Here is a 144,179-nt window from a genome sequence, read left to right on the forward strand (position 1 = left end):
TTGTCTGACGATTGAAGGGAGGGATTTTATAGCGGTTGTAAGCTTTAGGCAATTTTCTTGTTATATATCTATAATGAAGTTAAAAATTTAAATACTTCCATAAAGTTCGGTTCTTCATTACTGAAGTATAGCAAATAGGGGTCCCAAAAGAAGATTTTGCCCCTGGCCCCAATCAAGCTAAGTCGGACCCTGTGTATATGGGTCGCAGAATTATTAGAATTTATCTTAATTTCATTCTTCTCATACCAAATCCTGATGCAGTTTTAAATTTAAATGAGCCGGATATCATCTATCTGACCAGTGAAATGCCAATTGTACATTGTGAAGTTACAAGCAGGTGCGTTTCAAGATACTTTCACATTACAGAATTTTTATAGGATTAACTTCGGTATGTATATATAAGCGATCGCAACTCTCGAATAATCCATCTGGGAGGAAAACCGATTCCATGCCTTTGGCCTTTCCCTCTCCTCCACGTTTCACTTTTGATAGAAATGTCCTACGATATTTTTCCTTTTCTTAATATTTTTCCTATTTAATTGTTAAAAATATTTTTTTTTAAATGTCCATGACGCTTTCTTCTAGAACTATGTTTAATGCAGTTTTCAGTTCCATATAGTTTCCTAACTTAAAAATTTTAATCTATTTGAAAATCAAGACAGAAACTAACATCTTTCTTCTATGACTCTCCACACGATAATGGTGAAAGCAAGCGAATTGTTGCATGGGTAGAGAGTTCTGCTCTACGCCATTTGTAGCCCATTTCGATCGCCAATTGAATTATCATGGACCTAGAGAACTTGGAGGACATTTGGACTCTGATGGATTGAAAAAATAATAAATAACTGACATCAATGTGGCTGTCAGTTTTTTTGAGGAATTGATCAAGACAATTGTCTTGTATTAATGGCCAAGAGTAAGTGCGTCGCTCCTATTACTGTTGAATAAAATATAGATCTTGAATGGTGAAATATATTCTCCATTGAAAACTTCAATAATCAATTCCTCTTTTTATCTCAATTCGCAATCGCAACGAACTATAGGGGGCGTTGTTGTATGAGACTAATACCTGCAATTTCTGTATGAATAGTCATTCAGTTGCTGTGGAAACATCTTTATTGTATAGCGAGTAGCATTGTAACGTTCCTTCTTTATTATAGCTTATAAAATTTAAAAAAGAAAATTGTTTGACATTCTTTCTTATGCAAGCGAAAACAAAATGGTATCTCTTTTTTTAGAGAAGGAACATCCAAAACACATCAGAAAAATATTAGTAAATAAACAGAAAAAAAATGTATCTTCCTATTAGAGTTAAAAACCTAATGCCTGAGAAATAGTTTTACTAAATTTAATGATGTAACATGAAAGGCCTATTAAATTTTACATTCCATAGTCCTAAGAACCATATTACTTAAACATTAAAATAAGCAAAAGTACACAAGCCTATTATTTTAGATAATTTAATTCTGCGAAAAACGTTTTTTGACAAAAATTTTTATCTTAAAATTTTAAGTTTCAGTAAAAATCATTATTTAGAAACTAAAAAAACGTGAAATAAAGAATGCTTACGAAACAAAAAAAAACGATTCAAAATTCTTCGCATTAAAATAAAAATCTTTCATGCTTCTTTTTGATTTTATTCATAATCGGACGCAGAAAACCATTCTATAGAAAATTACCTTCAAATAAGAAAATAAATTATTTACAAGTAAAACTTTTTATCATAAAAATTGTAACACTTACCTGCTTTGCTGAATTCTAGTTGAAATTTATCATTCAAAATTAAAAAATACTTACCAAGAAAACGATAAAAATTTATTAATAATCAACATGAATGATACTATTTCAAGTTAATTCAGATGATTCTTTATTGGCGATTGCAACGTTCGAATAAGAAATCTGGGGGGAGACCGGTTTCATGCCTTTGGCCCTTCTCCCTTCCCTCTCCTCCTCTTTTCTATAGGAATGTACTACGATATTTTTACTTTTCTTAATATTTTTCCTTTTTATTTAATTAAAATGTTTTTTAAAATTTCCGTGATGCTTTTCTTTAGAACTATTTTTATTGTAATTTTCAGTTCCATATAGTTTTCCAACTAAAAAGATTTTAATCTATGGATGGTGTTTTCAATAGAAATGTAAACAATAACAATCTCGAGCTCGGCACCTACTTTAGTTCCGGTTAAAAAGTTTGCAGCTGCTTACTACATGTAGTTCTGATAGGCGATGTTTTCAAACGGATAATTTTGTTTTCAATAAAAGAAATAAATTAGATAATTTCTGAGCTGAAATCTGCCATATTTAATAAGATATGAATGTTAATATGTAATTTTGGGGAGTTTGAAGTGAAAATTTGTTTTAGTTTTTTAGAGATATATTGTTAAAAAAGGTGACATGGTTGCTAGATTTTGAATAACTCGCTTTTTCGGCAGTCTTGATATGGCCTCTTTCCATAAGTTTATTATTGTTTGTTCTTGTTGCAAGTTGTGCACCATCTTACGTTAGAGTTAACACTTTTAGCATTGTAAACACAAGTAATAAGTAATCAAATACATTGTTTGCAAGAATCTCAAAACGCAATGATGCCAAATGGCCTTAAAATACAACGGAAACAGTAACCCGGAAATTTAGGTGGTACCGAGCTTGCAGCGTTCCCTAGTGTAGAAAACACCATCCATATGAAAATCAAGAGGGAGACTAACGTACTTCCTTCCTCTATGACTCTCCACACGAGAATGAGGAAAGCATGCGAAGTGTTGCCATAGAGAGTTCTGCTCTACGCCACCTGCAGCCCATTTCGATCGCAAATTGTTGTTTTCCGAATTATATAGATTCAGAAATATATACTATTCTCTGCACGTTCTGAAATCATATTTATTCATTGCAATAAGCTAAGCAATTCTGACTTCGCTTTAATTTGACAAAAAAAAAGAAAGAAAAAAAATGGAAAAAGAATGGAAGACAAAAAAACAAAAAACAAAAAAAAGAATTTTACCGTAATACACACATCTGCAACAGTATGGAGGTTATCTGTTGCAAGTTTGTTAATAATAGAAGGGTAAAAATTATTGAAAAATTTCTTCAAATGTTGGGTGCGTTCTGTTTTTGAAAGATTTATCAATGTACTGGGACGCTTTTTCAAGATCTTCTGCCGTTTCCTTCGGGAAATTTTGCTTCGTATTTGCTACTAATAAAATGGCGTCTAACTTTACCAATGATTATGATAGAGCTAAATGCCTGATATTTTCAGGTTCCCGCTAGAGGGCGTACTCAAGCGTCGTGAATGGTGATCGAGCTGTGTGAATCGTATTTAGTGTTAACAGTTGCTTAAGGCCTCTTTAAATATTTTTTACGCCGCTGGCGCCATCTGTGTTACCTTAACGGTCTATTTAAGTTTTGTAATTCATATAGACAAAAATAGTCAACCGAAAGCGTTCTTAAATTCAATAATTTAATTTTTTCTTTGGCAAGCAGTGACAAAGCATATCTGAAATTCTTTTTATTTACAAGAAGATATTTGGAAATTTTTCCCGTGTAGTATTGTAAGTGATACTTAGGTTAATTTCTTTTTTTGAGAAATAGGATTTCTGTTTATTTAACTTTGTCTCATTTTTAATGCCGTCTACCATTTTATTTCTAACTTTCTTAATGCATTATTAAATTTTCTTAAATTTGATTCATCTTTTTTTGTAATGGTTGAAATAATCGTATATGATTAAATAGTATAGGAGGATTGATCTCGGCAAAAATCTGATTGAAATGTTTTGCTCAAAGTGTAGAATTGAATATTCGTTTTATTTTCATTGTATGTCTTAACTTAACTAGTTTAAAACTAGTTCTTTTTTCTTAATAATAATGATTTTTTTCTCGCTGGTTTTTTTTAATTAATAATTTATTTGATGGCTCAGACTTAGGTACAATTTTGGAAGGATATTTTAACTCTATTGAATTCAGTTCAAGAAAGAAAAAAAATATTTTTTTCTTTGGGTAAGGGGGGATTTTACATTATTGTGCATGCTGTGGACAAGACATATACAATGTTTGATTGCTCGTAATTAAATAAAGCATTGATTTAGGAGACTGGTTTTTTATATTATAAAATCAGGAGACATGCCTTCTTTAATCATACTGAAATGCTTATAAAAAGTTAGTGAAATTGCATTTTGAAGCTTGTCATGTTTGCAACATTGTCATGTCCAAATTAAAAATTTCATAAAAAATATTAAATTAATGTGAAATCATTAATTAATCATTAAATTTTAAAAAAATCATAATGACACAACACAGCAAATAATTGAAAGACACCCAATTTTTAAAAAAAATAAGCCTTTTAACTGCCTTGCTTTATCATAATCATAAAAAACATATGTGTGCTCTTATAAGCAACCCATATTTAAATACTAAAGGCAAAAATAACATTTTTTCAGTCATCAATTATGCAAATACAATAGAATTCTTAAAATATGTTTAATTACAAATATTATATGTTGCAATGGCAAAAAAAATTTTTTTTCACTGTCATAACTGCAGCTTTTTATATTATTTTTTTCACATTTTATACAATTTAAATAATTTGCATCAGTATTTTAAAAAAACTAGTTTGATATGTGGTTCATTAAATTTTAGGAAAAAAAAGTTTTTAAGCATGCCAGGCTACAAATAGAGTGGAATCATCTTAAATAGTTCCTGTAAATTACGGCTGAAATACATTACTGATTTTCACTTCATTTATAGACTGTGTGCTGTGATCGCCAAAAAGTATATTGTTTCTGTGTTGAAAAAACTATCACTAAGAAAAGAAAAATAATTTAGATGAATAAAATTATCATTCAATAATTTTTAAAGATATAGCTTTAGTGCTTCATACATCAGTCAATATTTCTCATATTAAAAGAAAAGCTCATTGTAAACTTCAAAAAATAAATAAAGAGAGAGATAAATAATACAATTAACCTTACTTTTGACTTTTTGCTCTACTCAATTTGTACACAGATGTTTTGTTTTTTTTATTTAATTTTTTTTTACCTTTTAGACGTCCTCATACCTGCTTGAGCATGCTTTGTTATTGTTTGCTAATTTTATAACTATTCATACATATATTCACAGATTTAAAACAATACTTATAGTCTTTTGTAATAAATTTTGATTCATATTGATTCATCATTGATGAATTTTAATTCATAATTAAAGACTGATTCTTTTATTATTATTTTTTTTTAAGCTGCAAAATGGATTTGCCTTCCCTTAAGCCTAAACCACAAGTAGCTGATAAGGTGGAAATTGCAGAGACAAGCTCTTATGGAACTTATGAAACACTGACAAATGGGTGAGACATTTTGTATGCTTATATTTTAAATTTCACTGCAGATTTATTTATTTTTCAATAATTTTCCATGAATTTTGCATAATTTTTTTATTTATTATGGAGTTTTGTTTCTCCCACATTAAATTTCAATCAGTTGTAATGACCACAGTATTGAAATCCACTAAATGGTGTATGAAATGAATCTCTAAATTTCTAAGTTCATTATTAGATAAAAAAATGTGTGGACAATTTTATCCTATATTAATTTAGTTATCTATTGTAATATAATTGTTTTTATCAACTATTCCTAATTATATAGTTCTAAGTGTATCTTGTATCATGTGTAATGAAAGTATGCAACATTATTCATATTTTGTGAGTTTCGCAGGGCGTTGAGCTTTTATATTTTATGTCAATATTTAATATCACATTTAAGCCCAGACTTTTTCCCCAATAGATCAGCTTTAAGCTCCTAATTCATTTTTTATTTTTCTATTAGAACAAGTGTACTCTTTCGTGGATTAAGCAGGTTTTTTCTCCTTCAGGATTTCCCACACTGCCCCTATAATATCTACACCACTAATTCCTAGAATTAGTGGGTAAACCATACGCCAAAATAAGATCGAAAAATTACTTTAATTTAGAAGCTAAAAGATAGATTTGTTTTTGGATATTCTAAGCTGGTTTTGGAGAGCAATATTTTTCTGTCCTACAATGTCTTATTATAACCAAACTCTGAAAATATGGTATAAAGCAATTACTTCATTATACAACCATTGTACAATGCACAAAACTAAAACCCTAAGTAACTTTAAATCAAATGATCAGATCATTACATTAGGATTTAATTTTAATGTTTCGAGGGATGATCTCAAAAGTATACTAATTAAACAGTGCAGAAGATATTTTGTGTTTGAAAATACCAGAAAAATATACTTTCTCTGAATTGATATAGATTCCCAACTGTAGGTAGCCCAATTTGGAAAATATGGTCCTAATAGTTCCGTCAGGAGAGTTGTCCGAAGTTTGGACCTTTAGTGTTAATTTTACTTTTTGCATTTTTTGAAATACCTGGCAAACTTTTTAAGCAAATTGAGAAGAATTTTCACATGATTATAAAATTCATTTATCCAAAGATAATTCCATGCAAGAAATATTTTTTAGTAAGTATTTATTATTTTATTTAATAATAGTAAAAGGTATGCAAATTTTAACACAATTTTAAAGAATGCAATTTTACATGACAAAATACATCATTTGAGCAAAATCAGTCTAATAGTTCCTAAAAAATCTAATTTTTAGATTATGATTTTTTTTGAAATTCTATTGCCCAGTAAATATTCTACTGATTTTGCTTAAATTTTGTCATTTGCCTCGTAAAATTATATTCTTTAGACTGATGTAAAAAAATTAAATCTTAAAATGTGAAGATCTGATTATTAGATCAAAAGTTATTCTGGTTGGTTTTTTATTTTGCTCTTTGAAAATAGCAATTAAATATTAATGCGTGTGTGTTTTTTTTTGTTTGTTTTTAAAAAAAAAAAAATGTAGAACAGATTGATAGATAGGAATACACAGATAGATAGATGAAACATAGATAGGTAGATGAAACATAGATAGATAGAAATGAACTACAAAATTTTTCTTTTGCATAAGTTATGCAATAAAAGATTTTTAAAAAAAAAATTATAAAATAAATAAAATTATTTCCGAATATAAGCCCATCTGCGTACTAGCCAAAGCAATCACTTTTTATTTGGAAATTTTCCCCAAAATTCAAAAGTGGTATTTAAGCTAACGTAAAAAAAAATAAAGTAATAATGTATGCTACTCTTGGAAATTTAAACATGCCCTATCTCTTGTAATAGTAAATCTAGTAATGGTTGTGCTATGAGTAAAAGAAGCCTGGAACTTCCAAATTCGTAATTAGAAAATTAAAAAATAATGGTATTCTTTTTACCTTCAATTTTTATATTCAGTCATTTAATTTAAGTTTTATGTTTTGTATGCATGTTTTGTAATATTTACTGATTATCTCATAGTTGATTAAAAGAGAAGTCATTATTTTTGGGATGGAATTTTTAAGTAAAAAGTTTTGTAAATTATAATTATAAATGAAATTATTACTAAAAAATTTCGAAGTTTCTATCTTTCAAAAACAAAGGTTGAAAACTTAATGCAATATCAACATTATTGATTGTTTTTTGTAGGTTCACCTCTGTCAGAAGTCAACTTTGTGGTCCCAGTGCTTTGGAAGAGTCTGAGCGAAATGTAAGTAATTGAGCAAATTTTTTATTTTATGCTAATTTTCTGTTTAACTCTAATGTACTTTTTAATACTAAAAACTTAAAAATTTTCTGTTTAACTCTAATGTACTTCTTAATACTAAAAACTTAAAAATTCACAACCTATTTGCGTGAATGGCCAATTGCACTACTAACGAAGAGCTGCTTGTGCATTTTGACCACAAATATGGTCATTTTAATGTAAACATTCTAAATTTTCAAATTTGGCCCAAATTACTCAAATTCAAAAATCGCTTATTACAATAAATATTGTATTAAAACTATTTGGTCTTTTAAAACGGTGTGGAATTTTGTAGCAATAACCAATGAAAAAGCGATCAATAAACAACATGGATTTACAATAGAATGAGCTGCCATCAAAAAGTGATGGCTAAAATGTGCAATTCAAAACTTTCATCATTCTTTTTGAAGAAAAATATTTTATTGCCTTCAACATACACTTTTATTCTTGCTGGAAACTTGAACTTCTTGGTCTGAAAGTTTACAATTTTATTTTAGGTTTCCTAGGCATCATTTAAATTAGAAATAGTAAATTGAGGGTTGATTTAAAGACTAATCTACAAAATGTAGGTTTGTTTGCATTGAAATTAGTTTACAGTCTGGAATATTTTATATTTTTAGTACTGTGTTAATGCTGAAAACATGAAAATGGCTGGCCTACGTCGCACTCAAGGGATTCATGCACCTCTTCGTTTGATACATGAGAGAAATGCAGCTAAAAAAGTATGTTTAAATTTTGCTCTTTTCAACACTTTTACTTGATGTTGTGTTTTGATTATATGCTGGCTTATTGGCTCAAATATTCATAAACAATTTTAATAGATAGTTTGAACTTTTTTATGAATTTTCATTTTTTAGTTTTATTCTAATTATGTCATTGCACTAACAAATTTTAATTAGTATAGCTAAGTTTTGTGGTTTCATTAGTGTTTAGTGAGTAATAAAAATAAAGTTAAAACACTTTTTAGTTGATATTTTAAAAAACTTATACTTTTTCAGATTTAAAGACGTTGTTTTATGCACAATTGTTATGAGAATCCTACTACCTTTTAACTGTATAACATGGTTTTCTAAATCTCCCTTTTATTTTAATATTGTAAAGATCTTTTTGAACCTTTTAGTTTATAGGCTATTAAAAAGAAATTATCCTTATATGGCATAAAATAAGCTGGGTAAAAATATATTCATACTGTTTTTCCTTATATATTTTTCTTTAAATAAATGAGTGACTTTTAAGTTGTTCTGTTTAAAAATATTTATCAAACTGCAAAGTAAGTGTCTGTTTAATCAAAGACACTCAATTTATTGCCACTTTAATTTAAAAAAAAAAAAAACCTGTGAATGTATTTTTTATATAATAAAATAAAATAGAAATCCTGGTTATATATAATTTTCTTTTAGATTCAGCGTTTACCATTCTTGCCAAGCTCGAATATAGCCTTAGAAACTTTAGAAGGTCGTGATGAGACTATAGACATGGATGATTTCATATTCAATGGTAAAGTGAAATTAATAACATCTAAAGTTTAAGTCATGCTATCAGTAATTTTAATCTCTGAAGTAACAAAAAAAAAATATTAAGATAATTTGTCATGCTTTTAAAAAAGCTAAAACTTTCTACAACACATTGTTATGTCATTCACTAACAAAAATTTCTGAACTAATATTTGTGTAACACAAAAGCATCAATTATCACTATAATACATTAATAATAATACAAAAATATAATCATTTGAAGGTAATTTAAACAAGCTTATTCACATTTTCATAGGTGTTTCCTAAGAAAATAGAAAAATAACACAACACAAATCAAATTTGATTTTTTTTTTTTTTTTTTTCAAAATAGATCACGATTATTTTTTCAATAATAGTTAACGTTATTTCATAAAATATGTATGGTAAGCTTTTTGTTTTGGATACAGCTCAAATGTGCATTTCTAATGTAAAACAATTAACACAGGCTAAAAGTAAGCAACTGCTGATGTTATTGACTATCATGACTTACCAACAACCAAAGAAGTGAAACATACAGTCTAAAAGTTAAACCGCTGGACCAGATATGATAAAAACTGATCATGCAGAGACCAATGGTCCAGATTTGACAGGTGCCATGCATATTATAATTATATGTAATGTTTGGCTTAAAAAGAAACTACCCTTCGAATGGGATAAGGGTTCTATCAGTTCAATTTCTCAAGAGAAATCCTCCTGAATACTACATTGCTTATCTTCTATAATATACTATATTATAAGCCACTTCTTTTTGTGACAAAAATCGTCCGCAAAATCCAGTGTAGATTCCCAAGAGGAAAATCCACTCATGACCTAATTCATGCATTAAGACAAATACTAGAGAAAAATCAACGAATATGTGTATAATCTTTATGTTGATTTAAAAGCAGCATTCAATTGGAGACGAACACCTATATGAAATAAATCATAAAACACTTACTACTAATTTATACAACACAATCTTGTCAAATAAACTCTTTAAGGATTCATTGCAACATCAAAACACAGGAGTTATCCAAAACCATTTTTACTGATGGAAATCTTCGGCAAGGTTCTGCCTACTGTTTAACATTGTACTTGAAAATTATCAAAAATGCAAAAGTAACAACTGTTAGCTAAAAAAAAAATTATAATAACTACTAATTGCACTTTTTATATCAAATCTACTGAAGTACTGGCCTATGCAGATGATCTTTATATTGTTTGGCAGATGAAAACTGATTGTTATTGATGCATTTGTAGCTCTTCAGACTGAGGCTGAAAAAAACAGTCTAAACATCAGTCAAAAGAAAACAAAACTTATGATACTGACCAATCATAAGGCTGATAATGCACCACTATTGGCAGATGGCCACACTTTTGAGAAAAGCACAGAGTTAAAAGGAACAACTGTCCTTAACAAAAATTGAATAAATGTTGATATTGATACTGTCATATTGGTGCTACTTTGGTTTAGGAAATCACCCAAGATCATGCCTCATTAGCAATTGAGTTAGCATATCCAGAATAAGCTATAAATTTTTAAATGAAAAACACTACACAAAATTTTCGGTTCTGTCCAAGAAAATTACATCTGGCAAATTCTTTACAATCATGAAATTTAAAATATAAGCAATCAGAAATATTAAGTCTTCAAATAAAACTGAATAAAATATCTTGGGCATTTACTTAGATTGGAGAATAAGGGAAAATAAGCTGTCGGATGCATGACTCCAAGCTTCATGTTGAGAGGTACCCTTTAGGTATTCTAGTATTAGTATAACAAGTTTCTTCCTAAGTATATTTCCCCAGTTATGCCATTTCCTTTTTAGATTAAGAGCGCTATAGATTAACTTAGCCGATTTTCAATTGTTTATATTGATTTTTCGGCTTTGATTGGAGTTATAATACAAAATAGTTTTAAATATTATCAATGACAATTAAAGATCAATTTGGGAATAGCAAATAAGAAGGAATCATAGTACATTTTACAAATTAAAATCAAACGAATAAAATTCTTATTACCACCTTTTTAAGAAAGGTGACAAAATTGCTCGAACTAAAATACATAATTTACTAAATAAACTAAAATACATAATTACGAACGAATATAAACTGAAATACATAATTACGAACGAATATAAACTAAAATACATAATTATAATATATTATAATTTATTTGTATACATTAACTCTGTATTTTATCTTTTAGATCCCTTTGAAGGTGTGGAGTCCTTAGCATCACCTTTCATGGTTATGGAAAAACATTTGTTTGGTGCAAAGAAATGAATTTTATGTTAAAAATTTAATTGTGCTTGTAATAAAATGTTCTTTTCTTATTATCTCGTCATTTTTCTATTTTCATTTAGATACTTTAAAATTTATTTTATAGGTAACCATAATCCACGTAATCAAGTAAAATATATACAGTGAAACCTCCATTAAGCGGACATTCATGGGACCAAAAAATTTGTCCGTTTACGAGAAGGATACTTTAATAACGAAATTTAACACCGTAAATTGTTTTTAGAATGTTCTCAAAGATGTAGAAATAATTAAATAATATCTACAAGGATACTGTAAATATCTACAAGAATATTTATTTAAACAATAAGAAAGATAAAAAGGAATATGTAAGGAAGTTTGATATAAATACATAATTCTGGATGTAGCTACAGATAAATTATAATTTTCCTATTAGCAAAGATACTCAAGTTAGACATATGATACCAAATAGGAGCGTACTGTCCTCAGTCCGTTTCAATTATTAGGTTCACATCCCCTTACACCTACTTATCATTTGATAGGGAACATGGTTAATATCTTCTTGGAAAATAAACCTCCCATGATTCACAGAAAAAAAAGTAATGCATACCTGTAAGTCATGAGGACCTATGGAGATGATTATTCACAATTGATCAGCTATCAAGTGTCTGAATAAATGTTTCATTTATATAAACACCTCAAAGATTATACTTCTGTTCTCTTTTTTTTACCCCAGTTGTGTTAAATAGAGTCTTCAAATTGATAAGAAAAATTAAAGAAATTTTCAATGGGGAAGAAGCATTGAGAGAAGTCATTTCAACTTGAGGGGTCTCATAACCTGTGTGGTCCAGATGAAAAGATCAAAAGATGCCGATGTCAGAATTATTTCAGGAGTGCAGTACCATTTTCTCTGCTTTCTTTACAAAGATAAGGCAAGGTGACAGGAGAAAGATTGATTTTTCGGTGGTGAAATAGCTTAACAATATTTTTAGTTACGGATAAGGCAAAAAGTTTTATTTACATGCTTTAAAAAAGGTGAAAAGTTGCATTTTTTTTATCTTGCAATTTATTTAGAAAAAGTAGTGTCCGGTTTGTAGAGATAAACGTTACATGATCAAAATGACTGTCCGCGTCCGGTTACGAGAGTGTCCGCTTTGCGGAGAATGTACGTAATGGTTTATTCATGGAAGATTCCCGGGGAATTAAAAATATGTCCGTATTAAGAGGCATCCGTTTTGCAGGAGGTTTCACTGTATATATATTTTACGACTGCATGTGTTTAATGCCACTCATAAGCACTCTATAATTATATTACAACTAATTTCATTTCCTGTCTCTCACTTCCTCTCCAGACAAATGTGATGTGAGGTTGTTGATTTTTATTTTAAATAAAACTATATTTATTGAACTAGATTTTAGTGATTAGATTAAATCACATGCAACTTGTATATTTTTTGGAGTCATGCAGATGAGACTTGGGAAGCTCCATGTTTTAAAATAAGCTTTTCATTGAATATCTGAGTGGAAATGCCAATGACCTTTTTAGTTCTAAGAGTTAGTGTGAAAGTTTTTCAATTACTTGTATACAATATTTTATCAATACAAGAACTGATTTTGACATAAATTCAAGACTTCGATGCCTTAATAATCAGCCTTAAGATGTTCGGGGTAATAAGCATTCTCATTTTATAATAAATTGTAAGAAATTTTGAAATTTTTTTAATAGAATTAACATATTTTTGGAATAATTAGTATGTTTTGTTGATCAACACTTTTTAAATTTTTTGCTACTCATATCACTGGCATAGGGAAAAGTTAGATATAAAATCCTTAAGGTTTTCTATTTTTCTCTAGAAACTCTGCAAATAGATTTGTTTAAATTTTTATTTAAGAAATAAAATAGACCTTTAGCTCAAAAAAATGTGTAGTATATTTTTGAGGCAAATTAATTATTTTTTGTAAGTTCTATGCTAATACCTAGTTTTATCCAACTGGTTTTTAGTATACTTACTAGTTTGATAAAACTGGGCAAGTATAGAAATAATGAAAGAAAAAAAAACGTTTTGAAATTTTTCGTTCATCAGCACCTTCTAATTTTTAGACCCATCACTGCATAAATGAACATAAAACATTTATTTTAGAAATAAATATTTAATAAACTAATTATAAAATATGTACAAAAATGAATTATACATTATGTTTCTACTTCATGGCTAAGATCTTCAGCCTCTTCATAGTATGAATTCTTTGCTTTTGGTCTTGAAGGAGGATTCACACCTAATGTATTATAATTAGTTGAACTTGCAGATGGGTTTTCCATTTCATGGTTTGGAACCAGCAGTTGCTTCTCCTCTTCGTTCATCGCTAAATGTCTTCCAGAGACAGACATTTTCACTGTTTTACCTGTTGATGATTTTATTAATATTTATAGGGACCAAAAGTGTGTATTTTTTAAAACAATTATTCTTTTATACCATACTTTAAAAATAATTTTAAAAAACTTAAAGTTCAAGAAATTTCTGTTAAAAACTCTTCAGTGTCAAACAGGATGTACTAAACAATGAGTACACAAACTTATGGAAGGTTGTTGTTTTTATCACTGATTTAGGAGTCAGCTTATACTAATATACCTATAATATCCTGAAGTTAATATACCTATGAACTTAAGGTAATATTACAATAGGAGATTACCCATTGGGAAAATGGGTACAGTTCTAAGTTTTTCATGTTTGCACAATTTTAGATTAGATCAACACCATAATCACAAAGAAAAAATTGTAAGAGTCATAAAAAATAAGTATAACTTTAGCAATACTAAAAAAGGCAGCCAATAACTTTGGAACTACTTGGAGTTGATTGTTTTCCAGATTGAGTTTTTTCTTATTATTTTCAATAGCGTGCATTTTTTAATATTTTTACATATTTAAAGTATTTTTATGATTAACTTATTCATAGTGACTGTCTAGGCTGGCAATATTAATAAAAATATGAATACTGAAAAAGGAAAAGAATTTTGTGGCATAGTAAGAAACATATATTGGCCTTAGTTTACCTTTAAGACCTATCGTGCTCCCGACACGGAACTTTAAACTTGCGTAAATAGATAATTTTTTGATTGTATTAGTATCTAATGAAATATTAACTAGGGAATATGAAATTAAATGTAAAACTAAATAGTAGTATTAAATATCTCACCAACATGACGTAGATGATCAGAAACATCCTGTGTAACATCAGAAACATCCCACATACTCATGAATGATAAACAACAAGGCACTTGCTGAGCTGCCATGTCCACATAGGGTTTATGAGAGAATGCATAGTAATGAGCTACAGATGCCATGAACATTTCAATACAAATCAGAAAGTTCTAGAAAAGAGATTTTTATTTTAAAAAACAAAAGATTAACATCTAAAAAAGATGCATATGTGAAAATTAAAAATACACACAGAGGTCAATGAATTAGAAACTTTAGATTAATATTTATTGGACCTTTCGTTGCACAAAGAACAGCCCGTATTCATGAGAGCATTGATTTTGCAAGGGTCTGGATTGCATTTATGTCCAGATAATACCATGTAATTGTATATGCAGATTTAAAGATCTTGGTAAATTAAATGGAAGAAGGCCGTCCGAGATGCTTTTCCAAAATGCTATACATATTTTCTATTGTATTAAATTCAGGGTTTCGTAGCATCCGGGGAAGGAATTGAAAGTCAGCTTAATGTACATTGAACCTATTTTGAATGTTTCATTCACAATGTAGAGTTGCATTATTGCCCATAAAGTGTCTGTCACATTCGGAGTAAAAATAAAACATTGCCAGATACACTTGATCTAGTATTGCATGACTTTTTTACAACATTAAAATAATGTAGAAAAAAAAAAGACATTTAACACACCATATTCTTTTATTATTATCTTTAGAAAATTTTAGAGCAATTTTAAATATTGGTATCATCATCATATCTGGCTAGACAGCCCAGTGCCTTCCTTTGAATTCGAATCCACTTCTCTCTACTTTTGACACTTGTTCGCCAGTTTTTCTCCTTTAGAGTAAGGAAATCAGTCTCAACTAAATCTCAGCCTGGGTCTACCTCTTTTCCTGTTCATTAGGGGTTTGTGTAATAGGATTTTCTTTAAATTTGAGTCATCATTCCTTCTGAAAATGTGAGCTGCCCAGTTCATTCGATTTATTTTTATGAATTTCACAATATCTGGCTCTCTGTATACATATATTTAAATTTGCTCTAAAATTTTCTAGAGATTTATTCTTCAATTTTTTTCCAAAGTTTAGAAATTCAAGAATTAAAAATAAAATCCTATCAAAGTCCAAATTCAGAAAAACCCCACAACTGGTTATTAGATGTTGAAAAACCAAAATGTTATTAATAATTTTTAACTAATACTACAACTATTCTGTATATTTGCTACTACATATGTTACTATTAATATTACTACTTTATACTTTTCAATCGCTTCCAACTCTTATAATTGCTAAGCAATTAGTTTTATGTTTGATTCACAAACAAAAATTCAAACCACCTTAATGATTGCCGTGCAATTATTTTCCTCTTGCTCTAAAATCAAAACTCAATACATTCTATGATTGCAAATTGGTCCATATTCATTTCTGTTTTTTTAGATTGTGTAGCAATTTATTTTATGAAATCCTATTTGAATGAACTGTGTCTGTAAGATGAGGCTATATTATTTACTTTTAATAGTATTAATTGGATTTATCTAAATGTAAGTAGAAGACAAATAAAAATATTGAATTACACTTTATTACAGTACATTATTCAAAAATTAATAATGTTTCTGAAATATATGTGGCAGAACCTGACTCAATTCATTCCTAAAATTACAGACTGCTAGATGTAATAAACAAAAAATTAATTTTAAATATGATAAACAAATAATTGCAAACGATATTCAAATTCTTATTTCAATAACTGTACAATATACGGATGAAACATTTATTTCCAATTTAACAAAAAAGAAAAATGTGTTAATGAAAATATATATAAAAAAACCAAACAAATTGATAAAACAATGATAAATTTACTTACACACAAATTTTCTGAAAACTTACAAATATTAAAAAAACTCCTTATGCAATATTCTTATTGATTCTTCGAATTTTTTTTTTAGTATAGTAAGGTTTAAAATATAGTAAATTATCATTAGTAAGAGCTTAATTAATAGTTACCTGCAAACTTCTACCCACTTCTGCGACATCTGCACCAGGAGTGGTGAAGGATTCGGTTATCACACCCACATAAGTTAAAATAGCAATAATTACAGATTGGCTAAAAATAGAAAAAATAATAAATATAAAAAATTTATAAAAATGAATTGTACATTTTAGTAAATAAATTATTGGGAATTTTAGAAAACTAATCATCAATGTTTTAAGTATTATTTAAAATATTATTTACTTACCTATTAACTTCAAATTTAAACATGTAGTTGCATTTATTTTTCTTTTAAAATTAGGTAAAATCATGAAAATTAAAGTGGCAATGGAAAAATATACTGAGAGAAAAATTAATCTTTTTAATAATTAATTAAAGTGCAGAAAGCAATTCCTAATATTTTTAAACTAGACCAAAGAATGGTTTCTTTAAAAACCATGTAAACATACAATGAGGAAACTAGTTTACAATGCAAAAATCATTTTCTAATATTTTTAAAATAATTTTACACCAACTTCTAAAACAAAACTTTTTATTTCCAAGCAGAAATTATTAGGAATATTTTTTCTATTATCATTTATCATAAAATCAATAATATTATTAATCATAAAAGAATTCGTAATTTTTTGCAGTGATTTCTAAAAATTTTAACACTATTTCATTTCTACAGTTTTTTTTTTATTCGGTAGAATAACATGCAACTGTTTTTTTTTTTTTGTTTTTTTTTTCACAATTAAGACATATGCAAATCCGTGACGTTAAACCCAACTAGCTCAAAAATCAGGAGATAAATAAAATTAAGTTCATTGCAGGCTCAAACATACAATTTGTTGTAGTTAGCAGAATAACAAAAATTAGAACATGGCAAGATGAACATAACACAATGAAGCACAGTGACTTATATCAGCCCTTAGGTATCAATACATACATAACAGTACACTACATCACTTGGGCAATCATGTGTAACAACCGTGATGAATTGGTAACATTATCTTAAGATTCAAAGTTATTTCTTGCTTCAAGTATTCACAGAGTACAAAGTTTATTGGTCTTGGTCTGTATATCAAAAATTGTTTCAAAACAGCAAGATACTGGGTAAGAAAGAATAAAAGACCGTTCCTTATTTGACATCAAAGACCACATAAAAATTTATCAGCTTTCGCTCATGTAAGTAGAAAGACAAAATGGCTTATGAATCTCTATCATTCCACAATTTCAATGAACTTTCTGCACGCAATATTCTGGCTGAAGAACCAAGTGATTTTATCTGTTATCCGAAAAAGGAAAAAAAAGTCGAACACCTGGTCATATTAATCCAACTATCTGATTTACAAAACATCGATGCCAGCAATTAATGTTCAAAATAATTATTAAAATTGCATGAAAATAAAAACATATGCTAATTACTTGCTTATGAAAAGTAATGTGAGAGCTCAGCTCCCTGGTAAATCACCACATAATTATACATATATAAAAAAGGCACAAACAAGATCTCATCTATATGCAAAATTTAATAATTTGAACATAAAAATAGGCTACCAATTTTATCGAAGTATCATTCTTAATTTCTTCAAATAATTCTCACTAAACTAGCTGGGGTATTTCTTTATACGAAGCATTTAGACATTACAACGTTGCTAATTGCATTTTGTAATGTTTGTAAGATTACTTTGATGATATAAACATTTATAGATGTACATTAGTTTTAAAAATATAGAATAAAAAACTTGGATTAATACTTACAAAAATGAAAAAAACACCACAGCTTTGATGCAAAGAAATTTGGCAATGGGTTTCATTGGTGCTAACTCATTTTTATTGGCTTGATAAAATAGAACTAGAGAGTACATTGCTACCTAAAGACAGATATGATGGGAAAATGAAAAATATAGCCATGCATTGATAAGTTCTAAAATGAAAAAAACTGAATACAACATTTCAAAAAATATTCCACTCTAGACAGTTTCCACTGCCACTATATAACTCTTATGATTGGTTTGAAATAATTTTTATTTTATGACAATTAGCATATTTATAACACAAAATTAAAAATTATACAATTAAAAGATCCTAAAATTTTTATTCTATTAACAAAATTTGGTTCCACACATTTAATTTCTGATTCTATTGGGATAAAATTATAACTTCATTTTGCTGGGTAACCATTGCAATTTCATCCTCGAACAAGTTTTTTTTCTCTTATTTAGTTTTTAGTTACTATAAAAACTATTTAAGTGCTTCTCGCTAAAGATATTATTTAGCCTAATCCCTTTCAAAAATATAGAATAAATTATTAATATATAAAAATAATATAAAGCAATATAATCATTAAACATTATTAAGTAATAATTATTAATATATAAAGTAAATTAGTATTATATAAAAAATTACAACAAATTATCTATTTTATTAGCAAAAAGTTGGTTCCTTATAATTTGTTGCAATTTTAATTAGTTTTGTAATAACTATTTTAACTGTACTCAGTTTTACATCATAAAAATTATTATAGCTACCATATATCCCTGCGTATAGATAGACCACCTATTTTTGATTACAAAGTAGAAAATTTCTAAATTTAAAAAACATGAAAGAATTTATTAAGACTACAAAATTTTCCTTAATTAAAAATGTTTCACATTCTTCTCTATGGATACTACCTTCAAATCCTATTAAACGTGTAGCAAAATGTAGATACAGATGATATTATAAATTCTTTTAAAAAGTGTTTATTTTCAAATTCTTTGGGTGGAGAGAAGAGGACTTTTTGTGGAACTCAGCAGATACAGATGAAGAAGAATCAATTGCATAGAGGGAGCTTTATTGTGACGCTACAAACTTTATTGTATCTGAGACAGATGATTTTCTAGAATCTTTAAATTCATAGTTTCATAGTATATTTTAAAAGTTTTCATTGTGTTAAATTGTTTGAATTACTCTTTAATAATTTATCTTAGTTTTTCTTATTCTTAATTTATTTTCTGAATGTAATTTAAAGTATAGTTTCTAAAAAAAACCTCTTTAAGTAAATAAAATATGTGAGGAAAGGCAAAATTAATCATACATAACTTATAAATAACAGTTTTTTGAAAAGGTAAATTGATACAGAGTAATTCATCTCTATCTAATTCTTTTCAGTGTATTAATATCTCGCAATCAATGAATGTCCGATTTTATTACCTGTGTATAAGTCAACCCCCTGATTTTTATACAATTTTGGGGGTTTGAAAAGTTGCCTTATACACTGAGATAAAGGGTAATCAAAAACTAAATTTAACTTATTCACCAATTAACAATTGTAAAACAGTAATTTAATTGCCTTTATTGCAATCTCAAGTACAAATCTTGTTCCTTAAGTTCTTAAATACTTTTTTGGTTATTGTAGAACTTGTTGAATGTTTCGTGCCAAAAAGATTATTTAACAATAGTGCCAAATGTTAATTCTCATATTCAATAGCACTAATAGTTCAGAAATAGCAAAGGATTTTTACATAAATGAACTATGTGAGGCTTGTACTTGTTTTTACTTTTGTCATTGCTATTTAGACAAGCAAGCTATTTTTTTTTACCTTAAATGTAATGAGACAAAATCAAAGTCTATTGGATGAATAATTTGCAAAAAGTTTGCAATTCTTATAATTATAGTTCTATTGGCTTTTATTTGATCTCATCAAAATCAGCATAAAAAACCATTTGAAAAAGTACCCTATTTGTTTAGATAGCAGTATTGTAAAGTTGACCTCTAAAAATATTGCTACTAATAATATGTTATTCTAATGAGAAAGCATCTCGCCCACAGTCGGGTGGTTAATGGAAGTTAAGGCCTCACAATTCAAAGACCACCTGCATGGCGGTGGCATTGTGCACTGGCCACCTTTACTTCCCAGATTAGAATAACCATATCAATTTGAAACCTGTTAAAATTCAAGCCCACGTAGGGGACAGAACCTCATCCTTCCCAATGACAGTCCTTAACCACTATTCCTTTGCTACTCATATAATTACTTGAAAAACTAATAATAAGGACTAAAATAATAATGATTTTTAAGAGCCAACTGCATACAAATGATATAATAAAATACTTACAAATTGTGATATATTATTAATTGCCACAATATATGGATAAGCATACTTTGGATCAAACTTTCCCTCTCCATAGACATCACACATTTCAGTTATTCTAAAAATGTCAGCAAAGTATTAGTTTTTTTTTTTTTTTAAATATATAAATTACAAATTTAAATTCTAAAAGAATATAATGCAACAAATTTCACAATCCAAAGTTTTAAAAATATAAAATTAAAAAAATTTATAAAATAGAATTTGAATACAGTTGTCTCTCATAAAGTGTGGATTCTCAATGCAGAACATTTTTCTTCAACTCAGGAATCCACCTGAAGTAACAACGTTCTTTTTGATTAAATAAAAATGTCATTTTGTTCATCCCAGAATTTTTCAGAATTTGTTTTCCTTAATAAATCTAAGGTAATTCGATAAAATTCAAAATTGTATTTTTTTTAACTATATCTAGTTTCAATTATTTGTTTTTGTTTTCAATTAACTGAATGATTTTTATTTTATTAATGACAAAATGTTTATGAAATAAAACATAACAAGTGCAAGGAGACATAACAGTTTACAAGGAAAACGGCCATATCGATAGATATGCATAAGTAGCATCCTTACAAACTTATTTTATGATCGATTTTGGGTCGTAATTTATTTTGAGTCATCATTAAACTACCAATGTTAGCCCCCATATCTATCTGGCAGATATGGGGGCAGAGAGGTTATTTTCAATAAAAGAGAGGGTACTTATTGTTTATAGGGACCATGAAGCCAAGCTTGCCCATACATAGGAATTACACCAACTTCTGATTTAATCAGGTCACCAATTACTGATAATACACATAGGTGTATCAAATACAACAATATCATCACTAATGATAACAATAAATATGAAATAGGAAAATATCACGATCACTACTGATAACTTTAAAAATTTAATATAATAATTTTGAGACATAACTTATCAAAAATATAAAAAAATTGTAAAAAGTTTTATTTAAAAAAATTAATAAAAAAAACACTGTTTGCACTAATTAGAATATTTTAATTTTCAGCAATTTAAAGATTCAGTGATTAAAAACCTCAGCGTTAAAAAAACAAAATTACCCTAAAATATTAAATATTAATCAAAATTTTAATAAAATATAAAATATTTCAATGATTCTCAAATAATAATTTTAAAACTTTATGAATAAAATTTTTGTCACTATTCAGAATTTTAAAATGTTGAATAATTTAGTAATTAAATTATTATAAACCGGAGTGATCAAAAGCCGCGGTGTTAGAAAAAAAATATTAAAATTATTCATATATATTTCTATGGTTACAGATAATAAACCACAATTTAAATACTGAATAAAGTGATAGAGATCTCCAGTTTATGTTCTTTATGAAATTAAAAAAGAAAATAAATAAAATTTTAGGCGCTTCTCATAATATTTTAATACAAACTCATTCTTAATAAAATTATTGAAAACAAATTATTGAAAGTCATAGAGTTTGAAAGCCAAAACATTCCAAAATTATCTCTGATAAGTATTTTTATCGTCAGAAATAATAATTTAAAGATTGTACACAGAACTAGAGAAAAAAAATTTGGCATTTTTAAGAATATTTTAATATTTAAACAATTAAATGAGTAAATATGAACAATTTGAAACATATCAAAAATGAAACTCACAATGATATCAATGTAGTAATGGGACGGATTACAGTATATTGAAGAATTCCATGTTTACAAGCTTGAATGAAATACCTAGATAAAAATGCGAACTAATGAAAGAAAAATATTTATAATCTTTAATACAATCCAAATAAGATAAAAATAATTTAAAGAGTGATTAAAATAACACAAAACATCACACACATAGCACAAAATAAAGTTGTTGTGTGAGGTACAAAACTTTCAATTTCTATTCTACATACTGAAGTGAAGTATTTAATCAAATTCTTAAATTGTAACAATTATTTTGGTTATCATATGCAATAAGTGCACAAAATATCACAAGTCATACTAGCTTAAATATTTATGGAAATATGAATATTTTAATAAAAAAACAAATTTTTCTGTCTTTTGTCTTTTTTTTTTTTTTTTTGCTTAAACTTAAAAAATAATCAGTATAATGAAACAAAATTTATAGAGCAATTTAAAATTAATTGCAAAATTTTTGCCTTGAAATTTGAAAAAAATTTGAAGACTGTGCAATACATAAGTCATTAAAGTAGTTATTTTATAGCACACATGCACAGAAAAAATTTAACATATTTTTTCAGAATTCGATGTCAGAATGTCAGATTTGAATATCTTAAAAAGCAACTTAAGTAGTTTTTACACTTTTTAGAAGAAAGTTCAAAATGATAAGGGGTATTCTACAAATAGTATTTAGTATCATAAGACAAATTCAGTAACAAATGATCAAACCTTACAATAAACGTTCATACACCAAAATATGATACTATAAGGAAAGAAAACATGCAAATGGAAAAACAGTTTTATGTGAGGGATGATCCCCAACAATACCAGTGTCATTTTTAATAAATCTTGTTTAATAGTACAAAATAAAATTTGTGGAAAACCCTTTATCATGTTGAGCTTCTTTTAAAGAAGTACGAAAAAAATTCAGAAAATTGCTTGAAACATTTGACACTTTAAAGATATTCAACTCGGCCTTTTTTTTATTAAGTACCAAATACAATTGACAACAAATTTTTAAAAAAAATCTAAATTTTCCTGAGCATGTGAAGTATAAAACTACTATTTCAATTAGACATTTCTTGCACAGTTTTAAACAAATTTTTCTCAAATTTTAAAGCTTAAAGCGATAATTTTGTAATTAATTTCAAATTGCTCCAAAAATTTTGTTTAATTTTATTGAATATTTTTAAAGAGTAAAAAATGTAAGACAAAAAAATTAGTTTTTTATAAAATTGTCCATATCTCCACAAATATTTAAGCTAGGTTTACGAAATTTTGTGCAATTATCGCATATAGTAACCAAAATAATTGTCACGAGTAACAAATTTACTGCTATATTTTTTGGTAAAGGATATTCAAAAACACTATTTTAAGTTTGTAATTTCTTGTCGGTCTCTCAAAGCTCTCAAAACTTTTAACTTCACTGATAAGTATGAGAAATTGCTTAAACTAAGACTTCTAAATTCATAAAATAATTCTTTAAGTATTTTTTGAGAAAGATAAGACATGGGTTAGAACAGAAGTGATTCCATTATTTTGTCCAACACTTGTATATATATATACATATATATTAGAAGAAAAATTTTGAAGATAAACTAAAACAAAAAAAAATATTGCCTAACATGAAACTGAAAAGATTACCGCAGCAAAGAACCACAAAGGATAAAACCAAAATGCAATAATATGAAATAACATACTAAATATCACCTTGGGAATACCGCAACAGGAAAATTCGAAAAGCTTGTAACAGGAAATATCCTAAATATCAAAAAAGAAAAAGCATTAAAATAGAAATTGAAATGGAGGTAAAGACATACATGGTAGCTCTATCAAGGGGACATTACCATGTAGTCAGTGCGGAAGCAGACCCTGCGGTTGGCATCAACCAAGAAAGACAAAAAAAAAAACCAAAAGCAAATCAGTTGAAGATATGTCGTGATCTTCGAAAATTGAAATAAAACTACATAAATTAACAGATGAGATGAATTTTTTTTTTCCGGTTGAGAAGCAAAGGTTACAGGTTCAAGTATTTAATTAGTTTGCATGCAAAGATGGAGAACAAAAATCTATCTATAAATAAAAAATTTAAAGATATAGAGGAGACAAAAAAATATACTCTACAAAAAATTATTTAAGCTAATCAAATGGAAATACAGACAGGCACCCAATTATGTTTCAAGATGAACAAGGTAGGTAACTTGGAATTATATATTTTATACTTTTTCTCTCCAATTTTCATTCATTTAATTTTCATCATATGAATAGGATATTTAATATATACATATATTATATATATACCATATCTCCTTCCATATACCATATCTAACCAAAAAGTACAGTTATACCAGGGCTATCTCCTTCTTGGGCTGAGGGCCCAAGAAGGAGATAGCCCTGGTATAACTGCACTTTTTGTACACATAATCTTTAATAACTTTTGATTTATTCATCCCTTTCCACTCAGTTTTTGTCTCATTTCCTTCAGCGTAAAAAAAATATGTAGGAATTTGTACCTTAGTTGTTTAGTTTAGTATTTCAGATCCATAAAGAGGTATAGTCAAGAAGTTGTACTTTTTTTATATTTCTTACTTGCTAAATCCCTTATAAATTCTGAACTATTAGTTCCATTGACTTAATTTCATTCTTGTCATTCAATTTAACATTAAAAACAATACCTACCTCACTTGTCTAAATAGTAATGAAAGTTTATTCTCCTTATGACCTACTCATAACCTCAAGGGGAAGGAACAAATTTCAAAATCAGAAAACTGCCATATTGGACTCAAACTACAACTTTTAAAACCATTTCAAGTTTTCTCCTAATAATTTCTGTATTCAATTGCTTAGGTACTGGCCTATATATTGTACACACAAAAATTTGTTTTTAAAAAACTCAATAATATTTTTCAAATGACCTTTGTTTTAGAAGAAATAGTGATGAACATAAGGGGTTTTCTTAATAAATAATGAAAAAAATGAAAAAGGACTTACTTTCCAGCAGGACATGGTGGAAAACAGCAGAGAGGAAATATATATTTAACTGGTGGTCGAGTCTCTAATATTAATGTCATGTCCATTTCATAATACAGAAAATTCAGCAAAAATATCATAAAGTTATAAATTACATAAGCTTCATAACATTCACGTAGAACATCCAAATAAATACCAGTTTTTGGAAAAGCCAATGCTAACCACTATAAAAAAAATAAAAAAAATATTCTCAAAGTATGTAAAAGTACACATTCTGATAAATGCAATTTAAAAGAGAGAGAAGAAAAGCTTACTGCATTCAGGGCATATATTGGAACCATCCATAATATTCTACAAAAAGAAAAGGAAATTGTTTGTCATAATTTAGAGGGAACATGAAAATATCTTTACTGTGCAGACAAAAGTAGTGTTACAAAATAAAGCAAATGAATACAAAAAAAACAATATCTCTTGACATTTTTTCTAAAAGGAGAGCTTTTGTCTCTTCTATTAAACAGTATATAATGCAGAGATATATCTGTAAAAGGAAGAGTTTGTGCATGCATTTTCTCACAACTCCTGAACCATTTGAGCTAGGATCCGGAAATTCAGATAGCAGGTGAAAGGGGAAATTTTAACCACCCAATCATTCAAACATTTTAATTAGTCTCTTTAGGAGAGACATGTGAAAAAAAAATTTCTCATCTGTTTAGTATATGCCCTTGTTATAAATTCAACTGTAAACGATTTTTTTTTCTTTAAAAATTGAAAAGATAATACGAGTAATATTTGTTAGCTTACAGCTTTATTTAATCAAAACAGGAGGTCATTTGCCTATTCTTTAAAAATCGAATTTTTTTTATATATTATGTCCAATAAGCTCAATAACAAATGTGGATAGCTTGCTACTATTACTCACTGAATTAGTATTTAATTTATTTACAATGCATTTACTTTGTTGATAGTTCCTCCATTGCAAGGTGTTCCCAGTGCTGGCAATAGGTATGGGGGGGGGGAGTGCCAAATGAGACTCAGATTAAATGTTCTCAAAAAAATTTTATTTCCTCATTTTTTTCTCTAATATTGCTTGCTTGAAAAATATATTTACAGGTTATTATTTTTTTAATTATATATTCTTAGAATTACTTTCTATAAGGTTTAGGTTCAATGAGAAAAAGTTTTACTGATGGAAAGAACAGCGTGCAGCAATAAATCTACTTGTTTATAATTGAATATAAAGAGTTCCACTTTTTCCAAAGGCTGAGATAGAGATGCGAACTTGTTAAGGACTGTGGATAAATATTTTGTAGGGGAAGTCATTGAATGTATGTTTCTTTATTTAATAAATTCGATTTATAGGGTTTTTACCAACTACTACTTTTAGATCATTTAACGGCTTATCTGAAAAGGCACTTTTTTAGAGTTGCATGCTGCATTTAACCTTTCATGACTTAACCAAATGACTTGGCAAAATAACCAAAAATTTGCAAATTTCAGTTTATAGTTCTCTACAGTTTTTTAAAATATGTTGTTGAATCTGGAGCAGTTATATCTATAGGTGAGACGAGCTGTAAACTTCACGCAATATTTTAAAAGTGTGAATGCTACACCAAAACCGGGAGATAATGCATTTAAAGAATGACCATGTGAACTCTTCATTTAATTTTAATTTTTTTTATTTACTGTGTTATGTCTAGCTAATTTTATGAAAACAGGAAAAAAAATTTAAAAACAAAACATTACTTTGGAATGTAGGTTTAAAATTAAAAGATTTTTTTTTTGTAATGCTTTTACTTTTTAATCAAAGATAAAAAAAGAATGCAAGAATGATTTTTTTATGCTATGTCCGATGTGTCATTAATTATTTTATTACATATGATCTTTACTGTTTTTTTTTTTTTAATGAAAAATCCTTTTTGAATACATTTTCAAAAATAAATGTATTTTAATTAAAAATGTATGTTGCATACTTTAAACTATTAATCATTTTGTTTTTTGTACAAATATGAAATAATAATAGGAATTGATTTTCTAATAAAAAACAGTGTGTGTTCAGATAGTTATGAGTCTTGGATGTGAACTACATGTGAACCTGTGTGCCAAATGTACTCTTAATATAAAATGTGAAATTGTTGATTTAAATCTTGATATTTAATGTAGAAAACACTTTGGAAAAATTTCTTGAAGATGAAATGTCTGCTTTTGATTTAACAATTTTCTTAATAAATGATTAGGGAGAGTAAAATGTAGATGTAGATGAAGAAAACACCAATGACTGGTTAAATTTTGATGCAAATGATCAGGAAACAGAACATTTTAGCAATAAAGAAATTTTAGGTGGAGTATTAGGTGCAGATGAGGAAAAAAAAAAGGAAGATCAGACTAAAAAATAAGTCATGATATACATATTGAAGAACAAATTCAATACAAAGAAGAGCAAGATGCTGTGATACTTTGTGCCAAAATTTTGCTAAAAAATCCGTCATATAATTTTAATAGAAAGGTCAGTGTAATGGCAGGTCATATTCTTAAGCAGAGTACAAAATGTAATTACCAAGTAATAAATTAAGTAAATAACAATACAAATATAACAGCAATTGGCTTTCCCTCTTAGTTAATGATATCTTATACAACTCTTATAAAAGTAGGTTTATTATATAGAATCAAATGTTATTTTGGAGATATTTCATAGTTGTACATGAAGAAGATTTATGTATCCTCATCTACAACTAAAAACTAGAAAAAAACGTTCCAAGAAACTAAAACAAATATCCTAGAACTAGACCAACTCTAAGGGTATAACTCGCAGCCCCCTTCGGGCAAGCCTTAACATTAAATAAATAATAACAAGAAACTATAGCAATAAGATAGCACTTTAAAAAAACTTCATTTGGCTACAAAAATATGCAGATATCCACGTCAACTTTTTTTTAAACCTGCTTATTTTTGAGACCAAGTGAAGTTTTTTAATCAAGTGAAACCTCGACATATGTTTTTAAAGTTTTTGTAAGCTTAAAATCACTTTGGTGACTTGGCAATAGTAGTTGCATGAACAGATACCAATGCAGAAATATCTTAGAAGAGGAATCTGAATCAGAATTATCTCCAAATCTTGGCAACGTTAAAGCAATGGCCCACGAAAACTAATAAAACAAAGAGTTTTTTTACTTTAAATAAAATTAAGAAAAATATGTTCTAATACAGTTGAGTTTGTCTCGTAATGTGTAGATAAGGATACGAAAATATTCCCCAGATTTCCACACAGATAAGGGTGCTATATAAGAAATTGATATGTTATTTAAGGAATTATTTTGGTGAAAAGTAAATTTAATTATCTTTTTCTAATACCTTATGATATATCTTTGCAAATAAGGCTTATTATAGTGAACCAAATGCTGTGTTATTTCCCAGAAAGTAATGGGTAGGGCCATCATAACAAACACTCCACTTGTAAACCATGCTTGAACTTGGGGTGATGTTCCATTTTTTTGTAGTTTGACACAAAAGAAAGGTAACAAAACCAAAATAATCAGAGCATAAGATAACATCACAACTGGACGAATCCATAGTCTCCATCTCGAAAAAAACCAGCCCGTGCACATAGTTTATGATGAAATTTTATAAGATATTAAAAATAGAGACAGCTCTCATACATGGCTTAAAATAAAATATCATCAAGAAAACTGCTGTGTAAGCTTTTGGCTTCAAAATTAGGAAATAAAGCACATGCTTAAACTGATTTCTAAAATTTATTTAAAGTAATTTTTACAGCATAATAGCACTAATAGCTAACAAATTTTAGAAAGACTCATAACTATGTTTGTTTACATTCACTGTTGTCATGAGTCACAGTGACGTAATATTATGGCTTCCAACTTTTTATATGGAAAGAACTGAAAACGTTGAAAATATTCCAGTAAACAATGTAAATGCGCATAGAAAATGAACAACAAATTCTATCTTTGCAGTCAGATTTGAAAAAAATAGTTAGGGAGAATTAATTAAACTGAAACTTTGTTTAAAAACCCATTTGAATAAATATGTATTAAAAAAACTAGTTGACCTTGAAAAGAACTTCTTTCAAAATTTTATTTCCTTATCTTTGAATTTTAGAAATACAGCTTTTCCTTAATCGTTATCGGAATGTTCCCGTAAAAAAATAAATAAATAAAAAAGGACCCAAGACGGATGACAACAAAGCTAAATATACTGTCGTGAGACGATATAATGATTTTACATTTGCAGGAAATTTTAGAGAAAATATTTTTGTGCATTTTATTTTCTTAGATTTTTCCTTATTAGAAATTGTAAGTCTCTCTTGAGTTTAATAAGTAAGTAATTAATCCTCTTTGCATTGAAAATGACGTTTTTGTTCTCATATCCATTTATTCTATATAAATTTTGCCGGAAGGTGCTCTTACTTATATTTTTAAAATATTTTATACTACTTTAGAATTCTAATATTTTTTAGTTTATAATCTTAGTTATATCAATATAATATTCTATATATATATATCAATATAATATATTAATATAATATATTTATATATCTTTGTTATATCAATATATAATTTTTCCTTTAAGGAAATAAATTTCTATTTTTAACCATAAATTCCATGCTTATTTGAATGAATTTCGTAAAACTTCAAAACATTTTTTCCAATATATGGAGGGAAACTATTAGTGATTACATAATCTTTGATTCAAGGAATAAATAATGAATAAGATTTAAGATATGTTTTTTCTTATATGATATCACATACATGATTACTAGATTAAATTCTGTTTCATTGCTTTGAATTACTACACTATTTTGAAACAAAAAATTACGATTTTTGGATTAAGTCTTAGTCAGAGATAAAGTCTTAGAATAATAAACCTATTTCTTAAAATGACCTAATTATACTTAGTGATAGGTTCTGAATTTAAAAACATACCTTAAAATATTGGTGATTTTTTTAAACAAGATTAAATGCAAATAATTACATTTAATTTTATTAAAATTAATGATCTTTAAATTATTTACCTGAGATATTCCCATTTTGGTAACTTGGTCCATGTGTCAATTCCAAAACAGAGTTATTGTGGTGCCTACTGCCTCTCCTGATATATTCCTCCTTCCTAATATTTGGTTAAAGCAAGAAGATTTGCCAATTTTTATATTATCGCTAAAATACAGTAGTACAGCAGTTATAGAAAAATAATTATAATAAGTATAAGTAGTTATTATAAATATGGTTGGCAGATTGTACAGCAATGATAATCTTGTTTTAAAAGTTTTGGTATTTTTTTAAAAAAAGAATACCTAATTAAAATATTACTGTTAATTTTTAAAATGAGAATAATTGTGTTTATAGGAGGAAATATTCATGTTTAAATACATATTTTTTACTTAATTCTTTATGCATGCAGTTTAATGTTATTTATTAATATTTGTAGGTGGTTATGGCGTCTAACAGTCCTATGAGCGAGGAAACAGATAAGCAATTAGAATTACTTGAGCTTATTAAAAACAATCACGATGAGGCTTACTTGTATGTCTCTCAAGGTCTTGCCTATCAAGAGCAAAAACAATACAGTCTTGCCACTGACATGTATAGAAAGGGACTGGATAAAATTAATGCAGCATTGGATGTTAGATGTGATAAGGAATATTGTAAAGGTCCGAAGTGGGATAATGCAAAAAAGCTTCAAGAAAAGATGAAGAAAACGTCTCAGTTGATTCGTAGTCAACTCCAGGGTATTTCTTTTGACAGTGCGTTTGCTAACCCTCCTTATACACCTCCAGAGCCATTTGAAATGCCTCCAAGCTACGACGAAGCATGTGAACATGACTTTGTTGTTGTACCTAGGCGTTCATCGTACCCGGTAGAAGTGAATGGTGCGAATCATAGTGATGATAAAAGTCGGAGGAACAGTGCGGAAGTGGCAGAGCTGTTTTGTGTGCCTGAAGGTGTGCAGTTATTTTTCGTTTCATATGATGGTTCTGTGACTACAAACAGCACTCAAACCTCTCTGTATGTTTATCAGTTTATTGATAATAAAGATGTTGAAATAAAACCTCCTGCCTGGCTACAAATCGGAAGTTGGACTTATCCCCTTATACCTGGACAATCACCAGCTTTAGAGAGTAGCTATGGTGCTTTCCTATTTCCTAATGTAGGAAATGCAAGAGGCAAGATAAATATTTTTTTTCTGATGTCTTTCTGCTTTCCTTTTCTTAATTTTAATTTGAATACCGAATATATTTTCTTGCTATGTAGATTTAAATATTAAATTTTAGTTAGGTAAATTTTCTTCTTATTATGCTTATTTTTTTCATGACAACTTCCTGTTTTTAATTATGAATGTAAGGAATAGTGATTTGGCTGAATGCCGAATATTCGGCGAAAAAAATTGGCCGAATAGCAAATTTTTTTTTAAATGAAAATTATTCATAAATATTATTTATATAGAAATAAGTTTAGTCATTATAGAAAAATAATCAAAACTTAGCTGTATTATTGGTATCCCCCATATCAATGGAGCATGCCGGGGAAAAAGCGTTAATAGAAAGGTTTAAGATAATAATGATAATTAGATATTACGAGGATATTTCCGTATCGTGATCTGTTGTGCCAAATACATTTGCCAAGGTGCCAAATTGTTTTGAAATTGCGCATTTAAAAAAAAACATGTCGATATTTTCCCGGGCATTTCACTTTTATACAGAAACAAAAATTCTGTTCTTGTTGTACCATGTTTTTAAAGTATTCATTAATTTTTAATTTTCTATATTACAATTTGATGCTAAACTGTATATTTATCTCTGTTAGTGTGACATAACCTCTGTCTGATTATCATGTAGTTTTAACGTTCATTGTAAATTAAATTTTAAATTGTATATTTACCTCTGTTAATATGACTCCTCTCATTTGTTTTTCTGATGAAGGTGTACTTTATATGATACAGGTTTAGGTTTTTTAATAAATTTTATAACTTAATTTAAATGATGCTTTTATTCATTCGTTTGTTTTTGTAGTGAAACTATCTTTTACCCTGAATTTTTATTTCTGCCTGAGAATCTTCAGGCAACATTTAACTTTCAATTTACATTCTTAAAAATGTCTTCAAAATAATTTCAGATTCTGCTGTTGGTGTAGTTTTACCTCCTTCTGTCAGTTCAGAAGAAAGGGCAGCCTTTTTGCAGTTGTTGCATCAGCTTACTGCACTTAAGGAAGAAAGAAGAATTGAATTGAAAGATGCTGAAGTTCAAGCAGAGCATACATCATCACCATCATCTCCTATAAGTGAAACAATTTCAAAAGGCATTGTTACAGGTGAGTTAAATTGAATGATTACAAAATTTTTATGTTCCCATTATAAAGGATTTTTTTTATTTTTTTTTATGATAAAATATTTTGTCCCAATTTTTAGCCTGAATTTTGTGTGTTTTGAACTGCTAATGTTCTGTGTATATAAATGAAGATTTTAAAGGAATTTATTTTAAAAATCAAAAAATTTTGATTTACAGCTTTATTTGAATTAGAGACACACATTAAAATTGCTTAATTTTTAGCTCAAGTTTATGAGCCATCCATTATTTATATATCACTTGAATTTCAAATTATAAATATAGAACTTGTTATCAAACCACTAGTTATCATATTGAATTTTTAAATTGTAAATTGAGAGATCAACCTCAAAATTACTTATGTACAAAAACATTAAAGGGCGTATTCAAACTGTTTTTGTTTCCAGATTATTGAAACCCCACTTTAAAATCATTTGTTTGATGAAGTCATGAACTTAATTGGGTATAATATGAAAAAAGCACAACTACTTCCACTTACTAGGAATAACATTTACCTTTTAGTTTAATTAATAAACTGAGTTTTAAATATGTTTACTAAATTCATAATATGTTTACTAAATTCATAAACTTCGGTAAAACAACAATATAAATTATTTCCAAAGGAACTAGACTAATACAATTCCAACCTGGCGAGTAGCGACTTATAAACAAGACACTCCGTTTGATGCTTTTACTTGTTGCTAGAAATCAGGTTTGCAGAAAATGCTGTTTACTAGTTAAATTTAGTAGGAATAACACGATCTGTGACGTAGGCTATAGTATACCCAATTAAAAAAAATTTTAATGTTCTATTTTATACATGTTGTTTTTTTTTTTTAATGAGATGTATTTATGAAATTTTAAGTGATTAATTTTTATTTTATAGCTATAACATAACTATAAAACTTTATGTGTAATGGCCTCAATCAATTTTAAATTGTTCATTGATGAATTAATAAAATTATGCTCAAAATTGTTAAAACCATCTCATCCGAACAATGTAATTCTGAAATTGGAAATAGTATATGACCACTTTTTTAATGCTCACTTTTATAGCTGTTTTCTGTCTAATAATTAATAAATAAATTTTGTTCCCTCTTTCCTTGCCTAAGACCTGTTTTAATCATTCCACTCGGCAATGACGTCATATATGTAATGACCACCTCTGTATGATGACTGTCTCTATTTGTGACCACCACAGAATTCTTTCCTTAGACTTTGTGTTGAAGAAAACCTTTAGGCAAGATCATCAAAACCTCCCCCCAGCTACCAGGCAAGCCTCTACACCAAATGCGGAAAAAGTCAATGAGGAAACGTTGGAAAATTTAACTTGATTCATAAAATAAGCTTTTCTTTTCTATAGTTTTTGTTTCAAATTTTTTTACATAATTTTAACTATTTAATAAAAAGATGTTTCATGATATCTAGCATATCAATTGATCAATTTATGTGCCTTGTACTCAACCTGTTGTAAACATAAACTGAAATCATACTTGTATGATTTTTCAACATTTGGTTGATACCATTTTCCCAAATTTATTTTTAAATAAAGTTGTGCAAATTTTTAATTTTATTATCCTGAGAGGAGAAAGAATTTGAAATTTGCATATTGGACATTCTTCTCAGATGCAAGAACTGTCACAAAATTTTAAAAGAGCATTTTCAATCACTACTTACCCGTGACACATATTAAAGGAGAAGTAAATTACATATTTGTTAACTAAATTAAAGAAATATTTTTAATTTATTAATGCATTTATAAATTTATTAACAAAAAAAGAGTGATTCATTATAGTGCAGTAATTAATAAGATGGTGAATGAAATTTAAATTCATTTATATATTTTTTATTTTTGAATTTATTTGTTAGTTTTAGCTTTTAATAGTGTATTTGTGAACATGAACTTGGTGCCCTTTATGGCTGTGCCTGAAGACAGTTATTCCCTCTTGTCACCCTCTGGCTATGCCAGTACTTCTTCAGTTTATATCTTTTCTAACAAATCCTTGATTTTGTGCACTGTTATTTAGAAAATTACTGTTTGAAATATTGCTTGATTTTTACTCATTTAGGTGCTGAATATTTATCTGCTGGAATTGTAAAAGGGGCTGCATTAAGCAGCGATCTGATTCATAAAGGTGCTACGAAAGCAAGGCAAAGGATAAGCCCCGAAGATAAACCTGTTGTTGTAGATCCTAGAGTTAGAGAAGGCTTAAGAATTGCACATGAAGCATCTGGTTGTGCTTTGAAAGCTACTGGATATTTAGGTAAAAAAAAAAACTTTTTTTGTTTTGATCACAACATATAATAATAAAAAGTTTATCTTTATATTAAGTTGTGTGAATGAGTATTTGATACTTTCTTATTTTTAAAGAGCTATGAAATTTATCCCAAAGGTAGATGATTTTTATGGCTGGGGTATCATTTTCTCTGCAATAGTGTGCTTATCTTTTAATAATATTTAAACTTTATCATATCTGGTAACTTTGATACTCATAAAATTTATTGGGATTAGACCAATGTTTTTCTAAATCTCTCTCTAGGATTTTGACAGTGCCTTGGAAATTTATCGTAATAGTGGATTTCTCATAATATGCCATACTTTTTGTATAGAGCTTTTACTGTGCGTATATATATTATGTGTGTGTGTTACGGTGTTAAAATATGTTGAATTTAATATATAGTCTTGAATACCGAAAGGGTACTTTAAAATTACACATACAGAGAAGTAATGCTATAATTTTATTAAATGCGAAAGGGTTTAGGGCCAGACCCACCACAATGGGGCATCTACATTATGACTTCTAGATTGAGAAGAAGGATTTGACCTTGGATGGGTTTCTGGACAATATCTTTAAAAATCACTTAGCAGCATGGGACTGATCAATTTTTCATGACAAAGATCATATCATCACATTGACTAACATGAGTCAATCAATATTCTTACTCGATTCCTTGGAATGGTTTTAATTGATTGTGTGTTAGATAATGTGCTCTATTTATAGATTAGATTTAGTATTTCATTCTTTTAACATTACACAATACGCCTTTAGTGTCATGGGAAATTGATCAGTCTCGCATTACTTTGATTGATTAATATTTAAATATATTGTACAGAAAGATATAAAAACCTTCTCCAAACTCATATACTTCTTCTCAATCTAACAGTCATTATGTAGAGGGAGCATTGTTGCGAGTCTGCCTTGATTCCCTTTTCTATTCAATAAAATTGTGACACCACTTTGTTATTCAAGACTGCCTTCTCAATTCAAAATATCTTTCCCCATAACATACATACACACATAGTGAAATAAATTTATTTGTAATTTATGTATCATATCTATCTCCTATGTATTCTAACTATACTTTTTTTCTTAACTTTCTTTTAAGTGCGTAAGCTAGGAGATTTGACAGTGAGCTTGGGCAGACAGTTGGCACCTCATATTCGTGAACAAAGTACTAAACTTTTAACTTCAGCTTTTAGAAGAGATCCGGCTGATGCTAAGGATACAGTCGATGGAGTTCTTACCGTGGCTGCCGGTGGCTTGCAAGGTAAATATGTGTTCCCTCTTGTTAAGAGTAAAGGACAAAATATATATGTAGTAGAAACTAATTTTTTTCAGTGGTGACTTTTTGCAAAAATGTCAAAAAAGTAACTTAAGGAAGAGGTTGACCGACATATATCATCATATATATTGTTGTATATAAATACCTAAAAAATTCACAAGCTAACAGATGATACTAAAAAATATTACAGCACAGACGAAAAAGGGTTGTAGTTTGTAATTAAATCTAAATTCTTTAAATATTTTTGTATATGCTTTGTATATTTAACTGGTAGCAAGCTGGATAGCGCTGCTTAACTAAATGTTCTTCTCAATGAAAAATCCCTTAGGAATATGAATATACGGTTAATTTGTTAATGAAGGGTAAAATTCGCTTAGGGCGAATTACATCAGTAGTATGACCGATGAACAACAAACAAAAGGTGCAGTTGGTTTGCTGAGCTCTTTCTTTGAAAAAGATTGATTTGCAGTTTCACTGTAACCTTTTTTTTTTTTTGCTGAAATATGGCACACAAAATTAAATTTTCAAATCAGCAGATTATTATTATTTTTTTGCACTTTGTTTCTCCTTCTTAAAAACAATCTATTATGTATGTGTTGCAAAAAAGGCCTGATATTAATCAGATTTTTTTGTAAAATGTCTGGATTTTTATTTTGAACCTCTATAAAGCCTGCATTACAGTTAAAAACTAATATGATTTGTTAATAGGATATATTTTAATCAGTTTAGTGTTTGGAAAAAGATGTCGAAGACAGTAATTTTGTTCTGTCATGTATATTTCCACTTTAGTTAGAAGTTATTTTATGTTGATAAATATCATTATTTTTTAGTATTTCAGTTTTCAACATTTAATACTAATAAGTTAGTTGTATGTCAAGACATTAACATGAAACAAAATATTAAATAGTATTAGTATTAACTTGGAGTAAAGAAGCTGGTTCAGATGTAAAGCAATTTTGTTTAATATTTTGTAAAGTTTTTGTTACATTGTTAAAAATTTTGTTTCACAGTTTGAGTCATTTGTTTTTTTAAATTATTAATAATTATTTCAGGTTTCTCAACTATTTATATGGGTTTAGAGAATGCAGCTAGGATGTTAGCTTATAGTCTTAGTGCTGAGACAGTTAACATAGTTGGCCATAAGTAAGTTGATGTTTGCAACGTGATTTTAAATTTTCCTTTAATTTTTATGATAAGTTATTTCAACTTATTTGAGCATCACAATGTTAAGTAGTAGTTCTACAACATGCTTTACAAGAACCGTATTCACTCAACAACAGTATGAAATTTTACACAAATACTCCCATGAGCAGAATTGAATCAACATGACTATATATGATTACTATAGTTTTGCCAGTGTCCATCCAAAATAGACATTATCTCTACAGTTGGAAGAATATAAAAATAAAAAGATGAAGTAAATGAAAGAGTTATAAATCTTATTTAAAAAAGAAAATGAGTATTTTCAAATCAATATTTAAGTACCATGAACAGTTGTAAGATCATGGCATGTGATGTCACCACCATAGCAATTGCTACGCATAACAAAATTAAAAGCTGAAGTCGGTAAATAAAAAATAATTGATTAAAAGAGGTTACTTTTTAAATATTTCTGATGAGCGGTCAGATGTACAATCGATTTATTGTATAATCAAGGCGAATCAACAATACCTAAGTTGAAAACTTGGATAAATTAATAGAATGGACTTTTTTTTATTCAACAATTAGTAATAAGTTTGTTTAATATTATTTGCAAAACATGATCATTTCAAGAGAAATGTCAGTGTTGGGTGATCTTTCCCAAAATAAGGGGAAGAATTTTGCAATCATCGTCACTTAATAAACTCTTAAATTATTCTGTGGGGACTGCCATTGTTCTGCCGTCACAGTTTAGAGCGTTTTTTACTGAAGAGCATATGTGTATTAACCATAGCAATACAACTAGTTATCTAAATTGTTTCTTTTGTATAGTACATTTTGTATAGTACATTTTGAAATAATCGAATTTGTAATACAAATTAGCTTACTACATCTCTGTATCTCCTTAGAAAGATATTTGCATGAATTAACTCAATCCTTATTACAGATATGGTGGAGAAGCTGGTGAAGTGGTCGGTGATGCTGTATCATCAATTGGAAATTTAGCATTAACCACGCATAATGTTCAATCATTAGGAGTTAAATCCATTGCAAAAAAAACAGCTAAAGATACCGGAAAAGCAATTCTAAAAGACTATAGTGAACGAGTTAATTTACCTGATAAGTAACTATGAATATGGGCTGCTATTGTTTTAAGTATTTTTATTTTACTGTCGAGCTACCAAAAGAACTGCCCTAGACACTAGACTCGTGATTTAAAGGTTTCAGATCTGAGTCACTACCTATAGTACTGTGGGGTTTTATACTCTATTTTGGCTAAAAAAATTAAAGTTTCAGCTACGAATTTTAAAAGCAATGCAGTGATAACGAATCAAGCAAGTTTGCAACTTGTGGTTGTGTTTTATCATTTACAAAATAGCAGCTTTAATATCAGACTCTTTTATCTAGAGCAGTTTTTCTGTCCGCTGAATGGTATTTACATATTGTTATTATGTTTGTTAACATGTTGTACATTTATTGAGTTTGTTTGCGAACTTGAAAATTCTGTATTGCTCTCTTTATTTAAAAAATATGCACACACACTTATTGTAAAATATACAGAATTCAGAAGTTCAGATTTTTAAAAAAATTATTTTAACAGGTTTTATTTTACATTAATGTTTAATTAAATGCGTTAATGTTTGTTATGTAAATAATTACCAACATTATAGTAAAGTTAGAGTATACTAAAAGTTCTTGTTTAGCTCATTTATTTTACAAAGCATTGAAATGCTACAATTTTTTACAAAACTTTCTCAATTAGCTTTTCAATCTTTGTTAACTACTATTACTTTTCTTAAAATTTAACACTTTTCTTTTAAAAATTTGCTTTAGGAGTCATCCGTATAATTAATAAAAGAATACCTCTAATTTATAAATATTTATATATTGATTAGACAGTTGGTCTCAAAATTGTTTTTACTCTATGACCACCTTTGCTAACAACTGGCTGTTGAGCAACTACGAGTCCATAACAAACAAGCATTGCTTAAACTCTATTAAAATCATAATATTTTATAACTGATCAAAGAACAGTCAACATGCTGAGTTTTAAAAAAAAACTCCTTGGAAATTTTATTTTTTGCGAGTTGCTTTTTAATATTTCATAGTTCTATAGAAAAATCATAATAATTTGAATACTTAGAAGTTTTATTAGCTTATTTTCTACATACTTCAAACATGGGAGAAAAAAAGATTTTTTAGTTGACAAAATAGAAGCTCCTTTTATTTTCTGGATTCTTGTTATACTATTTATTAACACTAATTTATATTGTTAGTAATAAATTCTATTATAAATGTTATAAACTACTGCTTAGAGTTTTACTAATAAATTTGATTATCTACTTTTAATACATATATTTATTAAATTAAAATTATTAAGATTTCACCTGTACTGTGATAAAAAAAAAAAGTAGAATATATTTCTATATATTTTGAGCTTAGAGAATTATTGCTCTTTGTCTATTTTTGTATTGATATTGTAATTAAACAGGATTTTTCAAAGGCAAATGTAAAATAAAAGAACCATGTTTATGCACTAATTTGATTGTCAAAGTAAATTTAAACTATTTTGATATTAGTTAGATGATTATAGTAATATTATACAAGATTTATATTACTTAGAGCTACATAACTGTGTGCTTTCGAGACAAACAAATAAATATTTAATTATTTTTATTGGTTTAATTTTGCAAATGATTTGCAATGTCTATATTTAATTATGTGTACTTATAAAGCTTAATTAATTCAAACTTATTGATACAAAGTCGTCAGAAACCGTCAAACAGATGATTTGGCCAGTGAGATTTTTTAAAGAAGAACTTAATGGTTGCAAATTTTTCATAATTTATTTATAAAGTTTTTTCAACTAAGTTTATAAAACAGGAGTAAAATCTTTACTTACAATTATACTTCTAATAAATTTATTAAAAAAGACTGGTTTATTTCATGATGCATTAAACCAGTCTTTTTTAAAACATATTTTAAATATTTTTCTTTGTGAATGATGTTTGTTCTACATCAAAAAATAGTTTCTTCCCATGTTATCTCAAAGAGTGTTCAGTTGGAAAAGTGTGTTTGTCCTTGTAGCATAATGGTTCATTTCCACAAGAATTAAAACAATGCAATTCAAATTTTTACAGATTTTGTGATTGGATAAAAATGTTGCACTTAACATTAAAATATTGGTACTGAAATAAAAGTTTATTCATACTTACCATCAGATTATATTCAATGCATATATACACCTTTAATTTTGTTACTTCAACAATATTTAACAACAAACCCCAAAAAATATTTTCATGCTAAAATTAAGTATTAATTTATAAACTGTATTTTAAGCTAAAAATATAAATAAATAAAATAAAATGAAAACTTTGTTAGTCAAAGTACTTTAAGAAGGTAATAATGTTAAAGGAAGCATTTGTTTTGTTTAATTGAAAAGAAGAGCTTTTTAAACTATGTTATGTGTAAATTTTTGCTTTAGGAAATCTAAATTAAATGTATAAAAGTTTTATATTTCATGGTTATATGATTAATTTTGTTTTCTAACTTAACTGATGTAATTTACAGCTTTAATGTTGTTTATGAATAAGCAATTATAGTAGAGAAACTGCTTATACATTAAAGTAATAAAAAGATTTTTACTGTTTTTATAAAACTCTTTTTAAACTGTTAAGAAGCTAGCATTTTTCATTGCACATTGTCAATACTTGCCAGATTGCATCAAGCACAAATGTATGCATGCAATTTTTATGACATAAAACAGATTTTATTTTTCTACGATTCTTTTGTGTGTACGAACAGAACTATTGATTTATTAATTTGATTTTCAGAAATGTTTATACAAAATAGTGTATAGCATTTAATAAAAATGAAGATTATGTAAATAGGAATATTTGAATAGTTCTGTTCTTCAAATATTTTTCCACAAAGAATGACAAAATAATATTTTTTAATCTAATTATTTTTTTAATAATCTAATTAATATGATCTTCTGTGTTATTGATTAGAAATTTGTCATATACAAGTATAAAGAGGCACATTAAATAATAAAAATTTTATTTGTTTATATCTTATTGTTTTAGTATAAGTTGGAAAAGTAATTTTGAACTAGGTCGAACATCTCTATTTTTAAAAAAAAAGTTTGACTTTGTAAGCAAAACCTTTCAACTGATGCAAAAAAAAAACTTAAGAAACTGCAGTAATAATTTTAAAAAAAGTGTGAGATTTTCCACTTATTAAAAACAACGATAAATAAAATTTTATTTCATTTTTTTAATTAGTGAAATTATGGCAAATCTTATTGGATTGACCTTAACTCTTAATTGTAGATTATCCCATTTTTGAAACTTTGGTGACTTTATAATATTTTGAAGTAAATAATTTTTAAATAAAAAATAGCTGTAGGTTTTCCTTTAAAAAAATGCCTATTATTAAATGCTATGATAAATCACATTACAAAATAATCACCAGCAGTAATTATAAAAAATTATATTTCTTTTTATCTGGATGAAATTCAAATTACTTAAAATTGTTGCTTAAAAAATAATTTCAAAAAGTTCTTCACAATAAAAATTTTCTTAAATAAGTTTTAAATATTTAAGGTGGTATATTAAATGGTAGTATTCTAGAAATAATTACATTTCAATAAAATAACTAATTAACTTGTTCTCAGGGATAATTACTGTTGTTTAATGATGATCTTATGTTGCTTCCAAAATAGAATCTTAGATAAAGCAAGGTTTGACAGAATCTAATTAGAACATTTTTGTTAAAACGCTGCTTGATTGTAACTAAATAAATTGTTTAAAAAAAATTACAATAATTTTGTGTTTAGCTTTAACATTACATTTTCTTTTAAGATGTTGCATTACATTTCAGAAAGCTTTCATGATTATGAAAGGTTTTTAGTATGTTTTATGGTTTTAAAAATAGAATGGAGTTAGGTAGTTACGCTGCAAAAAAATTTAATTGAACATTTTTATGAGTTAGAAATATTTAATAAAACTGGAGAATTGACTGATTCTCATTTCAGCTGATCTATCAGTTTATCTTATTTTCAGTTACTAAATACCAGTTAAATTTCAACTTTCAAACAACTTAAAAATAGTATTCATTTTAATAATATTTGAATAATTGTAGCTTTTAATTTGATCACTTTATCCCAAAAAACTAGCCTATTGAGTTTATTTATTTGTATAATACAATAAATAATTCATAATTTATGTATGATTATTTCATAAAATTAAGCCAACTACGCTATAGTTCTTGATTTAAAAATTAAAGAGAAATGGCGACACCAGTTATGCTTTTAGTTGTTTTTATCAATCAAAATTATTAAAAAAACAAACTTTTTAAAGTATACTTAACCATAGAGGAAAATGGTACGTGTATTAAACGATCATGCCAACATTAGTATACTCTGTTTTATTCATAAATAAAATTAATTCCCAGAATTGTATTTTTAAAGATTTACTTTGAATTTATTTAAAATTAATTTTAATAAAACACCATTTTTTTCGAAACTTTATTAAATATTAGCTTAAAAAGCATTTAAAAACCAAAAATTGCCCACTGGCGGTTTTGCAAGTAAAGTTTCTTATTTTAACCTGCAGTCTTTGCATAGCAAAACTGGTTTTTCCATGTTATTAGGTAGTAAAATAGTGTGAAACGGAGAAACATTATCCCAATATTGTCTATTTTTTAAACTGTCAGTGGGTTAAAATAAAAACTATTGTTTTTTTGAAATATAAATTCTATAGGTATAACCTCCAAGATACCTAAATTTTCGATAAATAGATTGCTATCCGTTTTGTGAGGATTTGGAAACAATAAATTTCATCTATAAATGCAATCTAAAAATTAGTTTATTTTTAATTCTGTTGATTGGGGGCAAAATGACTTAGTTAAATTTGATTTTCCAGGATCAAAGTATTTTGCATATGTTTTATCAAATGCAAACATTAAAAATATTTAACAATCAAAATATTACAAATGCTGAAATTATCTTTCATAACAAGTCATACTATAAAATTTCTCTTATTGATGACCTATCAGCATAAAGTAATCGGTGTGCAATTTTAGTTGTATTTTTTCTGAAGTATCTTTACTTCCTAAAATTTCTTTTAATCTGAAAAAGAAATATAAATTAATAATGTCATTTATTTAAAGTGTATTAAATGTTATAAGAAAAGAAAAACTGTACAATGCCAAACAATAAGCATTTTGTACTAATTTCTTTTCTTTACGGCAGATTTAGACTTCCTGCTATGGAATATTTTTAATAAATAATAGTGTCAAAATATTTTCAGCATTGTGCAAAATTTAACTGATAAATCCAGATGCTTTCGGTTCTTCAAATAATATGCATAACCTTAATTTGATAATTAAATATTATGAGACCTGACCAGTAGATCATCTGCCTTCTATTATCCAGGTATGAGAATTCATCGCTAATTTCTGCTTTTTTATGATTTTTTTCCCGACCTCTGATTTTTGTTTGATTTTAATCCGATTTCCACTATAATACTATTTTTAAAAAATTGCATGTTAGGGAAATGAAATCTGGAGTTGAACATAGTGGCATTTTGTTACACCGCGAAAAACACTCAGTTATAGAATGCACTAAACTCTTTCATTTAAAAAAAAAGTTACAAATTTGAGGTGTAATTGTCTCCACTAGATTGGTCATATATTGATTTTTCGAAATTTGCATATCGTAATAGTATGTTAAAAAAGATCAAAATTTGACCAAAAAAAAACTATGTGGAAATCCTAAACTCTCGGAAAACGCGATCAACAAAACAATGCGGACAATTGAGTGCATGAAAAAGTGATCTAAAAAAAAAATTTTTTTTTTTAAGTGATTTAATATAAAGAATTTAAAAAATTTCTGAACATCCATGGCAAAAACAAAAATGCGATCGATAAAACCACGTGAGTTTAGGGGTAAATCGTCAAGAATCCAGGGCGTAAAAAAAGCGATTCTTCAAATGTGTGATTTGAATATTCTCGTGTATGGTGTTAGGTTTCATGTCTCATGTACCTATGGGGTGTAGTGTGGCAGGCCTCCTTGTGGTGCACCCTGGGTAACGCTGAATCTGCTACAGCCTTCGCCAATTTCTTGCTGTCTTGTACTGATTTTGAAGACTATATGAAGGTTTTTAAAAATGTTTTAAAAAACTGTCCTTTCAAGGGCACGGACAACCCCGGCCTTAAGTTTCTTTTCTGGAATGCCGGTGGCCTTACTATTGACAAGTTTACTGAACTTAAATATATTATTTCTCATGAAAAACCTGATGCAATTGGCATTGCTGAAAGCGGCTCATCTGCTGACAAGCTTGAATTTTTCCCAATGAAGAACTATAAATCATATTCTCTTAGACGTTCTCGCCAAATAGCATCTGGAATTGTTATATTCGTTAAAGACACTCTCATTGCAGAACCACTGATTAAACATACCATGACATCCTCTGACTTTTTGGAAGCAATTGAATTGAGAGTGTGGAAAAACAACATTGGCTTTCGTATTTCATTCATTTATAATCCACCTCGAAATAAACCTGACCTAAATTCTCTCATTGTGGATTGGAATAAACACTCCATTATTTTAGGTGATTTTAACGCCCACTCCACCAGATGGGGTTATGACCAAAACTGCCCTATTGGCAATTTGGTAGAAGATTTTATTGATACAAATCAGATTGATTTTATTGAAAACTCAAAGGCCTCACCTACTTTTCTTTCATATGGGGGCAGTTCTTCTCATCCTGACTTATTGCTGTCTCACCCACGATTAACACCTTTGATAAAACACGACCTTATCATGGCTCCTGGTGGTGCTGGTCATAAGATCCTTTCTGTGATTATCTCAGAGCCAAGACTGACTAAAGAACGCAGAATTACTCGATGGAACTTGAGCAAGGCTAACTGGAAGAAGTATGCAGAATTAACAGATTCACTTTTGGGAAACTGCCCTTTACATGAAAATAATGACACGGCCCTTGATCGGATCGTGATCACAATCTTGCAACGTGCCAATGCTTGTGTCCCCAGGGGTCACATTAAAAATGCAAAACCTTTCTGGAATGATAAACTTCAGGCGAACAAGGAAGAAAAAGACCATGCAAGAGCTAGGGCAGAATCCACTGGCCTCCTAGAGGATTTTATCTCCTTAAGAAAAAGCCAGGCCATTTTAAAGAAAGAGATATTAATTGCAAAACGCTCTTCTTTTAGCAAGTTTCTGGAAAATATGAACTATCGAAAAGATGGACCAAAAGCTTTTAGATTTCTATCTGCTTTAAATGGAAAGCGCACACAACCTTGCAAACAACCTTTGAAGGTTAGCAATAGAACTTTAACCTCAAACAAAGATATTGCCAAAGCTTTTTTGAAACTTTATCGCAAGATTAGTAATTTTTACCCGATGACTAGGATTAAGAGGGGTGAAATAAATCCCTCTGGTGATAACCCAGAATGGAACTGCCTTTTCTCCTCACCTTTCACTGTTAAGGAATTTCAGAGAGGACTCCGTTGCTTGAAGAGAGGAAAGAGTGCTGGTCCTGATGGCATCCTCCCTGAATTTATTTTGGAACTTGGCGTTAAAGCTGAACAAGCAATCCTTAATTTTATAAACAAAACTTGGGGTGGCACTTTCCCGAGCCTCTGGAGAAAGGCTGATGTTACACCTATTTTGAAACATGGGAAAGACCCGACGGACATCCAAAATTTTAGACCAATTTCCTTGACCTGTATCCTAAGTAAGCTAACTGAAAGAATGGTCGTTGATTGGCTTCAGTTCTTTTTGGACTATGGTGGCCATATCTCTGAGAGACAGGCTGGTTTCAGATGTGGATACAATACAACGGACAGATCGTCAGACTTTCACAGCATATTAAGGACGGCTTCAGAGGAAGCAAAGTACACTTGCTGTCTTCGTTGATTTTAAATCGGCGTTTGACAGAGTTTGGAGAAAATTGCTTCTTAAGAAGTTGCTTCATAAGAAAGTGTATGGAAATCTTTTTAAGTGGATTAGTGATTTTCTTTCACAAAGATTCTTGAACATTAAATATGGCAATTCTCAATCAGGGTATGGACAAACCAGGCAGGGCCTTCCACAGGGCTCAGTTTTAAGTCCTGTCCTCTTAAATGTTATGGTAAATGACCTTTTGTGCTACATTAAAAAATGCTGTTCCAGAGACTGAATCTTTGTTGTATGCCGATGACCTTGTTATTTGGTCTACTGGCTCTGATATCTCTATGCTGGAGAAAACACTCAATTTGGCTTTAGAGGCTTTGGCAACCTGGACCCTGGACAACGAATTCAAGGTTAACCCAGAAAAGACAAATTTTGAACTTTTTACCCTTAGTACCAAAAAGTTTAATGTTAACTTGGTATACAAAAATAGTACTCTGGGTCGGACCGATTGTGCTACCTACTTGGGCATAACTCTTGATACCAGACTGATCTGGACTAAATACATAAATCAAGTGGCAGATAGCGTGACAAATCACCTTGGTCTATTGAAACGTCTCGCTGGAATAAAGTGGGGTTCATCCCAAAGTGTCCTTGCTTCCACTTTTACTTCTTACATTAAACCAGTATTTGACTATAGTTCAGAAATCCTTGTTACTGCCTCGGACAGTGCGTTATCAAAACTCGATTTGGTTCAAAACAAAGCACTAAGGCTCATCACTGGTTCTGCGATCTCAACCCCTATTTCTGCCATGCAGCTCCAGACAGAAATTTATAATTTATCTGACAAACGAACTTATACTGTCCTTTCTCTTGGTGAAAGATAGTTGAGAAAGGAGCACTTTTGGCCGTACTACAATCTTCCTCAAACTAGACTTAAATCTCAACATTTCTTTCTTTTTGAGTACCGGAGACTTACAGAGATCTTTGAGGTCTCCAACTCCAAACTTTGCATCTATAGGCCACCTGTTTTTACGGGCCTTCTGAGATATGCCACTGCCAGATTCGACTTGGTACTGCCTGTTTGGAAATCGGACTTCCACCAGACCGAGTTGTATCCTATCGCTCTGGCCACTATACATGAGAGATACCCTTACGAGCAATGGCTGCAGGTTTTTACTCATGGATCCGCCACTTTTTCAACTGGTAGAGCTGGAGCTGGTGCTTACTCCAAATATTTCAGCCTTAGAGAACCTCTTGACACTTGGGCAGATAATTTTGATGGAGAAGTGTTTGCAATCCTTATGGCTATTACAGCTATTGGTGAACCATCTGAACAAAACATTGTTATCTTTGTCGATTCTCAGGCTGCTATTCAGACCATTTCTGAATATAATTTAGATCTCTCTGCACTCGAATTTAAGTGTAAACAACGCATTGACTCTCTTCTTTGTTCTGGAAGAGAGGTAGTCCTGCAGTGGATCCCTGGCCACTCTGGCATTTACAGAAATGAACGGGCTGACATGTTGGCTAGAGAGGCTTCAGCACTGCATCCATCTTCTCATCCAGTTCCCCTTAGAAATGCAAGGCGGCTTCTTAAGAGCAATTTGCAGGCACAGAACAATATCTGCTCTTAGGGACTTAGCTGATGGAAAATCCTGGGCTAGCCTTCTTGATGACCAGCAGCGCTCTCACCTTTCCCTCCTTCCCAGAGCTGAGGGAGTTGCTTGCCTTAGATTAATTACTGGACATGACTACTTGCAGGCCCATTTATTTAAAATTAACTTGGTCAATTCACCTCTTTGTGTGCTCTGTAACACTTCGCCTATGACTGGGGAGCATTTATTTGATTGCCCCTCTCTTCTTGACATTCGTTCCTCTGATGACTTTTGTGCCCTCTCACCTTCTGGAGCTACTTCAGTATTGTATTGGACTGCAAGACGCCTTATGTCTGAGAAGACGATGGCGGGCGTAATTTTAAAAAGAAAAAAAATGTCTCTACCCGTGTTATTTGTATGGTTACACTACTTCGTTCATCACCATGTTAATTAGTATACTTGTTGATTGTGAAGTGGGCTCAGTTATACAGTTTTTAAATGTAACAAAGGTTAGTTCTGCTGAAATTCACCAACAGCTCATCGTGAAGGTGTAATGCATGATGGAAATGTGCCTAAATGGCGTAGACTTTTTAATAAAGGAAGAACAAATGTTAATGACAAAGAACGATCTGGATGGCTTGTTCTCATGAATGGAAAGTACTGATTTAGCACACTCAGACTTTCATCTGTTTCCAAAACTTAAGGAATTTTCCTGTGGAAAGCTTTGGTAAATGATGATCACATGTTGAAAGAAATTGTTTCTAACTAGTTTAACGGTCAAACAACAGAGTTCTTTAAAAATGGAAACTAAAAACTGGTGCTTGACTTGACTAATGTTTCAATGCTAATGGTGACTATGTTGAAAAGTGAACAATTTACGTTCCCAAATAAAGCTTCTTTTACTCCATTACAAAACGGTTCTTACTTTTAAAAAAATTACCCTTGTACATTTGAAATCTATAAACACTTTTTTGTTTATATGATGTGTAAACAATATACATACATTTGATGTATTAAATTATTTTAAGACCTTTGATTTACACATACTATTCTGGAAATGATAACTACCCTTTCCTTAATAATAAATGTAATTTACCTTTCTTCGATCTCCGGTAACAACTCTGATGCTTGATCAGGATGTTCTCGTGACAACTTTTGATATGAACTCCATGTGCTGAGATATCCAATATAATCAGCCAGTGAGCTTTCACTTTCATTTACAAGTTCAACCCTATTTGAATAAACAAAAGCACTCATTTCATAATAAGTATTTCTGCATTTACAAAAAGAGTATAACTAATACTAAATGCAAAAATAGTTTTTATTTTCTTTATCCTCTTATATTGTTCCCTCCAGTTTTTAAACTCATGCTGCTGCTAATTGTCATGGAATTTCTTAGAAAAGAATTATTTTTATACTATAGCATTCAATTTTCTTCAGTTCTCAACCTCAAGACATCTGGTTACTCATCGAAATTTACTCAAATTGAGAAACTTTTTGAGTCAAAGGATTTAATTTGCCTTCCATATTCTGTGTGTCTTATAACAAATAGCAGGTACTTACCTACCTTTTAAATGAGTCATCACTCAAAGTAATAACCCAAAGAAAAAAATATAAGGTTTAGAATTTGTTCAAGTTAGAAAAGTTCTCTCTCTAAATAACATAGATTTTCTTTCACTTTTACAAGAATCAATGAAGAGAAGTAACTTTAATTTTTGTAACTATAACTTGATTAATATTTAAATTTAATTTCACATAATTATGATTTTTTGTTACAATTTAAACTAAATAAATTTATGTTAATGACTTTTAATGAATCCAATTGTTGTCCTGAGAAAATACTATCTCATTTTTTATGCAAAATAGATTTTCTGTTAGTGAACTAAGCTGTTTATTCCAATCAATACTTTCAGGTACTGGTGTGATAACATTAAATGGTAGACACTTTAGTTTTAAATCCACTAGAATTTCTTATAATTAATTACTGTATTTCAATCAAAGGTCAAATATTATTTTACTATCAAAATATTTTATTCAAATCAATGAATAAATTAAAATAATTCATCACCAGTAAAAGCACAGTAGACTATTAACTTGAGTTTTATAATGCATGAAATTATTATAACTAAAGGTTTTACTTTTAAAAGGTCGTAAAAAAAGAAACACTTGTCAGAATGACCTAATAATTCAGGAAGCACTAAGTATATAGGTAAAACAATAGTAATTATTTTTGCCCAATAAAAGAATAACGCCAAAATTGTTTACCTAATAGAAATAGATATTCCAGTATTTGTCATAAGACAAACATGCTAATGAAAAATGTGACTAGTTGTTGTGATATTGTTTACAGCCCGTGCAAGTTTTAAAAAAAAAGTGTCACAGTGCTTATGAAAAAATCATTATCTAACTTTGTAAAGGATAAAAACAGTTGAAAAAGTAAAAAAAAAATCGATATTTCCTAGGGCACAGGTAGAAAACTGACAAAGCTATACTAAATTGTGAATCATTTTCCTAATAACTTTTTCTAATTCGGTAGCAGAGTATTCTAACCATTATTTAACTGCTAAAAACACTTGTACAATTCAACACTTATACATATTGTAATTTTCCTAATCATATTTTTAATTACATAAAATTATATTTATTAAATTTTAATTAATATAAATTTTTACTAACCTCTTTTGGTTTAAAAAAGGAAAATTAACATCTGTATATTTATTTTGCACAATATATCTTTCTTTATCCCAATAGGCACCTAATTTCTCTTCATGACAATACTGAAATGAAATGATTTTTACACTAAATAAACAAAATTTTTACACTTAATAAACTTTTGAATACATAAAAGTTGTTTTAAAGGAAAGAATATCATGAAAATAAATTAGAATTATTCTCTTTTTTTTTAGTCATAAAAATATTTTGAAATTTTACTATGCAAAGGTATTAGTAATAGATAATTAAATATCTAGCTGTTTAATATCTGAAATGAAAACTTCAAGGGAATTTGAATTCTTAAAAAAATAGAAATAATGACACTAATAATAATCTTTGTTCAAAATTTTATTTCTGCGTTTAGTAACATTTATTTTTTCTCATTTCTGTTTCTTTATTTGGGAATTGTGTGTTGTTTCAGACTTTTAAGGTCTGCGACGTACCTAAATTTCCATCACTGATCGCAGTTGAATGTTCTTATTTTTGACTTTATTGCAACTACAAATTATTATTTTTTTTAAAAATATATATATATATATTTTCCAGTTAATTAAAAAATAGAGAAAAGTGAATCTTTTTCCTACACAACTGGTAAGACAACAGAAAAATATCTTTTTCTTTAATTTTCTGTATTTAATGCATTACCTTAAAGAAAATGGTTTATAGTTAACCATTCTTATCAGTAGATTATGAATTTACTGTATTTGTTAATCTAAAGCAAGTCTAGTACATAGATGATAGTTAAAATTTTACTGTAACAAGCAAGTTTAGTCAATAATTTTGTCAACAAATCACGTTTTAATTGCATGTGATTATATGAATCCGTGTTAAGGGGGGGAGGGAAAGAGAAATTTTGTAGACTGTAAATGACACTGTGGATACTTTATTAAAATACCACCAGAAGAAATATATGAGCAATTAAAGTAATAAATCTTAGAATAAGAACTCTGTCAGAATGAGTGTTATGATTTCTAATTATGTTATTCATATAAAATAAATTGTTCCTATAATTTTTGGTAATTACATACTTTAAATTCAGATTTTTAAAAACATTGATTTTAAGAAAATCTTTCTATGCTAACACACATTACAAAAAAAAAAGTTTATTAGAGAATTCTTTGAAACTTTGTTAGTAGATGTCGTATTATGTTAACTCTTTTGTACTAAAAGTTAAAGAGCCAATTTATTTTTATTATGCTTTAAGTAAGAATGTTTTGAATTTCTCTTTAAAAAGTCAATATTCAGCATAGTTTAACTTTGTATTTTTGATATTTTGCAATGATTTTAATTCAAAATGCAGGTAATCATTTTATTCATCTAGAAAAATAAACTATTTTGATATTTATGCAGTATAATTTGTTGTAGAGCTGTATATAATTTGTAGTTTTTATACTCCTATATGTTCTTATTTTTGAAAAAGTATTTTATAAATAAGTTTACTTTTGATTTATAATTTTAAGACTCCTGCTTACTAACAATAAAATAAAAATTATAATTAAGGCTGTTTCCCTAAAAAATTATGTTGAACCCAGTTTGATACCTTAAAAATTTATAAGTGGAATGCATAGTGGCTTACATCAAAAACACATTTATAGATTTCACTATTCTTTTTATTATCATCCGTCTTTGGAAGTGGAATCCAATATCCATAAGCTGCCACTACTCCACCTGGAATAAGAATTCTTCTAATTTCCTTGTAAAGGTTGTCCAGAGGGACAAACCAATGAATGGATTGACATAATGTAACCAACTGAACTGAAGATGAGAGAACTGGCAAATTGTCACCTTCAGATACCCTAAAAAAATTCATTTCAATTACCTTTTTTTTATTGATTTTCCACTTTAGTTAAAATACAGTTTAATAAGTAATTTTTTTTATGGATTGAGCTGCAATCAAAACTAAATGTGTCATACAATAATTAAGCAGCAATAAAATTTAAAATAAATTGCATAATATAGTAAAATCTTAATACCATAATATTTTGGGAACCAATAAAAATACATATTGTTGTAGATATTGCTATATCAAGGGCTTATGGCCGGGTTAGACTGGTCGGTAGGACGCTGGGCCCATGTCCGAGAGTTTGTGGGTTCGAACCCCGCCAGCCGAAGTTAAGTGACTGATGCACGTTAAATCTGTCAAGTCGCAAAAGTCCTCCATGTTCCCATAACAAATCAACACCTCTGGTGGTACTGGATTGGAGATCGATCGTTCTCTGATTCAGGTCAAAATTACAATCTGTGGATGTATGAATGGGTTTGCCCTATAAACGGGTGCAACGTATGGTGTGGCAGAAGTAGAATTCTTGGCCATAGATGGCGCCACTGAAAAACAAGAAACGCACACTCTGCCTTAAATTTGCTCGGTTTAACCAAGCAGGCTTGCCCATGTGGCAAATGGCATTAGAAACAACAAGGGCTTATATATTTTGGGAACACATTAAGTTGTTTATCTTGAAACGAAAGTTGCTTTTGCTGTGCCATTTCAAGGAAAAATACACTCGTGAAAAAAAAAGAAAGTCAAATGTTTTGTTTACAAATCAAACACATTTTAAATTGAAAGTTGAAGATTTTTTATAAAATAATCAAATTTTGTATATACAAAGTAAGAAAACACTTGGTTTGTTAACCTGGAATGTATGGTCATTCCTATCTCATAATCAGGTTTTTAAGTGAACGGAATGAAAACAAATAAGAATGTTATATGTCTGATTTCTAGTAGATAATGGAGACATTTTCTATAAAGAAAGCTCTTTGGAGTCTTCTCTTTGAAGGACCGGGTTATATTGAAATCTGAACAGTAGCCATTCTTACATTATAGAACAGAAATAAATCGGAAATCAACAGTAAAATCTTCTCCTGTCTAAAAAAATGGATAAATACCAAAAGATAATAAAATTGTGAATTTTTTCAGCATTTGTAAATCAAAATATTATAAGAATAACATTAAAAGTAAACAAAAAAAAATTTCCGGGATTTATTTGGAGAGTATCACAATATTGAGAGAATTATATTAATTCATATACAAATTCAATGGGATCACGAAATGTTAGGTATATTGTACTAGAGGGAGTTAGTGTATGTGATGGAAAAAGAATCATTGGATATCTTTGTGGCAAGAGTTCACTATATTTGATTATTTTAAGTAAATCTTCAATAATTCTTAAAAATTTCTTTGCAACAAAATTTTTTTAAGATTAAGGCAAGTTGTTACGGTGTTTGTTTGAATTATTTGTCACTGATGCATACTTAACTTATAAAAGATATTTTAACAGAATTTAAAATATACTTTCTAAATTATTCACATATTCTAGAAAACTTCTTGCGTCAAAATTAGAGCTATTTTAAATTTAACATTTTTAAAGATTGACAATGCAAAAATTTATGTCACGAACTTGTGAACATTTTTTTTTCATAACAATTTTGAAAATATTCATTTCCTGTGAGATTTTAACATGAATGATATGATCTATAAATTTATAGGCTTCCTTTTAAATCCCAAACTACATATGTACTTATTAATTTTCATAGGAAATTTTTCTTACACATTTATCAAAATTAATTTACAATTTGGAAACTATTTTATAAATATATTCTTAAGAATTTTTGTTAGTCAAAAAAGAACAAAATTTCAGAGTTTCTTCTGCTTTTAATAAGTCGTAGGTACTTTCCATTAATACCAATGTAGGTATTAATAATGGTACAATTGTAATTTTCCAATATTTTTATAGTTCTTATGCATAATGTTTTCTAATGCAGGAAGAAGAAATGTTCTAGTTATATTTCATACTACTAAGTATTCAAAACATAATGAGTACATAAGCATATACAAATGCAAAAAAAAAAAAAAAATCTTTATGATTTATTTTAAATTTGATACCATATGATAATATTAAATTTAAAAATATTCATAAATTATCTTTAATGTTTTTCCATTGAACTGCAATGAAAATTATTGATTGTTTTTTTAAACATCTGATTTTCTAACTTTAATAATTAGGTGAAAATAGTTACTGATAAGCTACAAAATCAAGGCTAACTACTTACTTGTATTCAATATTTGGTAAAGCATGAATTTCCTGAGCACATTTTATTTGTGCTTCACTAACATCTACACCTAATAAGCTTTTAAAGTGCTGTGACAAAACAAATGTACTCTGGCCACTTCCACATCCAATATCAATTGCTTTGCAAAAAGGAGGCTCTAGCTTTGGGGGAAAGATATTAATAAGAATTGACTTGAAACTTTAATATTAGCATCAATGTACTATATTTTGTTACAAAACAAATATTTAGAGTAATTTGTATTTAATTGATTAATAAGAATAGTAAATTAATGTAAATGACGATTCATAAAATAAATTTAAATAAGAGTTTTCCTTCATTTATTTTGTATTATATGTATTTATGTTCATGAAAATTCATTAAGCGAAAATGAATGCATCTGACATATTTTTTTTTTAACTAGTTGAATGTTTAATGAAAATTATTAATATTCTAAAGAGAGAGAATGTCCGGGATTTCCTACCTAAGATATTAATTTTACAGAAACAATTTTTAAAATAGATTTTTTACAATAAAATTACTAATAAATTTTTCTTAAAGGAATTCAATTTACAAAAGGGCTCATTTTTTATGCTGGTGAAATAAAAATAATGCAAAATATAGATTAAAAAGCACAAACAAAAATTTTAAATGCAGCTGTTTTAGTATTATCAGCAAATAACATCATCAGTATACAAGACCCATAGAGTAAGAGAAATATTAGATTCAGTGGATTGTTTGATGTCTTCAAAATTTATATGGTGTAACCTATAGTTACCTTATATTAAAAAAAAAAAAAAATTATATTAATATCAAGCAAAGGAGAAATTTTTTTGAAATGTAATGAAAAGCTAGATTTCAAAAAAGTTAGATCGTTTTTCAATCAAAAAGCATGTAAAAATATTATTTAAGATTCGAAAGTTCTTTTTTACGTGTTTTCATAAATATTTACTGCAGTTACACTGCTTCCCTATTTACATTTCTCCTATCAAAATGTCTGTAGTTTGTAATGCTTATCCATCTCAGGAAGGGAATTAACCTCTATCCAAACCAACTTTGGAAATATACCCAATACATTATACAACAGTACCTAATACTAAAATATTAGTTGTACCACAATTAATAAAGCCTAACTGGAATAACTTGGCAACTTTTTTTAATCCCCCTTCCCACAAAAAGTTCCCAATTTTCTAATGATTTGTTAATAATCGAGGTTTTTTTTAAAAAAAACATTTATTTTAAATGAAAGATTTCGAAATATAATTTCAAAATTGTAAAGTAAATTTTGATAACATTTTAAAATTAAATTTATAAAGAATGCACTTGCTTGAGACAAAGAAAAGATAAAGAAATAAAGATAAGATAAAGAAATCAAGAAAGATGTATTGATATTGAGAAATATTCAGAGATTTTAATGGTTTTACACACTAAAAAGTACCTTAATTTTTTCTTTCATGTATGTAATAATGGTTTCAATCAATTCTCGAGGTGGATAAGGCCGAAATTGTGAATAAAGTTTTGCATGTTTCGCTCCTTTAAAAAGAGCAGACGACATTTTTTATGACAAATTCTCTACGTTGCCATTCAATGCATCCTAAGATATGTGGTGATCTTTAATGTCACTAAGACTCCTATATTGGCGATCAAAATGGGTTACAGGTGGCGTAGAGCAGAACTCTCTGCCTATGGTGACATTTCGTATAATTGCACCATTGGCGTGGTTGATAAAATTTTTGGGGTGGATAGATAAATAAATGAACGAAAATACACTAACATATAGATTGATAAAAGAATCTTTCTTCTTAATGTATGGCAAAAACATGACATCAAACATAAAATAATTTTGTTTCACAATCAAATCAATATCCTTCACTAACACTCGATATAAAATTATGAAAACAGAAACATTTTGATATAAAATAAAGCGCTCCGTAATCTACGTCCTCATATATAATTTTAGAACCATCTTTAAGCATTCCGTTAAAATAATATATACACATTAAAAGTCACAAACCACTATTTTAGAGCTGGAAAAACGATATGGAAATCTTAAGATAAACGGAATTGAAGACTTAAACCAGTTCGATTTTATTTATTTTATAACCATCATTGGACAACCGGTCAAATTATGGGGTTTACGACTAGTAATGTTCAATTCCGTAGTCTTATAATTTTGGAAGACAAGAGAATTTCTGGATCAAGCATTGGGAGAATTTTGCCTTCGTGAAGGACTTTTTGATGGAACTAGCCCACATTTGAGTTACACGGAGAAGGGAACCACGAAAACATCCCACGTTTAGTCTAAGCGCACGGGGACTGTCAATTTTGATAATTCTCTGCTCAGAGTCGTGAGAAATACAGTACAAATATGGACACACTGATGCTGATGAAGGAGCCTTTAGAGGATACATTCCGAAAACCTATGACTAAAAAGTTGTAACCTGCAAAAAAAACTAAGAGCGACACATCTGTATATACACAACATGAAGAAACACACTTTATATATTTAACACAATCTTTACTTCCTCTCCTCAACTATTAACATTATATGCTAGTCTCTTCATATTATTCTGAACTATAATATTAATTTTAAAAATGTCATTTTAAGTAATAATGTTTCCTGAGCAGCATGAAATGTTAACACAAAATCTATAACTTCTAGCAAAACTAGTTGTTTTCAACTAAAATTTAATAAAGAAATATAAGTTCATTCAAATTCTTCATATTTCTTGCAAATGATCATTTGCTTCCTTAGAAAGTAAACAAATAATTTTATGCCTAGACAAAAAAAAAATTATTTTAAATAAAAGCATAACAATCTGTCTACTGAAATTAATGAAAATAACAATAAACTTAAGATTAAAAATAAAGAGTAAACCAAACACAGTCATCTAATTAGAGGAAAATAAAAAATGTATATACTTTCTTATAAATTTAATGCTTTATTTCATTCATACCAGACATAGAGTATAGATATATATTAAATCTTACGTTATTAATAATATAAAAATATCAAAAGAAACGATTAAAAAAAAAAACCAGCTATTCCAAGCTTTGAAACATTCATTAGAATAGTGCCAGGAACATTGCAGTTTACAAAAGAGATACTTCAGAAATTCTAAAATTCATCTTCTGAAATATGAAGATTGTATAAAATAATTGTTGAATTAAGTTATAATAAGTGAAGGTTGTTGTAAATATAAAACAAAATTAAGAGCAGCACTTCTAGACAGATATATCTTCACTTCAAACAAACTTTCCCAAACAAATCAAAAGGATGCGGGGCACATTAGAGGAAATGAGTGAAGAAAAGCATACTGACATGCAATATATCAATTCTGTAATTAACCTTAGTATTATTATCTGTATCATTAAAGCAAATTTCAATGTTTTAAACATAATTACATTCAACATTACTTACAAGTAACTGAAATACATGCCAATCGAACATTTCTGTCTCATTACAATCAGAGTGCAAAGTAAACAAACCTAGAATCGCTAGAAAAATCTTTATAGTAATGAAAGATCCGAAACTGTATTTCCAACAAGCACTGACTTGGCAATAATGACAATTCTCAGGTCAGAGTCGAGAAAAATACAGTGTACTGAAATACAGTACACTGAAAAGCTGACGAAGGAACATTTAAGGGGATACATTCCATAAACCAATAACTACAAAGTCATAACCTGTAACAAAACTAAAAGCAACACATCTGAATATACAAATCCTGAAGAAGCACAATTTGCGTGACAACTAAATATATTTAACACAATATTATATATTAGAACACAATATCTGCTTCCTCTCCTAAACCAATGAAATTTATACTAGAATTTTCATATTTTTCAAAGTTATAAAATTAATATTAAAAATGTCATAATGTCTGAGTTAGGATACTATATGGAAATTGAACATAGTTCTAAAAGAAAGAGTAGTAGAAATTAAAAAAAAAATATTTTTGACAATTTAATACGAAATATATTAAGAATTGGGAAATTATCGTAATATATTCCTATAAAGCTGAGAAAAGGAGGAGAGGGAAGGGGGTAGGGTCAAGTCATGGAACCGGTCTTCTCCCCAGATGGCGAACTCGAGCGTTGCGATCGTGAAATCTAAAACTTCTACCAAACAGTGTTGCCAGATTGGGCTACAAGTAGCGGATTGGGCTACTTTTAAAAGTCCCCGCTACTGAAAATTGAATTTTCGCTACTAGCTACTTTTTGGGCTACTTATTATTTTTCGAACGCTACAAATCTTAAATATGCGCTACTTTTTTTCCTTACAGAAATATATATATTTTTTTCAATTTTTCCCATTCCCATTATAAAATGATTCTGAAAGTTTGCAGCTTTTTACCATTTTTAAAAAGAACATTTTTGTTGTTCTTGTAAACGTTCTCGCTTCAGTTTTGGATTCTTGATATGTTTTACTGATGGAGTCTATAATCTTTCCATGTTTATGTTTCAAATCGTAGACACGGGAAATCGCAAAGATATATATGGAAAAATGCACGATGAGTATGATGGGGATTGGGGAAATTTTTTTTTAACTCCAACTATTATTAACCGTTTATCTTCTGGAAAAATGAATCACGTTACTCGCTTTGAAACTCAGAAAAATTAAATCCAAAGTCATTAAACCTGCTGAATGAAAATAGTTGTTGTGAATGACAATGAGTTTCCAAAAAATATCGTACTGTTAAATGCTTTTTAGTGAATTCATTTTACTTTTGTAAATCACCATCATCTATTCACAGTTGCACGAAAAATATGAAAATTTTTATATCTCTCTAGAGCTTAGATTTGCCCGTTGTAAATGATTAAATTATTTTTTTAAAGGAAGCTATAATATGTTTTGCTATGGTTACAGTTATTATTTTTCACCTAATTTTGCCAAATATGCAATAAATAAATGAAACAAATAAATGAAGCAAATAAAAATGAAGTTTTGGATAGTTATCATATTAAAATAAAATTCGTATTACCAAACGCAAATGATAAACAGAATTGGCATCAAGGAGAACGACATGAAGAAATATTTCATAGAAGGCCAAGGCCCACCCAATGATGACGATGAAACGCAAAAGATGGATTTTGATTTTAAAACAAAAATATATACTATGAAATTTCAAATAATAATTAACTATAACAATGAAATTATGAATAAAAATGACTAAGTCAATTGAAACATAATGCACTTAGGGATTAGGAAAATTGAATAACGACAATTTTTTTAATTCGATAATGTCAACATTTTAAACCTTTCGAAACATTTATAGTAATTGCAAAATAACTAGGAAAGATAATTACTTTGAATAATAAATACAGTAATGTATATGCTGTGTGTTATAAAAGGAGTTTAGAAAATTATTAAAGCTATACTACAGTGAAACTAGCGTAAACTAAACAGAAGTGGAACTACAATTTGATGGTTTTATAAGAGAAGTCATCTTATAAAAATGATAATAAATTGTTTTTACCAGTTTTGCACTTGATCATTAAAATCTTAGATAGCTGATTAACTTATAGAGATGGTCAACTTAACAGGTTTCACTGTGCAAGTAAAGTAAGCACAGCAACTAAGCGAGATGCGAGAAAAGAAAATATTTACGAGCATTTAGTACAAATCTATCTTTCTATCATTTTTTTTCTAACTTTACAACAGATGTTACGGCTACTATAAATGAAAAAAAAATTAGTTAAAAATATTTGTTGCTTCGTAGACGCTTTAAAATACTGTTTCATACGTGACCCAAATCAAAATATTCATTTGTTCACTAAATTACTATCAAAACTATTTTCAATCGAGTTTGAAACAATTATTGATGCTGTTACAAAGAAAAGCAAAGTCATATTTCCCATCTGCGAGCTGAATGTTTGTACTTTGTATTGTTTCGAACTTCAGAGCAGAAATGACTAATTAAATTATTTTGCTTATCAAAAAAGGATTTTTTGCCTTTTATTTTCAAATGCACACAGATGTAGGCCCATGAAGTTGAACTTTTCTGAATTTCTTGTTGGAGATTGGGTCCTTGTTAGGTCTTATTTTTAATTTCCTCGAAACACGAGATAATTTTTATTAAAAAAAAATTAGCTAGTGAGAACATTTTTATATGCGAGTAATTAAGGTTCATGAGGTTGGGGAACGAAGCGAGCTGAGGTCGAAACCACTTAGTATTCTTATGCAGCTCAAAGACCGCACCAACATTAAAATATCGAAGACAGTTCCGAATGATTTTAACACATAAAAAAGCTTGAAAAAACGAGCTATCCAATGAATTTTAGTGTTTTCTGGCAAACGGCGCTGTTTTACAGAAATATAGCCAAATAAATTAGAGCACTCAATATATATATATATATATATATATATATATATATATATATATATATATATATATATATATATATATATATATATATATATATATATATATATATATATATATATATTAATATCACAGCATAAATAAAGTGTAAAGTTTGCCATGTTTTGAGTGCTCTAATTTATTTGGCTATATTTCTGTAAAACAGCGCCGTTTGCCAGAAAACACTAAAATTATAGAAACATTGGATAGCTCGTTTTTTCAAGCTTTTTTATGTGTTAAAATCAGTCGGAACTGTCTTCGAGATTTTAATGTTGGTGTGGTCTTTGAGCTGCATAAGAATACTAAGTGGTTTCGACCTCAGCTCGCTTCGTTCCCCAACCTCATGAACCTTAATTATATATATATATATATATATATATATATATATATATATATATATATATATATATATATATATATATATATATATATATATATATATATATATATATATATATATATATATATATATATATATATAATAATAAAAAAATAAATACAAGAAAACACTAAGATAATTAAGAAAACAATAAGTAACATTTATTGCGCTTAAGCTGCAAGTAAACAGCACTCATTAGATAAGTTCAAAATGAAGAATAAAACAAAGAAAAATTATAGACATATGAAAAAAAGGGGGTGGGAAATAATAAGTAAAAAAAAAAAAAAAAAAAACAACAAACAATATTTTATTTAAAAAAAAAAAAAAAAAAAGTGAAATGTTAATTAAAAAACCGGAAAAAAAGCCGGAAAAAAAAGATATAATCTTTTCTTCAGCCCACACAATTATATCCGCAAAACAGAGTGCTTTCTGATATTGTATCAATAAAGCCAAAGCAAAATATATTAATACAATAGTGTGAGGAGCACTCAAAAAAATTTTTATTAAATAACTACGTAAAAATAAATATAACATGTAAAAACAGATAATAAAATAAAATAAAAAGAAAAAATAAAATAAAAAAAACATTAAAAAGGGGGGACTATAAAGCGAGTAGCAAAATCATAACAACTTACTTGGACAGTTATTTTTCAAGAATGATTTAAAAATGTTTTCGCAGAAAGATTGCCAGATTACAAAATATGAAAACAAAAGATGAAAACAAAAGCGCAAATTGAGTGTAACCAAAGGGTTCTAAAGTGTCGTTCTTACTGCACTGCTGAAGTGATTTGTTATTCTGAGTTTTGATTTGTTAGTTATCATATTCCCTTTTGTTCGTTAGTTATCATTTCCCTATGTTAGTTATCATATTCCCTTTTTTTCATATGTCTATAATTTTTCTTTGTTTTATTCTTCATTTTGAACTTATATATATATATATATATATATATATATATATATATATATATATATATATATATATATATATATATATATATATATATATATATATATATATATATATATATATGATTTATTTTTGGGCTACAAAATGTTCGAATCCGCTACTTTTGGAGCTCCCATTCGCTACTTTTTAATCTTAAGTTCTGGCAACACTGCTACCAAATGTACTTTATTAACGTCGCACTAGAGCTCCACAATGGGCAATTTGCGACTGTCTGGGAAACATCCCCGAGGATGATCCGAAGACATGCCATCTCAATTTTGATTATCTGCAGAAGGAATGACTTCCCCGCTTTGGTAGCTCGACGGACAGCGCATGAAGTTCAGCACTTTACGGTAGAACAGTTTAGCGAGGACCGATACCACCCACCCGCTTACTGACCACAGCCATCTAACAAAAATAAAGCAACTGAAATCTAGTAAAAAGAAATGTACGGATGGTTTTTTCTACACTAGGGAACGCTGCAAGCTCCCTCCATATCGCCTATATTTCCTACCGTTTCCGTTGTATTTTAAAGCCATTTGGCTCATAACGTGATCAATGTGTTTTGTGATTTTTGCAAATGTGCTATTTGATTACTTATTACTTGTATTTACAATGCTAAAGGTGCTAACAGTAACGTAAGATAGTGCACAGCTTGCAATAAGAACAACAGTAATGAATAAGTGGAAAGAGGCCAAATCAGGACTGCCAAAAGAGCGAGTTATTCAAAATCCAGCAACCATGTCACATTTTTTAACAATATATCTATAAATAACTAAAACAAATTTTCACTTCAAACCCTCCAGAATTACTTAATAACACTAATATCTTTTGAAATACGGCAGATTTCAGCAAGAAATTTAGTGCCAAACAGGGCCACAAATCTCTTTTATTGAGAAGGATATTGCAGATATTCTTGATCTTTAGAATATTGTTGATATTCAAGAAAGTGTACAGGAAAATATATATTTCTCTATGATCTTTCCCGCTCAAACTTTTCCGACATTTCCGTTCAAAATTCCGTCAACTTGGCGATAGAATTCGCTTGGCGATCATCTTTTTCAGTTGATCAACAAAATATAGGGTTATTAAAAGTCCGGCATTCAAGACAAAGTGCTTGTCAAATCTTTATTTAATTTTGAATGCTAGACCTGGCAATCAAGATTTTGTGCTATCTGTGACGTCATAAATAAATAGAGATACTTACGTTTACGCTAATCGGTGTTGATTTGACATCCTTTCTGATTTATGAATTGAAAAAAATGGGAATAATATTTTAGAAATCTCTGTAATTGTTGTGCTACACTCAGCATGACATTCTCGACTGTCATTTTTGTAACATACGATTAGTTTAGAAACGGTTTTGTATGTCTTCTCAAGTAATTGCTCTTAACATCTGGAATCTGTGTTAATGATGGGTATGTCATTTCTTCACGCAATCCAAAAATACATAATGGGGATTGATTTCCTTTTTTATTAATTTAATGAAAAAATGCTTAAATTCTTCACAATATCTGTTGAAAGCATCATTTTATTATTCAATTTAAACTTCTCAATATGGAGTTAATGTATGTATCAATCTTCCACATTTCCGTTTGTTGACAATTTTACTTATTAAATAAAACAACTAGTTGTTTGGGTAAAATTGTATCCTAATGAATTAAATTTACATAGTTTATTCTGATTATTGGTTTATTATTATTTCTGATTGATATTTTAATGTTTTGTACCGATATTTATGTCCCTTGATTGTTTAAATATAATAGGTACGGTAATTGAAAATTGACAGTTATACAAGCAATTTTACTTAAAATATGGGTTAAATATGTTTTATTTTTTAAATTTTATTTATTGTGCAAATTAGCTGGGTTTTCATAAAGTATTACACTTAAACAGTGTATAGAAATGGACAATAGTTGGGAGTGTCAACTCGCCGTTATTGTGTCAAAATTGTGATGAGGTCAGAAAAATAGAATTCTGTCTTCGGTATTATTCTTATTAATTTTATAAACATGTTAATAAAATTTTATAAACTTTTTATTAAAATAAATATCCTTAAATTTGTGGTGGTAGCCTGTTATTACTTTTTCCAATTGAAATTACAATGGGATTTTCTAAAGTAGTTGGATTCATACTTACTTCTAATAATTAAAATTTTTGAATGATAGAACTGGTGTTGTTTTTAATTAATTTTTATTGTTTACTTATGCTATATAGATTTAGTTTAAATATGACCATTTAATAAATCAGGGGCAGAAAGTTCTCAGAGCTTAATATTTCTCCTAAAATTATAGCATTTTTTAAAAAATATTTTTTGAAAGTAAAGTTTGTATAGTGTTTAAAATTTTTGTGGGTAATTTTTTTAACAAGGAGAAAAAAATAATTTGATTTTGCACATTTTTTTGAATAAGTCAGTATGTGTTTTAAAAATAAAGGAAATCAAAATTTATTGAAATTATGATAATTTATAAAACTGAATTTCCAACTCAAATGACTAAGTAAATTACATATTTTATTAAATAAATTACAAGTTATATGCCTTTTCTTTAACAATACAAAAAGTATTCTTTTTTGTCAGTAAGTTGCTATGGCATAAAGAATCAAAAAATATGTTAAAATAAACTTTAAGAATGTATATTTCAATATTAAAATGACTTTTCTATCTTATGCCTTTTTTGTTCAAACACTACATTTTTAATTGAGAAACAGTATTAAACAATAGTCAAGAAAGAGCAATTTCTTAATACTAAATTTATCAAAGATTATTTTTGTTCAATGAAATGAAAAATATTAATAGATTATCTTTTTGTATATACTAAAATAACATTCATAAAATTTGAATTAATTGTAATAATTTTTTTCTCTTCAACATACAAATCAATATAATATTATGACAAATATGTTCACATTATGTTAACATTAATATAATATGATAAATATGTTCACATTATTAAAAAATGGGATCAAGTAAATTGCAATAAAATCATGTGAACTGTGACTCCGTCAAAAAGCAACTATTCAAATGAATGGTTTGAGACTTGCTAGACATAATAAATAATATATATTAAAAATATCTGGATTTTAAAAACCTAGTAAAAATCTAACAGAAACGGCAAGAAATCATCCGTTAAACGACAGAACTGTTTTGTCAAAAAGTTAAAATGATATATGTAAAAATATCAGACTTTTAAAAAAAAAATATATGTGAAAGAAATTTAAAAACTAAACTCATTTGAAAATTAACAACAGCCGAAAAACTATTAAATCACCACTTGTATCTACCATTGAATCATCACTAAATCTAATGTAGGCAGTAGAAAGTGATTACTTAGCTGCACAATTTGATTGAATTTTCATGTTATAATGACATTATATGTATGGCCATTTAAAAATCAGGGAAATTCAAATTTGATTGTAAAAGCAGTGAAAGCAAAGCATTTAATTACTTTGCATCATCTCAAATAATAAAATGCGCAATTCAAATTTCGAGTGTTATTATAATGTTAAATAAAAAGTATCAGGAATTTTTATTTTTTAAATCTATCAGAAAAAATATAGCAATATCTATTCCCCCATAAAAAAACCTATCACAACAATCATGGATTTACAATGAAATTTGTGCTAGTTAAACACTCTTAGAAGTGATTGTTCAAATGTAGACTAATTTTCATGTTGTAATATTATACAGTTATTCCCACTTAAATGGATATCCGATAATTGAATAACTCTTTTATAAGAAAGAAATTTTATCGAATCCAAACCGTCTATTTGAAACTGATGTTACATTTCCTCGTTTAAACATTTATTTGTTGTTTCCAATCGTCACTTAATTACATAAACAAGAAGTATTGAAATGAAAAATGTTATTATTAAGAAACTTTTCACTGGCCAAAATGGAACTTTTGTTTTTTTGCTGAGAAGAATAGAATGCAATTGGTGGTCATTTCAATAGAGACTTCCTATTCATTTGTTGCTCTAAATAAGTGTTAGTCGAGTGGTGTAAGAATAAAATAAATCTTGTTGCTAGTTATATATTGGAGTAAGCAAAGGTTTTTTTTGACACATTTCACTTGCACATCAGGAAGCTACAGAGTAATTTATTTCAGGATCAAGGTTTGTAGTCCCCTTATGGTGCACCCCGTGCCAGAATCACAGCGACAAGGTGACATTGTGTCAGAGTTGTTGCGAAGAGATTTTTCTTTTGAGAAGTAAAAAAAAATCTTTTCTACAGAAATTTGCATGTATTATTTAAATCATGCATTTCGCTAATAACTTTTTGACACACTCAATTCATGCCGTTAGTATCGTAAAAATGTTAAGATTATATTTTCGATTTTTACGTGGATTTCAAATATCCTAATATATTTCAAACAATATGGAAAATTCGAATTGTGAATTTGAGTATTTACTTTTCAAGGCAATAATTCTATCAAATTTTTGGCAGCTATTGCTTTTGATTTCTCCATAATTTTTAAATTCAATATTTTTGATACAAAATTATTTATGACAACAACCTAATCTCAAAACTAAACACTCATTTGAGAAGTCCAATTTGCGTGATTTTGTTGTCGATCTTTTTTTCGGCAATTACTATTGCAGATTTCATGATTTTTAATTACTTTTTTCATTGTGATGATTATTTGCAAAATGCGAAGAAGGAAATAATTTGTGCGCCCCCCCAATAAATTGCTAGAATATCATCCATAATATTAGAATAAAAAATTATTACACGTTCAATTAAAAAAGATTATAATTATTATTATTTTTTTTGTTGTAAACACAGCTCTTTTGTTATTTTAAATTAGTAATATGTATGTTTGTTATAATTAAGAGTATCTTACAGAAAGATATTAGTGCTAGAGATGTTTGTCACAGATAGCTCAAAAAAATTCTGCCATAGGGATGGTGCACTATTTGCTTTAATAAGAAAAAGTTTCAAAAACTTGCTTACACACTAGTGTACAGTGTGTCTTTCTCTAAAGTAAGATAATCATTACTTACTCCAGTGTATAACTCTGATTTGGTTGTAGGATAAGTGCAAAAAGGAATGATTTGAATTTTTCGAAAATAAAAATAAGTCTTGGAAGCAATACATTTCAGAAATACCCAAACTGAAATAGCTAATCAATTTATAATTTTTCAAGCTCAAATTTTGAAGAGAAAAAAAAAATGCAGAAAGCATTTGAAAGGAATACACAAGTAATAGGTATAAGCTTTAGTAGAAAGAGAAAAACAAATTTTGATGACATAGATCAAGCTGTGTTAGACTGCTTTCAAGTGAAACGAGCTAAAGATGCTTTGATCTACAGAGCAATGATCCAAAAATTTTTTTTTTTTAATATTTTAAGATGAAGAGTATAGTAAAACTTTATTTTATAATTATATGAAGAAATGCTAAAATTGCATAATAAAATTTTATTAATACCTCAAACCAACTCTTAAATAATATGAGACTGTTTTTCAAATTTTCTGTAAAAAATATGCTAGTTTTTAAAAAAAATGAAATAAATAAACGTTAGAAACTTTAAACTTTCTGTCACTATATGAAATTAAAATTATTTAAATCTAGGAAAAAATTCCAACCCTGTTTAACTTAGATATTTTTATAAAAAAGAACAATTTCTGTATAAGCATTTTAAAATTGCAGATTTATGATTTTTTAAAAATAATGTAGCTTCTTATCATCAATTAAATTAAAAATTGTAAAAAAACTTGTATTTTTTTTCTCTATTTTGTTACAATCAAATTGAAAGAATTTATATGAATAATATAAAATTAAATTATTCAAAATATTTTATTTTCAAAAAAGTTTTTTTTTAAAAAAAAACCTATTTGGCTTAAACCACATTGGTTTAAACCAGCTAATCCTAGTACAAAGCAATCATTTTCAATTTTCCAAAATTCATGGAATCCCAAAAGCATTATTTCAAGAAGAAATTATAAGCTTCATTAAATATGTATTTTTTACTCTTTAAAATAGTCAAAATAATTTACAATTAATAATGCCCCCTCTCGTAAACAACTTTAGAGAAAACACTATGATCCCTATGTTTGAACACTGTGTTCCTCCAAGCTACTTAAAATTACCCATATCTGTAATGTTAATTTTGTTTCTTGAAAATGTGGCTCTACGAAATATTATTAATGAAATAGTGGAGAAATTTGCACACAATGTTAGAAACTAACTAAAAAATTATAAAATTTAAAATTATATTTAATCGGTTTCATTGGAATGAGAGAATTATAATGTGTGTCTAACAGCCTTGGCAGGGAGGAAAAGATACAGTTGTGGCTCATTACTATCACGCTCTGGTACTGTTATTCATATCAGTGTGGTCTTCGGATCATCAATGAGGATAGACCCCTGACCGCCCCCAATATTGCAGCATTAACAATCAAAATAGAATTTTAACTAATTTTGAATCTTATTTAGCCTTATTATATACTTTTTGAACTCATATATATTTCTATTTCTGAAAAAATATTAGTTGATAAATGATATTTAATTTATTATTTCAGCTGTATTTAATGTTACAGATGTAACTAACATTTCAACAATTGCCATTCCTCCTGAAATGAGTAATGAAACGCAAGGAATGATAGTGAAAGATAATGCTACTACTAATTCTTCCGACATAGATGTGCCGCCAACTTTTCTTCAAACGACTGGTGCCCAAGTGATTTCAGGAGTATTTGTCTGGTTTGCACTCTTCTTGACTTGCCATCAGGTATCAATTTATTCTTTTTTATCTACAAATTGCATTATCAAACTTGGATTACTCAAATCGTCATCACAAACGAAAAATACTCTGCTTTACTGGAGAATTTGATATATTAAAAATTTAATAAATTACTTTATGACACAAATAGGCAAAATATTATTCAAAAAGGTTATGTAAACAAATTTCATAAAGAAAACTTTTTATTAAATCCTTAGTTGGATAGTTTAGGAGTCTTAAAGTATGCACAGACATTAATTTATATATATATATATATATATATATATATAATTAATTGTAAAAAGAATATTCATAACATAAATTGTTGCAGGCCAAATCCCAGCTCATTACTTGGCCAGGCCAAAGGTTCATCCCATTTCTGGTACAAGTTAGTAATTACGTATTTTAAAGAACATCCAATGATTACTAATTTAATTAATTACTTTTATTAGTTTTCTGCTAATGGTAGCTTAACATATCTGATTAATTACTTTTATTAGTTTTCTGCTAATGGTAGCTTAACATATCTGATTAATTACTTTTATTAGTTTTCTGCTAATGGTAGCTTAACATATCTGATTAATTACTTTTATTAGTTTTCTGCTAATGGTAGCTTAACATATCTGTTTTGTAGTTCACTGTAGCTGAAATGATGCAATATTTCTCTCCAATGCGAAGGCACACTTCGTTAGTTTTTTTGTGTTTATACATAGGTACTGGACTCTTCTTCATCACTACATTGATGAAAGTTGTCATTTAAAGTCTATTTTCTTTTACAAAACTAATGTTACACAGAATAATGTTGATCTCTTATGTTGAATTTTTTTGTTTTTTGCAATAATTTCAATAATTTCGACAAATTATTTTTTATGCAATGAAATTTGAAAAATAAGAAAACTAACTTCTGAAAATGCAAACAGTTTTATTTTAAATGTAAACACTGATATGAATATGTGGTTTAAATTTCTTATTAAAACGATTGATAATTTTTTCTTTATACAACATTTTTATTACAGATCTACCAGCATCTACGTTATTACACGAGTCCTTCTGAGCAACGTTGGATTGTGAGAATTTTATTCATCGTACCCATTTATGCTTTTGATTCTTGGCTGAGTTTGCTGTTTTTTCATGACAATTATTATATATATTTTGATAGTGTTCGGGATTGGTATGAAGGTAAGATTCTCCTCCTCATCATTACATTTTAACAGTCATTTGAATAATTTTAACTGCTTTAAAATGTTTCCAAAATAGTTGACGTATGTTTCCATATATCTGTGTTCTTAAAGTTTTATACACATTAAATTTAAAAATTGCTTATTGCACATAAATTGACTGAATTACCAATTTTCTTTCATCATAGAAAAAACTATTTTATTATTAGAAATTGCACATCAACATCATCTAAATCTTTTCATTCAATTATATCTTTATACTAACTACTAAAAAAGTGATTATTTTAATCTACTATTTATTTAAATGGATTCACATGATCATAATGAATTGAAACTAAACTTTACTGCATTTAAAAGTCTTTTGTATATTCTTGATGATTTCATGGTACTGAAAAATTACTTCTGATTAACGCTGAATTTCAAAAATATCAGCCTTAGTTTCTGTACATCAATATAGAAGTTTTGTTGCAGTTACACTTATTTCTTGTTTATATAAGTTTGTAACAAATATTAAGAAACAAATTGTTTTTCTTAAAAATCACTGAAATATGTCTGATTTCCACTATGTTAGTAATAGATAATACAATTCCATTTAATTGTTTCGACTTCCTAGTTACTTATATGTTCTTATTCTTGTTTTATCCTGCAGTTATCGGTACAGATTTTCTAAATTCCTTATTTTACTCCCATGTTTGGATAATCACTTTTTGACATGTTTGATTTGTGACCATTTAATTGTAAATTCACATGAATTTTATCTCCACATCTGTTATGATCCATCTGCTATTGATTTCCGCACTGATTTTTAAATTTTTTTTTTAAAGTATAATATTGCAACATGTGCATCTTGTTTCATTTGTGAAGATTTCAGAGTTTTTAGATTTTTGAGGTTATACTGTAGTTTTTAACGTTGATTTCTTCTCACAATCATTAAAATTGTTTATTCTTTTCTATTATTAATTTTTTTAAAACTTGCATGTGCTATGATTTTACATTTCTTTAGATAAAGTCTACAAATATAGACATGATATTTTATTACTTCTGGAGTATTACATTGAAATTTTTTTTTATCAATTATAGTTGAAAACTTCATTTCTTTTTATTGGTTATCTCTCTACTTATTGAATTTTATGTATTATATTGCAATTTGGTTCTTTTTATTATCTTGGATATTTTCTTGAATTATCTGTTTAGAAACTTGATAGTTACATTCTAATGATATTTAAAGTTAATAATGAATTAGAAAGGGTGTAGAATATGTTTAAGAAGTTTAGACAGCTCTTGGGAAACTTTTTGTCTAATACAATTAAGAAAAATTGCCACAAAATTTTTTATTGTAATAAAAATGTGTTGCTTTACAAATTGCAATTATAAATTATTGCTATTTCAATGATTTCTATAATCAGGGATGTGATTCTTACGCGGACTCGCTGATTTCCGCTTTTTTTCTGATTTTTCCATTTTTTCTGCGAAAATATTTTTTTGAGCAAGTTAAAATATTTTATGATGAATTTAATTTTCCTTGGAGCGAAAGTATTGAAGTCCTCATTCCTCCCTTTGAAGTTTCTCTAAAAATCATTTCCTTGGGATAAAACTGGTTGATCTTTATACAGGGATGAGATTTTTTCGCTTTTACCTCTCGAATTTCAGCCTTTTTATTAAAAACTCCAATTCTCTGAAAGTTTCGTTTTTTTTAAAAATAAATATCCCGCTTTTTTTGTGAAAATTCAGTTGTTGAAATAAAATAATTATATTTATTTACTATTTTCAGAGATAAACAGAAAATTCAAACTACGTCCTTGCTTCTATCCCTTCCACATTTTTATTGCTTCCTGTATTCTGGTGTAAATACAAATGAAAAAAAAAAATACAGGTGGATTTGCGATGAAAATATTTATTATTGTTATTAGGCCTGATTATTTAAAAATTGCTTATTGCGATTCTTATTTACGCTATTTAAATATCATATGTTATGGTTCTTATTTACGAGATTTAAAAATCCAATTTCGCGTTTTGTATTTATGTATTTTTAAAATCGCGATTTTATTATCAAACATCGATTTTTGTATTTACCTGATTTAAAAGTTGAATGTTGCGATTCTTATTCAGGTGATTTAAATATCGTACATTGCTATTCTTATTTACGAGATTTAAAAATCCAATATCGCGATTTGTATTTACGTGCTTTTAAAACCCTATGTAGCAATTCGTATTCATGCGATCTTAAAATCCAATGTCGTGATTCGTTTTTGCGGTTGTAATATCAAACATCGATTTTCGTATTTATATGTGCTTTAAAAATTAGACATTGGGATTCGTATTCGCGCGATTTAAAAGTTATGCATCATGATTTGTATTTTTGTATTTTTTAAATTCGATATTGAGTTTCATATTCATGTGATTTAAAACCCTCATATCGGAATATATATATATATATATATATATATATATATATATATATATATATATATATATATATATATATATATATATATATATAAATTCTTGGATTTCCTCTTTTTTACTTTCTGACTACTCTCATCCCTGTATCATTTTTAACACATGTGTTAATTTATTCAAGGCTTATGTGGAATCAAGTGAATTTTTTTTGTGAAAAAAAAAATTTCTATGCAATGCAAATTTTACTTTCATTCTGAAAATATTTTGTATATATAATATGTCCTATTATAACTAAAATAAAAGTGCTAAAAAATATTAGGTTTTAAGAATTTTTTGCATTCCTGTGATTTAGTAAAAATTATGATAAATATTATTGTATTTGAAATTATTGAATTAAATAAGATAAATAATTGCTGTATTTATTTTAGCGTTTGTTATCTATAATTTCCTGAGCTTATGCTATGAGTATTTGGGTGGAGAAGGCAATATCATGTCAGAAATTCGTGGAAAACCAATCAGGTATGATCTGTTTAAATTTTATTTCTGTAAATGAAATAATTTAAGCTTGATTTAAATCATGATTAAATTGGGAATTTAAATTGACTGTTTTTTAAAAAAAATCATAATTCTGAAACTTTTTTACTCACTATTATTTTTATTTGCATACTGTATATATCCAAGTATATTAGTAAAAAAGATTATGATTTGATTACGAGATATTGAATTTCTAGTATGTCAGTGTATAAGTCAGCTCCTAAAAAAACCAAATTTGTAAAATTTAATAACCAAACAAATTATTAAGTTTAAAAAATTTTCTCAAGTTAAAAATATTTCACATTGTTTTTTTCTGAGTGTGATATATTTGCTTTCAAATAAAGATACTATGATTTGCCTCCTCAAATAAAAATACATTAAGGAATGCTGTGAGGCGTTTGAAGACACTGCTAACATTATTTAAACCAACACAAATGATGTTTTTAAGAATCTTAGACATAGACTTTGGACAGCTGCGAGGAGCAAGGTACATGGACCAGAGTATTATTGCGCCTAGTGCTTTTTAGCTTAAACAAAGTTTAGCAAACACATGACATGTTCTGTAATTCCCAGGCCTTAGAACAATGTTTCTCCAGATGCTCAAATCTTTGAGTAAAAAAGACTTCACACTCGCAAACAATATGTTGTGAAGTTTCTTTCTCAAGATGACAACCACAACAAAGTGGATAGGATGCAATACTCATAATTTGGAGGTGTGTTTCCTGAGGGTATAATGACCAGTAAGAAGACCAATTGTCTTTCTCAAGCCATTCCAGTGTAGCTTGAGTAGCTCTTTTTGATGCACACCATGCTTTTTGTGACTGCCAAGTCACGATTTATCTCCTTAGTTTGTCTCTGACCGTCCCAGTTGTGCCATTGTTCATAGGCAAGCTTGCCATCGAGCTTGAAAATAGAAACCCTGTAGGATGTGAGAAAGATTCCCAAATTTGGTTCAGGGCCCCAGAAAATTGCGCTGGAGCAAGCTCGTCCAGGCACCCAGAGTCGGTATGTCTTTTTATGAGTAGAAAGGTCACAGAGGACCGATAAGCACTCCCACGCTAGAGAAGAGGTGAATTTACACCTTGTTAACGACAGAAGAGTCGCATGACTGTCAGAACAGATGTAAATTGGTATATTATTGTTATTGGAATGTCGGCATATCTGACAGCATAGACTTTTGACTGGAAAGACGTGGCATAATTACCAAGAGGAAAGTGAAGCTTGATAACATCATTGGAACAGTAAATACTTGACTCTGATTTAAAACCAAGCCTTGAAAACCAAGGCTTCCATATCAGACAATTGCCCTGTTACAGTTAAATAAAAAATCACACTAAAAATATCAATCAATCAATCAATTTAAAGGTAGAAATACCACTGCGGTTAAGAAAACCAGAACTGAAATAACTGAACAAAATTTTCCTTGCAAATGATAAATAACAAAACTGAATTAAGCCAGGTAAAATAAGAAAACTATTTGGCTCAAGTGTGATGCAGCTACATCAAAAATCCCAATCAGCTGTTCTGGTGTTCCTCCTCGTAACCTTCACTGCAATGAGGCATTTAATAGAAAAAGTAATTAGTTGGTGAACCAAACCTGTGCATAAGATACCTAGTGACCAGATATGTAATCTATAGAAATAGAATTCCATAAAGTGAGCCTAATGACTTCCTTTCTGTTACCTGTAACAAAGGTAGCTTCATTGCCTTTATCAGAGAAAAATAAATTATTGAATAAAATGTGGTCCATTAACACATCCCCCCTTCCCATTGGTTGCAATCACTGTTACCACACACGATGTGGTGGGCATTCACATCACAGCCGAAGATGAGCCTACAGCCAGAGCTACATTAGTTGATTACTGCGTTAGCCGCATCAGCCAGTGTGTCCTCCTCAAAAGGGCGATAAGCCGAAACAGCAACAGAGTCAAGAGCTGAATCTTTGTTACAAAATTTTACCTTAACAACAACTAAGCCCATATGGAAGAAGTTGACAGGGTTAAAGGCATTTAGATTTAATCTACCCAAAATGCAGTACTCTAGGCGGGTCACAACAGGTATCATAAAGCATATTAAAACCCTTATTGCTGATGATATATATATGAGAGTTGTTCAGTTTATATTAATGAAATTATTCTGGAAAATAAAACTTCCTGTTCTGAACAAAGTAACTCTGAAATTAGTGATAGTGTGCTTCATTATTCTTTTGTCATACAATTTGTTTTTGTTACAATTAAATAGAGTGAATAATACTAATTTCTGGTTTGTTGTTTGTCCTTTTTAAAAGTAGTCTGTTATGTGTATACTGTGCCTACTGTGAAATATCTTAATCTTTTCTTTGGGCCACTTAGGGAAATGTAGTCTATGTTTTGTAATGATGTGTACTAAATTACTATTATTTCCTGAAGTCAGTCAACACCTGAGGCACATAGAACCAGTAAATAAAAAAAATTGAAATGAATATTTATGTGCAAGTGAAGTAAACTAAGACTGCCAGATTTTAAAATGTGATCGTGAGTTTTTAATATGTTCTTTTCAAAGCATGCATTCGCTGTTTGTAAAACTTATCCAATTTATAAAGCAGGGTTCCCACGGTCCTTGAGAGTCCTTGAAAGTCCTTGAATTTTTTTTGTTGCTAAATTTAGGTCCTTGAAAGTGCTTGAAAAACGTCTTAGGTCCTTGAAAAACTTGATAGGTCCTTGAATTTGTCCAATACTGCCGGCGGCCCTTTTCATAAAACACCCGCAGATCTTCCTCGTTCTTTCTGTTTTGTTCCCGAGCTCTCTCACGTGGTTTTTAACGCCACCGTTTCTAACCGGGCGTAGCGTCTTGGTGTCTGCCAAGCGCTCGGAGCACAGCAGACAATCAATGCGTTCGGGGCGAGACTCCACTTCATCTTCTGTCGCATATGCTTAGATCTTTTTTCTTATCGAAACTGGAATACTCTCAAATTTCGTAACAATATGTACCTTGTAGTTTTCAATAAATTTGCCGTTTTACCATCCGCACTTGTCCTTACGTTTGCGTCATTTCAAAACTTTATTGTAAAGCGTATTCGCAAAGGCACGGCTTCGTATTTGTGTTATGTAGTTTAGACTAGTTATGCCTGGGAAGTGCTATTTTAATCCCCAATGGATGGATAATCAAGCTTATAAAGAATGGATTTTATCGATGTCCGAAAAGAAGTTCAGAGCCAAGTGCCGTATATGCATATAGGAGATCGATATCGCGAAAATGGAAGAATCTGCTCTGAAATCACACATCCAAGAAAGGTAAAACAAAAAAGCAGTCTCATGCCCTGAGTTCTCTTTTTCCAAAGACCTCAACATCTAATTCATCTGGTGTAAATACTCCTTCAACATCGTGTGCCCCATGTGAAACAGAAACTTTAGTGGCCGAGGTAACATTGTCTTCTTATCTGGTCAAAAGGAATGTGCTTGATGCTGAAATTCTCTGGAGTCTGAAGTGCATCACTAGTAATTATTCATGTAACTCCTGTGAAGGGATTAGTAAATTGTTCTCCAAAATGTTTGCTGATAGCTGTATAGCGAGACAATTTTTTTGTAGTGCCACAAAGTGAGCCTATTTGGGCTCCTTTGGATTGGCACTATACTTCAAAGGGATTCTTATAAATGAGCTGAAGAATGTTGATTGCTACACTGTACTCTTTGATGAGATGTTAAATCAGTCTCTACAATCTAAGCAGATGGACATTATGGTAAGGAATTGATAATAAAGTTTGCACTAAGTATCTTACCTCCCAATTTATGGGTCATGGAACTGCAGAAAATATTTTGTCCTCTTTTTACAAATGCATGGATGATGGTTAAAAGCTCTCTAAAATACTTCAATTATCCATGGATGGACCCTATGTCAATTGGAAATTCTATTAGAAGCTTCAGTGTGAATTAAAAGAGAAATATTCCCACCAGGTCATATTCATTGGCAGTTGTGGATTACACATAACGAATAATGCTTTTAAACATGGTGAAAATGGGATATGTTCCTTCAAATTTTTATTTTCAGAAAGAATTGTTGCTGCATAACATTTAGAGAAGGTTGTGTAAATTATGGATAAATAATTTCAGAAACGATGTTTAATGGAGGAGAGGGGGGGGGGGGTTATGGAATATGAAATACCTAAGATTTAGCTCTGTCTTTCATGCAGCCTTCACATGGAAATACACAGGATTAAAGGATTTCACCATTAACACCTCATTACCATTAGTTATAGATTGTGCTGAAAATGATTTTGTGAATTAATATGTAAAACCAGTAGGGTTGTTTTTAAAAAAATATAAATTTTAGTCCATAATACATATACTTTCTTCTCTCTATATAGGCAAAGCATTTAGGTATTATATTTGAAATTAATTATTGCCACAACAAGCATTGTTGCTTCTAGTAAAATAGAAGAGAATAATTTTTAAAATTGGTCTTAGATTAAGGTCCTTGAAAATTTTGTTGAGGTCCTTGAAAAGTCCTGGAAAGTCCTTGAATTTCAATCTCATCATAGAGTGGGAACCCTGTAAAGAATAACTGTTTTCAAAATTAAAAAAAAAATTATATAAAGAAAAATAATAGAAAAAAGGAAGAAAACTTTTTTTTTAAACTTCTAAAAGTTTATGTTAATTAGTCCGATTATTAGAATCTGAGTTCTAATTCCAGTTTGCTTGTTAGTTTAAGATTTGAAATAAATGTAACGAATAATTAAATTACAATAACTGTAATTATTACATGAGCAATTGTATGCTATACTTTTAGATTACTTTCTCACGTGCCTTAGTGTATTTTATTGTTTTTGTTAATTTATAAACTTTAATTTTTATTAAATGTTTCTCATTTAACAGGTCTAGTTGGTTATATGGAACTTGCTGTTTAGGCGGGAAACAATATAGTATAGGTTTCTTACGATTTTGTAAACAGGTAATTTTTTATTCTATTTTCAATCACATTGTTCAGCAATTGTAATAATAAGTTTTTACATTTTATTATTCCTTTTTATTATTACTTATTCCTTTTTTATGACTCTAGGCAACACTTCAGTTTTGTGCCGTGAAACCCATGATGTCTGTTATTATACTTATTTTGCAACCTCTTGGAAAATATTCAGATGGAGATTGGAGGTAAGATGAGAAAAAAAAAAAGTTTTCCCAATCTTTAGTATTGTGAAATATGCTGCAAAAGTTTAATGTATTAAGTATGGCATATTGTGAACAGTCCATTATTACAACAGTTTTGCTATTCAAAATGCTGATTTTAATGATACAGAAAACGCTATGTTTATAACAAGTTAAACAATTACTAGCCATCCATTATTGCATTTTTTATTTATTTACGGAATTACATTTTTTTTCACTCTGAGGGGAACTACTTCACTAAAATGAGAAAAATAAGATATTTTAACTTATTTCCGGTATCAAAATTTTGCTTTATTTCCTTTTTGCAATCCTGACTCCTATATTTGTAAAGTTATGGGTGACTAACAGCAAAGTTTACTTCCTCCTTACAAAATTAATATTCTTCTGCTATTTTTTAAACATCCTGCTGCATACCTGAAAAAAAAAAGTATTTTTTGCTGACCAAATATCTACCATACCTTCTTATATCTTTGCTTGCTAGCACTTCCAGTTTATTTTTGAGCCAGTTATTATTAAAATCAATATTCAGTATTATCAATAATGTCTATTATGCTACATTTCATTTTTTTCATACTGCAATTCTAACATTAATATATGAATTTGCTTATAACAACAAGTTCGCCATAACGTCAACTCAATTTGGCTATGTCTAACGCCATTTGATCGTGGTTATAATGGATTTATACTGTATTTATATTTTTTGTTAAAATAAGTTATATTTTCATGTATATTCATATATATAAAAGTGTATTTTTGTTTTTGTTTCCAGGCCCAATAGTGGATATTTATACATCACAATTATCTATAATATAAGTGTAACATTTGCTCTCTATGGGCTTGTTCTATTTTACTTTGCGACAAGTGAGCTTTTGTCTCCATTTGAACCTGTTTGGAAGTTTTGTACAGTCAAGTCTGTCATATTTTTGTCTTTTTGGCAAGGTAAGTTTTATATATGAATCTTTAACTACACAGGCCTGCGATGAAAAAAATACAAGGGGTCTGATAGCTGAACTTAATGTATTTTTTGGTGCTGAACTGGTTAATAATAATAATGAAAAATGTCCATCACGTCACATTTTTTAGAAAAATTCAATTTTACTGGAATTTTTATGAACATTTACCATAAAAAAATTTTCGTTTTTGAATTTCTTCCCTTCTTGACTGATCAGCATTCTACTTTGGTCAAATCTACAAAAGTACCCCTCTATCACTACTTCCTGTCACTGTCCCTCTCTCTGTAACAATCTCTCTTTACCAATAACGCCGCGAGAATCCATATCTAGGTCCGCTGACCTCTGAGAAACACTAGCAAGCGTAATAGGGAGTCATTTTAAAGTTTGCTTCTTTTTGGGCGTTTCGTGAAACATGGCTTTGAGTTCAAGACATTGTGAAAATTTCCCAGATGACTTTTGTTATACATGCAGCGAATATAATGTTGTTAAAAATCGCATGAGGAGCATTACAGACTATGTAAAACAACTTTATCTCGCATATTTTGACATAAAACTCGGAGATCAGGACAAATCTTGGGCACCTCATAAAGTTTGTGTCCAGTGTCTCAATGATCTACGCTTATGGCATCTAGGAAAGAAGACTGCTTTACGATTTGGAATTCCTATGACGTGGAGAGAGTCCCAAAACCATTTTGATGATTGTTATTTTTGCTCCTGCCATGTTCGTGGGTATAACCGGAAAAATCAAAGACTAATATCTTATCCTGATAGCATTCCATTGGCCATACGCCCCGTTCCTCATGAACCTGATGTGCCTGTGCCTTTGCCTCCAACTGAATTACCAATCATCTCTTCAGAGTCTTCAGACTCGGAACATCCAGAAGTTCAAGGCTCCGATATCGAATATAAACCATCTCTAGCAGGTTTACCTCAGCCCTCCTGTCAGCTTGAGCTTAATGATCTGATTAGAGATCTTGGCCTTTCGAAAGAGGCAGCTGAATTGTTAGGCTCCAGACTGAAAGAAAAAAACTTATTGGCCAATGGAACATCTTTTTATTGGTACAGGAAGCATGAAAAGGAATTTATTAAGTACTTTGATGAAGAGAACTTGGTCTATTGCTCTGATGCTGTTGGATTGATGAGTAAATTTAATGTCATTTACAATAAAGATGAGTGAAGGATGTTTATAGATTTTTCTAAAAGAAGCCTCAAAGCTTTTCTTCTTCATCATAGGAGCCAGTATGCATCAGTACCAGTTGGACACTCAGTATATTTAAAAGAATGCTACGAAACCCTGGCTCTCATCCTGAACAAAATAAAATATATCGACCACAGGTGGACCATTTGCGGTGATTTGAAAGTTATCTCCATGCTTCTTGGTCAACAAGGGGGATTTATAAAGTATCCATGTTTCATTTGTGAGTGGGGCAGCCATGACAAGACTCAACATTGGGTCAAAAAAGAATGGCCGAAAAGACAAAATCTTGACCCAGGCACCAAGAAAGTTATTCGAAACAGCTTAGTTGATCCGAAAAAAGTATTGATGCCCCCGCTATATATAAAATTAGGTATAATGAAGCAGTCTGTCAAGGCTGTTCCAAAAGAGGGCAATTGTTTAAAATACCTGTGCAAAAAGTTTCCAGGTTTATCCCAAGCTAAGTTGAAAGAAGGAATATTTGTTGGTCCAGATATACGAAAAAATTCATGAAGGATAAAGAATTTGAGACAGAAACAGAAAAAGAAGATTGGGTTGCTTTCAAAGATGTCGTCAGTAAATTTCTGGGTAATTACAAGGATCCTGATTATAAGGAAATTGCAATTAAAATGCTGGACAAATTTAAAACGTTGGGTTTCTCCATGAGTGTAAAAATGCATTTCCTTGGTTCACATGTGAACTTTTTCCCTGAAAATTTAAGAGCAGTCAGCAAAGAACAAGGGGAAAGGTTCCATCAAGATATCAGAGATATGGAGCGTAAATATCAAGGAAGATGGGACAAGAACATGTTCGCTGACTACTGTTGGATGATAACTTGAGATAAACCTGAGATTAAGCATAAAAGAAGATCATCAAAAATAAGTTTCAGAGGAAAACGAGTATATACTTAAATAGAAACTTTTATCTTTTGTTTTTTGCTTGTTTTGTTTTTTGTTTCAAACTTTCATATACACATTCACAATATTTGTTATTCTTGGTTAATCGTCAATTTTACGTAAGTTATCTCAATAAAAAATTAAATTGGTATGTTGGGGATTTTCTTCTAGAAACTGATGTAAAAAGTTTGAACACAAGGAACTTATTGTTTTTTTCTTGACCAGAGGTGACTTCTGTGGTCTGGTAACAGTATTTTTTATTTATTTTAACCTATAAAAAATTAGCTGATCAAAATGAATGAAGAGAACAGTTACCGGATAGTACATGCAAAATTGTTTGAGAGAATTCCTTTCCAAATAAGATTTTTGTAAAAACATTAATATCGATTTTATAAAAAATCCTGATGTGATTGGGGAAAATGAAGGTCATTTTCGAAATCAGCACATCAAATAACATATTAATCAACAATAACTCCTCTTGTATTTTTTAAAAAGTTCAATTTCGCAGGCTTGTGCTATCTTTATCTCACTAATATTCATTATTTATCTTTTACATATTTTCAGCATTACAGATTTCAGGTCTAAATTAATTAATTAAAAAAGGTGTTTTAAAAATACTAGTTTTAGCAGATCTTATGAATTCATGATCAGTAAGAACTAGTAATGTAACGTCTAATCCATATCATATTTATTGTAAGGTCTAGTTCTTAATCCAATTATTATCTATATCAATTCATCAAGTGATAGCACCCACCACTTCAAACTTTGATTTTAAAAAATAGGATATTTATAGATTTTTTTTGTAATTTCAAGAGCATTAAGATTACTGAGGGGTTATAAAGTTAAAAAAGTTTTATTTGCCAAAAGGGTTTCCTTTTTATCATTTTGATTAATGTAATAAAATCTATAAGAATTTTTAAGCCTTTTAAGTTATTCGCTTACTATTCATATTGAAGAAAGTTTTCATTTGAACATTGTTCTTTACAAATAAGTAGACTAAATATTTGTTGAAACGGTATACATATATATACAGTCAAACCCCGCTATAGTGAACACTGTTTATAGTGAACTCCCGGATACAGTGAACAAAATGTTTGGTCCCGTGCCTTGCTATACCCGGATAATGTTATTTTTTGTGGATATAGTAAACCAAAAAAGTGAGGAAGTTGGATATAATGAACTTTTTTCTGTCTTCAACTGATTTTTTTGTTGTAATAATTTTGAAATTTCTACTTAAAAAGAAAAAATACAGATAACGATTTTCAAAACCATCTATAGAGGGGAATGTAGCGATAGCATTTTTTCTTGTTTGCTTCTTTTATCTCACTTTCCCATCCCTAAACAAACAAAGCAGATGTTTCCAACCCAGGCAGACGATGTAAGGTGTCAGTCGGATCAATATGCATTTTCTGTCAGAGGGAATGAGCAATTATTCATTATTGGTCAAAGGGTTGGACACTAATATGTGTTGATAATGCCCTCATTTCAGCTCTTTTTTGCTCTCAGTTCAGTTTAAAAAATCCTGCAAACAAGTGTCTCAAATTTAACTATGGCGAGCAGTAAACGTAAAACGTTCTCCATTGATGATAAAATGGGCATAATCAGAAAAATTGAAAATGGATGCAATCAAGCTGATATTTGCAGGGAATATAAACTATCCAAATCTGCAGTTTGTAACATATGGAAAAATGGGCAATTAATAATTTTTGCTCATGAAAAAAATTTACATGGCAGAGAAAAGTTGAGAAAAGCAGATCACAAGGATGTTGAAAAAGCATTACCCCCTACTGCCCAAAACAAGTTCACCGCCCCTTAGCACACTCCCACCACCCCATTGAGAAATAATGCTCTCTCTCTATATATATATATATCTGTTATCAATAATTTATTTGTTGTCTTGAACCTCTTTCAATTTGAGTAAAATCTTTCAACAAAAAGTAGCTGTTTTTGTAAGTGCATTTAATAAATTAATCTCGTGGAGTAGTTTTACATCTGAAAGTAAAAAAACTATGTCTATGTATGCATATTTTGTCTCTGAAAATGTTAAATATTTTATTGTTTGGCAAAAAAAGTTTTACTTTGAATGCATATACACAAAGTGATTATAACATCATTTTTAATTGACATAATTGTCATTATGCAAATTTTTCATAGGAGGTAAATGTCACTTAAATTTAGCCCTAGTAATCTTTCGAATAATTTTGCCTCTGAAGAAAAAGCACTTTTGGCGAGTGATTTTTTTTTAAAGCTGTGATCTTCTTTTTCAAGCTTTGGATATTTGTGACAAAAAATTCAAAAATCATTAAAATTTTTTTATTTTAATATGTTTTAAGCTCTATTTAATTTGATATCTCTTGACGTTAGTTTTTTTTACCTTTCTTTTTGCAGGGTTCGTGTTGGCAATTCTTGAAAAAGTTGGCGTGATTGTACCAATATTTGCAACTCGAGTGAGTACTCACACTGCAAGCGCTGGCACTGTTTCAGCCGGTATTCAGAATTTTCTGATCTGCATTGAGATGTTTTTTGCTGCACTTGCTCTGCGTTATGCTTTCCCTTATAGGGTATACATGCAGGATTGTGTGACTGATTCCCAAGGACGTTCTGTTACAATGCAAAGCATATCAAGTAGCCTAAAAGTAAGATTTTTCCTTTTGTTAATGATAAAAAATTTGTGAAGATAATAATAGAGATAAAAACTTATATTAAAATCCTCAAATCAATATGTGTTTCATTCACGATATTTATGTCCTGTTGCTGTGTAGGTCTCATTACTAGTTTGATTTGTGTGATTTAATTTAGATAGTCTATTCCATTTCTTAAAATTGTAGAAAAATAATTTTTTTAGTTTATTATTAAATATAGGGAACACTAACATTTCAATATGTTTCTTAGTGCTAGAAAAATCATGAATTTGGAATGGTTATTAACCCAAGATGCCTACCATCAGGGATGAAAGACTTCCGCAAAAAAGCGGAAATTCACTTTTTTCTCCCAATTTTTAAAATTTCCAACCCTGTTCCAAAAACTTAAATTTTTGGGGAGTCCAATAAGAAAAAACAAAGCCGCCCGGTCGTTAATCGGACTTGGAACGAATTTGTTATCCCCTGCAGCCGCCTGAGAAAATGATCTTCAGAAGAAAATGGTTGGAGCTTCAACAGGTATGCCGTTGCCTTGACTCGACAACCACGACTTCTGTGGAGTTCTAAGCAGTTTAGTTTTGGCTGCTGATATTTGATTTCTTTTGTTTGGCTGATTTTCAGAATTTTAAATATTAGGAACTGCGCTGGACTCTGCTAAAATCGCGATTCTTATTCATACGATTTTAATATAAATCATCGATTTTCAGATTTAACTGATTTATCGATTCATATTTAACTAATTTTATTTTTGACCACTTTCATGCCTGTACCATTCATCTCCTGGACAAAGCTCAGACGAATTACAGATAACAAAAACGGATTTTTTGAGTCTTGTGATATACCTATTATATACCTAGGCAAATTTCAGCTCAATGGCAAATCAAAGTGGTCATCTGTTCCTTAATCAAGCAACACTAGGATTGCATTTAAAAACAGAGAAATAGCATTAATTTTATACAAGGTCTATAGGACACAGCAAAAGATCTTTACACTTGTCTTGTCTTGTTCAATTAATTTATGACTCCTGAAGTGCTGGGAATTATTGTTTTTCATAAAATTTCAAAAATTCATGGACGAAAATGATCGTTATTTTGAATGAAAATATTTAGTAACGAAAACATTATTGATTGCATTATTGAAAGTATTATTGGAATTTTTTTTCCAGCAACTATGAAAAATAATCATTTTGGCATTAATGAATTCTTTGATATAATATTCAGCAGTCAATGGTAGAAAGCTGGAAAGAGTGATGTGAGATTTCCCTTTCGGCTGAAGCCACCTACGTTTTAATGCAAAAGAAACTAGAGTAGAAAAAAGAGAAAAATATTTATTTGCACCATTCAGAGGAATTGGGGATAAATTCATTCTTATAAACTGGGATCCTATCTTCCTGTTAATGAACAGTTAATGGCTTTTCATGCTAAGTGTCCTTTCAGAATGTACAATGTGAAAAAAAAGGCATTTGCCTGTATACATGGCACAGTATAAAGCAGCACTTTTGTCTTACATGTTCCAGAGCAATGTGCAAAGAACATCATGTTAATATGTGTAAAAATTGCTTTGCAAATAAATAAATGATACTTTTTTAAAATTTACATGAAGATTGAGAGTCATGAAATCATCTGCAGATAGTCTGCTTTAATTCTGATTCACTTTTGAAATAGGTTTATGCACATACGTCACCTGGGAAACTACTGGTTATCATTTCCACAAATTTTACAAAGGAGAGCGCTCTAGGGTTAAGTCTCTAAAATATTAAGTCCCTAAAATATTAATATATCCTTTCAGAATGTACAATGTGGAAAAGAGGCATTTGCCTTTATACATGGCACAGAATAAATCAGCACTTTTGTTTTGCATGTTCCAGAGCAACGGGTAGAGAACATCATGTTAATATGTGTAAAAATTACGTTGCAGATAAATAAATGATACTTCTTTTCTTGCATGAAGATTGAGAGTCATAAAAGTATGCAGATAGTTTACTTTAATTCTTATCCACTTTTAAAATAGGTTTATGCACATGCGTCACCTGTGAGACTACTGCTTACCATTTCCACAAATTTTACAAAAAGGAGCGCTATAAGGTTAAATCTCTAAAATATTAAGTCTAGGAAAAGAAGGATTTATATTTCTTTACAACCGCCTTCCAATATAATCTGCAGTCTAATTGTGCTGGTTGTTTAAAAAGAGGCAATAATCTTTGATAATTTTTATACGTTTTTTAAACCATATTTAAAAAGTAAGTGGAAATTTGGGAAAACTTTGTCATTTATTGAATGACAGGCGTAATACTTAGCTACGGAAAGATTGCTGATGCAGATAAAAATTCTTTCATTTTTCATTTGATTTACTTTGATTTACTGAACTAGATAGATATGTCCGTTATTAAGAATCCGAGAGATCATAAATTTCTGCACATTGTTGGAATCTGGAACATAAATTCAATTTTGATAATGCTAGTATTATATCCACCCCAATCACATCATCTCATCTTATTCACATTATGATATGAAAATAACTTATATATAAAATTTTTAAGGGCTTGCATAAAGATAAATTCAATAGATAATGAGCTATAATAATTTTTATCTTATGAAATGTTCAAATTGTTTTTAAGAAAAGCTGAACTCACCAGTACACGTGTTCTAACTAAGTCATGATATAACAAGACACACCAAGAGCTAATGCTTAAAATCCTGTGCCGTTACCTAAAATCGATAATATCTGCAACGGTGAGTTTGCCAACTGAATACTGAAAAACAGCACTCTCTGATTGGTAGAAAGACCAACAGCTGTGTATTAAATTCCCAATACCTGTAAATCAAATGGAATTATGTAAAGAATGTTACCCGGCACTGGTACCAGTTAATGAAATTCATCTGCCGGAACTGAGCAATGAAAATCTGTCTGGGTAATGAGTCATTTCCTGGTAGCTAGTAGACCTTTTAATCTTTGATCTTACGTTAGAATGTGTTGTATATTTGGTAAAATTTTTTTTTAAGAATTTCAATATGTTAAAAAGAAAAGTTGGAACAGTAAAGAAACTAAAGGGACTGATACGTCCTGCTTTGTATATTACATTAGTTAAAATTGCACACAAACTTTGATGCTGCATTGAAGTATCATCTTCATTACAAAATACAGAAAAATGGTAATGAAAAGTATTTCATTGCCTTTTTCCTGTATTTTGTAATGAAGATAATACTTCCATGTAGCATCAACATTTGTGTGCAGTTTCAGCCAATAAAATACATTAATTTGTGAATTTTTCTTTTATTTATTAAGATCTTTATGTATATCACGAAGTCGCGCAATTCGTCTCTTGACTAACGTTTTTTAAGTATCATGAAAATATTTGTGCATCAAAAATGATAATTTGTTGAATTTTCAAAATACTATTCTTGATCAAAGGCTTTGTGAAAGTTGCAGGTTTGATTTTTTGTGCATTAGAAATTCCAACTTCATTCTTTTTCAAGTTATTGTATTCAAATAGTCTTTTCAGCTTATTGTAATATTTAATTATAATTTTTTTTTTGTTAATTAAAAAAAAAATTAAGAGGACTCTTTTTAGTTTTAATATAATAATACCATTTGAACTTATTTTACTTGCAAATGTTGTTTCACACTATTTTCTTCAATACTTTTATTTATTATTCTCAGGAAACAATGAATCCTAAAGATATTATGAATGATGCCATACATAATTTTCATCCTCAATACCAACAATATACTCAATATACTGCCCCAGCTGCTCCTGTGAGTCATTGGGGCAGCATTCAAGATAATCCTGCTCCCCGACGCAGCAACAACTCTCAACATCGCCAAATATCTACTATAAGTCATAATTATAATGAAAAGTCTACTCTTCTCAGCTCTGATGATGAATTTCAGTAGAACAAGCTTTGGTTTTTCATCTCTTTGTTTTCATCCTCTTATGTGCAGAAGATACTTAAAAAGAGTTCACTCTAAAATCTGAACAAAATAAATTTTGGAAAATCTACTGATTTCTAATTTTTTTAATTTTTATTTAAAGCAACTAAAAAAACGAATAACATTCTTAAGTGTCAAACTTTAATTTTATATTTGAATACAAAGGACTCAAGAATATCCAGCTACTACAATTATAATTTATTCCAGTAAATTTGATAATTTTATGAATAATCACATTTATTATTTTGCTATGAGTAAATTGTGGCAATTTATTTTGAAATACTTAAGTAAGAGTGCATAAAATATGCAGTCCAGCAAAATTTCAAGCAGATCAAATATTTCCATGTATATATGTTTTCAAGATTTGCACAGAATTTAAATGTTATTGATTATGGGAAGCTAAAAAGTTATTCTTATAATTATATAAACATTTTAACATATGCTTGTCTTCTGCACATTGTTATTGTCATCTAGTCATTTGTATATTTTTGATGCTTTAGTTTTTTTTAATATCATTTTTGTATATTGATTGCTTTTTTAATCTGTTTTTTAAAGAGTATTTATTTAATACATTCTGTTATGTCTGCAATTATATTTACTTCTTTGGTGTTTTGTTTACTTGTAAAAATGTTGATAGTTTTTTTAAATGTTGATAGAATTTGTTTATTTTCTTCTTAAAGTGGATTATATAGTTTATCAATTTCAGTTTTATTAAGACAATTTATGTAATTTTCACCACTCAAGCAGTTGTCACAATTCTAATGAACACATTTGACCTTATAAAAAAGTATACCTTTAATACTTTTTTTAATCAGACATTTTACAATGCAGTAAACAAAAAAACAAAACTAGTTAAATAAAAGTAAAAAGTTACAATTTTGATAGAGATTAATAAAAATTACTAATTGTAAATTGTATCATAATAATAAATAAAAAATTTCACTGACGCTATTATTTGTCAATATATAAAACAAGTAATGTCTATAAGTTGTATAAAAATGTCATGTCTTGAAAATTTGAATGTTAGCTTGCATGCAATCTCAATTTAAGTGAAAGTTCTTATTTCGATTTTCTACAAATGTCCTTGACTGTATCTCAATGCCATCTTAGTTCAGCACTTCTCTATCAAGGGATTCTGTCGGACTCAAAACGAAAAGAAAACATTACAGTCCAAGCTATTGTTGTATTACTGAATACATTTTGCCTTGTTATCTATATAGTTAAGGGGATGGCCGACTTTGTTTCATTTTTTTCATACTCTGCTCCTTAGTAAAAAAAAAAAAAAAAGACAAAAGAAAATTGTTTTAAGGCGATAACAGGCTATTTCTGTATTTAGTATATAATGCCATTATTAAAATGCAGATAAAAGTTGTAGCAAAGGGAATTAATATTTTTAAGGCTTCAATGATCAGGCCTATCTATTCACTTTGATAAGCAAGCCAAAATTTGTTTAAAAGAAGCATTCATTATGATAAATAATAGTTTTTACTCTCTTTTTGTCTCCTTATTTTTTTTCCTTGCATAGCTTCGGGTAGGAGGAGTCACATTTTTGTTTACTTATGAAGGGGTTGCTGAGCCAAAAAGTTTGAGTGACATTTCCCTAAGGATTATACAGATAAAAAAAACTTTGCATCTTAGAATAACTATTCACTATTTAAAGCCTCTATAAATAAAACTTCTTCAAAAATAAAATCTTTTACTATATTTTGATTTTCACTGTTAGGAATGTACATTTTAAGCTGTACTAAATTATTAAGTAAGTCAACTTACTAAGGTTCAGTTTTTACAGTTATATTATTAACTTTTATTTGTTATTCAAAATTCGTTATTATTTTTTGAAGTGAAAAATAGTCTCACATTGCGATTTCAAACCCAACTATTTTGGTACATTTGTCTCTCTTATGGAAGTAATGTATGATGAAATTAAAGATAGAATATCTTAAAGGGTAAGACAGAAGAAGTAACTGAAAATGTTGTGGGACTCAAGTCCTGAAGTTTGTGTTATTACTGTTGTTGTATATTAAATGTGATTGTTGATATGCTCGATGTGCTTACTAGATATGTAGAGTTATGCTGTGTATTATTTTATTTATCAAAGTATTTTTAATGCTGGTTTCCCTATGTAGTGATACTGTGATACCCTATATTTTTTATTTCTTATTTTGAAATTGAAGAACTCTTAATTCTTCAGGCTAAGGTTTAAAGAAAATGCTAAGTTCTTATCATTCAACCCATTACTAAGTTAATACCAGTCATAATATATTTTCCAGCAAAGTTTTAGTTTTTACTGCATGCTGTAGAATTTTTTTTTTAAGTGAATATTTTTGACATGCTGTTCTAAGTAATTAACAAAAAATTTGAAACAATGAAAAGTATGTATATATATTTATGTATATACACACACAGGGGGATTATAATTTAAGTTTTAATGTGCTATAAAATAAAAAAGAACCACTGATCAGAAAGACATCAAATTTGAACGGAATATTATTGAAGAAGGGGGAAAACGTATGGCTTATGAAAAAAATATTCAAAAATTTTAGCAACTAATGACCCTGTAAACACAATAATTTAAAAGGGTTTGACAACAAATGGCAAATAAATTGTAAAACAATGGCTAACGTCAAACCAATAGTATTGTTCAGTGATCATGATTTTACAGATACTGTAAGTGATACTGTTAAACTCACCATCATATCACATAAGATGGGAAAAATCTGCTTTTAATTGTCCAGAGCCCAAAAACCACATAAAAGGCATCAATCAAATCAGTCTAAATTTTGTTAGACTTTCTCAAAACATGTTCAATATTCTGTCCTCTGTTTCCTGCTATAAGTTGAAATGATGAAATTACATGTTCTGTAACTGACCAAAGTGTCTCCAAGGACACATTCAGAATCTGTTGTGTCATGCGTGCCTGTTAAACAGCCATTCATTGTCCACTCGCATGTAAATAAATTCTAAGCAAAAGTCTCTCTTGCTAGCTGATGATCAGGAAGCAACTCATGCACATGGGTAAGTTTAGAAGAATATCACTCAAGGACGTTTCGTAAAATTTTATGCATCATGCTAACAGGCATAATGAATGTTCGGTTATATCCTGTGCACTGTTCACTACTGATCGATTCCTCCCACTTTGCTGTGACCACTTCTTCAGTTGATGTTGAACCAATTCTTTTTCTCTCTATCTGATTGCACATCAAAAGAACCTGTTTTTTGTAATTTCTGAATACTTTTCTTCAGACCCGCATCTGTTATCATGCCACTTCTCTTTATACCCTTGAATGTCTAGAACTTATGCAAAGCTGCTGGTTCACAGCCATCGTTCTTGTTTATCAAATTATTAAAGCTTTATAAGCTGAGTCTGATAGTTCATTGAGACAGTCATGGCATCCTTCCCTGATGCCAATCAATGAAAAGCTGCCTACTCGGTGTTTTAAAAAAAATGTAAATAGATGTAAGTTTTCCGTACATGTATTGCTAAAATTTTCCTTATGCCATACGCTTTCCCCCTTCTTCATTAATATTCGTTTCAAATTTGATGTTTTGTTGAGTGGTTCTTTTTTATTTTTATTTTATAGCATTTTGAAATTTAAACTTTTATTGAAATCATATTGTGTGTGTGTTAAATATGTATAATTTGCTTTGTAATGACCACCTTTAATTTTTCTTTGAATCCTTGTTAAAAATGATGTTAAATATACACATCATCAAAAAAAAAATGTATCAGATATTAAAACTTGTAACTGTTTCAAAAATATATCTTTCCACAACTCTGTGTTTCTTCTGGCAATTTAACAGATTGTGAAGTATTCAACTCCATCTTTCTCTGTAGTGATTTGTTAGATTTCAATAGAAATTTTTTTTCCTAGCTAAAATATTGAATTTAGATTTCTAATATGTATGCTTTTATTTAATTTAATTTTTAACAAGGATTATCAAAATTTGCATTTAAAGCAGTCATAAAATATCATTACATATACATAGGCTACAATCATTCCTTTTCTATTAAATTATTAAGAACAGTTGTAGTAAGAGTGTGTACAGAAGTATTGGTATTTTTCTTTTAAACCATCTTATATTGTTTATTTTATTTGTTACATGAATTTATGAATATTTAATGAGGAAAGAATTTAATGTTCATTTTCTTTCAAACATTTTTTATTATCTTCCTGCGAAGTATTTCTTGAATTTTGAAACATCTATATGATTTGGTAATCTTAGCCATTCATTTATATAATATATCTAACCAAATTGCATTTAGCACTATATTCTTTCATATTTCTATGTGATATAGTTGTATGAGCAGCTATTCTATGTTTATTGTCTCTTTTACAATTGTATATTCGTTTTATGGGCTTTATTTCTATTATTTTTATGTTGTATTTAAAAATAAATAATTGTATGTCTATTTTTATTTATATTACTATAATTTTTTTTTTTAGTTCTGTCTTGTTTCATTTTAGTCAAAGAATGTCTGAATACTATTCTGTATTTTATTTACCTTATTTTAATACTTTTGCTGCCTCATTTTACCTTCAAGAAATTTGATTTACATGATCAATATAATTCAAAAAACTTATATGACAAAATTATTTGTATTTCATGTCGAAAGACTAAACATAAGTCTTAATGTCAATTTTCTGTTTAGAATAATAGTAGTTACTGAAATAATGCTTTTCTGATATTCTTCTAAAAGTATAACTATTTTATTCTATAAATTGGGGATGGGCATACTACTTAAAATATTTAAGCTCGAAAAATTCAAATTTCTAAAAAATCAAAAATACTTATTAATATTTATATATTTAGATCATAATAAGGGAGAATTTATTTAAAAACTTCTGATTTTAAAATTAGTCAACATAACTTATTAGATGCTATTCCTTCAACAATTAGAAAAAGTGTTTTTTTTTTGAGCAATTATAATTTTATTTAAAATAAAACATTCAGTTTTAGATATTGTAAGTTGCTATATATTTAATTTGCACGCTGTTTTCTATAAATCTTCAAAATTATGCAATTCAGTTTTAAAAAAGTTATTTAAAATTTTGTGATTAAAAAATGTGTAAGTAATTGCTTAGTATATATTATTCCTCTTTTTTTAAAATTTATTTCTTTTAATTCCCTTTATCATAGAAATATAACTTAAACTATTTTCCAAAACTAACGTACAGTGTGTGCTCAGATTATAATTTGCTTAGTAATTAGTTTAGTTTTTGTATATATTTTTTATAAACTTTCTCCACCTATGCTAACAAATTTTGTTTGTTAAAACTACCATGCCATACTACTTTTGTATATGAAATGCTTTATAATGAATGTTAACAATTTTAAGGTTAGGTATGTTGACTATTTTTTTCAATGAAAAATATTTATTATTTAAATTTTATTATGCAATAATCAAAATTATTCAATCCAGCTTTTCTTTTCATTATTTGAAAATAAATTTAAATATTTATAAATGATTTGTAACATAGATTTAATTTAACTAGGATAACATTTTAGAAGATTTTGTTGATTGATTTGCAAATGATGCCATCATATTTATGTTTTATAGAATGATAATATAACATTTTCCTTTAAACTTTGATAAATTACATATATACACATATAATAATAATAATAATAATAATATATATATATATATATATATATATATATATATATATATATATATATATATATATATATATATATATATATATATATATATATATATATATATATGTATTTATATATATATATGTATTTATATATATATAAGTTTAAACTTTATTTCTTGCAAAAAGGTTCTTACTATGTTTAAAAGATGTAATATAAATATAATCACTGCGATTCCTAGTGTGTACATAAGTGCAATATTTACAAAAACATATATATTCACAATGCTGAGTAACTATTCGGATTTTATCATTCCAACTTGCTAGTAATTTTTTAAGCTTACAATGTATGAGTTATAAATAATAAGGTAAATATTTACAATGGTATTTCTGCTTTGTTTAATAAAATATCTATAAAAAGTTTTTTTTTAAATGTTTTTTTTCCAACTAGGACCTCAAAATAGGTTTACTATGTTGATGAATTTAAATAAAATGAAAAATAAACATGTTTGTTAACGAGAAACCTGTCCAAGAAGGAGGTAGGATTGATTGATATGTACGCTTTTATCTACAATAGTCGTGACTCTTTTAAATTCTATATTTTGTTGAATAACGTCTTTCTTTTTTTTCCCCCAACAATTTAAATTTTTATGTATTTTAAGGAGTTTTATAATTTTTTTTTTGTCTTTCACCACAATATATTCACTTATACGAAATTTGGAAAGCGAAAAATGTAATGTTTTTTTATATGCAATTTTTTTTTTTTTACGTCTTTACCAAAGTTTCATTTGAGACAACGAAAGTCCAGATACGGAACTAACCATGAACATTTTACCCAGTTTCTAGTTCATAAAGCACATCACTTTTCTGCTGCAGATGAATGAAAAGAGGTTCGTAAGGTTATTGTAATATTTTATTGAATTTTAATTATTATTTGAAAGATGCATATGCCTTGTCTTCATGACCTGTGTGAAATCTCCACAACAACCTACTTTTAAAATGTTTGTCATATCGTTCTTGGTGTTAGGAAAAGAGACCTTCTAAGGTTATTGTTGATTGATAGTTACTTCTTGTAATCCTCTACCACTATGAAATTTATTAAAAAAACTGTCTCTTAGTACCTGAGAATCTTTGAGAGAGAAATTGAGAGATTTTTCTAAATAGTTAAATAAGACAATAAGATTTATTCCAAAATTCAAAAATGTTACTCAGCACCTTCCTCCTCTAAACTCTTCAATTGTTAAACGGATGTGTGTTTATGGATTTCTATATGTGCAATAAAAATTAAGTTTGTATTTAAAATGTTCCACATAAATGTAATGTCTTTAACGTACACTTTCATGTTTCAGATAAATAATTATTTACTCATTGAAAAATAATTTTTTTTTAATCAGTTGAAGAATAACAATTTAGTTTACAATAAAAGATATTAGTCGTGTAATTTTTGGAGCATTATTTTTATCATACAAAAACATGTATTTAGATTTGATTTAGTTCCTATTTTTAAAAAAAAAAAAAAAAAAAAAAAAATTGTGAAAGTATCATTACTCAGTATTGCGAATATGTTAGGTTCAATAAAAACAGACTATTACGTATGTTATAAATGTTACTTTCAAGTAAACTTATTTGTTCTCTCAAAAATGTTGTTGTGATTGATCTCAATTAAAATATATTTATTGAAATAGTTGTGTCTTTTCATTGAACCATAGAACGGTATCTCGCTCACACTTATAATGCACTTTTTTTCCCTCCCAAATTCAAAATCTCTTTATGGAGGGAACAAAATCTGATAGAATTTTTTTTTTCAAACGTGAACAGAATCTTATGTACATTGCTGATGAAATTTGAAATCCTGCATTCTATAGGATGGTTAGAAATTCTTCTTTGAATGTTCAATTCTTACAGAGTATCAAATGATCAAAAGTTTCGCACATTGCCTAGGCATTCTATGAAACTTCAAATAATAAACTGACAAAGTAGTACGAAATACATCGGGCATTCCATAATGCCTAGGTTATAAACATATGCAATATTATCCTTCCGTTTCAAATCTAAGTTATTCTAAGTTCCTTTACGTTTTTCAGAATTTAATATTGGAACACTGTAACATATTTGGTACCATAGATACTCTTTCTATTTCTTTAAGAGACTGAATTATTACTTCATGAATGTTTGCATGATCCTGAATACAGATTATCTTTATTTTGATGAGATTTCTAAACGGTTATTTAGTAAAAGATATTTTATAAAATATATTTTATAAAAGATATTTAATATATTAACAAAACTGCATGGGATATTTTAAAGAAGTTTATATCTATTCTGAGATATTCATTTTAATTAATGAATAAAGCAATATTTTATTAAAAGTCATAAGTGTGCGAACTCTTTTGAGAGCCACTTTATTCTAGTTTTTAAAGTTTGATAACTCAGGAACTATTTGACCGATTTTGTTCGAATTTTTATTTAATAATTTAAAATGACGTAGAAATTTGTATATCTTACATATCAAAATGCTTTTTCTAAGATAATAATCATAAATAATTATTTTTTAAATGGAAATATCTTAGGATAAATGAATTTTTATAATTGTGTGTGAAATATTTTCCTTTCGTTTAAATTGTTCTCGAGGTAAAGCAAAATACATCAAAAATGAAATAAAATTTAAGGCATCTAAACTTTTGATTGCTCTCGTGACCAAGCTATTGGGACCGTATTTCTAGAAAAAAGAATCCAAATCTGACGAAAAAAAAATCAAGGCATTTTTATTCAGAGAGAAGTGCGTTTTTTGTGTCATTTAATCTGCACATATACACAGCAAATTTAAGGAGAAGCCATTGAATCATTTAAACTAAGTTCTAGTATAAGGATCATTAGATCAGAAGTTATTTAGGTTATCTTTTTTACTTTGCTCACTGTACATACGCACATACAAGTACTTATGTGGTTAACAAATAATCATAAATATTTAGAAAAAGAAAAGATAAATCTGGATTAATAAAATAACCTTATCTGCATAACATAATAAAACATTTCGAACACACATTTTATTCGTATTTTAAACAAATTTTACTTTATGTTTAAAATAACTGTCTATAAAATTAAATAATAATTAAAATCTATCATACATGCTACATAGTTTTTATACAAAGCTTCAAATTATAGATGATCGCGATTTTATGAGCGTTTTTAATAGTAACGGCCAACTTCAAAAAAATTAGCTTAAAAAAAAATCTTTCAACTTCTACTTTTATTCAGAAAACTAATATACGAGCGTAGCTAGTATACACCACCCACGAAAGGACAGGAAAAAAAAAAAAGTTTGTGGCACTCTTTATTCAAAATCACACTAATCATAAGAATGGGATGAAGTCGTGAATAGAAATTGTCACCATTTTCATTATTGATTTCATTATTTCATAATGATCATTATTGAAAAAATAACATTTACACAATTAATTTGTGCTAGAGCATTGTTTTCGAACCAGAAAGAAAATTTGTAGTTTCAAGGGTATGGTTTCAAGTTCAATTTCGTATAAAGGCTCTTCGAAAATTTTGCAATACATAAAAATAAGTTTTTTTAATTCTTTAAAGAAGGGATCAAATGCAAATTTCGTTCTGGGGTCCGTAAAATCTTTTTTCAGCCTTGACACAGACTCTCAGCTTTTTTAGTTGAGCTGACCCCCAATTTTGCAAGTAAAAAACAATTAACCCTGAAGCCTATTTATTAACTGTTAAATATACAAATGAAAAAAGTAATGACAATTGACATCGATTATAAGCATATGCCGAATAAGATATACGCCAATAGACATTAGCAAATGCTTAAAAATAATTAAAAAAAATATTTTTATCTCTTAAAGAAAACAACTTCATTTGCAACTACTTAGGTATCACAACTGTAGTAAAACTCAAAAACAAGTTTTAGAAAATATTAATAGGAATTTATGTATATTGTTTTCCACGAGAAAAACAAAATTTCACTCTGAATTTGAACTGGATAATTTCAGTCTCAAATCCCTCTCAAAACTTGATTTATTTCTATATTTATTTTTCAAAAAAGAAAAGTGAAAGGGCTAGTTTATATAGTTTAGCATGTTATACAGCTCGTCCACAGCCCAGTACCATTCGGCCGATGTGTTGGGTACCATTGGTTTAGATTATGCTTTTCAAAATTCTTTGAAAAACATAGTTTATTACCAGTGAAGTTAAATTTAGTTCAAAATCCATTTAGTGAGTCTGTTGAAAAAGTTCTTGACTTTTGTAATTTACCTTCCGAGTCAAACTTTTCAATTACCTTAGGAATAAAAACAACTTAAAGAAATAGATTAGAAGTTAAAAAAAAGAATAGCGAAAAGATCAGTGTTAGAGAAAATAAGAATATTCTTTATGATGTGGTAAACGTGTACTTATGAAAGCGAAACTTTAATTTTCAAATTTATTTCTTTTCTTTGGAAGTATCTGCTATCTTCAGATATTTCCTCAACATTTATCTCTAGGTTTCCTCTTACTCCCTTTTTCCCAAGTCGGCCGTTCCTCAACTTCTGCAAATGGAACAAAAATAAGAAAACAAAAACAGGGAAAGGTACTCTTCTTGCCGACAGATAGGCTTGGAAAGAAGAAAATGTTCCCTTTCGATTCTTGTAAATGTAGACTTGTGTAACGAAAGATAAAGTGATGGAACAGAAAGTTAAGAATGTTCTGATATTTAACTTTTCTTTCAAGAAATTCTTCAAACATTGGTATCGCCCGCAGTTGCAAGCACAAGATTTATTGGTCTAGAAACAATGCTGGTTTCAGTCTAAATCATATTTATGTAATAAAATTTTTTGACATATTTTCTTGCGAAATACATTTTTATTTGAAGAAATTTTTTTTTCTTGCTTAATTATGTCAATATCCATATTTAAATTAAAATTAAGCAAATAGGATAGAAAGATGTAAACTACAATAGTAATGATCAAAGTTAAGAGAATTTCCAATTTTTGTCCAACCGCTACAGGATTGATTTCAATAAAACTATTATAACACTAAACATAAATTATCCTATAATGCTGAGCATAATAATATCTCTGCGTATATATTGTTAATAAGACGATTTGGTTTTACTAGAGCTTCACTAATGGGTTATTAACGATGAATTAAGATATTTTTATGATTAACTGAAGATAATGCTTGCTCATGCGTATGACATGTGCTATTATGATATTAAAAGTAAACCATTCCCGCAACGGCCCGCTATGAGCCAAGAGGGTCATGAACTTCAATTCGAGGTAAAGACCTCAATTTCGAGAATAAGGGCATGATTGTGGTAATGCGATCAGTATTACTTACACGTTGCTTTTACTTCTCAGACAAAGTCCCATCGATTTGAAGCTGGATGGATTTCAAGCCATGGCTGAGGATTGATCCGTCGCAATGACAGCTCATTGCCCTTTAACAACTGAGCGATCGAGGTTCACTGTACTACTATATTGTCACAATTTAGATGGGAGGGCAGAGGGCGATTGTAACTACTCGGCCTCCACACCACGTTTCCAAACCGTTCAACATTGCGCGAACGTTTAGAAGACATTTAGTTTGAGAGGATTTCGAGCCACAAAGACACGATAGAAATGAGTCGATCAATTAGCCAGACGTACTAGAACAAGTTGTTACTCATCACTCCGTCTGATCGGTAATAACAAGATGAATCTAAAATGAGTTCCAATATACATATCATGCATTGTATTTCTCCTAATTTCGTACTGGAAATGAGAGATCCTTGTGACATATAAGTTAATTTTTCTACTATTTGCTTGTTTTATCTACAGGTTCTAGTTGGTTCTACTTACTTACTTGTTTACTTTTTATTATTTTATAATCGGCGTTGAACAAGCCGACTTAATTCTGAGTTTATGACTAGCAATGTTTAACTCCGAAACTTTGTAATTTTGTACCCAACCAAGAAAGCAAGGGAACTCCTGAATCAAGCATTGGGGCAAACTAGCTTTCGTGAATTACTTTTTGATAGAACAAATCAGCATTTTCGTTTCCACGAAAACCACGAAATGTTTCTAAGCTTAGAACGATGGTAAGGGGATTCTAACGTATTATTCGTCAATCACTGAGGATATTTCACGTCAGCACTGTAGTCGGTGCGAGCCGGGAGTAGAATTCGAATCAACTAACCACCGCTTGGATTTAAACCTGCGTCATCTCATTGGGAGTCGAAAGCTCTATACATGCAATGGGAGTGGAAGGGCAAGTTGCAATGATCTCCCGAATTCAGATTATGTGCTTCAGAGTACTCAGAGTCCGCCTTATGATATATCCTCAATTTCTAGAAACTCATTGATTTGTTGTGTGGGCGAATGAACAAATTAAGATCTTTCTGTCAAAAACATGAAGAACTGTAGGCCTCTCCAGAATAGTCTGTTGATTTTGAAAAATAATGAATTTTATTTTACTGTGCAATTTTGTAATTTTGTCTAAAATAAGATTTATATGCAGATCATAATTATTTTAGTATATTTAGATTAAATCATACTGGAGTGAATTATTGTAGATTTTCTTGACATCAAAGAAGACTTTGAGCACCTTAAAGAGATGTATATGTTCCACAAGTCTTAGATAAGTCTGGCATCACATTTAGAACTATGAATATGAGTTAGAGAGAGTCAGTCAAACATCTCCGTTGATAGGTTTATTATGAAAATATTTTCTTAAACTATACACAGTAATGTGTAACAAAGATTTTCTCTAATTTTTATTATCCAGTTTTGTATTTTAAGTCACATGGAATCTATGATGTAGTTTTTACTAACATGAAATTTAAACTTTACTTCCTAAATAAGTTATCTGCATTCATATTGTTAAGTGTTTCACACGATAAAAAGAATTCAGGATGCTCTTGGAAAATGTTGAGCAGCTCATTTGCACCAGTAATATTTGCGACAAAAGTAATAAGCAATTTTAAGAATTCGGATAGTTTCCACCTTAAAGTAGAAATTTTCCTGAGAATAACCTGGAATTTTTTTTGAAGAACTCAAAAACATTCCCAGCAAAAGCCAGTAGCATTTCAGGAATAAATCAACAACTTTGAGCTTTTTAAGTCACATTTAACTATGAAATGTGTCTAGTTGATCTACATTGTAAAAAATACCATCAAAAATGATTTCGCCCATTAAAATTCATGGGCCTTAATTTGCAAAAAGCTAAATCTCTTAAATTCACGGGCAAGTACATTTTTAGTATTATTACTTTCCCACCCTCTAATTTTTACATTGCACTCGAATTTCTTTATGTGACCTCCAGAAACACGCCGAATATCCATATCAAGCATGAATGTAAGCTATACCATGGATGCAAGCTGTCTAATGTTCATGTAGATATGATGCCGTTCACGTAGAGAAACATAGTGTTTATGCACTGTTATCTAAACCAGTGGTTCCCAAATTATGTTCTGCAGAAATCTAAGACTCCATAGAAGAGATAAAAAGAGGGAGTTTCCGCGAATTAATACTTTTTATAAACAGTGGTGAGATTTGAAAACTTAGATTATATTTAGATGCAACCTATAATTCCTATTTATTTAATCTTTCAGTTGCTTTTAAGAAATTATTTCAAGTAAAATGCCAAAGAAATAGAAAGGACATTTTTTTAAAAGAGAGTATAATATTTCTAATAAAAATATATTCAACAAATTATGCAAAGAACAAGGATTTATTAAATATAACTCTTTTCATATCAAAACAAAATAACTAATATTTTTAATAAAGAAACATGTTTCCTTAATTACCTTTCTTAATGTTTATAGTAGTTCTTGTAAGTTTTCATTTCGAAATAAACCATAATTAGTCTTATTTTATTTCTTTTCAATTAACGTATAAATGCGGAAAATAAATCCATAACTGGTCTAGACATAGAACAAAGGGTGCAAATTCTGTCAGACATAAAATAGAAGTTAGGATTTTTTATTGTAAAAAATAAAAAGTCTTCATACCTCTAAATAAATATTTTAAAATAGTCTTATATAGGTTACAACATTCACAATTACCTTAATAAATTTTATTCATAAAGTCGAAGCTCCGCTGGAAGAAGGTTGATTATTTACGGTTCTGTAGCCGAAAAAAATTGGGAATCTGAACAACTCGTCCCCAATCATATCTTGTATGATCGTAACCATGATTCTATCCCATGAGAGCTATCAGCAGACATTTATATAACAGTGTCTGCTTGAAAGAGTTGTGTGTTCCAGTAGTCCAGGTTCACCAATGGAAGATTGTATAAAGTAGAAACTCCACACTTATATAAGGAAATATGAAAACCTGTGTAGTCCGCGTTGGGAGTCAAATTTCCCGGTCTGCCGATCACGAGATTGGAAGCTTAGCCCTCTGTGTTAATGTATGTAGGTGTAAAAGACTAACACCGGCTTCATCACAGAATTTAGAATAACTAAGTAATCAGATTACTTTGATGTCCATGGTTTAATCATTAATGTAAACAAATGTAATGTAGAATTCCCATAGTTAAAAGCATAGATAGGAAGAAGTGTTTCCAACCACAAAAAATATTTTATCGCTGAGTTCAGGAAATTTCTCGCTTTTCATATTTTCTCAGGAATCTGATGAAAACCTGTAAGATTGCTGGAAATAATGTGTGACATTATATAATTCTTACTGTGTACGCCTAATGTGCAACTAATAAATAATTGAAAATGGGTAGCAATTATTAAATGCTTGAAAATATTTTTTTAAAAAGAAAACGAAAGATTGCGAAATTCCATTGACTCCAGTCACATTTTTCTAAACATGAAATTACAGAAGATTCGACTTCACTCTTTCCCAAAACTTTTCTCATTATTCATGAAAGTAACTTTTCAAATATTTCGTTCTCGCACCATGGCAACACGAAGAAGAACATTTTGCTGCAGGCCAATGAGCGGAAAAGAACTTTTAAATCTTCGAGCTAAAAAATAATGAAGTATTTCACTAGTTTCATTTCCACCACATACTTTTCATGAATCGCTATAATTTTTTACAGTTAGCTATGTATTCTTTATTTTCTAACATTAATGCCAGGGGAAAAAATGCTATTTTCATGGGTGGAAAAAAGATGCAGAAAATTCAACCAGATGAGATTCTCAATTTTTTTTAAACATACGTAAGAAAAAAGATGCATATTCATTTTAAAATTTTATTTGGACCCATTTTTCAAAGTTAGAAGTGCAGAAAAAAAGAACGAATCAATATTATATGTAAAAAGAGTTAGTCAACTTTAATTCAATTAATTGGTTAAATCATAAATTTAACCATTTTAATTTGGTTAAATATATGAACACTCCTACAGAAAAAAAGACCTTTTTTACGAGATTATTTTTTTTTGTTCTAATAATAATAAAGACTAGCACAAAGAAAAAAAGATTCATTTTGATACATAACCAAAATGTTGTAATGTTTTAGTATTACATTTCAGATTTTAAACTTAGACGAAAAACGTACTTTAATTAATCGTAGTTCTAAAGCAACTGGAATATGCATAAAGTTGCACAATAGAATTTTAAAAAATTTGGTGTGATGTTAATTCATTAAGAAAAAAAAAAAAAAAAAAAAAACTAAATTCAGTGGCGCGACAGCCCATAGAGGGCTAAGGCCTACTGTGCCCATCTCAGATTTCTTGACCTTGGGCTCCGGGGATCACTAAAATATTTAGAAATCAATAAATTTTAAAAATTTGAAATAAAAATAAAAATTAATTTTAATTCATTGCTACTCAATGAGATCAGTATTACATAGCGCTCAAATTTCGCTTTTAGTTTTGTAATTTTTCAAAGTTTAAATTTGTTGTTAAATAAAAAGTGTTAAAGATTATTCTCTCGACAGAGTTTATAAATTGAGCCAAATTGTGTTTTGACTTATATATATATTCAGCATTATTAATTATAGGATGATTTCAGAGCAGAGGACAGTAAAAAATGATAATTTTCTTTTGATAAGTAAAATTATTGTACATTACTTATCAAAAAAAGTAAAATTATTGTATATTGGATAAGTAAAATCATTGCATATAAAAATTTGGTGCAAAAGACATAGAGAAACGAATTTTTTTTCTGCTATATAAATTGTCACATAACTTTGTTCTCAACTTTGGTTTCTTTCATTTTAATTAAATCGACTCGTAATGTTCTCAAATGCGTCGATCTTTGGAATCTACTTTTTCTAGTGGACATGGATTCACCAAAGTTAGAGCTGACGGGTCAAACGTCATAATTAAAGATAATATTTTACATTTATTTTTTTTTATACACATTTAAGGCTTTTGAAGTAAGTGAAAATCCGATCATGAGATCAAAAGTTATTTAGCGTGCTCACATTTTTTACCCACTGTACAATATTCCTTGCTTAAAGCAGAATCGTTTGGAGTTATTTTATTCCCAATTATTCGTAATCATTTCTCCTATCACACAAAATTATCTTATTTTCCTTAAGCATGTTGAGTATTCATTGATGTTTAACTTTGGAGGGGAAATCTGAATCCTGAAAAATTTAGTATTCATTGTAAACGATAGTGTCTTGTGGGATTATAAGTATTCTCGAGATGTAGGGTTGAGGTTCTCCACATCCCATGAGAAGGTACAAATGGGAGATAATATATGGATCAGTCTATGCTTGCTACCTAAAAATCAAACAGTGACTTAATACTGCACAACTCCTTTGATAGCTGTGTGGAGGAAAATGAATACCGCTTAGGTTTTAAGTATTCATTTATGCAAATCTTTGATGAACTAGATTGCTTGAAGCACAGATTAAGCATTGTTCCTAAATGCCAAATAGCTAGGTCATCAGAATAACTAACAGGCTAAATTTTCTTCATACGTTGAATTTGAGACATTGTTCTTCATTATTGTATTCAAGTTGTTCAAGTATTGTGATGAATTATTCAGATATTGTTAATTAAGTTGGCCCGAATGGATGTGCTTCCAACAAAATCAAGTGGAAATTTCAGCACATGAAATAAATATTTGTGCGTTTAAAACAATCTTTTAAAATGTTTCCATAAAATTAAAATGTAGGTTGGTTTCACGTTTTTAAGGTTATAAGGTTTTGATATGATTTAATTTCAGATTATGCTTAAAAAACGCTCTTGAATGTTTATTTTTAACAGGGTATTTTTTATTTTTTTTTCTTCACATCCCAGAAACCATTTTCAGATGTTGAAACATTAATAAACTTCCCGTATGGTATAACCTTTCAGATTTCTGGTATTCATAATTTAGACAATGTTCTCTTCATGGGTTAAACAATTGAATAATTTATTAAAACATGTACTAAACAATATCAAACAAAAATATCTTCAAACGCTGAACTGGAAGAGCCTGTAAAAGTTTTGTTGCAAACTGTTTCTCGTTTTTTGCTACAATTTTACATTTGTTGATTTATTGTTTTGGCTTTACTGTTGCATTACCTGATTGAAAACTAGGAAGTTTTCATTAGCATTTAATAATTATTATTCAGTTTTAAATTTTAATTGGTAATTTGTAGTGAATTAGTAAGTATATAATCGACTTTAAGTCAGCTAATAGCTGTTATCTTGCTTGGTTAATGGTAATCTTCAATCCTTTTGTTATCTTCAAAAGTTATTTCCGTTTTCGCAATTAATAATTTCATATACAAGTTTTAAATTATTGAAATTTTCCTGTTTCAATTAGAATCATATTTTTGAAACAAACCGTCAAATCTTGACTGCCGGGGTAATTTTATATTCATTAATTCTGGGTTGCAAATAGTAGCTCTTCGGGGAGGTTTTTATTCTGAACACAGTTCGAAGTGCGAAATTAAAAAAATGCACAGAACTCAAATTAAACGAAGAATTTTGTACTCAACATAATCGTTACGGGACAAATTCCCGGTTTTTGGATGGCTGAGTATATTACAAATGTCAGGCATATCTTCGCATTCAGAACATTTAAGTGGCTTCAAATAACGTTAATCTAATACTACAATTAAAAATTTTTGTGATCTTTGTAAGAAGAATCTTAATATCTAAGAGTCGTCTTTTAGAACCTAATTTTTAGAAAAAAGTGCTAAGTGATCTAAGGAAATGGAGAACTTCGCCATCGAGTGTTTTGCAAAAAAACAGGGCTGTTTGGTTGCAATGTTGACTGGAGTGAGGTAGAACTGCTTTTATTAAGTTTTATCATCATGAAATGAGTCAATTTGTAAAACTTGAAGTCACTTTGAAACTCCTAGGAATTATTGATACATTGTTCATATTATTTTTATTTGTGCTGCATATAGTACAGTTGTGATTATAGAAATTTTATACCTTAATTTATATGCTTTGGTTATTTCACTCAATCATTGTAACGATGTGTCAAATTAACTAGTATGCGATATTGACTAAATAGCGAGGGGGATATTTTTAGTGTGTCTGTCTAAGGAATATCTCTCTATGCACTGTCGGCGACTATCGATACGTGGTGGCATTTATATTTGGAAAGCTCTAATTTCTTTCTCTTTTTTTTTTGTTTCTTTCGATATCAATTCAAGTAACTCAACTTATAAAATAAAAATTTCTAGGATGATAAATAAATTTTCAATCATAATCATTATTTAAGGCAAAAAAAGTATTCGAGATAAAAAAAATACTTGAAATTGAAGTAATTTTAGAACAAAGTGGAATTTTTTAAAACATCACGTTTAGTATACAAATAAAAATACCGTTTCAGCGCTTCAAAATTTAACTCTGTAGTTGTATCACTGCGAGTTGCAGACTGGCCCACTGGATATTTTTTTTACTAATAGTTTATCAGTTAATAATTCTCTATCGGTCGGGATAGCCTGGTTGGAAGGGCACTGGGTCCATGTCCAAGCGTTCGTGGGTTCGATCCCTACCGGTCGAAGACTCCCCTTGCAGTAAATGGTGACCGATGCACGTTAAATCGGTCGAGTCGCAAAGTCCTCCATGTTCCCATAACAAATCAATATCTCTGGGCATACTGATCTAGGAGTTTCTTTGTCTTCTGGATTGGTTCAAAATTACAAGGCTACTGAGTTGAACAGTAGTAGTCGTAAACTCAAAATTGGGTCGGCAGTTCAACGACGGATATAACGACGACATAATAATTCACAAAATAATTTCTTTATTTCATCGTACTTTCTGTAAATTTTTCTACACACCTTCATAACATTCAGTTTCTAAGTCTTGTGGTTTTCGAGCAGCAGAACAAAATGTAACCTCAAGTTGAACACTAAAAACAGCGGCTTGCGATTTTTTAATACAGAAAGAAACTATCAAGTGAAATTTTTTTTTTTCAATTAACTATCTCTACATAATAATAATAGCTATTTTAATCTTATAAGTTTTTAGTTAATAAATTAATATTATTATTGTTCAAAATTCTATGACATCCCTCATTCTGTTATCTTTGTTTAAATTAGAGACATTATCTAATAAATATGAAAGAAGACTGATCCGAATAATGAAATTTAAGCGCCATGCATCATTTATAAAATGCAGAAGGAAAAGGTCTGGATAATGTAATACTTGATTTAATTTCTAAACCTAGCGATGGTGATTAAATTTTGTGAAAACTACCAGAACAATTGAATTTATTCATATAATTTTCTTTATTTTATTGTATTTATCATAAAATTATAGTAGGTAAAATAATGGAATTTCCAATAAAAAATGACTGAAAATTTTTGTTTCTTAAAAGTATGTGAAAGTTTACAAAAACTAATCTCAGTATCAACAAAAATATATTTTCTTTCAACTTTTATTTAACTAAACTTAGTTTAAAAGTACTGAACCATTTGTTAAAAAATTGGTTAATTAAAATTTTTTCGTAATTCCAGCTTACTGTTAAAAAATTGGTTAATTAAAATTTTTTCGTAATTCCAGCTTACTGTAGAATTTATGTTATGTTATGCATTTATTGATATCTTGATCATGAAATAAAGTGAATAAGACTCAAATGAATAGATACTTATATGCTATACAGTAATATACAGTCAGCAAAAAAAGAAAAGAAGCTGATAACTTTTATGACGTTTCATTCTTTAAAGTTCTTTGGTAATATTTTAATCAAATATGTAGGGGAGAGGGGGGCACATGTGAAATTTTTTTTTATTTCTTCATTTTTCAAGAAATATCATCAATGTCTCACAGTAAAGAAGTTCATATGTTTAAATAGTCTTTTCTTTGCCTTATGGAATTTTTTGAGATTTTTCAATAAAATATTTCTTTACTTTATGATATTTTAGAAAAATGACTTCAATTGTTCCCATGTGTCCTTATGGGGGGTACACATGAAAAAAATTAAAAACACAAAGCAATCATCATATTTAAAGGAAAAAATTCTTAAATATAACAGATATAGATGCATATTATACTGAAGGGGTTATAGTGAATTTAAATTGTACAACAGTACTGTCAATAAGAAAATAATTTTTCTGATGTACAAAATTTTTTTTCGCTGTTGGGATTTTCGCAACTTGATGTTCCTCAGGAGTAGTAATGGGCCTTTTTCTTTATTCTCTGATACTTTTTCATGCTTTCTTTTTCATTTTACTCTCATTCATTTCATTTTACTTCTTGTAATCATTATATAACACAAAATTGTTGACCAACCATTTAATAAAAAAACCTTTTTTAAAGAAAAAAATTAACAATTAATAAATTAATCATGAAAATTAAATAATAATAATTTTAAATGCATACATATTTTTTAGTTTTATAATATCATGAGGATTATAATCTTAATACTATGTAGGGGCACATGAAAACTTTAACATCTACCCCAGATGTTTTGTTCACAAGTGCCCCATCATCTTTCTTAAAACTAACTTTAAAAATAAATAATTTTTAATTGATAAAACGAAATAATTGTCATGAACTTACCTGAATGTTCATATAGTGGTCTGCAATAGTTAATTTTAGCTTATTAGTTGATTTATACTATGTTTTCACTTAAAGAAGCGAGTGATTATAATATATACAACACCAGCTGATACAAAGAAATTGTCAGAATAGAACAACAAAATAGCTCATTGTTCTGAAAGTTTAGCAGAGAGGTAGGACTAGTACTGCTCTCAATTGAAAATTTTTCAAGATTTTTTATTTCAAATCATATTGGCGAAACATACCATGTTCACATGTGCCCCCCTCTCCCCTATGACACTTAACAATAACCGTACTTTCCTGAGGAAACATGATGTCTTTCTTTTTCTCATCAAGATCGGATTAATCAGTCCCAAAAGAATGGAAGCACCACCAAAACAATTAAAAAATTTGTTACTCTAATGCAGGGGTCTCCAACCTTCTTGTACCTAAGAGCAAATACCAGAATATCGGTCGAATGGCGGGCACCATTTATTTTTTCAAGATAAATGTATAGTTGATAGACATAGGTGCATATAGTGCTCCATATAGTGCACAAAAAATGTTGTTCTAAAAATTAATTTAACATATGAATATAATTAGTATTAATATTCTTGTGTAAAATAAATGATTACTAAATTGCTTTCAAAACATACGAAGCATAAAAATTATTTATAAAATACAGTCAGTGTGGTGTTTGGCATGGCATTTCGCTGGCCAGCGTTATATAATTGTGAGAATATGATGCTCTTTTTAAGAATGGAATTTATTCCTTCAACTATATTCCAGAATTTCTCATGTGATATAATAGTTTTGAGGATAATGTCATTCTGAAGATCCACAATTTCTAATTCTGAAATGTACGTTGCTATTACGGTTACGTTTATTTGGTTGGTAAAAGGATTAACAAAAAGTTATCAAAGGCTCAATGATATTAAATTGTTGAAAGCGCTTTTTAAATTGATCTTCAAGCAATTGGAAGTTGATGACAAATGTTAATAAGTCAATTTCACTGTCACCTATCATTTTTTTCATGTTTGGAAAATGCACAAGAGACTTCACTTTCAAATGTGATATCCACAAAACTAGCTTAGCTCTGAACGAGTTTATAGCCTCTATCATTTTTGCTTTATGTTTGTCCTTTCCCTGCAGCTCCAAGTTCAAATTATTTAGTTTTTCCATTGTGTCCGTTATGAAAGACAAATCTGCTAGTCCAAAAAGATCTCTTAGTTCCAAAAATGTTTGATTTTTGGTTACAAGGTAATTTTTTATTTCTCCAATTAAATGTAGAAATCTATCAAGTACTTTACCTTTACTGAGTCAGCGTACCTCAGTATGTAATTCCATAGCATAAAATTTGCATAGCATTTATTGCGAAAATGGAAAACTGAAATATTTTATCGTTGGGCACAAGCAGCGGGCGCACCTAGATCGATCGACGGGCACCATGGTGCCCGCGGGCATAGGGTTGGGGACCCCTGCAGTCTAATGTGTCACGTTCCTCCTCATATCTTATAATTGATTACTAAAATAATCGTGAAAAAGATTGAACCAATCATAATTCTTTCACAAAACGTTATAAGCCCTCGGCCCAAAGACAAAAACGTAACAAAAATAACGATAGAGTGAATAATTTTTATGAATAAACTTTTAATGATGGAAAAAAAAATTTAATTGCAGGGTGTAAAATTTTTTATATATTTAGAATTTTATTTAAAAAAAAAAAAAAACTAAATCTAGATTTTTGTGCTATTTGGTCAGTAAAAAACTGCATAAAAACTAATTATGAAGTGGTATCGAAATGACTCCCATACAGTACTTCATGTTATGCATCATTCAAGTCAATCTAACTAATGAAATGGCTAATCCTTTTTTTAATTATTTATATCTATGAAATTAAGAAACGCTCATATTTTTAAGAATTTTGTGGATAGAAAACTGGTAGATAGTTATTTTTTTAATTCAATATTTATGTGTTTCAGTTTTTTTAAAGTTTTTTAGTTTAAATTATGTGGCTTTAGTTTTAGTGTATACACCCAACCGTCTTCATAAATGATCTAGTAATATATTCATTAAAAAGTTGTTTTTCACAATAAGGCTATTTCCTTAAAGTTTTACGGGCTTACGTTTTCTGGATCAGGTAAAACTATTAAAAGTTGCAGCAATTGTACATGGGTTGGACAAAAATACGGAAACACTTCTGTACTAACTCTGTGTAAGTAATTTTTTTTTAACAGCTAATGTTTTGGAAGATTTTACGTGACAAAACTACTGGCACAATTTTAAAGATCATGAAGCATGATAATTTTTGCAAATGCAAAATTCGGATCGACCAAAATGAGAAGAAGAAAATTATGATTTTTTTCTACCTTTAATATCAGCAAATTTGAAATTCATTCCATAGGATTGGCGATTTTCATATAAGAATGCTTTTAGAATAATAGCGGTAAGGAAAGTTTCTTTAAATTTTGTATTAGTAAAAAAAGCACATCTTGTGGCCGTAACCGGTTGTACTGCCCAAGCAGAAGAAAGTAGCAGTTTCGCAACGTAAAATCTTCAAAAGCATTTGTTGCTAAAAGAAAGATTGCTCACAAAAAGATAATCTAGTAATCTAGAAGTTTTCCTATTATTTTGACATTTGACAGTCAGTGTTTAGAAACAATGAACACCACATATAAAAAAAAATAGTTTGATTTATATGGGCGTAGAATTTATCATATTCAAAATAAAAATGCAATTATGAAATGCTGATTTAGAAGAGAGCAATTTAAAAGCCCTATATATTTATTTGAATAAATATAAACGTTTCAGTGATCATATTTAATTTCCTAAATATAAAATTGGCACATTTCGAGTGGGCGATGGAATGAACTTCTTTAGACGAAAAATTTAAAATAATAATTTTCAAATTAATGAAGTGAGGAATGTAGATAAATATGGCAAACGTTTCCTTAAAAACAAAACTTACATTAATAAACTATTCGTAGATCAGTAAATATTTCGAGAAAAATGAGAAGTTTGCATCTCGATAGTTTGTTATTCATATTTTGTAATAAAAAATAATAATAAAGGAAGTTTCAATTGCATTGCTTACATTAGCACCTGATTCTCAGTTCCAAAATTATACGAAAAATTCTCTCATTTAGAAAGTAGTTATAAGTTTACTCTTAAACTAAATGAACATTAGCGACCACTTTAAGTTAAGAAAAAAAAACCTTACATAATTTCGCATCCATATAAATAATTTTGTTATAAATATTTAATGGTGAATACAAATGATTTACTTTACCAAGAATAATGTGAATAATGAAATTATGTTAATGGCACTGTTTACTTTTTTTCAAAAAATATCAATCAAATAAATTGGAAAAATTAAATAAGGAAATTAAACAAAAAAATATATTCTTCTTTTAAGCGTGCTTTATTTCAATTTGTGATGAACACTAACGATTTAGATCTCTATTTTTCATTTTAAAGGAAGCATTTGATTTTTTATACCAGTCTTGTGCCAATCCAAATGAATTTCTTATGTTACCTTTGTTATTTTTTTATATAGTTTCATGTATTTTTTTCCATTATTACAGTGTCCAACAATATATGATGCCTTATGATGAGCAAAAAAATTTATGATTGTAATCTCTTCCTCTTTTTTTTTTGCTTAATTTCTCTTTTAAATTTATTGTATTACCTTTCTTTGTCGCCTGGACAGGATTTTCCTCTTGGCGACGAATATATATTCTTTGTATTTATGTGTTTGTTTTTGTTCCTAATAAAGTTTCTGTTTGTTTGTTTGTTAAAAATTAAACAAATAAATAAAATAAAATAAATAAGTAAAATAAATAAATAAAATGAATAAGTAAAATAATTAATGAAATTAATAAAATGAAAAAAAAATTAAAACTAATAAATAAATTAATTGGTTAATTAATTAATTGAAGGAAATAAATCAATATATATACTTAGCAAATAAATTATTCAATAAATTATGTAAATTCATAAAATGAATAAATTAAATAAATAAATAAAGCAAAATTAAAGAAAAAAAAGAGAAAACCTGCTTTGCTCCATAAAATATTTTTCAAACGTACGAAGATTCTTTAGGACTTTCATTTGAAAGAGTATTGAGGTGAGATTATGAACTTAAAAATGAATGATGAAAACTAAATTGTCAATTACGCAAAAAAGTATAAAAAGACAAATTTTAAGCAAAAGTCTTTCATCTCTTTCTCTGATACGTCATCTTTCTCTAATTGGACTGCATATATTCATTCTTTTATTCATAAGAATCGGCTATACATTCATTATTAAATCATTCCTTTTAATTTTCTTATTAGGCACGATTATATCCTCTAATCTATTTCAATGTGATAAATTAACTTATTTAAAATAAAATAAATTTAAAAAAAATGCCCCGAGATATGTGGGCGTCGGAGGAACTTGATCTTTGATAGATGACATACTTTACCTTAATTGACTTCAAAATGAGGAAAAAAAGTAGTTTTTTTTTATTTTTATTTTTTATTTTATTTTCATGCATAGACTTTCAAAACATGTAAAAATATGTTTCTTGAAGAGAACAGTGAAAGTAACGAAACATTAATTAATAATTTATTTTTCAATTGATTTCATGAATGAGAATATGTGTCTTAACTAAAAGTCGGATGGATGGGTGCTTAATATAAAGATCAGTAAATAGTTCAGACAGTTAAAAACGAACAATATGTTACAAACAATGTGTTTGAAGCAAATTTTGTACAATAATGAATTTTGTATTAATAATGAACAACTTTAGCCTTGAAACTTTCACATTTAATCGCATAATTTATTTTTCCAAGCAATTCAGTTCTCTTACTATTGAAAAAAAACAACAAACTGAATTAATATTAAACATAGGTTTAAAAAATTGCTTTTAAAATGAAATGTTTTTCATACACATAACTAAACATAAGGCTAATGTTTTTGTACGATGTTTTCAAAATTTAGTAATTTTAATTCGAATTGACTCTAAATGAGTTAGATATTTGTGTTTCGATGTCTTTAGATTCTTTGGAGATTAAAGTTTAAATGAATGAAAAGTTTGCTTTCAAATAATTTTGGAATAAGGTAATGTTGCTGTACTTAAATATATTATAGATAAATGCATACAACATGTATTTATATATATATTATATATAAATACATACAACAGGCATTATAATTATTTTAAAAATAAATGTATATTTTCAAAAAAGTAAAAAAAAACGTCCGGTTTACGACATATTTTCGTTTTTCACCCGGGGAAAAGTAAGCACGTCTTGACTTTCCATCACGACGTCACTTCCGTCCCCTATACCCCGGATATTACTACTGTCGTTATTATATATAATTTTATTTTACTTAATAGGCGGCTTTACAGCCGATCGATACCGGATTTGTGGTTAAATTCTAAACTTGTATTCTTGTCATTTTCAACACAACTTAGAAAAAAAAAGGGCACGCTTGAATCTCATTGGAATAGTGTGGAGGACTTAATTTTTTTGCGTGAAACCAACCAACGTAAGAGTTAAATGAAGAGGAAAACGACGCAAATCTCGAACGGTTAGCCTGACGACTGGAGGAATCTAACTCATGATTTCCTAGAGATTCATACATAGCTCTTGATTTTTTAGTTTTCATCTGAGTTGAAACTTTTCATATTTAAATAGAACGTGAATGCATCATATTTATAGCATTCGCGCATTCTACAAATTCACGGTTCAATTATTACACAACACAAATAAATTTTAAATGCTATAAAACTCTTATATGCTTGGCGGTCATCCATCTTTATAGTATGTAACGTCATGTTTTCCCAGAAAATGAAAAGAAACTGTCTTAAAACAATAAATACAAAAACCAACATTAAAAGAGCCTTAGAATGCCTCGAAGGATTTTATTTCACGAAAGAAATGTTTGACATTTAACGAAATTCATCGAGTGAAAGTCGTGCCCTGTGTAATCTTCAGTATTAAGACTTCCACATTATGAACGTCTGACTAAGTTTCGTTTCTTGAAAATGATGAAAAATGTCTTCTTTTTTTTTTTTTGAAAGACATTTGAAACATTTATTTTTATTCATATTGACTATCCCGTATGAGAAAAATAAATGATAGCGAAAGAGAAGTTGCATAGTAAGATTTCCTGAAATTTAAATTAAAAATAACTATAATAATAAAAACGGCATTAATTATCTGCGATGCAAATTTTAAATATTTAAAATGAAGGTGCGCTTGAAATCACCTTGGTCCACTTTCTTTTTCGTTTTATCTTAAACACGATTGAAATTTCGAACAAATTAGAAGGAGGTTTTCAAATATTACAAACTGAGACGCGATGGCTCAGGGGATAGAGCATTCATTTTCCAATGAGGCGAACCGGGTTCGAATCCCAGTCAATACGAATTCTGCATCCGGCTTGCACCGACCACAGTGCTGACGTGAAATATCCTCAGTGGTAGACGGATCATGGGTTAAAGTCCCCTGCCGTCAAGCTAACCGTGGGAGGCTCTCGTGGTCTTCCTCTCCAAGTAACGCAAGTGCGGGTTAGCTCCATCAAAAGGTCAGCCACGAAGGCCAAATTTCTCCGAATACTTGATTCAGGAGTTCCCTTGTCTTCTGGATTGGGTTCAAAATTACAAGGCTACGGAGTTGAACATTAATAGTCGTAAACCTAAAAAACTGGGTCGGCTGTTCAACGACGGTTATAAATATAAATAAATATTACAAACTTGAATAGCTTCAATAAAATTGAAGCTATTATTCAGTATCTATCATCATTCATCTGGTTTTAAAAAGAGATAAAACAATCGGGACCTGAAGCCATAAGAAGCCTCGGTGGTTTCTTTTATTTTAATATTTCTAAGAGAAAAAAGTATGTCTGGTGATACTTGTTAGAAATCTTTTTTCATTATATTGCACTGGTTTTCATAAGGAAGAGAATTTTCATATTTCATACATTATTTCTTTCAGAACCACTAAACCAATTTAAATGAAATTTGGTTTGAAGATAGGTTAAATTAATCATCCATTCAACATTTGTAATACACATGATTTATCTTACATTCAAATTACGTAACATTCATTAATTACTTTACGTAACATGCTGGTTACAGAACAAAAGAAAGGGAACGGGCTAGTTATCGACCCTTATTCAATAATATACAGATATCTCACTATGTTTTTATTCAGGAAATTACGTCGAATATTAATTAGTCTCACCAGAAATCAAATATTATTGCGAAGGTGTCTCTGATGATCACACTGTGTCATGAATGTGACCACTTAGAGAATAAAGTACTTTTCGGTTAGCCGGATGCTAGTGGAATGTAGACTTTTATCCAACTTTTCATTTTATTTTGTTTAATTTTTTCTAAACATATAAAAAAATGTGAAAAAAAATCGTTGAATTTCTTTGAGTCCGACTAACTGAAAAATGCCGAGAAATTGATTCCTACAAGGCATTAAACCTTGCAAAGATGTGTCTGAGTTTTCCTTTTATAGTAACGAAAAGGTTTGCTGTAAAAAACTTTTTTTAAATAAAGCAAAAGTACTGGAGTTTCAAATATTTCACTCTAAAAAATAAATAAGGGATTTTTAAAGTTTTTTTGTAAAGAAAATATTGTTACTTAGGTTAAAAAATAAGCAAACGGTAAACCTTATTTTTGTATTTTTTGTAATTTTGTGTAATGATGAGGTGTGCAGAATTACATTCCGAAAACCTTTTTCTAAATAAGACGGAATAAGACCGAAAAGGATATTTTCCTCAAAAAATATTAATAAATAACAAAACAAAAAATCTTAAGCAGAAAGTTTCATGCTAGAGAAAGCAAATAAAGGAGCGTAAAGCCTTGTTTTCCGATTGTTTTTTAAGATCTAGCTAAAAGTACAACGCAAAAATCTTCTTTGAAGTTTTTCACGTAGTACTTTAAAATATTGTTTTTAAGACTGTTGTCTACGCAACAATGCAAGATTTTTCTTCTGTGATCATTTACACTCTTGAAGATTAGAATTTTGACGAACGATTGAAAGTTGAGATTTTGATTTTACAAAGATATTCTGTTTACTTTTTATTTTCAGTTAAACTTGTTGCTTACTTTTTATATTTTTCACTTTGAAAATTAAAACAGTATTGTATTTAATCATTATATAGTGCTATATTTATTTCAGTCTTATTTTATAGTATTGTAACAGCATTGTGCTTACATTATAGTATTGTATTTGCAAGATTTATATATTGCATTTCCAGTTTTAAAACAAAAGTCTGTTTACATAGTCTGTTTGCAAGTTATGAAAAGACCATTGCGGTATAGGATTTAATTAACGTTCCCTACTGCATATAGTTATTTCATTATAAAATTATACGAATATGGTCTTAGAACAATTTAAAATCTTTTAAAAGTTAAACACGTGAGACAAAAATTTAATTCGTGCTATCTCTTACAAATCGCAAAATTATTAAAAAAAGGTTGCAAGAAGTCTTAAGGTCTGGTTTCTTAGGACAAGCGCCTTATCTCAGCGTCAGCGGGACGTCAACGTCCCGCTGACGCCAACAAAATACTGGTTTGTTAGCTCAACGCCTGGTTTCTTAGAACTAACACCTTATCTGGGCGTCAGCGGAAAGTTAACGTAGAGCTGACGCCAAAAAAATACTTTTTTGTTAGCTCAGCGTGAGCAGTCGGTCCTACGCAGACATTATCTCTCATTGCGCATGCGTTAATAACGTAAACAAATATTTATTTTGAATTTGTATTGATTTTGTTATTGTCGACCAGTGTTTTAGAGAACAAATAATGACTTTGTCCAAGAAAAAACACATTATAGCTGAGTTAAATGAAGAGTGCTATGTTTAATGAAGAAGCTATGTTTAATGTCAAAATCAAAATCTTGGCTGATTTCAATGTGCTGTTGGATGTTGTCCGCCATTGCTTCTGTGGTTAACGTCACGTTGTAATCCAACTGCAGTTGAGTTGGACGGCAATTGTAGTTCAAGATGAGCGTTCGATGACGCATACTATCAAACTCACAAATGGACCAATCAGAGGTTAGCGCTGATTTCCAGCTGACGGCGTCCTGTCCTAAGAAACCAAGCCTTTACTGGAATCCCTGACTTTGGCAACTCAAGATGGTGTAAACAATCCTTGTAACCTTGACAACAGCTGTTAGAAAAATATTTTTCTAGTTTTGTGAACCGAAGTAGCATTTAATAATATCTTGCATTTGTAAAAATTATTTTTCGTGTAATATTTTAATTTATTGTTTTCTTTCATATAAAATCTTTATTTATTCATAACATATATAATGCTTGACAAAATTACCTTTGACAAAAAAAAACGAGAAAATAATAATTTTAAAAGTTCGAATGCTAGATACAATATTATTTAATCTTATGTAACATTAGCTCTAATATTATTAGATAAAATTAAGAAGTCTACGTTATCTAGCACTTCAGTATTGCATTCCCCCTAACTGATGTTAAATAATATCGCTGTGTTACCTGGGTATCTATACATTACATCTATTGAATAGCTATTTTGTTTGTATTATAAAAACCTGTTTTCAAAAATGTCTGAAAATTCTTTTAATTTTGCACACCAGTGGCAGTTTATATAAAAAGAAATGTTTGTTTAGTATGCTACTCGTTAAGGTTTAAATCCGCTTGGCATTTTTCTAAATAACTCTAAAGTAATATGCATCTGAATGAGTGACGTCATGAGGTTGAAATTTATTAACACTAAATGAAGCATCAGAATAAGGGATTTAACAAGGGGATATACTTTTTCTGAAAATAAAAATTATCATATTTCATATAAGCATTAAAGATTACTTTTGAAAAAATGCATACATCTATTTTTCTTTCAATGGATTACTTATTCATCTTTCGGTTTACTTTTTAACAAACTTGAAAGTTGACAATTATGAGAGATTCTAGTATTTTGTCGTAAAAATTTAAAAGCTACTCTACTTTGAGCTGCTTTTTTTTAAAAAGTAAACATCATCGAATATTGTAAAAGAGAGAGACAATAAAGGTAAAAATGCTCTCGCAGTTAGAACCTTCCAGAGAAAAGATGCTTATTTGAATATTTTTGACAAGGCTATGCATAAATCATGCAAAAAGGTAAGAAAATTGAAACATTTCTTCTTTTCAACATTCAAAATTGAAGTTGCGAACTGTCATGTCTTTTCCCAACCAATTGATATAGTCTGCTGCTCTATATGTATAGAAAATGGCATTTCTGTGATAACTAGTCAAAATGTCTCTTAACACATCGAGGAACTATTTATAAAAATTGTGTGATTTACATTTTTCTTTTATATTAAAATGAATGCATATGCATTACAAAAAAAAAAAAAAAAACCGAAGAGCATTTGTTATTGTTATAAATAGCATTTCTTTTTTTTTTCTCAGTGTATTTACCAAAATGTAGAATAAAAAATTATTAAATTTTTTTATCACTCCCTAATAGTGGTTCTTGCATATTTTGAAATACATTTTCCAAAAATTATAAAACATCGATTTTTAAAACAGTTCAGTCTAGAAAATAGGACGAATTTGAGCATAGTTTTCTTTAGACGCACGATTTTATAATAACTAGTTAAGTTATCCACTTCATCGAAGACTATTTGCATAATCATAGATAAAAAAGTATTTATATTTTTTATTTCTTTGCTTTTTTTCTTCTTATGCTTTTATTTTTTTAAGGTTTTTCTACGATATCTTTTTTAAATTGAAATGTTGGATTCTGAAGATTTTATATCTTAACAATTCTTTTTTAACGGGTTTTGTGAAACTTCGCTCTAAATTGTAAGAAAAAGTTAAAAAAAGCATTTTTTGCCTAGCACAAGTTCACTGCTTTTGGGTGACTTACAGCTGCGATTCCCAATTTTTTTACGACTACGGTACTCTAAATGATCGCACATCTTTGAGCTGAACCCCAAATATATAAAGAAAATTTAATAGCAGTAGTGAATATACTAATCAAAGAAGGACTACTAATTATTTTGACAACATTTAATGTGAGGAATACTTTATTAATAATCGTTTTATCAATAAACGTCTTGCAAAAATAGATTTTATGTCAAATAGTAAAAACGCAGGACTCTTTTCTTTGGTGCATACATTAGCTAAACATGAATAAAATGAACTGAATTATAGTTTTTGAAAAGAGTTCTTATAAACGTTAAGAATAGTTATCGGTGAAACATATTTCGTTATTCTTGAATTCGATCATTTTATTTTAAATTGAAAAGTTAGACGAGAAATACTGATGCATTTCTTTATAAATTTTGCTGTTTTTTATAGGCATTTCACTTAAATAATTAAGAAAAATAATCAAAACATCAAATAAACAATGGTTCAGATATAAATATAATTACAGGTTTCAAAAATCATTACTGATATAAAAAATATAAACTCTCGGAACATCTGTGACCCGTCTACGGAGCCCTAGAGCTCTATGGAACACCAAGTGGGATCCACTGACTTAGAGGCTTCTAAATTATCTCCTTTAAAATAAATGTTTTAGACTTATAACTATAGTTATGAATAATTACAATACTAAACATTTAATGGCCGCCTTTGGTGACCAGCTTAGTCTCCGTTCAAAATTATCTTGTACCACATATTAACTTTAATGGTAACCAAGCCTAATTTCGCAGAAGAGCTGAATTTAAATATTCTAATTCTTCAACCCCCCCTTCAATCCTAACACCTTAATTAGGTGTAAACAATGTATTAACCACATTTTTTCTCCATCTAGCTATTGCCCGCGACTTTGCTTGAGATCTTGATTTCCATTTAAACTATTTTCAAGAAATGCCTGCCAATATTGCAATATTGCCATTCATTTCTTTTTGTGTTGAATTTAGTAATAATTTAAAATCTGTCTGCCAGTGATTAAATTACGCAAAAGTTCTCAATATTTTAGTATAGTGGGCAGCAGAAATATTAAAATTTAATTCCATCTCTGTTGTGAGATAAGTTCATCCCAATGCTCCATTAAGTGCTGCACTACTTCCTCACGCACCTCTCAAGTCATAACTTGAGTATCGTATAATATATATGCATGTTATTTTCAAAAAAGCAAGCTCAGTTACGAATATTTGGTATGACAGTTTGCGGCATCATGACACTGCTCATGTTTAAAAGTTCCACACCCATTTTAGAAAAGAATCAAAAATAAAACTAAGTAATTAGTTTGTCATTAAGTTTCTATATGTGTAAAAGTACAAAATTATTCTAAATAAATATACATAACGTATAATTAACTATTCACCCTACCCAAATTATGTATATATATTTTTCTAATGTGTCACCATGAACTGGGGCATTTCTTTTTCTGTTGGCAAAAGGCAACATAATAGATATTATTCATTTTGTTAAGTTGTCTTAAGTAATAACTTAAGCAGTGTTAAATAATTAGTTATACGTGAAGTATTAATTGGCATTATTTGGAAGTGGAATTTGTTTTATTTGATTTCTCTATTACCAAAATACATTAGATGGGAAAATAGCGGGACTATAAGTGTATAATTATGGAAATTATTGTTTTCACTCCTAAGTGTAAAAAGAAAAGAAAAAAGAAATTGCCCTTTTAGTTGAAACAGTTTTTCATGTCAATAAGAACATCTTAAATTGTGTGATAGTGAGTGCAGTTTTTGCTACTATGTTAATTAAATTAAATGGTTCGAAAATATTGAAAAAAGAGGCATAAAAAATACACTCTTATATCCACCAAACAGCTTAATTTTTTTCATATTACTCCTGTAAAAATTAAAAAAAAATTACTTCCCTTCTTCTAGATTAATGATTAAAATTATAAATATAAAAATTTGTTTTACTTTTATGCCCATCGGTCCATAAATAAACTAAACTTAAAATTTCCAAAAGGGTTTTATTTCTTTGAACTAAAAGGTTTATTGCAGATTTATCTAATAAGTTATTTAAAATATTATCACAGACCAAGAGAAGATAATAGAAGGGAAGCAAATCTTTTGTTTTCTAGGGTATTTAAAAGATCTTTTATACTCTATCAATAATAAGTCAACACTTTCGGTTTATTGGTTAGAAAGATTACTTCACGGACGAAAAACACAGTTTATGATTACGAAATTTCTTTATTATTCTAATTACGTCAAAACTAATAATTTCAGACAAAATTTTAACAGCGTTTGATAAGAAAAATTAAACTATTAATTGTTAAGACTTGTTTTACGAATTAGTTTCAAGGAAGAGTTCTTTCAAAATAATTTTGGAAACTCCATTTAGAATACCTTATGCGTTAGAATTTCATATGATTTCTAAGCTTTAGTTCTATTGGGAGGATTTCATAAGTGATTTTAAATTATGTTTTTCGAAAAACAATGCTTACTTTTAGTTTTAAAATACGTTTTAATTAAACAGTTTTACTAAAGTTTGTTCAGTTAAAAATTACTATTTAGCTATACTTTTTGAAATGTTAAATCTGTAATGGAATGAAAGCTGCAGAAATTCCTTTTGAAGAAACCTTTTTCTATTTCTTTTCATTTTTTTCCCTCACGTATTTCTTTTAGTTCTTAAGTTCTTTGTGTTCATTATCTCCAGACCATCTTAAAGTAAAAACATATACTTTCTATCTAATTACTGTTAGGATCAGGAGTATGAAAATAAATACAAGAATTCAACTATCCAAAGGCTTACGTGAGTTGGTGCTTTAGGTAAATTGATGAACTTTGAAAATACTTTGTTGCAGAGGAGTTCTTTTAGTTGTCAAAACAAATCAATACTTTCGTTTAAAAAAGCCTAAGTTTGTAATTCTGCTTTTTAATTTTTTGTTACAATCTACAAACAGGCTTTTAAGAAGAAAAATACATTATTAAAACATTTAGATAGGAAACTATAATTAAATTTTTGTACCTAGCATGTTGACTACAATGATCTATAACAGATTAAAGCATCATCAAAAAATATTTATTTACGCAATTTTTAATCTTGATTAAAATAAATTTTGTTTTAAACATTGGTGTGCACTTATTTGAAATATAGTTGCTTATATTTGATGAAACAACTTATTAATTGTATATATATTAAATAAACAACTTCTAATAATGAATTCGAATGAATTTTAAATCCAACATGGTTTGTTACCGTTAAAAATGCATCATATTTTAAAAGATATTACTGAACAAGAGGACGCTATGAGAGAAACTTTTCATGACGCTTTCTGTTTCACTACCATTGGTCATTTAAAGTTCAGAGAAAAGTCTGTTCGGCTAAACCATGTAGTTTCAAATACTGAAAATATATTTTCAAAAAATCATAATGTAAATAAACTATTTCAGGATTACTAACTCACTGTGTAATCTTGAGTTATCCTAATTTTTTTGCTTTTTAATTTGTTTGCGTAATTTGCTTGAAATTGGATTTTTTTTCCTTCAGCATTTGAAACTTTACTCTACGATAACCTAAACTAATACTTTAAAAGTATGAAGGTGAGAGAAGAAGAGCGACCTTTTATGCTTCAAAATAAATAATCTCATATAATTATTCGAGTCCAACCAACTCTTTTTAAATCTTTAATAAATATTTTTTTAAAAAATGTTTTTATGGAGCAGCGATGACTCAGGGGATAGAGAGTTCACCTACCAATTAGGTGAACCGGGTTCAAATCCCGCAATGGCTGGTCAATATGAATTCCTCATCCGGTTTGCACCGATGTCTTGCCGCCAGGCTGACGGTGGGAGGTTCTCGTGGTCATCCTCTCCATGAAACGCAAATGCGGGTTAGTTCCATGAAAAAGTTTTCCACGAAGGCAATTTTCTCCCAATACTTGATCCATGAGTTCCCTTGCCTCCTGGGTTGGGTTCAAAATTTCAAGACTACGGAGTTGAACATTAGTAGTCGTAAGCCCGAAAAATTGGTTCGACTGTTCAACGACGATTATAAAATATAAAATTAAAAAAATATTTTTATCGGCAAGTAATCTTTGGGTTATCTCTAAAGACTTAAATTTGTTTGTTAATTTCAAAAGCAAGCTTCACTATTCTATTGTAGGTGTCACTATTCACCAAACATTAAAAAGGAAGTAATTGCATCAAAAGTTTAAACATGAATAAAATATTTTATGAGTACTGTAATAGTGTTCAATACTCATAAAAATAGCACTGAGAAAACTATTTGAAAGGTTCAAACTATACGTAACCATTTTTACAATTCCTTTTAAGATATTTTGTTGATTCTCTCCTTATTAAGAAAGCTTCATATTTAAAATTAAAAAGTAAGTTTTCGGAAAATATAAGTCAAATTAATAACTCAAGAAATAAATCTATTTATAATTAGTGCAAATAATTAAAGAAAGTTAGCATATTGGATTAAGCAATTGACATTTCTCTGTATGTGAGAATAATAATCTCTCTGTAATTTTCAGTTCTACAGAGGTTAATGTTATATGCACTAATTATGTAATATACGATTCTATTTAAATATAATTAACACTCTTATAACTTTTTTCATCGAATTTCAAGACAATAACAATAAATGAATGGGAAGAAGATTCGTATGTTGCACTTTTTCTTAACCAATCCTATATTTCACGTGTACGAAAATAGTATTTTGTAACAGAACTATTTAATGAAAACATTTTAAGATGATTGGAAAATTATTTTAAGTACTTTAATCTTTTTCAATTTAATATAATTGCACGTTGTCATAAAATAAATTTCCGGGGATGCATCAAAACATTTAATTACTTTTTTTTCAGACCATCTATAGCTGTCACTTCTTAAGGGTTATTATCAACTTACCGTCCTATTTAAACACTATACTATGGAGGTGCTGGGGTACCAGGCCTGTCCGATCAGATTTTCAATACCTAGAAGCGACGAAAATTTCAGTTACTTATTTAAATTCTATAACTGGTTTAGGCATGATTGAAGATTAATTTCCTAGTACATAAAAGCACACGTTAAAAAATTAAACCAATTGTTTTAATAAAAATTAAGAAATATTTTTTCGAAGGTAGTTTTTATTTTAAAAACAAAGGAAGAACCTTCTTAATTCATCAAATAACTCATTTGGATACATTTTCAGTAAAAGTTGATTAACATTTATTTATATTGAAAAGAAGCATGGATGATTAAATTGGTCATTGGTTACTTTAAACTAAATTTTTGTTTTTCGTGCGATATATTCAATTTCCAACCAATCTGGTCAAACTTCTCTTAGAAACGGGCTAACCCATGGGAGATATTCATTGCTTTTTTCCTCCGTGAAATGTAAGTACGCCTTAGTTTCACATCAAAGTAAATTCGCCCCTTGTTTGTTGTTTGATCTAGAAATAATTTATCTTTTAGTTTTTTTAGGTTACTTGGATACGAGATAGATTGTAACCTTAAAGACCGTCTCATCATCATTGGATAAAATTTTCACCGAGTATAGAAAATATTGTATAAAGCTAAATGTCATTGTACGTATAGTTATCGGATGATAAATAATCAAATCCAGATAGTTAAGACATTTTTCATTTAATATAAATAATCTATGTAATTAAGTGAATCAAATGGTGAATTATTTTATTATAAAGTTCTCTATAATCAGATGCTTCCACTTTAGTTTAACGTTAATCATCTGTAAAGTCATCTCAAATTTTATTTATTGACCTTTTTCTTAAAAAAAATAGTTTAAAAGAAATCTAAACAAATAAAAAGCATATTCTTATCGATCTAGTCGCGTAAGAAACATCCTTAAAACAATATTTTATGAAATCTCTGTTCGAAGGAAAATTATGTAATTTTTACAACTTTTTTTCAAAAATGTTATGGAATACTTTGCAGGGTATCTGAACTAACCAAGTAAGTATTAAATTCAAATTTATCCACGTACCCAGAATAGACCACGAATAAGATTCGATTTCTACCGTGAATCGGGTTTTCAGACCAGGCAAAATTTTGGGACATCATTTTTTGCTTATTTGAAAACATCTCGACAATGTTCAAAATTATCATTCTTTTGTGTTGGATTGCCTCAGTTAACATCTTTTACATCCAAAATCGACCCTTTTGTTAGGAAATTTTTTTTTAAAGGTATTTATAGAAATTTTTTTAATGTATGTTTTGTTACTAGCCAGAATTATAAATTTTTATAAGAAGAGCTTAAAGTTTAAATATGTGAGACTTTAGAAAATTTTCCCAATAACAAAGATGAAAAAGCATGAAAGAGGCATCCTGTTCCGCTCAACTAACAGTTCAACCATTTTTGATTGCTGACCAGTTGTCAGATAGAAGGCCCTTTTCGGTCTTGTGACACGCACTTACATCTTATTTTTGTTTCCAGATCATTAGAAGTAAAAAAGAAATGTCAGATAGCTTCTGCAAATGGAAGTAAGATATCGTTTAGCGTTAATGATCTAAGAGTTCGAAGAAAGTAAGTATTTCTGATGATATATAGGACGAAACTTTCTAACCTTGTTTATTTGTTATTTCATAGTAAGAATTTTTTTTCATTGAGTTTAACGTGTATGTTGAAATAGTTGAAAATTTACTCCATTGTACTCTTCTACGTTAAAAAATTATTGAGATTTTTTAAGTAAATATTAAAAACTACAGCTAATAATTATTTATTGTAAAATAATTTTAATGGGATAAATATTGTTTTGCAATTTTTAATTATCCTTAGAATGCAAAAATTAGTTTATTGGATTATGTAAATGATCTTTATAACGTAGATGATTTCCATTTAACATTAATAATCGCTAAAGAAAAAAAAAACGTTTGTGAACGTTCTCATTATGTAGAAAAAGTATTGCTTACTGTATATATTACTGTATGCTGTATATATTTCTCTCCATGAGTTTAATGAGTGTTAACATGTTAATATGAGTGTTAATATGCTAATATGAGTGTTAATATGTTAAAATAAATTTTTCTCACGCTCATTCCAGGGTCTGAATGACCCCACGTACTGCAACAGTAACATATGGTGAGAATATCCACATTCGTTTTTTTCTCTCTCTTAGTGCTTGATGATTGAGATTTAGGTCATGCAGATAAATTCTACAGGCATTTATGATTTAATGAGAATTTAAAATTAAGACACAATTATGCAAAGAAAGTTTTTACAACTTTAAATTTTTGTTTTCAATATGAAAATAAATTATTTGTTGATGAAAGCAAAGTATTAATCAGTTCTGAAACGCTGTCTTTTTTATCATAAAGATCGGCAACAAATAATAGAAACAACTGATGCAAAAAAGTAATCACCAATAACAGATAAAGTCCATGCTTTAACTTTTGCAGACACCGAACTATACGTATCGTTCTTATCATTTCTCTTATGTAAAAGATTTGTTAATCCAGGAAAATGAGTTTAAAAATTTGTTAATAACTCTCACTAATAAATTAGCATTAGACGAAGTTTTTGACTAATAAAGATTATGTATAAATGCATTAATTTTTTTATCAGAAGTATTTTTTGTACCACATTCAGGTTTCGTTGGTTTTTTAAGCAAGTAGGGATAGAAGAAAGTAGAAAAAAATATTTATATAAGACGTGTTACAAGGAGTGAATACAGCGTATACTATTGTCGTAAAACTTAGGTGCACAGTTACACTCTATACTTTACGTTTATGAAAGTTTTCTAAAGCATGTAATTTTAAGGCAAAAGAAAACAAATGGTGATCTAAGTTACCCCTCAAAATTAAATAACTTAAAAAAAATCGAAAAAGTTCAAAATTTGTTGGTTGGTTGGCTCTAATGCCACTTGCCACACGGGCAAGCCTGCTTTGTGAAACAGAGCAAATTTAAAGCAGAGTGTGCGATTCTTGTTTTTCAGTGGCGCCATCTATGGCCAATAATTCGACTTCGCCACATCATACGTCACACCTGCTTATAAGGCTGACCCATTCATACATCCATTCATTCATTCATCCACAGAGCGTAATTTTGACCCGAATCAGAGAACGATCGATCTCCAATCCAGTACCCCCAGAGGCATTGATTTGTTATGGGAACATGAAGGACTTTTGCGACTCGACAGATTTAACGTGCATCAGTCACTTTACTACTGATAGGTCTTCGGCCGGCGGGGTTCGAACTCTCGGATATGGGCCCAGCGCCCAACCGACCAGGCTATCCCGGCCTTTCAAAATTTGTGCCTTATGTTGGATGATGTTAGAGAGCAAATGAGCTTATACTACTCAAAAAATGATAGAAAATATGTAAAATATAATTTTCTTTTGCATTTTCCCCGAAGTTTGGATATTAAAAATAGGTATGAACTAAACAACCCATAATATTTAGTTTCTTAATCTTGTGATCACAATAGTTGAGGCAGCGACCGTTTACTGATTTAACCGTTGAGGGTAGAAAAATATAATTATTGTTATTATTATAATTTTTAAAAAAGTTGTTTCCTGTTACACATTTTATACATGAAATTATGGAAAGAACTTCAATTATAATATTATTAAATCAAATAAATATAGGGTGAGACATTTGTTAGGTCATCTTAAAAAAGATTTGAAACGTAACCATAGTATAATTAGTTTTTTAAAGGATGTTTAAAATTTTCAATTAATTATTTAAGTATAATTGAACCGATAACGGTAAATTGAAAAAAACTAAAATTGAGAAACAAAAATTAACTTTTTTAAGGGCTTGATTTTTCCTTCCACTCTTAGTTTGGCTTAGGACTGAAAAAAGCTAAAAAGAAAATCGATAAAAAAATTAAATTAATATACTCAATGAAGTAAAAACCGTTCATAAAAAACACGTTTGATATTATGTTTAAAATTATTTTTCAGAAGTACAACTTCAAGTTACAAATTAAACTTGAGGATCAAAGCCATGAAACAAAGACATTTATGATAAAATTATTTTAAATTTGCCGAAAAATTTGAACCCTTAATGTTAGTTTTACTATTTGCGTATTTCACCATGTCTCGAAAACTTGATTGATTTTGAATAATCATCTTTTAGTCATTGATAACTCTATTTTTGGAGTAAGCTATGTTCTTTATTATCTTTTATTGAAATACAAATTCGTTGAGTATTACGCTAGTCACCGGTGACTGACGTTGTAAAACATGATATAAAAATAAAGCATTTCCATTGTTTTAAGTAAATATTGAGAACTAATTTTATAATCGTCATTGAACAGCCATATCAATTTTGGGTTTACGACTATTAATGTTCAACTCCGTAGCCTTATAATTTTGAAGCCAATCCAGATGATAAGGTAGCTCATGGATCAATCATTGGGAGAAATTTGCCATCGTGGCGGATTTTTTTATGGAACTAACCCGCATTTGTGTTACATAGATAGGAAAACCACGAAAACCTCCATCGGTTAGCTTGACTGCAAAGGGGACTCCAACCCCTGATACATCTTCACTGAGGAAATTTAACATCAGCACTGTGTTCGGTGCGAGTCGGGTGCGGAATTCGTATCAACCAGCCATCACTGGGAGATAAACCCGGTTCACCTCATTGGAAGGCGATCGCACTATCCTCTGAGCCATCAATGTTCTATAAAACTTATTTAAAATTTACTTAATTTTCAATTATTTCAATATGTTTCTAGAGCATTGCTATACCACAATACCAGCACTTATAAGTAGCTCGCTGACAGAGATTTCCTTAAAAATATGGCGCTTAGCGTGTAAAAACTAATCTTAAATTTCCAGATGTCAATATTTTGTCAAAAGAAAAACATTTTAAATTTCCTCTTGAGTAAATAAATTACTAAAGTATTTATTTCTTTTTTGGTATTTGTAATCTTATAATTTGCAATTTTGCATGGAAATATTCCATGTTACTTAAAATATTACATAATGGAATATCGTGTCTAGAGCTACTTCATTTCAGCATTAATAAGACTGAAGACACCAACTACAACAGAAATATGTTATTAATCTCACTAACAAGTATAATTGAGCTGACGTTGACTGATTTAACTGCACTTGGTGACACTCGTAAACAACTCATGCTGAATAATTAGGAATAGAGCAATGTGGGCAACACATATTTACAATATTATTTAGTGAATGGGGAAGCTTTGGACGTATAATTTTGCAAGAACCTGATGCTAAAAGTATCAATTATCTCAAATATTGTGAAGCATGTGTCAGATAAGTTTAGGCTGCTTTTCAGTATTTGATGTTTATTTAACTTACAAACATGCTACTAAAAGTACTTTTTGATTTGTTTATCTATAACTTATTTCCTTTCTTTTCATTAGATTTTTCAAACTTTTCTGAAATTTAAAAAATTAGGACTACATTGATTCTGCTAAACATATTAAATTTTATAATTTAAAAGTCCTTTAGATGCACGATCATCGATGAAAGCCCACCGTAGTTAATCATATATATTATAACACATCTTTATCGAAAAATATACCAAAAATTCGCACCTACTCTAATGCAATATTTTCAGAAAAAAAAGCATTTGTTGTAAGGATTAAACTCAAATATGTTATGCATTTTGTGACCACTGACAAATAGTTCCTAAATAACTCAAAAACATATAAAGTGAAGTAAAGCATTTCCGCAACAGCGTGTTGAGGGCCAGGGGGTCATGGAGGTTAACAGTTTCGTGACCAATGCTCATGATGGTAGAAATGGGTGCAGCATTGCGCACCGACTGCATTTACTTCACATACAGGTTAGTATTCATCGTTCTGAAGCTGGGTGAACTTTTAGCCAACATTTGTAATAGAATGCAAGTTCTTCACAATGACAGCTAGCTATAGCGGCTCCAAAGACTACTCCTAAGTAATCCTAAGAAAGTAACTCCTAAGAAAGTAAAAAATAAATTAAATTAAATAAGTAAATAAATAAATAAAAAATAAATAAATAAAAAATAAATAAATAAAAAATAAATAAATAAAAAAAATAAAATAAATAACATAAAATAAATAAAATGAAATAAAAAAAATAAAATAAAAAATAAATAAAAACAATAAATAGCATAAAATAAATGTAATAAAAAATATTTAAAAAGAATTAAATAAAATAAATAAATAATTGAAATAAAGAATTGAACACGCCCGATTCTGCACCTGGAAAGGTGCGTAGCCCCCTACTTTTGACGCCCACGACTTTTGAAAGAAATTTAATTTCTATCAGTGTCAGGCATTTCGTAATAACTTACACATAACAATAATACAAAAAGATTTTAAATATAATTATTTCATTCTTTCTAAGCAAATAATTTAAGCAAAAGTATTTGTGAAAGTTTCTGTCTATTCCGAATTTAAAGTCCAGTAGAACATTTCCGTCATGAAATACTACGTACAATCATTAGTAAAAAGAATAAAAGTAAAACATGTAAAAAATTATTAATCGATGCAAATAAAAAAAAGAGAGGGGAAAAATGTGTTTGGGGGTTTATATACAGTTTATATTTCTTTTCTTTAGACATAAACATTATGAAAATCAGGCAATCTCAAAATGAAAGCTTATAACTGCTCTTAGGACAAAATGATCTAAGAAAATATCGTGAGAGGTATAACTAGAGATCATGACTTTAGATCTGATCATTCGATTTTATATTTTTAGAAGATTATCTTTTATCTATCGAGGAAAATAAGTGGATGGTGATCGGGAAAAGTCAAAGAATTGCATTCCATTAATTCCGTCCCACCGCGGAATCTTAGAAAATGAGATAGCTTAGAAGTAAAAAAAAAAAAAACCTTTTGAGGAAGTATGCGAATATATTTGTTGCTTCAAGGATGTTGAGGTTGAGTTCGAGATTAGTTAGATAGTTTTGAGTTTTCTGTGCTGGCAACATCTTATTGTTTTTATATTCTTTTTGATGTAAATAAAAATTAAGTTTTCAGTTTGTTCTATGTGACTTTCAGTCTAATTTACTCTCAACAAAGTCCAACATTTGGTGCCGAAATAACTCGGTAAGTCATACTGAACTTGTTTTAATTACTTTCGTCATAAATCTGAATTGGAATGGCTACCGGTAGTGAAAAACTTGTAATATTTAAACGCAAACGAACAACGCTACGTACCGCCATTTCGAAACTAACGACGAAATTGAACGATGCTGCTAGTACACAAACTGAAAAGGAATACAACATTGAACGTTTACAAGATAAAATTAAAGAATTAACCTTGGCAGACGATGAAATACATAATTTTTTAAATGATGAAGAATATGAGGAAGACATTATAGAATGCGAAAGATACACAGAATATGCTCATTTGGCGTTATTTAATTTCAAAAGAACAGCGAATCGGAATACGAATTCAATTTCTGAAACATCGCCAACAGCTGCCAATATAAATAATTTTTCAGCTTCGCCTTCAAATGTTACAGTAAAGTTGCCTACAGTAAAAATAAATACGTTTTACGGCGAAATTGAAGAATTCCATAGTTTTTGGGAGCGTTTTGAAAACTGTATCGACAAAAACGAAAGTTTATCGCCGATTGACAAGCATGTTTTTTTGCGGGGATATTTAGGTGGAGAAGCAAAACGAATAGTTGATGGAATTAATATAACTGCAGAGACATATGCAACAGCAAAGGATATTTTGAAATCGAAATATGGCGATAAAGATAAAATAATGCAGGCTCATCTCGATTATTTAGAAAATCTAAAACCTGTCAAAAATCACTCTCCAGCAGCAATAAATGAGTTATATATTGATTGTAATCGAAGAATACAGGCTTTAGGTGCTTTAGGAGAAAGAACTAAATCATACGGAAGAAGTTTTGCTCCTAAAATACTTCGTGCTTTTCCGCATGAAATCTGTCGAAATTGGATTGTACATGCCAAACGTGAAAATTTTGGTGAAAGCGATATTTCAAAATTAATGAAATTTTTGTGAGAAGAGGTCGAGGGAGCAATTACTGCAAGTAATATTAAAGGTTCACTAGCTCCAGACTATCCTGTTAAATCCTCCTTAGAAAATTTTAATGTGAATTCTAATTCAGTTACCAAAAGTAAAATAATGTCACCCTTTTGTCCTTTCTGTGAAACTGCCGGACATTGGCCTCAACAGTGCAATGTTGTAACGGACATAGACGTGCGCATACAGAAATTGAAGACTAGTAATAAATGTTTTTTGTGCACTAACCGAGGACATACCAAAAATAATTGCCCCCATAGAGAAAAATTTGGCTGTTCCAAATGCAAGAGAAAACACCATACATCAATATGCAAACCTCTAACCAATAAGCAGCATGTGGCTACATCTACAAACAAAATTGATGCATCGTCTTCTAGTTTCGTTCATTTGCAAACTGCACGAGTTTTCATAACTGGGCCCACTGGCATTACAAAACTGACACGTTGTCTTTTGGATGGTGGAAGTCAATCTAGTTTCGTTTCTTCTAATCTTGTGGATACTTTAAAACTTCCAGTAATTTCAACCAGACATTTGGACATTAAAACCTTCGAATCCTCAGCTAATGTTGACTACAAGCGAAGACAAGTCAAATTTCAGTTATCAAGTATCTGGGACAAATCTAAAGTTAATGTTACTGCATTCGAAAGCTCCAACAAATATGCATTACACCTACCTTCATCAACGGATGTTTCACTCTTTGCTAAAAACAAGCGAATGAAACGTGCTGATCCAGATGATTCATTGTCGAACTTACCAATTGAGATTTTAATCGGTGCAGATTTCTACTGGATTGTTATGAATTCTGAAGCTCCAGTCAGGTTGTCGGATTCTCTGGCCTTGGTCCCATCAAGTTTTGGTTGGGTACTTAGTGGAACTCGATCACACGCAACAGTTTCCTTCATTTCAACGGTTCATAATGTTGATGTGGATACTTTAACTCAGGAATTAGATAATGTGGTACGAAATTTCTGGAATTTTAGAGAGCATTGGCATACAACCAACACAAGAAAAAATAAGTCCTCACAACTCAGGGCTCTTGACGAAATTTCATCAATCTTTTGAAATCATCGATGGTAGAAGAGTTGTAAAATTGCCTTGGAAACCAGAAGTTCCACTTTCGTCGAACAATTATGAAGTCGCAATTCAACGATTTAAATCTTTAACAAGGAAAATGCATGCAAATTCAGAATTCATAGAAAAATATATTGAGCACATGCAAGATTACATTGATATAAAACACGTTGAAGTTGTCTCAGAAACACATAATGAGGAACGTTTATATTACTTGCTCCATCAAGCTGTAAAGAAAATCACAAATGGAGAAACTAAGTGGCGTATAGTTTTTGATGCATCTTCACATTCTCCAGGTCACCCATCTTTGAACGACGCTCTTGAAGTAGGACCAAATCTTCTTCCTGATATCTTAGCCACATTGTTGAGATTTCGACTTTCTAAAATAGCAATCACTAGTGATGGGCGACAAGCATTTCTGCAGCTGATTCTAGCAGAAGAAGACAGAGATGCAACACGATTTATTTGGTACAATACTACATATACTCCTCCTGATGGGAAACTCTGCGCTGAAGATAACATTGTAACTTACCGATTCACACGTCTTCCATTTGGACTCGTCTCTAATCCATTTTTATTAGCAGCTTCTATTCGTGAATTGGCTGCAAAACACAAACAAGCATATCCTACAGCAACTAGACACGTTGAGAATAACACCTATACGGATGATTCTGTAACGGGAACGTCTATGGATACTGAAGCTCTGATTCTTTACCAAGAACTGCAGCAACTTACATCACTTATTAGCCTACCATTAGACAAATGGACTACAAATTCTAAGATTTTGAAAGATATGTGGAAACAAGAAAACATCTTGTTTAAGGATATTACGCAGGTCTTGGGTGTTAAGTGGGATACTAACAGTGATGTTTTTCAAATTGATGTGCAGACAAAAATTGTTCAAGCATGTAAAGAACCAGTAACAAAACGCTTACTACTGAAGTTGATGTCAAAGTTTTACGATCCTCTAGGCTTGTTTGCTCCAGTTACAGTAGTTGTGAAGATATTGTTTCAAGATACATGGCTTAGTGGTATTCAGTGGGATGAACTATTACCTCCATCTGTAGCACAGCAGTTGCACAAGTGGATAAATGAATTACACTATCTGAATGAAATATGCATCCCAAGATGGATTGGCTTTTCCGAAAATTCCGACGTTACCATACATGTGTTTTGTGACTCTTCGGAACGTGCATATGGTGCTTGCTTGTACGCTCGTCACGCTGATGATATTTCTACTGAGATCCATCTCATTTGCAGTTGAAATAAACTAGCCCCAATCAAAAGGGTCACTCTTTCGAGGCTTGAATTGTTAGCTGCACTACTAGGAGCTCGCCTACTCCAGTATTTTTGCAAGGAAACGAACATGAATTCCCACACTGCCATACTATGGAGCGATTCTACTGTAGCTTTAAGTTGGATAAAGAGAAATCCCAACCTTTGGAAAACATTTGTCTGCAACAGAACAACAGAAATTCTTTAAAACACTACTTCGGGCCGGGATAGCCTGGTCGGTAGGGCGCTGGGCCCATATCCAAGAGGTCGTGGGTTCGATCCTCGCCGGCCGAAGACTCCCCGTGTAGTAAATGGTGACTTATGCACGTTAAATCTGTCGAGTCTCAAAGTCCTCCATGTTTCCACAACAAATCAATGCATCTGGGGGTACTGATCCAGTAGTTTCCTTGTCTTCTGGATTGGTTCAAAATTACAAGGCTACGGAGTTGAACTTAAGCAGTCGTAAACCCATGAAATTGGGTCTGCTGTTCAACGACGGTTACAAAATAAAATAAAACACCACTTCAGCACAATGGCGCCTCTGTCCCGGTACAGATAACCCTGCGGATCATCTTACACGTGGTAACTTTCCATCACAATTATCGATTTTAGAATCTTGGTGGCACGGCCCGAAATGGCTAAAAAATGATCCAGAAACTTGGCCTATCAAAGTTTTATCTACACGTACACAGCCTTTAGTTGAAGCTGAATCACGAAAAACCAAATTTCAATCCTCCTACGTTGCAACTGCAGAACCCATCATAGACATATCTCGTTATAGTTCTTACACGAAACTTCTTCGTGTCACTGCCTGAATTCTACGTTTTGTATACAACTGTAAGACTCAGCAACGCATAACTCATAAACTGAATTGTAATGAAATAGAGAAAGCTAAGAACTATTGGATACAAGCTGTACAGAATCAATGTTTCTCAGCTGAAATAAATGCCTTAAAAGCTGAACTTCCCCTGCCGAAAAAATCCAAAATTTCCTGTTTCAATCCCTTTCTCGAAGATAATTATTTGCGCCTTGGGGGAAGGCTGCAATTTTCAAACATTTCTTCTGATACTCGACACCCTTTATTGCTCGATGGTAAACACTATTTTGTCCACCTTTTGATCCAGCATACCCATATACGACTTCCACCATTTAGGTGTGTGTATAATCCTGTCCGAGTTACGTTCAACCTTCTGGATTTTAAGAGGACGTCAAGCTATAAAGCAAGTTATTCACAAATGCCTACCTTGCAAGCTGTCCAAAGCGAAATACGGAAAACAAATCGAAGCACCTTTACCTCCTGAAAGACTTGTACCTTCTTCTCCATTTACTACCACAGGAATTGATTTTGCTGGACCTGTGAATATTCGATGTTTGAAATCAAGAGACACAGCCTACATAACACTATTTACTTGTGCAACAACACGTGCATTACACATTGAACTTGTGTCGGATCTTACCACAGACAAATTTCTTTTGGTACTACAACGCTTTGTTGGCCGCAGAGGACTCCCACACACAATCTATACCGACAATGCTACCACATTTCATGCAGCAAATAAGGACTTGATTCTATTATGGCAAGTTCTGTCATCAGCTAAAACTCAGCAATATTATGCCCAAAATGGCATAACTTGGAAATTTATCGCCCCACGATCGGCTTGGTGGGGAGGCTGGGGGGAACGCCTAATAGGAGTTGTCAAGCGATGTCTACGAAAGGTACTCGGACGAGCACTTCTTGACGAGGAAGGTCTGTTCACGGCCCTCATTGGAATAGAAGCCACTCTGAACAGCCGATCATTGGTATACGAAGATGGAAAAGATGACAGTTCCACAGCCTTAACACCATTTCTTGACAGGACGAAAACTAACGGCCATTCCATCCACACAAAGCTATGAAAGATCTACAAGCAGCAGCAGGATTTACTCGACTGCTTTTGGAAAAAATGGTCCAAGGAATATTTGTTTCAATTGCGGTCATTTCATCAAGTTCGTAATCAGGACAATATCATTAACGTTCGAATTGGCGATATTGTACTTCTACAAGAAGATGTCCGACCACGGCACATGTGGAAGAAAGCTAGAGTGGTGAACTTGCATGAAGGACGAGATGGAAAAATAAGATCCTGTGAGCTGAGAGTTAATGGTCACAATATAACCCGTCCGGTAGCTCTGGTCATCCCCCTCGAGGTCGACCAGGGTGGGGAGGATGTTGAGGTTGAGTTCGAGATTAGTTAGATAGTTTTGAGTTTCCTGTGCTGGCAACATCTTATTGTTTTTATATTCTTTTTGATGTAAATAAAAGTTAAGTTTTCAGTTTGTTCTATGCGACTTTCAGTCTAATTTACTCTCAACAAAGTCCAACAAAGGATTTGTTTGGCAAAAGAGATTTACATCTATCCAAGTAGGGAGAAAAACTCCGAGAAACAACCTTTGATCTCAGGAATTATCCCAGGTATCGGGTGGTTGCTGCTTTGCGAATGAGGACCATGCACGATTGCCTTTATACTCACCTTTAATGACGTCAACAGCCCTGTGCTGGTAAAGATTGCAGATCACCTCTATGCAGCAATGAAGAGAGAATCTATTTACTCCCACTTTTGGAACGCTAGGAAACTTTTGTTTAAATCCTTGACTCATTCCCTTTTTCTATTGCTCAGTTTTATTTGTATATACTATGCTTGATATTAGTTCTTGCTGGTATATCTCATTTTTTCTTCTTTTTTCTCTTTTTTTTCGGTGAAAGAACTATGCATCATACATTTTGAACGACGAATTGCTCATTTTCTGAATAAACCTATCAAAATAGTTGCAAGATTTCAAAATTTTTGCACACCATTCTGAAATTCTGAAATTTGTTAACTCAAAAATTATCGTTAATCCCCAAAAAAAAAATTATGCTTATTGTACCTTGGACCAGTCATAGTATTGCACGCAGTGCAGTAGATTCAGTTAGCACAAGTACATTTCCATGAGCACTATTAGTCATTCACAATATGTAAATCTTATAATTCTTTGTAAATACATAAATATTTGTTATATTTTTGTAAAATATTATTTTGCAATACTTTTATGATTAACTTGATTTATTTGAGCTCATATAGGCTACTTCCTATTTACCAAAGTTTCTGCGGTCGGAGCTCCTGCGGAGAAATTCATAAATCATCAATGGAAGTTTGAACAACTCCCATCTTTTTTTGCAGGGTGTTCCATAGGAATGGTAAATATCCGCTATAGCAACCTCCTTCGGGGCTTCTCTGACGTCCTGAAAAGAACTCCACAGGAACACCAGAAGAACACCAGAGGAGAGGAGTGCAATTTTTCTTTTTATTCTGTTCCATTGGTGGTCTTCATAACAATGAAGCAGGATTGATTCTTTAATAGTCTTAATCATTCTTGCTTTACACTCTTATCCACAAAAAATAAATAAATTGATAGATATTATCAATCAACATTTGTTGGGGTTTTGTTTCTCTCTCTCCTTACTATTATATAAGATCCCTAAGCTACCACAGGAATTTCACCGACAAAAAAATTTAACTAAATGTTTAAATTTTTTTTAAACAATTTGAAATCAACGGGAGAAAATATAATTTTGACGGCACCGAATTTGTATTCTTGTGTTATAAATGTAAACCAAAAATGAATATTCAAGGATAGATAAATTTAGTAAGACATATTTCTAAAATTTTAAATTGTACTACTAGGCCAAAAGTTATCAAAAGCGAACAGTATTGTTTTGCTAATTTTATCTACTTAAAAATAATATCAGAAATAGGAGAACGCTTTTAACTCTTTGTTACGTTAATCAAATTAATTTTGAAACTTTAAAGGGTTTCCTTTATTTCTTCAAATTATAAGTGCTTTGTTGAATTAGGTGAAATAAAAGGTATTCCTTTTATTTTTGAATATTATTTTCAGCATTTTTTAAACTTAATGTAACCCTTTTTAGATTCAATTAATTTATTTATCTCTCATTATTTTTATTTTTTAGTTAAGGTTATACAAATTAGACAATTGTTTTGAATTTAAAATGAAAATATATGAACAATGAAACGAAATAACGATGTAGATTGCAATGAAACGAAGTAACGATGTAAAAAATCATTTCACTTTTTTTCTTCTACAAAAATTTTTTCAAATCAGATATTTAAGGAAAAAAGCTAATAAAAGTAAATAACTATTTTAAAAAAATCTCCAAGAACTCCATTTTTAAAGTTACAATATCAAACAAATTTTAATCAATTTGATACAAAATTTGGGTTGTTGTTCAAAATGGGAAAGTAAAAGAAAAATATTCTTATTTCTTAAACCAAGTAATGCATTATTTGATATGAATTGCAAATGAATCTTTTCTTGACGTTAGAGTAACCATAGAAACGAATGAAATAATACATCGCAACCCGAATCATGTATTGGAATTTATTCAAAGCTTGTGTAACAAAAACGATGAAATGGTATTTGGTTTATTGGAAAAATAATTACAAATGCACTATTATTTATGGAAATTTATTTTGAATTTCACAAAAATATCAATAATGCTATTTTGGAAGAGAACTGCATTTCGAAATGATAGATAAATTGGAAAAAAAATGAAGTTTAAACGACATAGTTGAAAAGGTTATATTTATAAAGGTTATATTATTCACAATCAATATTTTAACGAGAATGTTAAAAGACATTTCACTTATGATACTTATTTGTAGAATTAAATATACTTTTACATAATAATAGAATGCAAAATATACAATCTAAAAGATATTGTAACGCACATATAATTTCTGAAATTTGTTAATAGCTTTGTTTTCATATCTCATACTTGACTGTTTATTTAAAAATTTAAGCTATACCTGGAAGTATAAAGTAATAATTGAAATAACCTTCATTCAAGTTATTGTAAAAGAGAAAGAAAACACATGAAAGAAACAATACTAAACTTGTATTGGGAACTACGAGATAGCAATGTCAAGAGCGTAAAAATTAACAAATCAAAAATAGTACTTTTTATACATGAAACCCTTGTAATTTATGAGCTTTAGTCTCCATTTCCATCTCATTTGAGTCAGTCTAAAACAACACATAGGTTACATTGCCTAATTTGTATGTACAGTAATATTTAAGCTTCTCTTCCCCATTTACTCAAGCAACTCAGGTGGTCAATATGAGGATATATTCAACCTTTTACCACTTTCTAGTATTAGGGTACTACACAGTTTGTCACTATTTTGAGTTTTTTATTTTTGTTTTGCTGTTTTGACCATTAAAATGTTCGTCATTAAAAACACATTGACAAAAAGTAAAACTACATCAAATACCAGTGCAATGAATCAACAATGAATTCATTTTAAGATATTTAGAGTTAATTTCTTAGAAACGTACGTAAATTACAACGGAAATAATAGATATAAATTAAAATTACATGGTGAAAATGATGCGCACCATGAACCATACTTTTAAAAAACACTAACCAAATTAATCACTTTGAATTTCCCACTATAGTTCAGCTAATTTGTATGATTTAATCCTGAAAAGCTGAGAATAAAGTTTTCTTCAGGATCTAGATATTTTTCAGGATAATTCAAGACATTAATTATGAATTGTTTAGAAGCCTTTCCTCATATATGGAGTAATTAGATTTCCTTAATCCACCTACAAAAGGTAATAATATCTAACTATCCTTAGTTTTATAGAGCCTTACTATAAATAAATTGAAAAACTTGGTTTCAAACTACTTTAGAAGTACAAAATCGCTTTTACACGCTCTCCACATTCATCTTTAACGAAAAAAATAGTGCGTGGAGTCCCTCCGCGCGGAAGAAGTTAAACTTCATAACCTGCGACGTTAATTGTAGAAGAATCAGCAGTCGTAGACGGATCACAAGTTCTATTCAACGACCCTTTTTCCTGCTCCGCTTGCTTCCGTGCTCTGTAATAACGGTAATATTGTGCATTTTTCCCTCGTGGACCTCTTGAACCAGTGGAAGTGCTTGTGGTTGCCTCATCGTCTCGCCATGGAAAATGTATTTGTATTAATAATGTATGTGAATGAGTCATAAGGTAATCTCAAAAGAGAAAACCTAACAATCAATTGATATTCACAAGAGACGTACCTTGACATTACCTTAAATCTGTCACGTTGTCCGTGGGATTGTTTTCACTCATTTTTTACAATTGTTATCCACTAAATTTGAAAATAAAAAATACTATCCTATTAAATTATATGTGTATCAAATCAAACTAAAAAAATATTTATGGAAAAACAATACTTTTATGACTTTTATTATTTTTATGCTAGTGAGAACCAAAATAATATGGAAATGAATGAGGGAAAACTGGATCCTACCACGTGATTTCCCGGCCAATAAAAATGCAACGTTAAACGTTTAACGCAATTCGCGATCGCAACGCTCGAGTACGCCGTCTAGCGGGAGCCTGTAAATATCAGACATTAATTTATCACGTTTTCATTTAGTTCCATCGAAATCATTGACTGAATCAGACCTCATTTTTTAGCAGCAAATAAGAAACAAAATTTCCCTAAGGAAAAGGCCGAAGAACTTGAAAAAAATCTCCAGAATATTAGTAAATCTTTCAGGAACAGAACACGCCAAACATTTGAAGAAAAGTTCCTCAATAATTTTTCATTTCTATTATCAACAAACTTGCAACTGATGACTTCCGATTTCGGATACTGTTACAGATGTGTGTATTAAGGTAAAATGCATTTCTTCTGTCTTCAATTCATTACGAATTAAAGTGAAGTCAACATTGCTTTCGTCATTCCAATGAATAAATATGAATTCAGAACATACAGAATTGTAATAGTTATAGCATATTCTTCTTCGTTATAGAATAGTATATATTTCTGTATCCATATAATTCGGAAAACAACAATAAAAAATTATCCAAGTTACTTGAAATAGTACCATTTGTGCTGATTCTTAATTAAGTTTAATCGTTTTCTTGGTAAGTATTTTTTAGTTTTGAAAGAATAAGTTCAACTAGAATTCAGCTATTCTGTTTTTAGCTACATATTCAAATTAATATCAATTATAAAATTTTGCTGTGTCGTATGTTATCTAAAAGTAATGAAGGGATAAACTATGTATCTATTATTTGAGAATAAAGTTTTCAAACAAGGAACTTATCATTTTGGAATTCTCTGGGAATTATAAATCAGGTAAGTGCAATGATTTTTACAATAAAAAATTTGCTTGTAAATATTTTTTTTTCATTTGATGATGGTTCTCTACAGAATGGGTTTTTACGTCTGATTAAGAATAATAAAAAAAGAAACAATATGAAAGTTTTTATTTCAATGTAAAGAATTCTTAAAATCGTTTTTTTATCCTAAGAATTCTTTATTTTCCGTTTTTTAGTTAATAATTTTTTGATAAAAATTGTTCTCAAAATGCTTTTTTTGAAAAATTAAATGGTATAACATTATGTGTTTATACTTCTTGTATATTCCAATGTTTGAAGTAATATGATTCAGAAAAGTATGGAATAAAAATTCGGTACTTACGTATTAACGCCACCGCCGCTACAGATTTGGCGGTTTTTAAGTGCCGCTAATCTACACTTAAAATTTTTGCGACAATTCATTAAATAAAACACTTTATTTAAAATCAAAATAGTCAATCGGATTTCGGTGGAAAATGAGCCGATATAGAGTTTAGCATAGATTCAAAACAATCATATCCCCATAAGAACTCTGATAAATAAGATTCCAAATGAAATAACATTTCCAAAACGTACGTTTACCAAGATAAAGTTTCATGTTGTGGGAATTGGTACATTTTCGTTTTTTCGGTAAAATATTTTCCTCCTGAAAAAATAAAATTGCATTTTGTTTTGTTTTTGGCAAATCCCAAAGGCGAATTTTTGTAGCACTAAAAATGGCGACAAAAAAGAATTGTTTTTTTGTTTTTGTTTCGTCAGCATTCTTTATTTTACGTTTCTTAGTTTCTAAATAATGATTTTTATTGAAACTTGAAATTTTTTGATAAAAATTGTTGTCAAAAAACTTTGTTTACAAAATTAAATTTCATTAAATTATGAGGCTTATGTATACTTTTTGTTCATTTTAATTTTTGAAGTAATATGATTCTTAAAACTATTGAATGTAAAGTTTAAATGGGCCTTTCATGTTATATCATTAAATTTAGTAAAACTATTTCTCGGACATTAGGTTTTAACTCTTATAAGAATATACATATTTTTTTCTGTTAATGTGCAAATATTTTTCCGATGTGTTTTGGATATTCCTTCTCTAATAAAAAGAGATACCATTTTGTTTTCGTTTGCATAAGAAAGAATATCAAGCATTTTTCCTTTTTAAATTTGATTAGCCACAATAAAGAAGGAACGTTGCAATGCTACGTGCTACATTAACGACGTCTCTAGAGTAACTGAATGACTGTTCATATAGAAATCGCAGGTATTAGTCTCATACAACAACGCCCCCTATAGTTCGTTGCGATCTCGAATTAATTAATTATCAAAGAATCCGCAACTCCGTTTTTTATGCAACAGAGCAGTAAGCATTACTAATTTTAGCTTCTGAAAAATTTAGAAAGCTAAAAAATCTAAAGTTTAATTTATACGAGCGTTGTTTTTTAAATAAGGTCCGTTCTGTTGTGTACACTAATAGGTGACGTGTGCGTCGCAATAAGTGCTTGTGTCGTGTCCTGGCATTCCTTGGGAACAACTGTGCTCAGTTACAGCTGTGTAGGTAAATTGTACGGTCAGTTCTTTGTCTTTAAAATGTTCAAATTTAACAAATCGTCTCCCAAGCAAGAGATACGCACAGTTGGCCAGCATCCAAGGTTTCGTGGCCAAAATTAGCATTTCGATAAAATTTGTTTCAAAATTTGGGATTTTTTATTTAGGGGTTTTTATGTGCAGGTAAATTGAATTCATAGTTGAAATTTTGAAATATACTAAAAATACCCCAAAAAACAAAATAGCGGCTAAAATATGGCGAGCCAAAATTAAAAAAAAAAAAAATATTGTTGGTTTAAATAATTAAATATAGCAATAAAAGTATAATAATTTTCGTAATTTTATAATAAAAATGAAAAGCAAATAATAATTCCGAAGTAATATTATAAAATAATGCGAAAACATGAAAAAAACAACATATTTTTTGTTTTTTGGTATATTTAGTCCACCTTTGCAATACGGGCAAAATGGGACAGGTTTTTTCGAAAGAAGAAACATCATCAAAGAAGAAAACAAAAAAAAGTTTATCTAATTACCTCGTGGAACTTTTTGGAACTAAATTTCGAAAGTCATTCAAACATTGTAAAATGTCAAATGATAAGATATAAACTATAAGTTTGTCAAGAGTATTAACTAATCCAACAAATTGAAAAATTGTACTATGATTTCAGACTAATTACTCTGACAAAAATGTGACAGTAAGGTGAAATTCCTATATATATTTCTGAAATAAAAATGTAAAAGTTACATTAAAAATTTCTTTTTAACATATTTTTCATTACATTGCACTCTCGTCGGTCCAAAAAGTAAGTTATAATGTTTGGAACGATTATGAATACTTAATTTTGGGCTATATTAAAACTGCCTACACATATTTTAGTTGAAAATTCTAGACCACAGTGATACTGCAGTGATGTGTTTTTA

At 29.3% G+C, this 144,179-nt stretch overlaps 5 protein-coding genes across 9 annotated transcripts; 3 read left to right on the forward strand and 2 right to left on the reverse strand.

Moving 5' to 3' along the window:
• The first annotated feature begins 3,297 nt into the window (after positions 1-3,297).
• On the forward strand, positions 3,298-11,444 carry Pomp (proteasome maturation protein). Of its 2 annotated transcripts, none has more exons than XM_016065925.4 (6): positions 3,298-3,542; positions 5,222-5,326; positions 7,516-7,576; positions 8,233-8,334; positions 9,013-9,109; positions 11,315-11,444. In XM_016065925.4, the coding sequence occupies exons 2-6, from the start codon at positions 5,229-5,231 to the stop codon at positions 11,389-11,391; spliced, it is 435 nt and encodes a 144-aa protein (XP_015921411.1). In that variant the 5' UTR covers positions 3,298-3,542; positions 5,222-5,228; the 3' UTR covers positions 11,392-11,444. The 2 variants fall into 2 exon arrangements, with proteins under 2 accessions (XP_015921411.1, XP_087018712.1); XM_087162586.1 differs by lacking the exon at positions 3,298-3,542 and adding an exon at positions 4,627-4,758.
• A 2,054-nt stretch (positions 11,445-13,498) lies between these two features.
• LOC107450182 (transmembrane protein 184C) lies at positions 13,499-29,158 on the reverse strand. The gene is made up of 9 exons (XM_043057535.3): positions 28,643-29,158; positions 25,609-25,645; positions 25,316-25,518; positions 22,313-22,387; positions 20,650-20,743; positions 18,310-18,422; positions 16,581-16,680; positions 14,563-14,737; positions 13,499-13,770 (listed from the first exon to the last, which is right to left on the reverse strand). Exons 1-9 carry the CDS (start codon positions 28,894-28,896, stop codon positions 13,562-13,564), a joined length of 1,260 nt encoding a protein of 419 aa, XP_042913469.1. The 5' UTR covers positions 28,897-29,158; the 3' UTR covers positions 13,499-13,561.
• A 301-nt stretch (positions 29,159-29,459) lies between these two features.
• spartin lies at positions 29,460-40,546 on the forward strand. Of its 3 annotated transcripts, none has more exons than XM_016065932.4 (7): positions 29,460-29,625; positions 30,734-31,469; positions 32,419-32,613; positions 34,697-34,891; positions 36,015-36,176; positions 37,244-37,334; positions 38,278-40,546. In XM_016065932.4, exons 2-7 carry the CDS (start codon positions 30,740-30,742, stop codon positions 38,456-38,458), a joined length of 1,554 nt encoding a protein of 517 aa, XP_015921418.1. In that variant the 5' UTR covers positions 29,460-29,625; positions 30,734-30,739; the 3' UTR covers positions 38,459-40,546. The 3 variants fall into 3 exon arrangements, with proteins under 3 accessions (XP_015921418.1, XP_071036016.1, XP_015921417.1); XM_071179915.2 differs by having other exon boundaries at positions 29,465-29,601; XM_016065931.4 differs by having other exon boundaries at positions 29,596-29,705.
• Positions 40,547-43,180: 2,634 nt separating this feature from the next.
• Positions 43,181-56,199, reverse strand: LOC107450186 (putative methyltransferase DDB_G0268948). Its single transcript, XM_016065933.2, has 6 exons — positions 56,038-56,199; positions 54,603-54,763; positions 52,132-52,351; positions 50,520-50,620; positions 48,940-49,074; positions 43,181-43,461 (listed from the first exon to the last, which is right to left on the reverse strand). Exons 1-6 carry the CDS (start codon positions 56,152-56,154, stop codon positions 43,371-43,373), a joined length of 825 nt encoding a protein of 274 aa, XP_015921419.1. The 5' UTR covers positions 56,155-56,199; the 3' UTR covers positions 43,181-43,370.
• A 7,224-nt stretch (positions 56,200-63,423) lies between these two features.
• LOC107450187 (transmembrane protein 184B) lies at positions 63,424-89,173 on the forward strand. 2 transcript variants are annotated; one of them, XM_016065934.4, is made up of 9 exons: positions 63,424-63,707; positions 68,809-69,017; positions 70,025-70,187; positions 73,015-73,105; positions 77,971-78,046; positions 78,155-78,246; positions 79,031-79,200; positions 83,694-83,941; positions 87,605-89,173. In XM_016065934.4, exons 1-9 carry the CDS (start codon positions 63,701-63,703, stop codon positions 87,836-87,838), a joined length of 1,290 nt encoding a protein of 429 aa, XP_015921420.1. In that variant the 5' UTR covers positions 63,424-63,700; the 3' UTR covers positions 87,839-89,173. The 2 variants fall into 2 exon arrangements, with proteins under 2 accessions (XP_015921420.1, XP_015921421.1); XM_016065935.4 differs by having other exon boundaries at positions 63,458-63,707; positions 68,827-69,017.
• The last annotated feature ends 55,006 nt before the right edge of the window (positions 89,174-144,179 follow it).

The sequence above is a fragment of the Parasteatoda tepidariorum genome, chromosome 1, assembly GCF_982258835.1.
Source record: "Parasteatoda tepidariorum strain Cologne lab strain chromosome 1, Ptep-v5.0, whole genome shotgun sequence".
Lineage (NCBI taxonomy): Eukaryota > Metazoa > Arthropoda > Arachnida > Araneae > Theridiidae > Parasteatoda > Parasteatoda tepidariorum.

Coding starts and splice junctions, on each gene's coding strand:
- LOC107450186 (XM_016065933.2), bottom strand. CDS start 56,154: ATGTCGTCTGCTCTTTTTAAAGGAGCGAAACATGCAAAACTTTATTCA. Junction 52,352..54,602: donor TTACCAAATATTGAATACAA/GTAAGTAGTTAG, acceptor GAATTTTTTTAG/GGTATCTGAAGGTGACAATT. Junction 43,462..48,939: donor TTACCGGAGATCGAAGAAAG/GTAAATTACATT, acceptor TTTCTTTTTCAG/ATTAAAAGAAATTTTAGGAA.
- LOC107450187 (XM_016065934.4), top strand. Junction 78,047..78,154: donor TCTTACGATTTTGTAAACAG/GTAATTTTTTAT, acceptor TTATGACTCTAG/GCAACACTTCAGTTTTGTGC. Junction 78,247..79,030: donor TATTCAGATGGAGATTGGAG/GTAAGATGAGAA, acceptor TTTTGTTTCCAG/GCCCAATAGTGGATATTTAT.
- Pomp (XM_016065925.4), top strand. CDS start 5,229: ATGGATTTGCCTTCCCTTAAGCCTAAACCACAAGTAGCTGATAAGGTG. Junction 7,577..8,232: donor TGGAAGAGTCTGAGCGAAAT/GTAAGTAATTGA, acceptor TTATATTTTTAG/TACTGTGTTAATGCTGAAAA. Junction 9,110..11,314: donor GGATGATTTCATATTCAATG/GTAAAGTGAAAT, acceptor TTTATCTTTTAG/ATCCCTTTGAAGGTGTGGAG.
- LOC107450182 (XM_043057535.3), bottom strand. CDS start 28,896: ATGTGCACGGGCTGGTTTTTTTCGAGATGGAGACTATGGATTCGTCCA. Junction 25,646..28,642: donor TTGCAAAGATATATCATAAG/GTATTAGAAAAA, acceptor TTCTTTTTGTAG/AATATTATGGATGGTTCCAA. Junction 16,681..18,309: donor GTGGTGTTTTTTTCATTTTT/GTAAGTATTAAT, acceptor TTCTATTTTTAG/CCAATCTGTAATTATTGCTA.
- spartin (XM_016065931.4), top strand. CDS start 29,655: ATGACGTTTTTGTTCTCATATCCATTTATTCTATATAAATTTTGCCGG. Junction 29,706..30,733: donor TATATAAATTTTGCCGGAAG/GTGCTCTTACTT, acceptor TAATATTTGTAG/GTGGTTATGGCGTCTAACAG. Junction 31,470..32,418: donor TAATGTAGGAAATGCAAGAG/GCAAGATAAATA, acceptor AAATAATTTCAG/ATTCTGCTGTTGGTGTAGTT.